The sequence below is a fragment of the Monodon monoceros genome, unplaced genomic scaffold, assembly GCF_005190385.1.
Source record: "Monodon monoceros isolate NGI ecotype Baffin Bay Population unplaced genomic scaffold, NGI_Narwhal_1 Super_Scaffold_5, whole genome shotgun sequence".
Classification (NCBI taxonomy): domain Eukaryota; kingdom Metazoa; phylum Chordata; class Mammalia; order Artiodactyla; family Monodontidae; genus Monodon; species Monodon monoceros.
The window spans coordinates 31,877,523-32,004,228 of NW_021703782.1; the positions used below are offsets into that span (position 1 = coordinate 31,877,523).

A 126,706-nucleotide genomic window follows, 5' to 3' on the forward strand; every position below is an offset into this window, starting at 1 on the left:
ACCCTTTGCCAATCTCTCCCCATCCTACTTGCCCAGCCAAATCTCAGACCTGGGTAATCCAAAACTGCCTACTCAGTGCTTGCGCATCTCATGAGCAACTAAATCTGTCTGGAGAAAAATGCACAACCATACTGACTGGTCTCACTATAAATTCATGGCCACTCACTCAGGTGGGCGTTATTAGTGCCTGGAAACCTTACCATGTTTCCCTCATCAATTCCCTCTCCCACACTGACAGACTAGAATTTCATCTCTCTTCTTCTCTCCCTCCCCTGCTAACTCCCCCCTCATTACTTTCAGTTAATAACTACATGAGCCACAGTAGGCTAAACTGTTATAACAAACAAAAATGTTATGGCTCCCACTCAATAGAAATTTATACCTTGCTCACAAAATAATCCAGAGTGGGTGTTCCAGGTCAATGGGCAGCTCTCCTTCATCCCTGCACGTTCTTTCTTGTGGTTCTGCCAACTCCAGGGACTTGTAGTCATCTGCATAATCCAGCTGGCAGGAAGGAAAAATGCATGAAGGAGGCACACTAGCCTGGCAGTGGCCGACATCATCTCTGCTCACATTCCAGTAGCAATAACTTCACATTTGACCATACCCAACTGAAAGAAAGGCTGAGAAAAATAGTCTCTGTGGTCAGGAAGAAAGAGAGAATACATTGTGATGGACAATTAGCAGTCTCCCAAAATGATCTTGTTTCTTATTTCACTGAGAAGATAGAAGCAACTAGAAAAGAACTTCTACTTTGTCCCACTATGAAATCCACAAGCCTACTTTAATATGTCCCATATATGTGGGGACTGGAGGGATTATATTTCTAGGCTGTCCCCAATCACAAAGGGGCAGTTTCCAAGCTTTCAGTTAGAACAACATGGTCATAATGACCACACCACCCAATCACAAAGTTCAAACATACCTTCTTTCCTTGCACTTTTTGACCTCTGTGGTTTTGGATATTGTGATCAACTCTCCTTCCTGCCCCTGTCTTTGTGAAACTCCAATGTATCTTGCTTTGGTGATTCTGTGTTTCTCTGGTTCTCCTCCCACTTCCTCCTCTCTTTCTTTGCTGGCTTCTCTATCTAGGTTAGATCCCTTCTTTATTTGTTGGCTTTTCTCATCTAGGTCTGAGCTTCTTAAACTTTAATGTGATACAAATCACTTGGGGTTCTTGTTAAACTGAAGACCTGATTCAGCAGGTCTGGGGTGGGGAGGGCTGAGATTCCACCTTTCCAACAAACCCCCTGGTGATGCTGGGCCAGTGTGGCTGGGCCACTGACCATGCTTTGAGTAGCAAGGTTCTAAAGAAGATGTTCTCCAAGATTCTGCCCTTTTTCTTTTTTTCTCTCACAGTGATATCACTGCTAGGCTGATAACTTCCCAATCTATTTTCTAGTTCAACCCTCTTACCCTTACTTCAAAACCTTTACATCTGACTTCTCAGTGTCCACCTCTATCTGGCTGTCTCAACAATCTTTCAAACGCTTAAAATGTCCAAGTGTAAATTGGTCTCTCAAGAAGTTCCTATTCCTATCTCTAATTGTCTTTTTTCTATCTTCTATAATTATCTCCAAACTCAAAACCTCCATTACCTTTTATTTTTCTCTTCCTCCTCCATGTATGTTCTCAAGCAATCCCCTCTTACTGGAAAACCAATTAATCAAATGCCAAATTCTGTAGATTCTGCTTCCACATCATCTTTTAGCCAAGCTCTTTTAAATTCCTCCTGCCTTACCTTTAGTTCAGATTTATCATTACCTTTTACCTGGCCTATCGCAAGTCTATCTGACCATTTTCCCACCTCTCATTTCTGTATCCATTCATAGAGAGATCAAAGAAAAGCAAGGTTTTTAAACCCCCAAACTTTTAAACCACAAAAACTAAGTAATGATTTGAATACAAATTCTTCCACTTGGCATCCCAGGCCCCATTCTCCTCTGTGTCTGCCACTTCTCAACATGCCCTAGAGCCTTACCATTTGCTTTTCCTGAACACAACTTCCATTGATTCACCTTCATATATGTTCTCATGCTGTCTCTTCTTGCTGTAAAACCATCCCCATCTCCTTCAAGGTCAATCCCAAATGCCTTCTTCTCCTTACTCCCTTTCTTTCCTGATTCCCCAGACAGGTTTGAGCAGTTCCCTGATATTCTGCAGCACTCTGTATTTTTCACATGGCATCTGTCATGGTTTGTCTTTTAACTGTTTTATCCTAGCTTTATTTCTTATTTTGAAGGCAAGGATAACAGCTTTAACTCCCCTCTGTAACCCTGCAGCATCTTACCTATGGGGGCGTCTACTATTAGTTGAAACAAAGTGATTTAGGAAGATAATGTGACACAACGGTAAGCAGCAAAGAATTTGAAGTCAGGACAGCTGTGTTCCGGCTGTGCCGTTTATTAGATGTGAGGCTTTGGGTAAGTCACTTAACTTGGCTTGCAAAATGAGAATCCTACTACCTGATGGAGCACGAAGGGAGGTAACGTGAAAGTGCTGTAACTCTACAGAGAACTGAGCAATGTTCATTATTTTCCTTACAGAGAACTGATGCAGTCTTTCTATTCAAATCTTGTTTGCAGGATCAACTCTACTTCACTAACTGGAGGTCGAGCCCGGAGGGGCTGGGAATTCGGGCCCCCACGTTCCACTGGCCCTTTTCCACTGCAGGGCTCTCTAACTGCTCTCCGCGATTCAGGTGAAGCGGCCGAACTGCGGGGAAATAGCCTGGAGTCCTATTCTCTCGGGAGGCCTCCGTCCTTCCACCTACCCCGGGTAAGCCCTTCTCTTCCCGGTCACCCCGAAGACCGCGGCGCCGCCGCCTACGTGAGACGTTTGGACCCTGCCCGGCCCCCGTAGCTCCCCTTCTCCAGCAGGTGGGTCTGGTTCTTTCCCCCAACTCCGGGCGCTCACGTCACCCGCGAACCCCTACCCACGCGACAGCGCAGCAACCAACCCAGAAAATAAACAAACCCCCGCGCGCGGCGGCGGGCGCGTCAGGCCCCTCCCCCGCTCCGCCCCGCGGCTCTCACGCCGCCCCCTCCGCCGGGACTTCCCTCCCGCCCTCGGCTCGCGGCCGCGTTTTCCCCGCCCCTCACCGCAGCCCGCAGCCGCGCTCCCCGCCGCGGTCCGCCCGGCCCGGCGCCCCGGGGCCCGTTAGTGCTCCGCGCCCGCTCGCGGGGCCGCCGTGCGACCCCCGCCCGGAGCGAGCCCGCCCCTGCCCCCCGACACTTGACCCAGCGCAGTCCCAACGCCTAGTGCGGCCGCCCCAGGAGCCGCGGAGCGGCGGCGGCGGGGGGAGGAGGGAGAGGAGGGCCGTGCCGGCGGCCGGGGAGGCCCGGTGAGTACGCGGAGGGCGGGCCGCCTCGCGGGGGACCGCTCCGGGGCCCCTGAGGCGGTGGTGGCGGCTCGGCCGCGCTGCTCCGTGCGCCCCAGTCTCGGCAGTTGGGGACTCGGCCTGAGGCGATGGGCCCCGCTGTCCGGAGCCGCTGGGCAGAGTGCGCGGGAGGGCCGCTCCTTGGGAAGGGCCGCGGCCCCGACGCTCGGCTCTGGTCTCGGGGGCGGCGGAGAGAGACCCGCGCCGACCTCAGGCCCAGGCGCCCGGGCGGTGCCTGCGGCTCCCGAGACCCCGCGGGGGCCGGGGCCGGGGTCGACCGCGGTCGCTGGGCTGTCGAGTGACAGGTGCCGCCGCCCCCTCCCCGCCGCGGGCATCGCGCTCCCGCCCGGGGAGCCAGGCGCTCGGAAATTTCTGGAGCTTCGACCTGACTCGCTGTTTTCTCCCTTTCAGGTTTTGAAGCCGCTTCTCTGCCCGAGTTAGGTCTCGCCCATCTCTGTTTCCTTCTCTATGTACTTTGCACGAATAAGTTTTGGAGCATTGGTTAACAGCCTGTGGGTGAAATTTGGCTTTCATTCGTGAATGAGGTATAGTGAATTACTTTTTGAGTAAAGTGCTTCTTCTCCTCTCCGCTAACTGTTGAAGAGTAAAAGGGAGAAGGGTTTTGAATTTTGTTTGTTTTTTGTAGTTATTGTTTGGAACAAGCAGTCTTCCAGAATTTTTGTCATCTCTAGCACTTAGGGTGCTTGGTAGATATTGAACAGTGATAAAAAATGACTTATTAAATTGTCTTTTCTCTCCTCCTTGTTTTAGATTTTTCATTCTTACCTTAGCTAGATTCTACAATTGAGTAGGTGCTATGGCTTTCATTAGAAGCACTAATGAAAGATCGTCTTTCCTCTACTGAAAAGCCAGTGAAATTTTCTCTGCACTGTTCATTACTATTTCTTTACGTAGTAAACGTGCTTGTGATTGTAACCTGAATCATCAGTTTAATAAATTTGACTTGCAGCCATAAGAATATTGAGCTTTGTGGCAATTAAAAATTTCTTAAATCTTTAATCTGTGGAAACGTAGTTTTTTTTCTCAACAGGTTCATAACACTTAAGTTCTCGTCAGTCAAATCCTAATTAATGGAAGATATTGTCATAAATGGTTACAACAAACTTATCTATAAGATAATCAGGTGGCTTCACTCTTTAAGAGTGAAGAACCCAGAAGTTGACCAAGAGATCACTGGGGCAAATGAAAATACATGTGCTTTATTTATGGGCGAATCCCTTAGGTCCTCAGCCGGTACCTGCTTGTACTTTTTGCCTAGGTTTTTCAACCCACAGAAATTAGGTGATGCAGATTGGAGAGGGGAGGCAGTATTTAACTATGAAGAAAAAAAATGGAATTTAGGGCATACCCATTAAGTTTATATGGTTTGTTTGCATTAAGTTTGTTGCGAGCAAAGTTTTGGTATGCTCTTGGCACTTACTGGTTGTGAACCTTACTTTATAAGAAGCCAAAGTGAAAGATATTGTGTAGTTGTGTTATTTGAGGAACAGAACGTGAAATAATACGATAAAAAAATTTCACCAGGTATTAAGTCATTCATACTCAATGCCATTTCATTTTATGGTTTTTGTTTTTTTTTTAATCTAAGCTACATTTCAGTGAGACCACACTAGTTGGTATCTACATGGTATTCACTTCTTTTTTCATCAGGCTTACTGGTCGATAGTGTTAATAGAAGATGACTATCATTACATTTTATAAAAGGGATATATTTGGTCTTGATTGAGGAGCTTATACATATACCAGTTTTGAAGTGCCCTAATTGTGGTTCCCTGGACCTGAGGTATGGCTACTCCTACCATCTTTCTTGACCTTAGAGAGATCATAGTCTAAAGGGATTACATCATAGTGGCACTGGTCCTCAGAACCTTAGTAGAGGAGCCCAAGAGGATCAGCTGTTTATAAATCCTTCTGCTTGCAGTTTAGGCTATTCATTTTAAAAAGTAGTTTACTTAAGCTCCTCATGTATCCTAGTTCTTTTTAATCAATACTTTGAAACCAGTTGTGTTTCCTAAACAAATATGTTTCCTAAACAAAATTAGTTGTGGTGATAATCAGTTAGTAGAATGGCCCTTACAATGAAGCAACTTTGAACTGCTAATAATCGCTGTTAGCTCACATTTGCATTCTGGGAATTGAGGATTATCTCTAGCGCACTTTGCATTTTCTTTAGCTCCATTCTATTTTAGAGCATGTCTTTGAATGCATAGATAGCTGTGTACTTGGGGAATGTAAATATTTTTTAAAAAAACAAATTCAATAAATGTATCTTCTGTGTGCCAGGTCCTGTGGTTTTGTTAGGGGTGGAAAGAAGAAGCTCTTGCCTTTCAGGATGTTGAAATCAGGATTATAAGGGGCTAGGCACAACAGTAAACAGATAATTTTAATTAAATCTATTCAGTAATAAAAGTAAATATAAACTACGGAAATATTACAAAGGGGGGAATGATTAAACAGGCAGGTCAGAGAAAGCGTTATAGAGATCCTAGCATCTGAGCAGGATTTTAAGGAACAAATACAAGTTGTAAGTGGAAGAGATGGAGGGCATTTTAGGCAAAAGGCACAGCAAAAAGATTTGAGCAAGTAAAACTAAATGTGTGGTCAGGAAATTTTAAGTAGTTTGTTTTGCTGGAGTACAAAATCTGAGGAAGGACAGTTGCTATAGAAAGCCCTAACATATGCTCTAATATTTAATAAGTAATTGGCTTTTCTAGTATTGAGTATATATAAAGTGGCGACTTCACTATAATTTGATTTTGCTGCAATTTTAAGTATAGAGGAATTAATAGTTTTTACTAATGGATTCATTAAGAAATTATAGAATGTTGCACTTATATGTGATGAGCTGCCTGCATATTTGTAAACTTATTTGTTTCTTGTGCATTTGACCTGAAACATTTGTTTTCAAATTATCTTTCAAATTTTCTTTTGTCTTCCTTCAACTACTTAAATTAGCCTTTAAATTATTTTTTAAAAGGGGACTCAGGATTTCCCTGGTGGTCCAGTGGTTAAGACTCTGCAGGTTTGATCCCTGGTTGGGGAACTAAGATCCCATATGCTGCGGGGTGTGGCCAATAAATAAATAAATAAATAAATAAAATAAAAGGAGACTCAAAGGGAAGAGGGAGAAACATAGAAAATAATCATTAAATTTCTGGACTAAAAACCTAATTTGTGTAGTATTTTAGTAATTTGTAACTATTTAACATAGAGCACTAGCCACTGCATTCATAGACTGACGAATGTAGGTAGCTTAATGGATGTCCACTGTATTTTTGTTTTGTGTACCTTAATTATGTCCTTGTTATTTAAGTGTATGTTTATAAATGAGCATTTATATATACTGAAGTATCTGGATTTTAAAGACCATGTGATGGATAAAGAAAGGGAAAATAACAGGGGGAGGGAGAAGAACTCTGAATCTATTTATCCAAGTGTCTCTTAGATATGACCATAGGTGGAGATGCAGAAGTTTAGGACACAAGACCTCTAACCCTAGCCTCACAAGAATACTAACCCTAGCCTTTCCCTGAAATAGTATTTTTAAAAGTCTCATGTTTTTGTGGTCTGCTTATTTATCTCTTTTTCTCTTCAAGGTTTTAAAGCAGTTTCAAATGAATTCCTGGATTGTATAACATGATTATCTTTTTGCAAATTCTGAAAAATTTGTTAATGAAGGCAATGTTCTCTTAAAAACATGCACCGTAATCAGTCTTTGACAATTGCTTTGTGTCATTTATCTTCTCAATCACTAACATAAAAGGACCTGAGCATGTCATTGTTAATTCTGACCTGTAGTTGCCCTTTTTAAGTTTTGACACAGGGCAGAAAAATCAATATTGCTTTGATTACATTATGTTTTTATTTTTTGAATTTGGGTATAGATGACCATTTTTCCTTTTCACGATGAGAGTTTTTTGTTATAGAAGGAATGTGGTCGTTACAGAATATTTGGGGAAATAGTGAAAACTATAGAAAGGAAAAGGAGTAGTCCCATGCATTTCCTCCTTTTGGTATGTAAATAAATAATACACATATTTACAAATTGGGGATTATTTTTATATTTTTATTCCCTTCTTTCATTTAAAATTTACATTTCCCCCCCTTCCACCTCTGAAGTACTGGTTATTGTATATAGATTTTTGACATAGTATACAGATTTCTCTCATGGCTAATGAGGTAGTTGATGTGTTGGCTGTTCATCACTTTTTTTTTTTTTTTAAGTACAGCTTAAGTACAGATGAGCCCTTCCAGTTGTCCCATCTCCTTACTCCCTCAGCTGCTGAGTAGAGCTATTTTTGGCCTTTAATATTTACTATTATGTAGAGTATAGTGCAGGTGGCTACCACTCTCCTATTCTTCTACCTGTACCCCTTACCGAACAAGGGATCATTGGAGGTGAGCATTTCCCCTTTCTATTTACCCTTTCATTAGTTAGAGAAAGTATTTTAACACATGGGTTGCTAAGATGTAGCATAGGTAGCTGCCTCAGAAAAATAATTATTTTGAGTGTTTATCACTGATTCTTTTCTCAGTTAACAGTATTTGTTCTAATGCTTTCTTTTCACTTTGTCTTTCTTTTATTCTTTTCATTCATTCAGGAAATATTTATTGCTTGTTGTGTGTGTCCACTGTATAAGACATAGTCTCTACTGTGATTCTTGGGTTTCAGATAGATTGGTGTTTTCCTTATGCATTGTTAGGTATAATCTTTAGGTCTCTGACTCTTCAGTAGCCGACTGCTCAACCACAAATTCTCAATGCCTAAAAACTTTTTTCTTTTCATTTCAAAGAAAAAAAATTCCTGTGAGCTTTGGAGAGATGTTTAGAACACCTGTGAACATTTCACTCATGCAGAACAATCCAAATATGAAATTCACAGTTTTGATATCAGTCCTGAAATGGAGAGGAAATGTATTTGTGTAAGCTATCAGTGATGATAAGGTTAGATTATATTGCAATAGCAACTGGAAAACCTCAGCAGCTTAAAGCAGCAAAGTTGCTTTCTTGCTCAAGCTACATATCCATTACAGGTTAGTAAGGAGATTTTGTTCATTGTAGTTTTAGACTCCATCAGACTTGACTGTAGGAGGCTTCATCTCAGCATACACTTCCACAATAACAGAAGCAGAGAAAAGAGAACACGGTGAACCATGTTCTGGCTTTTAAAGCTTTTTAAAGCTTATATTTCACTGGTAGTCACATGGCCAGCCTGCATTCAACATGAGAGTGATACGCAATTCTCTTTCAGGGAGGGGCGGTGAATATTTGTGAACAGCTATCATATGCAATTTATAGTTGTGACAGTTAAAATTAAATACAGTAGTTGTAGAACAACTGTGTAGGATTAGTGTACCTAAAGTGGTCAAAGCTACTAAAACTTACAGGATTTTAACGTGGCATGTTGAAGTTGAAGCAGAATTAATGTTTTCCATAATATTTTTGAGTCTGGAATTTCCTTTTCATTTTGTAATATTTTCTTCCTTATAGTAACTTACAAAGCCTTAATTCTTATGTCTGTGGGAAAGATTTAAGCCTAAAATACGTCATGACTTTAATGGTGTGATGTCATCTCTGTATGTTGTGGTATTTTATCTTAATCTGTATGCTTCTGAACATAGGCGCAATAGGTATTAATGTGGTATTGTAATAAAAATACTTTGATTTCATAACTATTAGATGACATCTTCAAATCTCAGTTCTTCTTTTGATTTTTTTCATTGTTTAACAAAAAATTGAAAGATTTCCAAATAATTTTCTAGATTCTTAGGTTAAGATGGAAGATTGAACGTATGCTTCTCATTTTTGTTCCCTCCTGAAAACATGCAAACTGTAGTGTGTGGTTAGCTTTCAAAATGGACCTCAGTGATCCTCACCTCTTAGTATTCACACTTTTACACAGTCCCTTCCCACAATGAATAGGGTGGACCTGTGTAAACAGTAGGATATTGTGGAAATAACAGTAGCTAGTTCAGATATGAGCACTGTGGCTCAAGACAGACATGATAAAGCTATAAAGAAAAACAAAGTAATAAGTAACAAATCAGGATAATAATTATCTCTGGACAGAGTGGGAGTTGGGGGGTTGCTATTGGGGAGAGGCATGGGGTGGGTTAACATTTTGTTAATCTTAGTGCTAGGTACTTGGAGTGTTCCTTTTTTTAAAAAAAACTTAATAGTTTATTCAGTTATGTACTCAATACATTTCAAAATAAAAATAAACAAGTTTCTCAGTTTCACAACTTATTAAGAGAATCTTTTTCTTTTGAATTGAGAGAGTACTTAGTCTTCTAGTAGTTACAAGGCTTCTTACTTAGAAATTGCAGAGTAAGGTTCAGCAAATCTAGTTTCAGGTCCTGACTTTGCCAGTAACTTGCAGAATGACCTAACCAGTCTAAGTACCAGTTGCCTCATCTGTAAAAAAGGATTTGGGTTAGATATTACTAGAGGACCTTTTTTGTAAAAAGTTTTTTTTAATTGGTGTATAGTTGATTTACAATGTTGTGTTAGTTTCTGGTGTACAGCAAAGTGATTCAGTTTTATATATATATATATTTTACTAGAGGACCTTTGCGATCCTGTCTTAAGTTTAAAAGGCTCTTAAAAAGCTGAAAGGTACCAACAAGGGATTAATTTCCAAAATATACAAACAGCTCATATAGCTTAACATAAAAAAAAACCCAATCAAAAAATAGGCAGAAGGCCTAAATAGACATTTCTTCAAAGAAGACATACAGATGGCCAACAGGCTCATGAAAGATGCTCAGTATTGCTAACTATTAGGGAAATGCAAATCTAAACTACAGTGAGGTATCACCTCACACCACTCAGAATGGCCATCATTAAAAAGTACAAATGATAAATGCTGGGGAGGCTGTGGAGAAAAGGGAACCCTCCTGCACTGTTGGTGGGAATGTAAATTGGGGCAGCCGCTATGGAGAACAGTATGGAGGCTCCTGAAAAAACTAAAAATAGAGTTGCCATATGATTCAGCAATCCCACTCCTAGGCATATATCTGGAGAAAACTCTAATTCAAAAAGATACATGCAACCCAATGTTCATATCAGCGCTATTTACAATAACCAAAACATGGAAGCAACCTAAATATCGACAGATGAATGGTTAAAGAAGATGTATATACATACAATGGAATATTACTCAGCCATAAAAAGAATGAAATAATGCCACTTGCAGCAACATGGATGGACCTACATATGATCATATTAAGTGAGGTAAATCAGAGAAACTCAAATATCATATGATATCACATATGTGGAATCTAAAAAAATGATACAAATAAACTTATTTACAAAACAAATAGATTCACAGACATAGAAAACAAACTTACACTTACCAAGGGGGGATAGTGGGGGGAGATAAATTAGGAGTTTGGGATTAACATATACACACTACTATATATAAAATAGGTAAACAACAAGCACCTGCTGTATAGCAGAGGGAACTATAATCACTCTCTTGTAATAACCTACGATGGAAAAGAATCTGAAAAAGAATATATATGTGTGTATATATATAAAAACTGAATCACTTTGTTGTACACTTGAAACTAACACAACATTGTAAATTAACTATACTTTAATAAAAGAAAAAAAGCTAAGAGAGGTAGGGGGCACTGAGACTAGTGAACTAAAAGATAATGGTGGAAGGTGATTTTGAAAAGTTTCCTTTGGTTGAGAGAATTTAAGTTCTCTATTTTGCTGTCACTTCTCTAGAATCAAACTTAAGGCAGAATTTGTACACGGTAAGAATGTTCTTTGTTTCCTACTCCTTTTTTCCTGTCTTGGAAGTTGGGAATAAGCATGTAGTTGGACCAGTGGTCTCTGTGTGTGGTGAAAAAGGATATTCTTACTCTTCCATTGTAAACCATATTGATTTAGGATGTTCTCCATAAATACGTATATATTAATCAGATTTAGGATATTCTTCATATATATGTATATATTAGGATATTCCCCATAAATATGTAAATATACAGCAGTGTATTTAAAAGAAAGAGGAAAGGGCTTCCCTGGTGGCGCAGTGGTTGAGAGTCCACCTGCTGATGCAGGGGGCACGGGTTCGTGCACCGGTCCGGGAAGATCCCACATGCTGCGGAGCGGCTAGGCCCGTGAGCCATGGCCGCTGAGCCTGCGCGTCCGGAGCCTGTGCTCCGCAACAGGAGAGGCCACGACAGTGAGAGGCCCGCGTACCGCAAAAAAAAAAAAAGAGAAAGATGAAAATCATTAATTTTTGGAAACTGTATATGGAAAATCAATACATTGTATTGGTGGTATTCTTGTAATAATTGTGAAATCTCAGTATATCATTTTTCTTTTTTATATTATACAATCTTACGTTATTTACTTAAGTTTAAAAAGTATGTTTCTGCCAGTAGAACTGTGTGTACGAATCCAACTGTTACTAAATTCAGTGTCAGGAGAAGTGTATGTGTGTGTGTGTGTGTGTATATATATATATTTGTTCTAAAATCTGAAACAAATTTTACTGTGTTTATTCATCTTCCTCCTTTCTCCCTTCCCACAGGAATTATTCTTGACAGAAGTATTTTAAAAGAAAAATCCTTACAATGGCCTCAGCAGTACTTAGTTCTGTTCCCACTACTGCTTCTCGTTTTGCCTTGTTGCAAGTGGATAGTGGCAGTGGTTCTGATTCTGAGCCTGGAAAAGGCAAAGGTCGGAATACTGGAAAGTCTCAAACAAATAAATCAACTACAAATGAGAAAAAAAGAGAGAAAAGAAGAAAAAAGAAGGAACAGCAACAGAGTGAAGCAAATGAGGTAGCAATTATAATTATTTATGTCTGCTTTTCCAGTAGGTTGTATGCATCATGAGGGTAGATACTATCTTGTTGACCTATGTATCCACAGTTCCTGGTCCATAGGTACTTGGTAAATATGACTTGAATGAATGGATATAAATTTGTGTGTATTTGAAGTCAGATGTAATGAACATATTTTAAATTGCCTTTTTTTTTTTGTCTACGGAAGCTTATGTGCTCATTCCAAAAAGTTTCTGAAAAACAAAGTCTTAAAAGGAAACAAAGGTCACTTGTAAATATAACTAGAGATATAAGAAATTAATATTTTGGTATGTGTTTTCTGTATACATATATAAGTTTACTTGAATATATAGATACATTCATATATACATTCATATTTTACTTAAATGAAAATGAGACTATATAATAGACTTTCATAACTGGCTTTTTAAAAATTAGCATGAGCAGTTTTCCATGAGTAAATAAAGATCTACATTATTTTATCCACATTATTTAAAATTATGTGGCTTTGTCATAGTTTACTTAATCAGATTGTTGTGATAAACATTTAGGTTGTTTCCTTTTTTTTTTTTTTTACTGTTATAGACAATAATCCTATGACTAGACAATAAGCCTATGACTAGCCTTGAACATACATTTTTATGCATTTGATGGTCATCTGTTTCTTAAGGGTAGTAAACAGGCCCTTCTCCCCTAGACATGCCTAGCATGAGTTACGTGACCAACATTTAATGCGCCCATTTATTTTTAAAAGAAACGTTGAAAAACACCTTTAGTCTGTGTCTGTCTGTCTTTTAACAGAAGAAGCAGTTAGGTATTAGGACTTTTCTCAATATCACTTAATGAGAGAAGTAGTAAAAGTGTTTTTTTTCCCCCTATATTCATTTTATAATATACCAAGACTTAGAAAAAGCCTTTTCAATTTACTTCCATCACCATTGCTTTCTAAGTATGTCTTTAAAATGCTGCCACACAGAGAGTCACTTTAAAAGACATTTTTCTTACCATACAACCTTTCAGAAGTCCAGTCTTACAGAACTTTTGATTGCCCACCATTTTCTTTTTTTTTTTTTTTTTGCGGTACGCGGGCCTCCTACTGTTGTGGCCTCTCCCGTTGAGGAGCACAGGCTCCGGACGCACAGGCTCAGCGGCCATGGCTCACGGGCCCAGCCGCTCCGCGGCATGTGGGATCTTCCCAGACCGGGGCACGAACCCGAGTACCCTGCATCGGCAGGCGGACTCTCAACCACTGCACCACCAGGGAAGCCCCCATTTTCTTTTTGGTATTAGATGTGGGGAACAAAAAATAAGGTAATAGTGGGGTTTACATTACATTACTGAGAATGAGCCTGAGGATCCTCCCTTCCCACTTCCACAGCTATAGTTCTGTCAGTCTACTTTCTGTAATAAATCAGTAGTGTACCTGCCATGGCTTTGTCTCTAGCAGCATCCCCTCTACTCTGTCTTTTCCACAGCAGAAAACAGCTGCTTAAAGTGATGTTTGTATCTCATCACTCTTGCAGAACAGTCTATTGATTATCAGTTAAATTGTTGATCCTTGATTTAAAGCCTCTTCATTGGTTTCCTAGGGCTGCTGTAACAAAGTACCACAAACCAGGTAGCTTAAAACAACAGAAATTTATTCTCTTAACAGTTCTAGAGGCTGGAAGTTCTAACCATGGTGTCAGCAGGGCCAGGCGCTCTCTGAGACTTAGTAGACTCCCTCCTTGCCTCATCCTAGTTTCTTATGGTAGCTGTCAGTCCTTGACGCTCCTTGGCTAGTGGCTGCATCTTTCCAGTCTGCCTCTTCTGTTACATGGTGTTCTCTTTGTGTATCTTTGTCTATACCCTTCATTGGATTAGGGCCCACCCTAATTCAGTATAACCTTAATCTTAACTTGATTATATTTGCAAAGATCCTATTTCCAAATAAGGTCACATTCACAGACAGCAAGGGTTAGGTCTACAACATATGTTTTGAGAGAATACAGTTTAATCCATAGTAACCTCTCAGTATTTTTCTCCCTGTTTCAACCTCTGTGACTAAGATTTTTCTTATTTTTGGGAGTGGCTTGGCCAATACAGTTTTAGTTCATTATGTTACTTTGTGGACTAGGCCCTGTATTTTTCAGAACTAGCAAAGTAGTTGTTAGAGTTCCTTAAGCTATCTTCTCTCACTATTTAAACTTTTAAATTTATAAGCTATTAAACTTTAATCTTATTGAATGCTATTGTTTTGCATTTTAAAAGCATACTTGTTATCCTGTTCTCTACTCCTATAAACTTCCCTTTAGTAAAGCAGACTCATTAAAATGGTGGTATAGTAGAGTATAATCCATTCTCACTTATTAATCATTTCGTCGAGAAATCCACCAAAATTATCTCAAATGCTGGTGAAATTAGCATTCTACAAAGACTACAAAAAATTCAAAAAAATTCAAATAGTGACTTTGTGAGTTAGCATAATGAGTATTTAGAAGTATAAAAATATTGATTTCTTAACTTCCAAAATAATCATTTGTATCCCAGGATTGGTAAACTGAATTTAATTTTTTGTTTGTTTCGTAGCTCAGGAATCTTGCTTTTAAGAAAATTCCCCAGAAATCCTCCCATGGCATTTGTAATGCTCAGCATGAGCTATCATTACCAAACCCAGTACAGAAGGATTCACGGGAAGAAAATTGGCAAGAGTGGAGACAAAGAGATGAGCAGGTACAGCTAAGTAAATCAAATTGTTTTGCTTTGGTTTTCAGTGCATTTTTGCATTTTTAAGATAGCAGTGCATCTGACCATGACACCACTGTTCTGAGGAGCATTTTATATTGGATTAACTCCCATGTGTTTGCTACTTTTTATAAGAGGTTCTGGTTTTTATCTACTAGGAAAGCAGATTGACACATATTATATTTGTTAGTTTTGGCAATTTCAAGCAGTTGTTTTCTGAGTTTTAAATTCATCTGCCTTTTTACAAATGAGGGAGAGATAGGGAAGGGAGAAAAACAGGATTAAATTATTTCAAGTAAAAAAATCACATTTGTAAGACCAGAGGTCTCTTATTAAAAATACTCAGTGAAATCATTAGAGAAGTGCAAATCAAAACTACAATGAGGTATCACCTCACACCAGTCAAAATATCTACAAACAATAAATGCTGGAGAGGGTGTGGAGAAAAGGGAACCCTCTTGCACTGTTGGTGGGAATGTAAATTGATACAGCCACTATGGAGAACAGTATGGAGGTTCCTTAAAAACTAAAAATAGAACTACCATACGACCCAGCAATCCCACTACTGGGCATATACCCTGAGAAAACCGTAATTCAAAAGGAGTCATGTACCACAATGTTCATTGCAGCTCTATTTACAATAGCCAGGACATGGAAGCAACCTAAGTGTCCATCGACTGATGAATGGACAAAGATGTGGCACATATATACAATGGAATATTACTCAGCCATAAAATCTTGAGTTATTTGTAGTGAGGTGAATGGACCTAGAGGCTCACACAGAGTGAAGTAAGTCAGAAAGAGAAAAACAAATACCGTATGCTCACACATATATATGGAATCTAAAAAAAAAAAAATGGTTCTGAAGAACCTAGAGGCAGGACAGGAATAAAGACACAGACGTAGAGAATGTACTTGAGGATATGGGGAGGGGGAAGGGTAAGCTGGGACGAAGTGAGAGAGTGGCATGGACAGATATACACTACCAAATGTAAAATAGATAGCTAGTGGGAAGCAGTGCATAGCACAGAGAGATCAGCTCAGTGCTTTGTGTCCACCTAGAGGGGTGGGATAGGGAAGGTGGGAGGGAGACGCAAGAGGAAGGAGATATGGGGATATATGTATATGTATAGCTGATTCACTTTGTTATAAAGCAGAAACTAACACACCATTGTAAAGCAATTATACTCCAATAAAGATGTTAAAAAAAAATACTCAGTGACAGTTTTACTTAAAGAAAGAAAGACTTTGAGGGGAAACTTTTCCTTTTCAACCTTGTTGTAAAATAGTTTATGACATTTGTTTGTTTTTTTTAGCCTATTTACACGATGTTTTGTTCTTTTATGCCTCTATTAAATAAATGTCATTAATAATCAAATCAAAGAGATAATTTAATAAAACCAATCAATTTCTTTTTGTGTGTGTGGTATCCAGGGAAGTAACACACTAAGCCTGGAGTGTACTCTAGGAGGTGCTGTATGTATGGGAAATGAATAGTTATTTTCTTATCTGTTAAACTGCCATTTGATCTGTTGGGAATAGGTATTGTTTTAGCAGATGTTTGGCTTAATGGAGTGGCTATACCTATCATGCTTGTGTTACCAGTTTTAAAAGAATTAGACTAGGGACTTCTCTGGTGGTGCAGTGATTAAGACTGCCTGCCAATTCAGGGGACACGGGTTCGATCCCTGGTCCAGGAAGATCCCACATGCTGTGGAGCAACTAAGCCCATGTGCCACAACTACTGAGCCTGTGCTCTAGAGCCCACGAGCCACAACTACTGAGGCTGCGTGCCACAACTACTGAAGCCCACATGCCTAGAGCCTGTGCTCCACAGCAAGAGGAGCCACCACAATGAGAAGCCCGCGCACTGCAATGAAGAGTAGCCCCTGCTCGCCACAACTAGAGAAAGTCTGTGTGCAGCAACAGAGACCCAACGCAGCCAATAAATAAGTAAATAAGTAAATGTTCCTGTAAAAAAAAAAATAGAATTAGACTATACTAAACTATGCTCTTAACATAAACTATGTTAATTATAACATTTTCTATAGAATTTTGTAGTGCCTCGGGCTCATCTTTACGAGCATCAGTTATTACACTAGGGCTGTGCAAAAATGATATTTCCGAGCATTGGTAAACTGGATAAATCATCTTGTATTATTCTAGAGGGGTTATTTGATTCTTTTTTCCTTCTACAGCATTCATTATGACAATTTTTTTCTGGTTTACAAGTATTATTAACGTAATGATCTACTTGTTTAGACAGTAATAGAATTTGCTGGTGTCTTCACCAGAGAGAATTTCTCCCAGTGGCCCAAGAGGCACTGGAAAATTAATAAAGGAAAACTACTCAATTTTGCACCAAAATAAATGCCACGTAATAGGGGAACTTAAGTACAGATATTTGATTGCCCTTCTTCCTGCTGCCATTGATTGCTGCCAAAATGACCAGGTAATTATGAGAAGGAAATAGTCAACTTGGCCCCAACCCTATATAAAAATATCATCCAAGGCTGAGGAACTTAGAGGAATTTCTGCTGGATATATTATTGATGGGTCACTTAGGAAAACCTGGTACCTTATTTGGAAGTCTCACTTGTAGGAAAATAATCAAGGTCATGAGAAGTAAAGTAGTTCTTGGGATAATTACAGTGACAAGTGAAGAAGAGATAAGGGCAAGCTTTGGGACTGATGGACAGTATACCATCTGGAATCTATTTTACTGTGTGGAATAGTAGATTTTAAAAGTAGGGACCAGACAGTGACTGTACTAGGCAGAGGGTATACAGTTGTGGTGGGTGTTCTCCCTCACACAGGGAAACAACACTATGAGAAACTCCACGTGTTGAGGGCTGAGCCAGTCAAAAAGCTGGATATAGAAATCCTGTCTGTTACGTGGCTGCTTATTGTAAACACAAAAGAGAAGTGCTAAGACAAAGTTTACTACTCCTAAATTATCAAAGCGATAATGTAAATTTACATTGGCTAAGCCTCAGCATAAAATCTGAGAGCTGGCATTAAACAGCAACAAGATAGTAAAGAAACATCCACTCCACTTACTTAGAAGCAAACACTGGATCTTAGTTGATCTCATGCCAGCTGAAGAAAAGTTTCTGCCACATAAAAGGAGAACATTGTACTTAATGTCCAAAGTGAAAGTGTACTTTGAAAAAGATTTGCTACGGGGAACAGAGAAATTGATTTTAGACAGCACCTATTTTTTGATTTAATAAAAACCAAGGAGCTAGAACATTTTGTAAAAGTCAAGGTGTCAGTAATGTTATATAAAAAGGTGAAATAATAGACTGAGATGAAAAATTGGGTAAGAGAAATTGCAAGGGAGATGAGCAGAATACAGAATTTCTTTGCAGAGATGTATACATCAAAGGAGGTATACGTTTCACACTTGAAGTGGGTAGATTTTATGTGATATATAAAATATATGAATTATATCTCAGTAAAGGTGTTTAAAAAAAAGTAGAATAGGCCATGACTTTGATTTGATTGTATTCAGAATTTTTACCATTTTTTTAAAAATATTGAATCAAGATCAAGAGACATATTGTTCACCATTACTTGTTGCCTGGGAATAAATCTCAGTGTAGATGTTGTTCAGGTATAACCTCTTATATTTGTGGTAGTGCATTGATAATACTGATTCCAGTATTATCTTTTTAAAATTTTACATCATGGCTCAAAAATAATGAATGAATAGAAAAGTCTCTTCTCGTGGATATTCAGTGATAAATAGATCAAATTTTATTGTGTATTTCTTATTCCTGTTGTATTGATTCAGACTCCACATATCACTGGTTTTGTCCAACTCTGAAGTTGAATATCTGCTAGCATGTGCATAGTTAATTGTTTTTTCACATTGTAGCCTCTAGTACATCTATCTGATAAAGGCATTTTGCCAATAGTTTGTTCTGTTTTTTTGTTTGTGAGTGTGATATTTCTCATTAACCTTGTGGCTGGTATAATAAGTCTATTGTTGATAGTTTGACTTGCACCTGGTTTTACTATAAGCAGTGCTCTTTGTTTTTTTGGCTTTTTCTTTAGCAACAAAATTCATCACTTTTGTTCTGGAGAGCATTACTTGGTACTTGTTCTGTTCTGGAAAGACTCATACAGGTCATTGTGCTTTGGAAGTGAAACAAAAACTATAATGTCTTTAGGCCACTGGTCTGACCACGTTTCATAGCAGGAAGCTAGGAACAAATAGATTGATGACTCAAATTGAAATTTCAAATATTCACTATGTTAATTTTCTATTTATAATTTTCCTTTTCATTTGCTTATGTGACAGTCACTCTTGTGCTGACACATACAGATTTATATTCTGTATTCACTGTATTAGAGTCTTCATTTTAAAATTTATGTGTTTTTATAAGTTGCATTATTTACTATTTTCATGACTACTTTTAATCCTTCAGTGAATCATTGAACCATTTTTATTACTTTGAGATATAATTAAAGCGTACAACTTAATAAATGTAAACAGCACTGAGAAGATATGAAGATGCATTAATTGAGATGAACAAAACCTGATCATTAGTATGAACACGTAGATACAGTTTTTGTAGAATCTTTACAACCTTTAAAATCATAATGTTCAGGCTTCCCTGGTGGCGTAGTGGTTGAGAGTCTGCCTGCTGATGCAGGGGACACGGGTTCGTGCCCCGGTCCGGGAAGATCCCACATGCCGCAGAACGGCTGGGCCCGTGAGCCATGGCCGCTGAGCCTGCGTGTCCGGAGCCTGTGCTGTGCAATGGGAGAGGCCACAACAGTGAGAGGCCTGCGTACTGCAAAAAAAAAAAAAAAAATCATAATGTTCAATAAGACTACTGGAAGATTTTCGGGGAAATGATTCTGCTTTCCAAATTAGTGAAGGTATATGTTCCACACTTTGAAAATCACTGAGTTGGAGGACCAGAAGGCGCTACTGCTACTGTGGCTAAACACTTGGCTGCAAGTGTTAGATGTCCTCAGAATGTTGCTGTGTGTTGTTTTACAAAAACCCTGTTCCCCTGAGAAATGAAGATTAATTCTTCATTTGGGATTTGTTTTGCTTGGATTTAAAGTGGGTAAAATTTTTATGGTACTTTAATTTACAAATTTTTTAAAATCTAGTTACAAAATATTTACTGTCCTTCTCATTTTTCGTTGGTTCTTCATACTCTTTAACTGATCATAAACCCTTGAGCTATAGGTTTATTTATTTAAATAGAAAAAAAATGTTTTACTACTAGATGGGGATAGGAGGCAATGAAGGAAGCCAGGAGGAAGGGGATCTGAAGTACTCCATCTTGGGCACATGTAAGTATCTTCTCCAATCCTGTAGGCATTTTAGTGCCTACTATTTCCTCTTTTTCTTCCTTTTCTCCTCCTCCCAGAAGTACAAAGAAAATGATGAGGAATTCTCAATTTGCAAACTTAACATATAAGATACTTTTTAAAAATCATGGTTATATTTGCATTTTCATGTCCAGTGCCTGTCTTTCAGGCCCAGACTTTTTTTTTCCTTCCCAGTTCTACTTCTGCATGTACTGATTAATTACATTGACAGCAGTCTTATGATTAACTAATTCTCTAATTAAGGCATGTTTAGGGAATTTGGAATCATGTTTTCTTTCTCTTTCCTGGTATTGTAGTCTTGTGTTACCTTTCTCCCTGTTATCTGGAGTAAAAAACCTTATCTTTGATTCATTCTTCATATTTAATCAGTGTTCTGAAACTTGGTCATTCTTTGGTGAGAAATAGCCTTCTTTGTTTCCTGCATTGCTATGTTCAGGTCCAGGTTCCTGTATGCTGAGGCTACAGTGGTTTAGCCAGACCCATTGATTCTAAGTTCTCATTCTTCTAATATGACAGTTTATTTCTTTAAAATTACTCTTATCAGTGTTCCTCTTTCATCTATCCTGAATCCATAATTTTTAGGGAGTGTCTGGAACCTAATTTTACCCTACCTAAGCAATCTTATTTTCTACTATTCTCCAGCATAGAGAAGGGGAATTCTAATTTATTGTGTGTAACTCTTGTGCCAGGTAGGCACTGTGCTAGGTACTTGACATATATTATAGCTTAAAATTTTCAAAACTACACTGCAAGGTTGATATTTGTTTCCTTTTTATTTATGAAGAAACTGAGATTCACAGAAGTTACATAACTTGCCCCAGATCACAGCTAGAATGGGTGGAATAGAAATTTAAATTATCCACCTGTGTGATCTTCCAAAGCCTGGGTTTTTTCCACATCTCTCTTGTATTGCATAGAATTTATCTTTTATCATGTATCCCATAATATATATATTCTTAATATCACACTTTTTGGTCACGTGACTCTTTCCTCCTAAAATTCTTCCATTCATTTTGCTACCTATCCAAATTATATCTCTCCTTTAAGGACCAACTTAGTTTCTTTTCTGTATGCTTCTTTGAATTCTATTTCTTGTTTACCTATTTTCTGTCAACTTTTGTAGCACTTTTAATATCTTACTCTATTTTCTGTATGTCATGTGTGTTAGTTTTTTATTCCCAACTGGAGTAGAAATTCTTTGAGGGCAAAAGCCAGATTTTTGCTGCTACTTTAAAGGACTAGAGGCAAAGCACATAGAGGGTTCTCTGTGAATCCTTATAGGCTAAACGATCATATGTTGACATTTGGGAAGTTTTTCCTAGTTTTCAGAGTTAAACTGAAATTTAAATCATTTTTGCCTAATTGTATTTCCTTGTATATTAGTTTTTGTTAATAATTAAAAGGTAAATGTAAGCGTTAAACTGCTGTATTTAGAATCAAATGCTGGGGAGAGCCATATTTTTCACTTTTAAAAGGTCCGTTTCATTCAGTTTTTATCATTTTCTTAGAATCAGCTGTCTTAATACCTAAGTTACTTGAGATAGTTTGAAAAAAAAATAATCGCATCTTGCAAGACTCCCAACTTTGTCTCCTCTTCTGCCCACTAATTTATTTTTGGAATATCAGTCAGAATATGTGCCATATTGGAAATAATCTTAAATGTGTTTTCTGTAAATGTTAAATGTCATTAATATGGATTAAAAGCTTAGTGGTAAATTTAACCAACTTTTCTCAGAATAAACTTAAGTAGTTTTGTTACTTTTTCTATGTTGGAATGACTGCTATGCTCTAATTATATTGAAGTATTTTGTACTCAGATTGCTTTGAGTTTAGGTAGAGAAATTGATGTAAACTTCCTTTTTTGTGTAACACTAACATGAATCCACTTCCTTTTTACCTTTTAACTGTATATTGTTTTTAAATATACGTTTATATAATAAAGTATTTAAAAGGTTAACCTTTTAAAAAAGGCTACTTTTTCCTGATTGTTACTAATTTGGATTGAATTAATTCTTCAGTTCTTTTCAGTTACTCCATAGAAAAAGTATGTACAGTTTACTTGGGGCTTAACCAGAATTTCGAGTGCTATATGCCCTTATTTACCATTTTAATTCTAACTATTTTTCTCTGAGTTAGATTAATTTTTTCCTGTGATAAACCTATTTTTTCCTCCTCTTTTTGTTGTCTTAGTATAGGATTGGATGAAATGCTTTGATTAGAAGTAAAAGATTTATTAGTTCATGGTGTCCAGTGTTAACATTTTTCTACTTTTTAAGGTGTCCCTTTGAAACAGATGACTTCTTTTTGGAATTGGTTTCATTTTAGTTTAGTTTTTTTTTTTAATCGTTAAACAACAGAAACAATTCTGAATAACTTTGGCAAAAAATAATTTGACAAAAGGATACTGAGTGATTCACAGATTTGAATTAAAAACTAAACAATGAGACCTTGGGAAAGATGGAAATAAAGGGATTCTGGGGTGCTCAGAGGCATGAACTAGTACACTCACTTTTAGAGGCTATCATCGGCTGATTGAACCCCACTTACTTTGTGTTCTCAAATTTTAGTTCCTAGGAGAGCAAAAAAGAGTTAGGTCCTTTGCTCCCATCCTGTTGTTGGTGATACCATACACATATTTGTGTGGGTGTGGTAGTGGGTGGTATATAAAATTAGGTGATTGGCTGTCTTGCTAGAATCCTAGGACACTGGATTGAATTGTAGTTATTCAAAGGAATAAAGGAAGGGATTATGGACAGACAAAAACAAGCGATGCCTACTAAATTTATGCTTTTATTATACAGTATGCATAGGTCAACACATACATGTAAACAAATCCAGGATGTTTACATGTGGCAGCTATCCTATTCAGCTGCAGATATACCTTATCCCCAAAGGTAGACAACCCAAAGCCCCATCCAACCACTGTACCAATTCTGTTTGGCAATTAGGAAAAGTAATTCTTAGAGAGTAATTTGATTGGAGGGTGGCAGAAGCTAGATGATAAGAAGTTAAGGTGAGATTGAGTGGTGAGAAAGAGGAACCAAAAGATACAGATCACAAAGAATCATTTTATTATAGTGTTAGAGGAGTTTAAAGGTAGGGAAGTCATACAAAAGGAATAAAAAGATAGCAGTAAAAAGATGCACTACAATTTTTCTGTAACATCAGGCATATACCAGGACAATTGGTCCCTTATTTAAAGGTTCTATACCTGTGAATTAGTCTGTATTAAGTAAATGGTATGTTTTATAATGCTTACTGAGTTTTCAATATTCTTATATTTTTGAGTAATAATCACTGTTATATTTTCTATGTCCAAAACTAGATACCATCTTTAACATCTATTACGTGTCAATTCCTTTGTGAGATTTTGTTTTGTTACAGTAAAAAGATTATGTATTATACAACAGATAATTGACAATGAGAAAATAAAAATATCAAAATAGTAAGTTTTTGCTTTGGTATCTTCTATAAAACACAGAGTTCTCTACTTTGGCATGGGTAGATAACTTTGGAGAACCCAGACTGTTTATTAAAGTATTTGTTTTCTTATCCTGTATATATTGTCGTGTTGTATAATGCTATTATCTGTTTATCATTAAACTTTCTTTTTATTTTTAGCTGACATCTGAAATGTTTGAAGCAGATCTTGAGAAGGCATTGTTGCTAAGTAAATTAGAATATGAAGAACACAAAAAGGTATTTACACATTTATGGATTTAGATGTTTTAGGTTTAAGTGGTCAAAAGTTAGAACCACCCTTCCTGAATTTTGTATAAAAGTTCTTTAAAGTTTGTCCTAAAAATTTATCCTTGTAACAAAGTAATTAACATAAAGTTTTCATGAGATTTCTCCTCAAGTTCTTAGAGATAACAGAAACACAAGCACTAAGCTTTGTCCGGTGATTTGGAATGTTCAGTTAAGAAATTTCTCCAACCAAGATGAAGGGGAGAGAGGAAATGAGGCTAATAGCAGATGATTTATTTTAACTTACTTTAAATGAACATAGAAAATAGTTAAATTTTAAAAATTTACGTAACTGTGAGTACAGGGGCATCCATTAAGAGACCCGCTGCTAGAGATACACTGCTAATTAACTGAAGTAAATAGAAGGACATTTCTGATAATTTGGCCTTGTGAATTCAGCATTTATCACTAAGCTTTGATATTGGGCTGTGTGTTGAAATGCATTCTACAGCTTGTAACTATAGGGACATTTGCGCAAAAAGTAGTGTTTGTTTCCATTTTCTATGTTTAAATTGAGCATTTATATCATCTCCATATTATTTAACATTTTAGTCCTTTATATATATTGGGAATTTTTTTTGGTCTGTAAAGTTTATTCAACTTGTGATTACTCAGTGGTTGATCATAAATGGCCTCTGGTCATGCTTAAGGGCCTTTATACTATGTCATTGTACACTAGCTTCTTCGCTCAAGAGGAAGGGAGGAGAGGAATTAACATTTACATTAGATGAGTTTGCTATTTATTTATAGCTCAAGGGAAGAGGATGAAGATTGCTGTTAGACTGGACTTGGTACACTCTATGTGTTAGTTTCATTTTCCATGTCCCTATTCCTTTTATCCAGAATTATCAAGAATAACTGTAATCCTTGTTGTTACGTGTGTAAACGGACAAAGATAAAGACGTGGTCCAAGCTGTTGAGTTCAGTGGAAGGAGACACACCCATAATTGTAGTGTATTGAGAGATTTTATGTTTTCAGTGCAGTGGGAATTCAGGAAGATAGAAGAATTTTCTGTGCTTTTGATGGGGGTGGGTTTTAGGAAAGGATTCTTTCTTTTTATTTGATAAATTTGAATGCTACAATTTATAAATTTAAGGTGTACAGTGTGTTACTTTGATACATTTATATATTGTAATATGATTGCCAGTGAAGCAATATTCATCATATTACAGCATTGTAGTATAGTATTATTGACTATATTCATTATATTGTACATTGGATCTCTATGGTTTATTTATTACTCATTATAAGTTTGTATACTTAAAGCACCATACCCCCATCCCCATCCCCATCCCCTGGTAACCACCATTTTACACATTTTATTTTAACAGGTTTGACTTTTTTTTTTTTTTTTAAAAGATTCCACATATAAGTGATATCATACAGTACTTGTCTTCCTCTCTCTGACTTATCTCACTTAGCATAATGTGCTCAAGGTCTATCCATGTTGTCACAAATGGCAGGATATCTTAGGAAAGCGTTTTTAAAGTGGAGTCTTACTCAATGTATTAGAAGTTCAGCAGTAGGCAAGAGAAAGTAGGCATTCTCAGGGAAGGAGTAACAAGTACATAAGACATGTACACATGAAAGAGTAGCGTTTTGAAAAACTATAATTTACGGACCTAGAGTTGCTGGAGATACTGCTACCAGAATAGAATATAAAGAACCTCATGTACAGGCTAAGGAGGTTGAGTTTTGTACATTTGTTGGCAGAGAGCTATTGAATATTTTTAACTTTCAGATTGATTTCAGGTTTTCATTTTAGAAACTTATGCCATAACAGTGTAGAAGATGAATGGAGGGGCTAAAATTAGAGAGTGTTGCAGTGTCAAGCTAGAGAAGATAGGGGAAGTGACAGAAGGTATGAATAAACGAGAATAGATTTAAGAGATCTTTAGGAGATAAACTCAACAAGACCTAGGGGCTAATTTGCATATGAAGTGTATAGGAAGAATAAGCAAGGATGACTGAGGTTTCTAGCCTAGACAGTTGTGTAGATGATGGTGGCATTAAGCAAGGTACTTACTAGAAGATCAAGCAGGGAAGGCAGGGTGAACATATTTAGTTTGCAGATGTTTATTGAACATTGTTTGAGTTGTCTGTACATACACAAGTTATCAGGTAGAACTTTAAATTTTGAGTTTGAGGAACAACAGGTATAAAGCATAAGAAGAATGGGTTAAGAATGGAATAATGGTAAACAGCGGCTGCATTTTTAAGAATATAGTTGGGGAAAGAGAAACTAGTGAAGGAGACTTAAGAATAGTCAGAAGTGTATTGAGAAAACCAAGAGATGCTTGAAAACATAATGTCTTTGGGTTTGGCATTGAAGAGAAGGTTGACTTTAATTTTAGTGTCAGAGACTAGCAGAATCCAGATTTCAGTGTGGTTAAGAAAAGAAATTGACTGTAGATTATTGTGTTAAGTTTGGTCCTGAAATGAAGAAGAAGAGGGTGGCAACTAGGAGTTACAGACCAAGGAATAGCTTTTTATTTTTATTTTAGTGTTTAAGAGGGAAGATATTGAGTGTGTATAAATAAACAGGTGTCTTTTTATACGGTTTGGCTAGCCTATGTTTTTATTTTCTTATTTGCCTCTTATCTTTAAAAAATAAAACTTTAAGAAACATATTGCCCATTGGTTAGTTGATTTTACTAGTGTTAAACCAAGCTTAATTATTGTTGGTAATTTTTTTTAGGAATATGAAAATGCTGAAAATGCATCAGCTCAGTCAAGGGTTATGAATAAAAAAGACAAAAGAAAGACTCATCAGGGAAAAGACAAACCTCTCCCAATATCACTAAAAAAGTTTCAATCTGAAGGTAATATATGTATGAAATCTATTACACTAGAGAAGCTATTCTTAGTCCTTGTATAATTTTATTTTAAGTACCTCTCTAATTTTTAAAATAAGTAAAGCTTGTTTTATTAATATGTTACTTAGAATGTAAAAAACGTAAACCTGCTTGAAAATAAACTATTTCGGGGTTAAAGTAATTTAAAATCAGTCATTAAAACCTCATAAAATTTCAATAAGAATTTGTCTTTATGTAGTTCTGAATTTGTTCCTTTTCTAAAACTCACTGAAAATAAAAATTGATATTTGTAGTTTTTGAGTCATCTTCAAACATATTGTCCTTATACATAAATTGATTTGGCTTACACTAGACCAGGAATAGTATTTTCAGATTTCATCCATTATTGGTCAACCTCTTCAAGTTATCTGGAACTATATCTTAGAAAATTAAAATGTAAATTTTTAGAATGAGACTTATTACCAGAAATCTCTTTATAATATCATTTGTATTGGTTTTATTGAACAAAGAAGACAGAAGGAAATTACACCATCCACTGAACTTTTGAAGACAGAGCACAAAGCACATTATTTTTGAATTGGGAAATGGTGAAAACTCTAAGTCTGTGCTGTATAATATGGTAACTACTATTCATGTGTGGCAATTTAAAGATAAGTTAATTAAAATGAACTAAAATTTAAAATTCCTTAGTTGCATTAGCCACATTTGGTGCTCAGTAGCCACATGTAACTAGTAGCTTCAATGTTAGACAGCACAGGTATAGAACATTACTGTCATCACAGAAAATTTTAATGAAGAGTGCTGTGCTTATACCAATCAGAATAGTTGCTAACCGGATAAACATCAAGGTCCTACGGTATAGCGCAAGGAACTGTATTCAAAAAGAAAAAGGAATAGTTGCTGACCAAATGAACACCTGTTTCTTCATTGACCAAGAAGTCAGTTTGACTCATGAATTTAAGCTTAATACGTTGGACGTTTGTTCCATGAGGATTAATAAGACCATAGCAATAATGTTAAAAAAAAACAAAACCCCAAAATACTTTGTTTTCAGAAACAAGCCTACCTGTGAAGTTAGGAATAAATTTAGAGGATCGTATTGTTTTCATTTAAGGATGAGGAAACTTTTCCCTATAGTCTGCTTCTCTAAGTTGCTTTGTTTCGGGGTTAAAAAGAACAGATATATGTTAAATTTCCAACTCTAGTAAGAAAGCTTTTAATATAAGAATTATGTCATTAAAAACTAGGCAGAGACATGAAAAGAATGCTTTTTAAAACTTCTTTATTTTTCATATGTTTAAGTACTATGTAAATTTATTAGATGCATTGAGAAAGACATTAGTATGATACTGTTAAAGGGAAGCTGTACAACTATTTCAAAACATGATTAACACAGTCATAGTACTTCCCTGGGTTTCGGGCATCACATTGTATATTAAGTAGAAGGTGCTAGAAGAATGACTGGATAACCCACCAGGATTTGGTAGTTTGACCTGAAACATGTGATTTTGACATTTACTGGGTTTATGGACTCTATTCTGATCAACAGATACTTTAGAGAACTGGACCAGCTTTTAGATTCTCAAATAGATTTCTCATAAGAAGCTATACTATTAAATTATTTTTAGTCCTTGAGAATGGAAAATTTCTGCTGTGCACGAGAAGCATTGTTAAATATTAGATATCCCGATCATCTCCAATTTAAGAACACTTGCTACCTATTTGTACTTTAGTTCAACCTTATATCTGTGTGGATTCCCTATGTCTTCCTTGTAATCACTTCCCAGAAATACTGTTGTTACTAAGCCAATGATGTGTTTAATTTGGATATAGTTATGCCATCTTTTTTGTATTCATTTATAAACATACATTAATTCTTAGGATTTTTTTCACAGTATTATCAAATCACTATGATATGTATTTTTAAAATTTAAAAAAAACTAGGTAATACTTTTGAAGGACACAAATTACTATTCTACCTTTTATTCCACAAAGGCAGTGATCTGCACAGTTTTTACAGTGACACAAATTACTATTCTACCTTTTATTCCACAAAGGCAGTGATCTGTACAGTTTTTACAGTAACAGTACCTTGTGATTGATTTTAGACATACTTACCTCCCTGCAAGTTCTCCCCCCCCCAAAATTATGTGAAACCACAAATCTAAAATATATGGGATTCAAATGTTTAAAATTTAATAATACCCCTTGGTATGGGTGGCATTTACTGGGATAGAAGTCTTTTAAGCTGAGCAAATTAGTAATTATATGGTAAATTTTAACATCATATCCCTAGAAAAGTAAATTCTGATGTGAGTCCCAGACAACCCCCAAATGTCTTCTGTAACTCTTACTATAATTTTGAAATTCTTTTCAATAACTTTGTTTAAATATTTTTTACATACTGAAATATTTTATATGTTTATGTCCTTCAGTAAAGTCTCACCATTTTTTTTTTCATTTACAGATCACATTAGTAAAAAGACTGAGGTAAGTAGTATTATAACCATCTTTATTCTAGAAAACACTTGATGGTTTGTTTTTTAATTTATTTATTTTTGGCTGCGTTGGGTCTTCGCTGCTGCGCGCGGGCTTTCTCTAGTTGCGGTGAGCGGAGGCTACTCTTTGTTCCAGTGTGCGGGCTTCTCATTGTGGTGGCTTATCTTGTTGCAGAGCACGGGCTGTAGGCGCACGGGCTTCAGTAGTTGTGGCTTGCGGGCTCTAGAGCGCAGGCTCAGTAGTTGTGGCGCACGGGCTTAGTTGCTCCGCGGCATGTGGGATCTTCCCAGACCAGGGCTCGAACCCGTGTTCCTTGTGTTGGCAGGCGAATTCTTAACCACTGTGCCACCAGGGAAGCCCACTTGATGGTTTTAAGAATGATACTTTAGTGTTTAGCAGTAAGTCTGTTTTGAGACATAGCTATTTAACCCATTAGCTTGTCATCAATGAACTCAATCCTGTCTCTGGCAATTAAAAGGATATAAAGTACATTACAGTAGAATAAAAATACTATTTGCATGCAGTATAATATCGTTTGACTTTAGCATCCTAATTGTTGTGTGTCCGAAGGTTACCACATGTAAGCTTAAAATTTTAGGGAAAAGTGGTGTAACACTTCAATCTTTACTAAAAAACATCCTGAAACCATGACTCAAGATATTTTGGAATTATGGAAATTGTGAGGTAAGCTGTGATTTTATAGTTTATATCTGTGGATAAGATAACCTGATCGTATACTTCTCTTACCATTCACCATTAGAGGGTAGTGCAGCCTACACATAATTTCCTAGTGTTATTGGTTACTTTTTTTCTTTTAAGACTCTAATACAGCCTCTATAAACCTTTTAGAATTGGAAGATACTACTATAAAATATCTTCTAATATTGAGGAAGGTACTAATGTTAGAGTTCTTTTGACTTCTTTAGGTAATAATTGAAAGTTTTATTATTCTTCTGTTACATATTATTCTTGTTAGTAATTCCATTAATTGATTTTTTTTAATGGTCAGATGTTCCTTGATTTCACTTTAGAATGCATACATGGTTTTGAGCATTTTTTATTGTTGTTTTAGGTGTTTTCTTGACAGGTCAGGGAAATGAAATCCACCTCTAAGAAAACCACATCTAAATAACTCTTTGACTATATTAATAATATAGTCCTCAACTGTGCACACAAGCACAAAATTGATTTGTTGTTAGATGATACAAATTCTTTTAAAGTTATTTACAAACCACTGTCACTGTTTTTAGATTAAAATTTAAATGACTGCAAATATAGACTATTATATGTTTGAAAGTGGAAAACATGTACTTTTGGACTGATTTCAATTTTTTTTTACCCATTGATTTATTTGGAAGATAGTTTTATGCAAATGAGAAAGCAGATACAAATGGTACACACTGTTCTTGATACTACCAGCAACTGGTAGTGGAGGGAAAAATAATTTTTATAAACTATTCATGCTTGCTTTTTCTTCTTCACTGATTTGAAAGAAAAAAATGCAGACTGACAGGATCTCATCTATTTAATATATTTAACCCAAGTCGTATTTAAACAAGCATAGGTATGTGACATAGCATGTGTTTTGTCTCTCATTATAGTTTTAGAGCTGTTTTCTATTATCAAATAATTTGATGTGTAATAAAGTTCACTTTGAGTAATCCTGATGATTAAGACATTTTAAACATTTGTAAATGCATTCTAATTATAATTTATTTCCTACATAACTATTTTAAGAAATTGGTCAAAAAATATGTAATTCACATTATCCTATGACACTTGTTAAAAATATACCAAAGTTATGTTGTATTTCTGTTAGAATTATTACCTATTTTCTCGGGACTTGGATATTTAAATGTGCAATGGTTATGCCATTGTTCTAGGAATTTAGAAAAACTTTTTTCTGGAGAGTTAAAAAAATAAGTCTGAAAAAAATTCTCATTTCAACTCTAAAATGAGATATGTTTTCTACTCCTAAAAATGTACTAAGTTTTGTTACCTTGTATGCTCAATAATTGACTTAATTCTTTCCATATTTAATATGTCACTTATGCCAAGAGATTTTTTCCCATGGGTAAAATTCCTAACCTCTGTCGAGAGCAATATGCATGGTATCTTAGCCATCCCCTTTTAAGTCAGGAGTTTACTGGGTAAAATTCAAAAAAGAAGAGATGTTTACTTTATTGCTTGGTGAGGATGAGTACTTAAACTGCCTGTATATTTCTGTAGCTGCTAGCTAAACGTGTTCTCAGGTTAATTTTGTCATTCCCCCTTTTCTTTCTCCATCCATCTTGGTTATATGTTATTAATCTCAGTGTTTTCTTTTCAGTCCCAGTTCTTTTTAATCTCTCTCACCCTAAAACAATTGGAATAAAAATGACACTTGTAGGAGTAGAAGGTGGGAACAATTAAATTTTCTTTGTTAGATGTCCAGGAGATGTTACACTGTTAAATCAGTACCCTCCCCATTATTTGCTGCAATAGTCAAGAAGATCCCAAGAGAGTTCTAGACAAGCAGAGTGAATAATAGACTAGGTGCTCTTGAAAACCTCAACTAATCATGCCTTTAAGGAACATTACTTGATCCTTAATGTTTTTTTGTTTTTAATTTTAACTTGTTGCCTTTTTAAATGTCAGTGCTTCTGGATAGAGTATCACGTAGCTACTCCTTTCTCTTTAGCCCCACTTTTATCAGGCCTTCCCAACTCCAGTCCTTCTAATGCCACTGAATAACTTTAAAAATTTTAGTGATCATCATATGTCTTGCAGTCTAAAAGGTCAAATCTTCAATAAGCCTAAATACACTACCTCTAGAAGAGAATGCAAGAAGTTGTAACAGTGGTTGCCAAAGGGTGGGGAAGAAGGGGTTCCTGGGACAGGGATAGGAGAAAGGCTTACTTTTCACAATATAAGCTGTTGAATTTTCTATCTAGTCTATGTACTACCTATTAAAATTTTATATTAAGAAAAAGCACTGGGTGAGAGAAAGAACCGGGGAAAAAACCCCAGTCCTATGTGGCTCCACAGCCTATTTCTTTTTTATTGCACTGTGCTTTCAGCATGTCTGCCTTGGATATATGAGCTTGTATAAATAATTTATTCATTTTAGATCCTAATTATATTAGCTAAAAAGTAAGATGTGGGATCTGTTGATTTCTAAAATTATGATAAATGGTCAGTGTGTGACTGAAATTATTATATGCTAAAAAATGAACCCAGTAGTTAATACTACCAAAACACAGAATAGCAATAATAGATCATTAAATTCTAAAAACAAATAAATTCTCCTGAGTTTTAAAAAAAATCTCACCTAAAATCTGACTTTACCTAAGCAATTCAACCTATATCCTACCCCTCTCAATGTCCTGAATCCATTTTTCTTCCCATGCCTTCCCTTATTCATGTTTATTATATTTGTTAGCTCTCTTGGTTATAAGTAACAGAAGCTGAACTCAGTTGCGCATAAGCAAGAAAGGAGACACTTATTTGGTTCATATAGCCAAACCATGGAAGAATAGGGAAAGAACTGGCCTTATAGTTACTGGAGCCATGGATTTTATATAGCCTTAGGATAGTTCATTTTTCTCCCGAGTCTCAGTTGCCATTTATGGCCTCACCTCATGGCAGTTCACATGGTTACTGGGGGACCTCAGGGTTACATCTTTATAGGATTTCCTATAAACTATTAATTAGCTCTTGAGGCTTGATAGAGTGAAGTTCAGGTGTTTTTTGTTGTTGTTTGTTTGTTTTTTGGAGAAGAAGGGAGCAAAAGTATTTCCTGGGTGGTGTGTCACACATCCTGTCATCTCAGCATCAGGGGGCATAGAATGTCTGGTTATTATGTTAAAATTGATCAGTGGTTCTATCATTCTCCAATAAAAGGAAGCACAATTTCTTGGAGAAATGGCTCTGCTTCTAGGGCTGCAACAGGGTATATATAAGATGAGCCTGGAGCATCTTGTAGTGCCAGAAAATAAGGAAGTGCTCAAAAAACAAAAGGATAGGCTTGGGGCATATCAGAGGGACATAGGAACCAACCTGAAATACTTTGCAATGGCCAGAGCTGGGACAATATGAGAAACAAAATATAATATAGATATATTTATACAAAATATTATACAAAATATAATATAAATAAGTTATTTGAATAAATGAGAGACAAGAGACAAATCTCCCATACAGAAAATTTGCAGTAACTTATATGATTTATTCCCCCTCCAGGAGAGGGAGCTTAACTCCTTCCACTCCCCTTAAGTGTGGCCTGTATTTAGTAACTTGTTTCCAAAGATAGAGTACAGAAAGGGAGGGAAAATAACTACACTGGAGAAACCTGGCAAACACAGCCTTCAGCAGGTGATCAGTGTTATATTATTAGTGATAAATCATGTTGATAGCATGTACCCTTGATACGATGTGAAGAGAATGGCCTGTTCCTCTGAAAACACATGTCTAATTATGAGAAAAACATCAAACAAACCCATATCAAGGGATGTTCTACAAAATACCTGACCAGTATACCAGTATGACTTGAAAATATCAAGGTCATCTAAAACAAAGTCTGAGAAAATGTCATGGATCAGAGAAGGCTAAGGAGACAGGGTAACTAAATGTACTATATCCTGGATGGGATCTTGGAACAGAAAAAAGACATTAGAGAAGAACTGCTTCTAGGGAAATCCAGATAAAGTGTGGAGTCTAATTATAGTAATATACCAACGTTGGTTCCTTAGTTGTAACAAATGTACCATAATAATGTAAGAAGTTATCAACAGGGGAAACTGGGTGAGAGAGATATATGGAAACTTTGTACTATGTGAAACTTTTCTGTAAATCTAAGACTATTCTGCAATTACAAGTTTATTTTAAAAATTGATTAGTGGGTTCAGGTTTGTGAGCCAATATAAAGTTTCCCATCATACTTTCACGTGATGCTTTTAGTAGCTGTTAATGATTATTTGCTTGATCCGTTATTTCTTTAGAGCTTGTTCTTCATTAAATTTATTACTTCAGGAATACATGCATACAGTAATAATTGAATGGTAGAGTTTATGAAACCAGTAGTATCCCAGCTATTGTCATTCTCTTACTACATTTTAAAGTCCTTCTCATATTTCAAGATTGACTCTGTGTCAAGCCATGCAAGAGTATTTAGAGTTCTTCCGAACGTGCTGTATTTTTTCATACTACCTTGCCTCCCATGTATTCTTCCCTTCCATCTTTCTCAGTGGTGTCTTGTCTGTGGATAGTTGTTAGTTCTTGTGAGGGGGAGTGAAATCAGGAACAACCTATGTCAGCATGTTGGTGATGTCACACCCTTTCCATCTTTTTTTATTTGGCTAACTATGTGTCAGAGAGTCACTTTTTCCTGGAAGGGTTCACTAATCATGGTCTTATTTAGATGCCCAAACATCCTGTGTATTCTTAATATCACTCAACACCCTGTTTTATCATTGTTTTGTTTCTTCACTGGAATTTGAGTTCTTGGAAGTCTGCGACCATATCTTACTGCTTTAATTTCTTTGGTAGTCCTAACTCTTTTCACATAATAGGTAATGTAAATGAATGTTGGTTGATGAGTGAATGTTCTGCTTGCTTTCTAAAACTTTCTCTAGCCTTTTTTGGTCTGCTTCTTCTGTGTATTTTTATCACACTATAACAGAAGCATATAGGTTTTAATTCCTCTGCCAGTTCAAGCACATTGTTAGGGCCTTCATGGAGTTCTGCATTAAGAAGAATTTTAAGACTGCATCCTTGCTCAGCAAGAAAAAGTGCCACACTATCAGTTAATTATGTTTGCCATTTATAAAAGAGGAAGAAGTGGCTGCATGCTTTACAGGTATTTGCCATCCCTGACGTGTATAGAAGAGTGCTTAATTGTTGTGTTTATTATTATATCGTGTGTTGGTTTTTGTCTTTCGTGGTAAATTGTGAGTTCCGTGAGAGTAGCTGATATGTAGCATAGTACTAATTGCATAGTAAGGGTTTAACAAATAATTATTTCAAGTCAAATTCAAGACTTGAGTTCATCAGGGTCTGTTCTAGGGGAGAGAAGAAAGTAGACTTATCCTATATATACTGTCATCTTTAATACTATGCTTATATAAAGAACACCATTATTTTGATTTCCTCTTGGAATAAATTCAAAGCACTCAAGTGTGGCAAAAGAGGAACAACATACAGATGGAACATTTTGAAGTTTACATGTTACTGTATATTAAAGTATCTTAAAACTATTTGGGGTTTTTTTTTTCTTTGTTTTTTTTAACTGTAAAGCTGGGAAGCTATTCTTCTAAGAGTTGGCATGGAACCCTTAGAAATATGAAAATAATTGTTAATCAGTGCATTTATACTTGTCAGTTTACTCCATAAATGATGTGTTCTTCAGATAGGAAACAGGTACTCAGTGGGAAGCTAGGTTTGTTTATTAATTGAAGTATAATTTGCACACAATAATATGTACCAGTCTTAAGTGTGCAGTTTGATGAGGTTTGACACATACATAAAGTTATATGACATACATTTCTATCAAGATAAAGAACATTTTCATTACATTACAAAAAATTCCCTTCTGCCCCATCGCAGTCATTCTCTCATGCCCTCCCCTGTCCCCCACAGGCAACCACTTTTGTGATTTCTACCATCATAGATTAGTCTTGCCTCTTTATTTAAAATAAAGCATACAGTATGTTATTCTTTGGTCTGGCTCTTACCCTCAGTTTGAAGATTCATCCTTGTTGTTGTGTAGGAGTAGCTTTTTCCTTTTCATTGTTAAATTATATTCTGTGGTGTAAATGTATCACAATGTGTTTGTTTATTCATCCTGTTGATGAACATTTGGTTTGTTTCCATTTTTTGACAGTTATGAATAAGGCTGCTATGACATTTTAAAAAACAGCTTTATCAAGGTATAATTTACGGATACTATAAAAGCTATCCATTTTAAGTGTACTATCCAGTGGATTTTAGTATATTTACAGAGTTGTACAGCCATTACCATAATTTAATTTTGGATTATTTCCATCATCCCCAAAAGAAACCTCATGCCCATTACCTATACCCCTTTTGCCCTATCCTCCCCTCTCCCCTGGCCTAGGCAACCACTAATCTATGTTCTGTTTTTATATATTTGCCTATTCTGGACATTTTATATGAATGGAATCATAAAATATGTAGTCTTTTTTGACTTCTTACACTTAGCATGATGGTTTTTAAGTTCATCCATGTTGTAGCATGTATCAGGACATGCTACAGTTCCTTTTTATTGTTAATAGCATTCCATTGTATTTAATTTTATTTCTGTATTCATCAGTTGGACATTTGGGTTGTTTCCACTTTTTGGTTATTGTGAATAATGCTGCTATGAACATTTGTGTACAAGTTCTTTTATGAACATGTGTTCAATTTCTCTTAGGTAAAAACCTAAGAATGCAATTGCTGTGTCGTGGGGTAGATGTAACTGTAAGAAACTACTAAAGAGTTTTCCAAAATGGCTGTACCATTTTACACTTGTGGAAGTATAGGTGGGAGTTTGTGAAACAAAGAAAGTTATTTTCGCATTCCTTGCAGGGAGGCTGACAAAAGGCTTTTTATGATGCTAGTCTTAGTTCCTTGCACTAAACTTTAAATGAAAAAACATTTTCACTAATTATTTGTATTCCTCTATGCCAGTAACAGCAGAAAGTGTAATTTAAAAGCAAAATGTGGGACTTCCCTGGTGGTCCAGTGGTTAAGACTCTGCGCTCCCACTGCAGGGGGCCTGGGGTGAATCCCTGGTCAGGAAACTAGATACCGCATGCTGCAACTAAGATCCTTCATGGGGCAACGAAGATCCCATGTGCCGCAACTAAGACCCAGTGCAGCAAAATAAATACTTTTTTTAAAAAGCAAAATGCTTTTTACAATAATAGATTATAATAATACTTAGAAATAAATCTAATAAAAGATCTGTGAGACCTATATTGGGAAAATTATAAAACTTTATTGAAAGATAGTAAAGACTTAAATGGAGACACATACCATATTCATGGATTGACAGACTTATTATAGGGGTCACTTTTCCTCAAGTTAATCTATAAAATCAGTGTAATCCCAATCGAAATCACAATTTAGTTTTTAAAATAAAAATGAAATCACTTCTAAAAGTTAATGTGAAAGTGCAAAGGACCAAAAATAGCCAAAATGCTCTTGAGGAAGAAAAAGATAGGAGGACTTGAGCTATCACATATCCAAGATTTTTTTTTATGAAACTAATAATTAATACTGTAAGGATTTGGCACAGTGATAGACAAATAGACCATTAGAACAAAATGGCCCATAAACAGACCAACCATGTATGTACCCTTGATTTATAACAGAATGATGTGGAGTATTACTGGGAAAAGGATGTACTTTTTAGAATAAGTGGGTTTTGGGGGCCAGCTGAATATATTTATGGAAAAAAGGGATTGGATTATTACTTCACATCATACACAAAAATTCATCCACAGTGGATCAAAGACCTAAAAGTCAAAGGCAGTGTTCTTTTAGGTACAAATATAAGAAGAATATGTTTATGATTTTAGGGTAAGGAAGACACAAAACCCACTAGATTTAAATCAAGGACTTCTTTTCATCAAAGTAAATTAGAAAAGTGAAAGGATGATCTCCAGAGTAGGAAAAGATTTTTTTCCAAAGAAGAATTCAATTGAAGAATGGGTGGAAAAACAAGTACACACAAAAGAGGATATTTACATGTCCTTAAAAACATACAAAAAGATGTTCACCCTCTTTTGTGATCAGGGAAATGCAAATTAAAACCACAGTGAGAATATTATTTATCCTCCATGTTGGCAAAGATCAGAGTCTGATGATTTGAAGTGTTGCGGAGGATACAGCATAATGAATAGTACACTGCTTATGAAGAGGTAACCTGTTATAAACAGTTTGGTCCAACATAGTATTGGATGTCCTAGTCAGGGCAATTAGTCAAGAAGAAGAAATAAAAGGCATCCAGATTGGAAAGGAATTCATAAAACTGTCATTGTTTGCAGATGACATGATACTACAGTTGACCCTTGACCAATGCAGGGGTCAGGGGTGACAATCCTCCACTTAGTCAAAAATCCATGTATAATTTATAGTTGGCCCTCTGTATACACAGTTCCTCTATATTAGAGGTTCCTTTGTGTTTGGAGTTCCGCATTCACAGATTCAGCCAACAGTAAATCATGTAGTACTATAGTATCTACTATTGAAAAAAAATTCACGTATAAGTGGACCCATGTGATTCAAACTCGGATTGTTCAAGGGTCAACTGAAATATAGAAAACCATAAAGACTTCACCAAAAAACTGTTAGAACTAATAAATGAACTTTGCAGGGTACAAAACCAAGGTACAGAAATGTCTTTCATTTCTATGCGCTAATAATGAGCTATCAGAAAAATTAAGAAAACAATCCCATTTGCAATTGTATCAGAAAAATAAAATACCTAGGAATAAATTTAACCAAGGAGGTGAAAGACCTGTACACTGAAAACTACAGGAGCACCCTAGGAGATACTGCTGGTTCAGTTCCAGACCACCACAATAAAGCAAATCCTGCAGTAAAATGAGTCACACGAATTTTTGGTTTCCCAGTGCATATAAATTATGTTTACACTATATTGTGGTCTGTTAAGTGTGCAATAGCATTATGTCTTTTAAAATGTTCATACATTAATTAAAAAATAATTTACTGATAGAAAGTGCTAACCATCATCTGACAATACAGGATTGCTATAAACTTTCAGTTTGTCAAAAACGCAGTATCTGTGAAGCACAATAAAGCAAAGCACAATAGAACAAGGTATACCTGTATTCTATTACACGGGTCCATTTATTCCTGTGCTAATATTGCAATGTGCTCATCACATCATAATGTCTTATATATGAAAGAGCAAGGAACAGTTGTTAGTCATTAGAAAAATCAAATTGGATTTCTACCTTCCATCATACATTAAAATCTGTTCCACACAGATTAAATACTTGTATATGAAATACAAATTATACCACCCTTAGAACTATAAAATATAGGGGAATATGTTTCTGACCTGGGGGTAGGGGAAAACTTAACAAAGACACTATAAAATGAAAGATTGTTAAATTGGATGCTGTTCAAAATAAATAATTTATTTTCCACAAAAATACTAAAAAGAATTTAAAAGACAAGGCACAAATTGAGAGAAGCTATTTTCAAAACACGGAACTGATCTCTATTAGTGTCCAGATATATAACAACTGTCACATGGTTAAAAAAGAGATTGTTGTCTTGTTTTCTTACTGTCTCGTAGGATAAAAATTTTTTAAAATATGTAAGAGACATCAGGCATTTTACAGAACAGGGAAAAATTAATAGCAAAAAACATGAAAAAAATGTCCAACTTTGCTACTGTTGGAGAAATGCACATTAAGACCACACTGAGATACCATTTTTTTCCTCACTAACAGGTAGGCAAAAATTATGAAGATTGGAAATATCGAGATTCACAGGGAGTTATGGATCAGTTTACAATGGTGGAAGTGTAAATTAGTACAAATATTTTGTATAAGTTTGGTGTTCTTGGAAAGTTGGATATACATTATAACCCTGGAGTCAATAAACTTCTGTAAAGGGACAGGTAGCAAATTTTTAGGCTTTGGGGCATATCAAATCTTTTTCACAACTACTGAACTCTGCTACTGTAGAGTTCATAGGCAATACATAAATGAGCGTGGATGTGTTCCAATAAAATTTTATTTACAGAAAACTACAACAGGCCCCTTTTGGGCCATAGTTTGCTGACCACTGATAAGACTTACCAGTTCTCATATAGGTATACATGCCCTAGAGAAACTTTCCCATGTGTCCTGGGAACTGTACTTGAATGCTTATGAATGTGTAATAGCCCAGCCAAAAAAAAAAAAAAAAACACCATGGAAAGATCCAAATGTTAATCTACAGTAGAATGAATACATTTTAAATATAATCACACGATGGTTTATGCAGTAGTGAAAATGAATGTGTAGCTCTAGGTGACAAAATGGATGAATCCAAAAGAGAATGTTAAGTGAAAATGTCTTAGAACTATGTCAAAGTGATACCAATTATATAAAATGTAAAATCAAGCAAAACTAAAACTCTTGCCAAAAATGTTTAAGCTGTACATAAATCAAGCCTGAAGATCTGACTTCCATTTTACAAGAACTATAGGGATTAGATGTACAAGTTAACTGATACCTAATGGAAGCAATTAGGCAAATCTAGAAGATGGACATTTTGTAGGACAACTGGTCTGGTCTCTTCAGCAAGAAAGTATTATGGAGAAGAAAAGGTGGACTGTGCAGAGGAGAGGTTCTGGATTAAAGGAGATTTAAGAATGACCAATGTAATATCTAGACCCAAGTTAGATTAGCAATAGTAGACATTTTTATACAGCTGAATAAATTTAAATATGAAGTAGGTATTAAGGAGTATTTTTGTTAGGTGTGATGACATTATGGTTAAATTAGAAAATTTATTTTTTGTAGCTAGCTGCATGTGAATTTTAAGATGAAATGTCGTGATGTCAATACTTTAAAATACCTAAGCAAAAAAGGGGGTGGGATAAATTGTTAAGGAAGATCTTAACAATTGTTAAAACTAGGTGTAGAGTATATGGGTGAAAAATTTCATAATAAAAAGTAAAACAAGCAAAATGAAAATATATTCTTTCCTGTTACATCTATAAGACAACAATAAAAGATGGAAATGATAAACACTAAATTTGTTACTCTTTTGGAGGGCACATGGTATGGGTAATAGTCTAGTTTTTAAGTAAAATAGTGGAATCATGGGTGTCCTTTTTTTAAAAAAAAAGCTTTACTGAGTTATAATTTACATACTATAAGATTCACCCATCGTTAAGTATATAACTCAATAATTTATAATAAATTTAAAGAACTGTGCAACCATAACTGTAGTCTAAATTTGGAACATTTCTATCATCCCTCAGAATTCCCTTATATCCATATGTAGTCAATTTCTACTCCACCTTCAGCCCCTGGCAACTGCTGATCTACTTTGTGTCCCTATAGATTTGCCTATTCTGGTATCTAATGTGAATGGACTCATACAACATGTATTCTTTCATATCTGGCTTTTACTCAGCATAATGTTTTTGAGGTTTGTCTGTGTTATAGGATGTGTCAGTAATTCACCTCACTTTATTGTTGAATAGCGTTCCATTGTATACATGTTATTTATTCCCCAGTTGATGGACATTTGCTGTCAACGTTTGATACATGTCTTTGTGTGGAGGTGTTTTCATTTCTCTTAGGTGGATACTTAGGAGTGAAATTGCTGGGTTGTATGGTAATTTATGTTTAACTTTTATTTAAGTGTCTTTTCAAGCTGTTTTCCAAAGTGGCTGTACTATTTATCATTCCCAACAATATATATGAGGGTTCTTCCAGTTTCTCCACATCCCTGTCAACACTTGATACTGTCTCTTGTTTTTTTGTTGTTGTTTGTTTTGTTTTTGTTTTTGTTTTTGCAGTACGCGGGCCTCTCAACTGTTGTGGCCTCTCCCGCTGCGGAGCACAGGCTCCGCAGCCATGGCTCACGGGCCTAGCAGCTCCGCGGCATGTGGGATCTTCCCGGACCGGGGCATGAACCCGTGTCCCCTGCATCGGCAGGCGGACTCTCAACCACTGAGCCACCAGGGAAGCCCTGTCTCTTGTTTTGATTATAGCCACACTAGTGGCTATGTGAGTGGCTGTCTCACTTTAACTTGCAATTCCGTAATGACTAGAGATTTTGAACATCTTTTCATTTACTCATCAGCTATTCTTACATCTTATTTGGGGAAATGTCTATTCATACCTTCTGCCCATTTTTAAAAAATTTATTTTTTGTCTGTGTTGGGTCTTCGTTTCTGTGCAAGGACTTTCTCTAGTTGTGGCAAGCGGGGGCCACTCTTCATCGCGGTGCATGGGACTCTCACTGTTGCAGCCTCTCCTGTTGCAGAGCACAGGCTCCAGACGCGCAGGCTCAGTAGTTGTGGCTCACAGGCCTAGTTGCTCCGTGGCATGTGGGATCTTCCCAGACCAGGGCTCAAACCCGTGTCCCCTGCATTGGCAGGCAGATTCTCAACCACTGCGCCACCAGGGAAGCCCCCTTCTGCCCATTTTTATGTGTGTTATTATTATTTTGTAAAATTCTGGATACAGGACCTCTATCAACTATATGACTTGCAAATAAATATTCTCTCCCAGACTGTGACTTGCCTTCTTACTTTCTTAATGGTGTCTTTTGAAACAGAAAAATTTTTAATGTTGATGAAGTCTAGTTTATCAATTTTTTCTTTTATGGGTCATGATTTTGGTTAATAAGTCTTTGCCTAACCCAAGGCCACAGCGATTTATTCCAGAAGTTTTATGGTTTTAATTCTTCTTTTAAAGTCTATGATCCATTTTTTTCTTTTTTTCATTGTGGTAAAATGCACATAAAATTTACCATTTTAACCATTTTTAAGTGTACACTTCAGCAGTATTAAGTACATTCACATTGTGCTGCCATCACCACCGTTCATCCCAATAACTCTTTTCACCTTGTGAAAGTGAAAATCTGTACCTATTAAACAATAACTCATTCTCCCCTCTGCCCCAACCCCAGAAAATCATCATTCTTCTACTTTCTATGCCTTTGAGTACTTTTAAGTACCTAATATAAGTGGAATCATACATAAATATTTGTCTTATTGCAACTGACTTATTTCACTTACCATAATGTCCTTAAGTTTCATCTGTGTTACAGCATATTGCAGAATTTCCTTTGTTTTTAAGGCTAATAGTCCATTTTTTGTATATACCACATTTTGCTTATTCATTCATCCGTTGTTGGTCACTTCGGTTGCTTCCATGTTTTAGCTGTTGGGAATAATGCTGTGAACGTGGGTGTACAGATACCTCTTTGATACCCTGCTTTCAGTTCCTTTGGGAATATACCCAGAAGTAGAATTGCTGGATCATATGGTAATTCTATTTAAAATTTTTGAGGTACCCCATACTATTTTATACAGCAGCTATACCATTTTACATTCCCACCAACAGTGTGCAAGGGTTCCAGTTTTCCCACATCCTTGCAAACACTTGTTCTATTTTTTTTTTTTTTTTACAGTACCAATCCTAAAGGGTCTGAGGTAGCATCTCATTGTGATTTGATTTGCATTTCCCTAATGATTAGTGATGTTGATCATCTTTTCATGTGCTTATTGGCCATTCGTATATCTTCTTTGGAGAACTGTCTCTTCAAGTCCTTTGTCCATTTTTTAATTTGGTTGGTTGTTGTTACTGAGCTTTAGAAATCTCTATATATTCTGGATATTAATCCCTTATCAGATATATGATTCAAAGATATTTTTTTCCCATTCTGTGGGTTGACTTGGTCACAGTGTATAATTTTTTCAGTATGCTGCTGAATCCTGTTTCCTAGTATTTTGTTGAGGATTTTTGCATTGATATTCATAAGGGATATTAGTCCATAGTTTTCTTGTAGTGTCTTTGTCTAGCTTGGATATCAAGGTTATGCTGGCCTCATAAAGTGAGTTAGGAAGTGTTTCTCCTCTCCAGTTTTTTAGAAGAGTTTGAGAAGGATTTATTTTAGTTCTTTAAATGTTTGGTAGGATTCACCAGTGACACCATCAGGTCCAGGGCTTTTTTTTGCTGTGAGATTTTTCATTACTGATTCAATCTCCATACTAGTTTTAGGTCTATTTAGATTTTCTGTTATTTGTGATTTAGTCTTGGTAGGTTTTGTGTTTCTAGGAACTTGTCTATTTCATCTAGGTTATCCAATTTATTTGGTGTATACCTGTTTATAATACTCTTATAATGCTCACTTCTGTAGAATCAGTAGTAATGTCCCCATTTTCATTTATTTTTTAAAAAAATTATTTATTTATTTATTTTTGGCTGTGTTGGGTCTTCGTTTCTGTGCGAGGGCTTTCTCTAGTTGCAGCGAGTGGAGGCCACTCTTCATCACAGTGCGCAGGCCTCTCACTATCGCGGCCTCTCTTGTTGTGGAGCACTGGCTCCAGACACGCAGGCTCAGTAGTTGTGGCTCACGGGCCCAACTGCTCTGCGGCATGTGGGATCTTCCCAGACCAGGGCTCGAAACCTTGTCCCCTGCATTGGCAGGCAGATTCTCAACCACTGCGCCACCAGGGAAGCCCCCCATTTTCATTTCTGATTTTAGTAATTCGAGTCTTCTTTCTTTTTTTCATAGCTCTTCTGGATGAAGATTTGTCAATTTTTAAAAATCTTTTTGAAGAACCAGCTTTTGGTTTCATTGATTTTTCTCTATTATTATTATTATTATTTTTGCAGTACACGGGCCTCTCACTGTTGTGGCCTCTCCCGTTGCGGAGCACAGGCTCCGCGGCCATGGCTCATGGGCCTAGCTGCTCTGCGGCATGTGGGATCTTCCTGGACCGGGTCACGAACCTGTGTCCCCTGTATCTGCAGGCGGACTCTCAACTACTGCACCACCAGGGAAGCCTGATTTTTCTCTATTATTTTTCTATTCTCTGCTTTATCTCTATCATTTCCTTCTTTCTGCTAGGTTTTTTTTTTTTTTTTTTTAATCCTACAGCTTGGCTTGGGTTGTTATTCTTTTTAAATTTATTTATTTATTTATGGCTGTGTTGGGTCTTCGTTTCTGTGCGAGGGCTTTCTCTAGTTGCGGCAAGCGGGGGCCACTCTTCATCGCGGTGCGCAGGCCTCTCACTATCGCGGCCTCTCTTGTTGCGGAGCACAGGCTCCAGACGCGCAGGCTCAGCAGTTGTGGCTCACGGGCCTAGTTCCTCTGTGGCATGTGGGATCCTCCCAGACCAGGGCTCGAACCCGTGTCCCCTGCATTAGCAGGCAGATTCTCAACCACTGCGCCACCAGGGAAGCCCCCTTCTGCTAGGTTTGAATTTAGTTTGTTCTTTTTCTAGTTCCTTAAGTTGTAAAGTTAAGTTCTTGATTTGAGATCTTTCTTGTTTTTTAAGGTAAGCGTTTATAGCTATAAATTTCTCCTCTAGCACCATTTTCACTGTGTCCCGTAAGTTTTGGTATGTTGTGTTTTGGTTTTCACTTGTCTCTATGTGATTGTCCTTGTGGTTTCTTCCTTGATCCTTTGGTTGGATAAAATTGTGTTGTTTAATTTCCACATTTTGTGAACTTTCCACTTTTCTCTGTGTTGTTGATTTCTAACTTCATCCGACTGTGGTCAGAAAAAATACTTTGTATGATATCTGTCTTTTAAAATCTGTGGAGACTTAATTTGCGGCCTAATGTGGGCTATCCTGGAAAATACGTGTGCACTTAGGATGAGTATACTGTTGTTGGTCAGAGTGTTCTGCATGTATCTGTCAGATCGAATTGGTTTATTGTGTTAAGTCCTCTATTTCCTTACCTATGTCTGGTTGTTCTGTTCATTATTGTGAGTGGTGTATTGAAATCCCAAACTGTTATTGGAGAACTGTCTATTTCTCCCTTCAAACCTGTCAGGTTTTGCTTAATATATTTTTAGGGTCTGTAGTTAGGTGTGTAAATGTTTATAATTATATTTTCTTGCTGTACTAAACCTTTTATTAATATATCCTGTCCTTCTTTATCTCTTGAAACTTTTTTTGATGTAAAGTCTGTTTTGTCTGATATTAGTATAGCCACTCTTGCTCTCTTTTGGTTATTATTTTCACATAGTGTAATTTTTCATCCCTCACTTTCAACCTGTTTGTGTCTTTGGATCTCAAGTGAGTCCCTTGGAGAGAGCATATATTTGGATCATGAATCTTTATACATTCTACCAATCTCTGTCTTTTGATTGGAGAGCTTATTCATTTTCATTTGATGTAATTACTGATAAGGAGGTACTTATTTTTTTTTTAGTTAATTAACCTAAAATATTATATTAGTTTCTCAGATTTAACGTAGTGATTTGATATTTTTATGCATTGTGAAATGATCACTGCAATAAAACCAGTTACATCCATTATCACACAAAGTTGTTTTTACAGTATTTTAAAAATTTTTATTTATTTATTTATTTTTGGCTGCATTGGGTCTTCGTTGTTGTGCGTGGGCTTTCTCTAGTTGCAGCGAGTGGGGGCTACTCTTCATTGCGGTGTGTGGGCTTCTTGTTGCAGTGGCTTCTCTTGTTGCAGAGCACAGGCTCTAGGCATGTGGGCTTCAGTAGTTGTGGCACGTGGGCTCAGTAGTTGTGGCTCGTGGGCTCTAGAGCGCAGGCTCAGAAATTGTGGGGCATGGGCTTAGTTGCTCTGTGGCATGTGGGATCTTCCTGGACCAGGGTTCGAACCCATGTCCCCTGCCTTGGGAGGCGGATTCTTAACCGCTGTGCCACCAGGGAAGTCCCCTGTTTTTACAGCATTATTATTATTTTTGGCGGTACGTGGGCCTCTTACTTTTGTGGTCTCTCCCGTTGCGGAGCACAGGCTCCGGATGCGCAGGCTCAGTGGCCATGGGTCACGGACCTAGCTGCTTCGCGGCATATGGGATCTTCCTGGACTGGGGCACGAACTCGTGTCCCCTGCACAGGCAGGTGGACTCTCTATCACTGCGCCACCAGGGAAGCCCTTTACAGCATTATTGACTACATTCCCCATGTGTACATTACATCCCTGTGACTTATTTATCTTACAGTTAGAAGTTTGTACATCTTAATTCATTTAGCCTATTTCATCCGTCCCCCTCCCCTAATCTGGCAACTGCCACTTTGTTCTCTGTATCTGTAAGTATGTTTGTTTTGTTTTTTAGATTCCACTTATAAGTGAAATCATATGGTACTTGTTTTTCTCTGTCAGACTCATTTCACTTAGCATGATACAAGGAGGGACTTCTGTCATTGTGCTATTTATATGCCTTATAGTTTTTTTGTCTCTCATTTCCTGCATTACTGTTTTCTTTTGTGTTTAGTTGATTTTTTGTAGTGAAATATTTTAAATTCCTTTCCTGTTTCCTTTTGTGTATATTCTCTAGCTATGTTCTTTGTGATTACCTTGGGGATTACATTTAACATTCTGAAGTTATAACACTAATTTGAATTTATAGCAGCTTAGCTTCAGTAACATCCAAAAATTATTCCTTTACACTGCTGTCCCCACCCCTTTCAGTTTCTTTTAATTGAAGTATAGTTGATTTACAATGTTTCAGGTGTATAGCAAACTGATTCAGTTATATGTGTATATACATACACACACATATATTTCAGATTCTTTTCCATTATAGGTTATTACAAGATACTGAATATAGTTTCCTGTGCTATACAGTAGGTCCTTACTGTTTTTTCTGTTTTATGTATAGTAGTGTGTATCTGTTAATCCCAAATCCCTAATTTATCCCTTTCCCCCTTTCCTCTTTGGTAGCCTTACGTTTGTTTTCTATGTGAGTCTATGTCTGTTTTGTAACTTCCTATCATTTTTTTAAGATTCCATATATAAGTGAAATCATTTGTCTTTCTCTGTCTGACTTACTTCACTTAGTATGATAATCTCTGGGTCCATCCATGTTGCTGCAAATGGCATTATCTCATTGTTCTTTTATGGCTGAGTAATTTTCCTGTGTATGTGTGTATGTGTGTATCTTCTTTATCCATTCATCCGAAGATGGACATTTAGGTTGCTTCCATGTCTTGGCTATTGTAAATAGTACTGCTCTGAACATTGGGGTGCATGTATGTACTCAAACTAGAGTTTTCGTCTTTTCTGGATATATGCCTAGGAATGGGCTTGCTGGATCATATGATAACTCTATTTTTAGTTTTTTAAGGAACCTCCATACTGTTCTCCATAGTGGCTGCACCAGTTTACATCCCCACCATCAGTGTAGGAGGATTCCCTTTTCTCCATACCCTCTCCAGCATTTATTTGTAGACTTTTTGATGATGGCCATTCTGAACAGCATGAGGTGATAACTTATTGTAGTTTTGACTTGCATTTCTCTAATAATTAGTGGTGTTCAGCATCTTTTCGTGTGCCTGTTGGCCATCTCTGTGTCTTCTTTGGAGAAATGTTTATTTAGGTCTTCTGCCCATTTTTGGATTTTTTTTTTAAATTGAGCTGTTTGTATATTTTGGAAATTAATACCTTTTCTGGTTACATTGTTTGCAAATATTTTTACCCAGTCCATAGATTGTCTTTTTGTTTTGTTTATGGTTTCCTTTGCTGTGCAAAGCTTATAAGTTTAATTAGGTCCCACTTGTTTATTTTTGTTTTTATTTCCATTACTGTAAGAGAAAGATCCAAAAAGATATTGCTGTGATTTATGTCAAAGAGTGTTCTGCCTATGTTTTCCTCTAGGAGTTTTATAGTATCTGGTCTCACATTTAGGTCTTTAATCATTTTGAGTTTATTTTTGTGTATTGTGTTAGAGAATGTTCTAATTTCATTCTTTTATATGTAGGTGTCCAGCTTTTCCAGCATGACTTATTGAAGAGACTGTTTTTTCTCCATTGTGTATTCTTGCCTTCTTTGTCATAGATTATTATTATTATTATTATTTTTTTTTTGCGGTACGCAGGCCTCTCGCTGTTGGGGCCTCTCCCGTTGTGGAGCACAGGCTCTGGACGCGCAGGCTCAGCAGTCATGGCTCACGGGCCCAGCCGCTCTGCGGCATGTGGGATCTTCCCGGACCGGGACACGAACCTGTATCCCCTGCATCAGCAGGTGGACTGTCAACCACTGCACCACCAGGGAAGCCCTGTCATAGATTAATTGACCATAGCTGTGTGGGTTTATTTCTGGACTTTCTATCCTGTTCCATTGATCTATATTTCTGTTTCTGTGCTAGTACTATACTGTTTTGGTTACAGTAGCTTTGTGATATAGTTTGAAGTCAGGGAGCCTGATTCCTCCCCATCTCCATTTTTCTTTCTCAAGATTCCTTTAATTATCCTGGGTCTTTCGTGTTTCCATAAAAAGTAAAAAAAAATTTTGTTCCAGTTCTGTGAAAAATGCCATTAGTAATTTGATAGGAATTGAATTGAGTCTGTAGGTTGCCTTGGGTAGTATAGTTATTTTGACAGTATTGATTCTCCCAATCCAAAAACACAGTATATCTTTCCATTTGTTTGTGTCATCTCTGATTTCTTTTATCAGCATCTTATAGTTTCTGGAGTACAGGTCTTTTGCCTCCATAAGTAGGTTTATTTCTAGGTATTTTATTCTTTTTGATAGTGGTAAATGAGATTGTTTCCTTAATTTCTGTTTCTCACCTCTTGTTGTTAGTGTATAGAAATACAACAGATTTCTGCGTATTAATTTTGCATCCTGAAACTTTACTGAAGTCATTGATGAGTTCTGGTAATATTTTGGTGGCATCTTCAGGATTTTCTATGTATAGTATCATATCATCTGCAAACAATGACAGTTTAACTTCTTCTTTTCCCATTTGGATAACTTTTATTTATTTTCTTCCTCCGATTGTTGTGGCTAGCACTTCCAAAACTATGTTGAATAAAAGTGGCGAGAGTGGACATCTTTGTCTTGTTTCTGATCTTAGAGGAAAAGCTTTCAGCTTTTCACTGTTGAGTATGATATTAGCTGTGTGTTCATCATATATGACCTTTATTATGTTGAAGTGTGTTCCCATTGTGCCTACTTTCTGGAGAGCTTTTAATCATAAATGGATGTTGAATTTTATCAGAAGCTTTTTCTGCATCTGTTGAGATGATCGTATGGTTTTATTTTTCAAGTCGTTAATGTGGTTCATCAAACTGATTGATTTGTGGATATTGAAAAATCATTGCATCCCTGTGATAAATCCCACTTGATCATGGTGTACGACCCCTTAATGTGTTGTTGGATTCAGTTTACTAGTATTTTGTTGAGGATTTTTGTGTCTACGTTCATCAGTGATATTGGTCTGTAATTTTCTTTTTTTGTGATATCTTTGTCTAATTTTGGTATTCAAGGTGATGGTGGCCTCATAGAATGAGTTTGGAAGTGTTCCTTCCTCTGCAGTTTTTTGGAATAGTTTCAGAAGGATAGGTTTTAACTCTTCTCTAAATGTTTGATAGAATTCGTCTGTGAAGCCATCTGGTCCTGGACTTTTTCTGTTGAGGGTTTTAAAATCTGTTTCCATTTCAGTACTTGTGATTGGTCTGTTCATATTTTCTGTTTCTTCCTGTTTCAGTCTTGAAGATTGTATAACACCTTTCTAAGAATTTGTCCATTTCTTCTAGGGTATCCATTTTTATTGGCATATAGCTGCTCATAGTAGTCTGTCATGGTCCTTTCTATTTCTGTGGTGTCAGTTGTAACTTCTCCTTTTTCATTTCTTGTTTTATTGATTTGGGCCCTCTCCCTTTTTTGCTCAATGAGTCTAGCTAAAGGTTTATCAATTTCATTTATCTTTTCAAAGAAGCAGTTTTAGTTTTGTTGATCTTTCCTACTGTTTTTTCAGTCTCTGTTTCATTTATTTCTGCTCTGATTTTTATGATTTCTTTCCTTCTACTTACTACTTACTTTGGGCTTTGTTTGTTCTTCTTTCTGTAGTTGCTTTAGATGTAATGTTAGGTTGTTTATTTGAGATTTTTCTTGTTTCCTGAGATAAGCTTGTATAGCTATAAATTTCCCTCTTAGAACTGCTTTTGCTGCATCCCATAGGTTTTGGATCGTGTGTTTGTGTGTGTGTGTGTGTGTGTGTGTGTGTGTGTGTTTTAATTTAATTAATTGATTTATTTAGGCTGTGTTGGGTATTCGTTGCTGTGCTCCGGCTTTCTCTAGCTGTGGAGAGCAGGGGCTGCTCTTTGTTGTGGTGCGTGGGCTTCTCATTGCGGTGGCTTCTCTTGTTGCGGAGCACAGGATCTAGGCACGCGGGCTTCAGTAGTTATGGCTCACGGACTCTAGAGCACAGGGTCAGTAGTTCTGGCACACAGACTTAGTTGCTCCACAGCATGTAGGATCTTCCTGAACCAGGGCTCGAACCTGTCTCCCCTGCATTGGCAGGCGGGTTCTTAACCACTGCACCACCAGGGAAGTCCCTGGATCGTTGTGTTTTCATTGTCATTTGTCTCTAGGTATTTTTGGATTTCCTCTGACTTCTGTGATCCATTGGTTGTTTAGTATCATATTGTTTAGCCTCCAAGTGTTGGTGTTTTTTGCAGTTTTTTCTTATAGTTGATTTCTAATCTCATAGCGTTGTGGTCAGAAAACATGCTTGATGCTATTTCAGTTTTCTTAAAGGCTTGCTTTGTGGCCCAGCATGTGATCTATCCTGGTGAATGTTCCATGTGCACTTGAAAAGAATGTGTTTTCTGCTGCCTTTGGATAGCATGCTCTATAAATATCAATTAAGTCCATTTGGCCTAAGGTATCATTTAAGGCCTATGTATCGTCATTGATTTTCTCTCTGGATGATCTGTTTATTGATGTAAGTGGGGTGTTAAAGTCCCCCACTATTATTGTGTTACTGTTGATTTCCCCTTTTATTCCTGTTAACATTTGCCTTGTATATTGAGGTGCTCCTATGTTGGATGCATATATTTACAATTGTTGTATCTTCTTCTTGGATTGATCCCTTGATCATTATGAAGTGTTCTTCTTTGTCTCTTGTAACAGTCTTTATTTTATTTTATTTATTTTTTAACATGTTGATTGGAGTATAATTGCTTTACAATGTTGTGTTAGTTTCTACTGTGTAACAAAGTGAATCAGCTATCCATATACACATATCTCCATATCTCTTACCTTTTGTGTCTCCCTCCCACTCTCCCTATCCCACCCCTCTAGGTGGTCACAAAGCACCGAGCTGATCTCCCTGTGCTATGCAGCTGCCTCCCACTAGCTATCTGTTTTACATTTGGTAGTGTATATATGTCAGTGCTACTCTCTCATTTCATCCCAGCTTACCCCTCCCCATCCCTGTGTCCTCAAGTCCATTCTCTACATTTGTGTCTTTATTCCTGTCCTGCCCCTAGGTTCATTAGAACCACTTTTCTTTTTAGATTCCATATATATGTGTTAGCTTATGGCATTCGCTTTTCTTTTTCTGACTTACTTCACTCTGTATGACAGACTCCAGGTCCATCCACCTCAGTACAAATACCTCAATTTCATTTCTTTTTATGGCTGAGTAATATTCCACTATATATGTGCCACATCTTCTTTAACCATTCTTCTGTCGATGGACACTTAGGTTGCTTCCATGTCCTGGCTATTGTAAATAGTGCTGCAGTGAACATTGTGGTACATGACTCTTTTTGAATTATGGTTTTCTCAGGGTGTATGCCCACTAGTGGGATTGTTGGGTCATATGGTAGTTCTATTTTTAGTTTTTTAAGGAACCTCCATACTGTTATGCATAGTGGCTGTATTAATTTACATTCCCACCAACAGTGCAAGAGGGTTCCCTTTTCTCCACACCCTCTCTAGCATTTATTGTTTGTAGATATTTTGATGATGGCCATTTTGACTGGTGTGAGGTGATACCACATTGTAGTTTTGATTTGCATTTCTCTAATGATTAGTGATGTTGAGCATCCTTTCGTGTGTTTGTTGGAAATCTATATATCTTCTTTGGAGAAATGTCTATTTAGGTCTTCCACGCATTTTTGGATTGGGTTGTTTTTTTGATGTTGAACTGAATGAGCTGGAGTTGTATATTTTGGAGATATACAAGCAGCTTCGTCAGTTGCTTTGTTTGCAAATATTTTCTGCCATCCTGAGGGTTGTCTTTTCATCTGTTTATGGTATTCTTTCCTGTGCAAAAGCTTTGAAGTTTCATTAGGTCCCATTTGTTTATTGTTGTTTTTATTTCCATTTCTCTAGGAGGTGGGTCAAAAAGGATCTTGCTGTGATTTATGTAATAGAGTGTTCTGCCTATGTTTTCCTCTAAGAGTTTGATAGTGTCTGGACTTACAGTTAGGTCTTTAATCCATTTGGAGTTTATTTTTGTCTATGGTGTTAGGAAGTCTTCTAATTTCATTCTTTTACATGTAGCTGTCCAGTTTTCTCAGCACCACTTATTGAAGAGGCTGTCTTTTCTCCATTGTACATTCTTGCCATCTTTATCAAAGATAAAGTGACCAGATGTGCGTGAGTTTATCTCTGGGCTTTCTATCCTGTTCCATTGATCTATATTTCTGTTTTTGTGCCAGTACCATATTTTCTTGAGTACTGTAGCTTTGTAGTATAGTCTGAAGTCCGGGAGCCTGATTCTTCCAGCTCTGTTTTTCTTTCTCAAGATTGCTTTGGCTATTTGGGGTCTTTTGTGTTTCCATACAAATTGTGAAATTTTTTGTTCTATTTCTGTGAAAAATGCCAGTGGTAGTTTGATAGGGATTGCATTGAATCTGTAGATTGCTTTCGGTAGTGTAGTCATTTTCACAATGTTGATTCTTCCAATCCAAGAACACGGTCTATCTCTCCATCTGTTTCTGTCATCTTTAATTTCTGTCATCAGTGTCTTATAGTTTTCTGCGTACAAGTCTTTTGTCTCCTTAGGTAGGTTTATTCCTAGGTGTTTTATTCTTTTTGTTGCAATAGTAAATGGGAATGTTTCCTTAATTTCTCTCTCAGATTTTTCATCATTAGTGTATAGGAATGCAAGAGATTTATGTGCATTGTTATATCCTGCTACTTCATTAAATTAATTGATTAGCTCTAGTAGTTTTCTGGTAGCATCTTTAGGATTCTCTATGTATAGTATCATGTCATCGGCAAACAGTGACAGTTTTACTTCTTCTTTTCTGATTTAGATTCCATTTATTTCTTTTTCTTCTCTGATTGCTGTGGCTAAAACTTCCAAAACTGTGTTGAATAATAGTGGTGAGAGTGGGCAACCTTGTCGTCTTCTTGATCTTAGCGGAAAGGGTTTCAGTTTTTCACCATTGAGAATGAAGTTGGCTGTGGGTTTGTCATATATGGCCTCTATTATGTTGAGGTAGGTTTCTTCCATGCCTACCTTCTGGAGAGTCTTTCTCATAAATGGGTGTTGAATTTTGTCGAAAGCTTTTTTCTGTATCTGTTGAGATTTTCATATGGTTTTTATACTTCAGTTTGTTAATATGGTGTATCACATTGATTGATTTGAGTATATTGAAGAATCCTTGCAGTCCTGGGATCCAGTCCCAGTTGATCGTGGTGTATGATCCTTTTAATGTGCTGTTGGATTCTGTTTGCTAGTATCTTGTTGAGGATTTTTGCATCTGTGTTCATCAGTGATATTGGCCTGTAGTTTTCTTTTTTAGTGACATCTTTGTCTGGTTTTAGTGTCAGGGTGATGGTGGCCTCGTAGAATGAGTTTGGGAGTGTTTCTCCCTCTGCTATATTCTGGAAGAGTTTGAGAAGGATAGGTGTTAGCTGTTCTCTAAATGTTTGGTAGAATTCACCTGTGAAGCCATCTGGTCCTGGGCTTTTGTTTGTTGGAAGAGTTTTAATCACAGTTTCAATTTCAGTGCTTGTGATTGGTCTGTTCATATTTTCTATTTTTTCTGGTTCAGTCTTGGAAGGTTGTGCTTTTCTAAGATTTTGTCCATTTCTTCCAGGTTGTCCATTTTATTGGCATAGAGTTGCTTGTAGTAATCTCATGATCCTTTGTATTTCTGCAGTGTCAGTTGTTACTTCTCCTTTTTCATTTCTAATTCTGTTGATTTGAGTCTCCTCCCTTTTTTTTCTTGATGATTCTGGGTAATGGTTTATCAATTTTGTTTATCTTCTCAAAGAACCAGCTTTTAGTTTTATTGATCTTTGCTATTGTTTCCTTCATTTCTTTTTCATTTATTTCTGATCTGATCTTTATGATTTCATTCCTTCTGCTAACTTTGGGTTTTTTTTTTTCTTCTTTCTCTAATGCTTTAGGTGTAAGGTTAGGTTGTTTATTTGAGATTTTTCTTGTTTCTTGCAGTAGGATTGTAGTGCTATAAACTTCCCTCTTAGAACTGGTTAGCTGCATCCCATAGGTTTTGGGTCATTATGTTTTCATTGTCATTTGTTTCTAGGTATTTTTGGATTTCATCTTTGATTTGTTCAGTGATTTATTGGTTATTTAGTAGTCTATTGTTTAGCCTCCACGTGTTGGTATTTTTTACAGTGTTTTTCCTGTAATTGATATCTAGTCCCATAGCGTTGTGGTTGGAAAAGATTCTTGATAAGATTTCAATTTTCTTAAATTTACAAAGGCTTGATTTGTGACTGAAGATATAATCTATCCTGGAGAATGTTCCTTGTGTGCTGGAGAAGTAAGTGTATTCTATTGTTTTTGGATGGAATGTCCTATAAATATCAGTTGTCTTTCTTGTTTAATGTATCATTTAAAGCTTGTGTTTTCTTATTTATTTTCATTTTGGATGATTTGTCCATTGGTGAAAGTGGGGTGTTAAAGTCCCTTACTATGATTGTGTTACTGTTGATTTCCCCTGTTATGGCTGTTAGCATTTGCCTTATGTATTGAGGTCTTCCTGTGTTAGGTGAATAAATGTTTACAATTGTTATATCCCTTGGTCATTATGTGGTGTCCTTCTTTGTCTCTTGTAACAGTCTTTAAAGTCTGTTTTGTCTGATATATTGTTATTCCACCTTTCTTTTGATTTGCATTAGTATGGAGTACCTTTTTCCATTCCCTCACTTTCAGTCTGTATGTGTCTCGAGATCTGAAGTAGGTCTCTTATAGACAGCATATATATGGGTCTTGTTTTTGTATATATTCAGGAAGTCTATGTCTTTTGGTTGGAACATTTTATCCATTTATATTTAAGGTACTTATTGCCATTTTGTTAATTGTTTTGGATTTTTTTTTGTAGGTATTTTCCCCCTTTCTTCTTTTGTTCTCTTCTCTTGTGATTTGATGACTTTATATTTAGTATTGTATTTGTATTCCTTTTTCTTATTTGTGTGTATATCTGTTATAGATTTGGTGTTTTAGATTTGGTATAGATTTGGTGTTTACCGCAAGCTTTTTGTATAGCAGTGTATGTATATACGTGATTGTTTTAAGTAGCTTAACCCTTAATTTCAAATGCCTTTTAAATACCTTGCATTTGTATTCTCCTCCCCTCATGATTACTGTTTTTTTATATCATATTTTATGTCTGATTGTTTTGTGCATTCCTTAACTGCTTATTGTGGGTACAGATCATTTTACTACTTTTTTTAAAAAATAAATTTGTTTATTTATTTTTGGCTGCGTTGGTTCTTTGTTGTTGCGTGTGGCTTTGTCTAGTTGCGTGAGTGGGGGCTACTCTTCTTTGCGGTGTGCAGGCTTCTCATTGCAGTGGCTTCTCTTGTTGCGGAGCTCGGGCTCTAGGCGTGTGTGCTTCAGTAGTTGTGGCTCGCAGGCCCTAGAGCGCAGGCTCAGTAGTTGTGGCGCATAGGCTTAGTTGCTCTGTGGCATGTGGGATCTTCCCGGACCAGGGCTCAAACCTATGTCCCCTGCATTGGCAGGCGGATTCTTAACCACTGCACCACCAGGGAAGCCCCATTTTACTACTTTTGTCTTTAAATCTCCCTACAAGCTTGGTGTGTGGATGATTTCTTACCTTTATCGTATGTTTGCCTTTACCAGTGAGCCTTTTCATTCTGTAATTTTCTTGTTTCTAGTTGTGGCCTTTTCATTTTTGCCTAGATAAGTTCCTTTAACGTTTTTTGTAAAGCTGGTTTGGTGGTACAGAATTCCTTCATTTTGTGTTTGTCTGTAAAGCCTTTGATTTCTCTGTCAAATCTGAATGAGAGCCTTGCTGGATAGAGTATTTTGGTTGTAGGTTTTTCCTTTTCATCACCTTAAATATATCATGCTACTCCCTTCTGTACTGCAGAGTTTCTGCTGAAAAATCAGCTGATAACCTTATGGGAGTTCACTTGTATGTTATTTTTTGCTTTTCCCTTGCTGCTGTTAGTATAGTCTCTTTATCTTTATTTTTTGTCATTTTAATTCCAGTTTATCTTGGTGTATTCCTCTTTGGGTTAATCTTGTATGAGACTCTGTGCTTCCTGGACTTGGGTGACTGTTTACTTTTCAAGGGAGTTTTTTAGCTATTATCTCTTCAGGTATTTTCTCGGGCCCTTTCTCTCTTCTTCTTCTGGGGCCCCTGTAATGTGAATATTAGTGCTTTTGATGTTGTCCGGGAGGTCTCTTAAACTGTCTTCATTTCTTTTCATTCTTTTTTCTTTTTTACTGTTCAGTGGCAGTGATTTCACTGATCCATTCTTCTGAAGTATTTAGTTTACTATTGAGTCATTCTAGTGTATTTTTCATTTCAGTTATTGTATTCTTCATCTTTGTTTGGTTGTTCTTTATGGTTTTGTAGCTGTTTGTTAAAAACTTCCGACTTCTTGCTCTGTGCATCCATTCTCCTGCCGAGTTCTTGGATCTTCTTTATGATCCTTCCTTTGAACTCTTTCTCGGGTAGATTACCTATCTCCAGTTCACTTAGTTCTTCTTCTGGGGTTTTATTTTGTTCCTTTGTCTGGAACATATTCCTCTGCTGCCTCATTTTGTCTACGTTGCTATTCATATCTCTGTATGTGATAGGTCAGCTCTGATTCTTGACCTAGGAGAAGTGGCCTTCTGTAGGAAGCATCCTGTGTGTCCCCACTGTGCACTCTCCTCTTGGCACCCAAGCTGTGTGCTCTAGGGCTTCCCACTAAGAGAGCTGTGTGGTCCTTCTTTTGCAGCAGGCTCACTATGTGAGCAGTCTGGTAGCCTTGATTGGCCCCTAGTCTGCTTAGTTGCTAGGCCCTGCCTTGTGCAGATGCTGTTGGCTGCTGTTTAATAGGGCCTGGTCATAAAGTGGCTGGATTGGATGCAGAGTCCTAGGGAGCCCTGGGGCTAATACTGGCTTACTGGTGGGCAGAGTCAGGGTCCTGAAGAGTCTGTGGCTGTTGCCAGTCCACCGTTGCCAGATCCTGTGGTTAGTGCTGGAATACTGGCAGGCAGAGCTTGTCCTAGAGTCTGGCTATAGGTCCCAGGGATCTCAGAGCTCGTTTCAGATTTTTTGGGGGAGGCAATTCCTGATACAGTTTTTGGGTCCACGGTGTCCCAGAGGTTGCTTTGGCCAGCTAGTGGGCAGGGTCAGGGCCTGGCTGGTCCCAGGGTTGGGTCTGGCCTGCATTGCAGGATCATAGTTTTCTTACTTCTGGTGTCTGCCTGCAGTGGGTGAGGCTAATCTAGAGCTTGTGCAGGCTTGCTGGTGGGAGGGGCCGATGCCTGGCCACTGGTGAGTGGATCTGGGTCTCGGCCCTCTGGTGGGCAGGGCCATATCTAGGGGCATGTTTGGAGGCAGCTGTGGGCTCAGGAAGTCTATAGGCAGCCTGTTTGTTGATGCCTGGGGCTGTGTCCCTGCCCAGTTAGTTGTTTGGCCTGAGGTGTCCTAGCACTGTAGCCTGCAGGCTCTTGGGTGGTGCCAGGTCTTGGAGCTGATGAGCCCAGATGTCAGCCCCCATGGCAGCAGAGTTCACACAGCTGAATGTTCCCCAGTATGTCTGTCACCAGTGTCTGTGTCCCCCCGGGTGAACCGCATCCACCCCCCACCTTTCCAGGAGACTCTCCAAGACCAGCAGGTAGATGTACTCCTGTCAAATTACTGCTTTTGCCCTGGGCCCCGGTGTGCATGAGATTTTGTGTGCAACCTTTAAGAGTAAAGTCTCTATCACCCCCAGTCCTGTGGGGCTCCTGTAGTTAATTCCCACTGACCTTCAAAGCTGAATGCTCTGGGGGCTTGTCTTCACTGTGCTGGACCCCTGGGCTGGGGGGCCTGACATGGGGCTCAGAATTCTCATTCCTGTGGGAGAACCTCTGCAGTATAGTTATTCTCCAGTTTTTGCGTTGCCCACCTTGGGGTATGGGATTAGACTGTGTCACGAGTCCACCCCTCCCACCCATCTCATTATGTCTTTAGTTGTAGAAGATCTTTCCTGGTAGGTTCTAGTCTTCTTCATCAGTGGTTGTTCTGCAGATAGGTGTGAAGTTGGTGTGCTTGTGAGAGGAGGTGAGCTCTTGGTCTCTGTACTCTGCTGTCTTGACCACTCTTCCCTTTCAGTTGCTGATGTCATAAAATTACATCTTTATGCATTGCATGCCCCAAAACATAAACTGATAATTATTTTAAGTGCATTAGTCTTTCAAGTTCTGTAGAAAACAAGATTTGGAGTTACAAATCAAAGTTATGTTAATGTTAGCATTTACACTAATAATTGTTTTTGTTCCTTTAAACATATTAGTCTCTCAAAAAGTACAGTCACATGCCATTGTTACAATAATACTTGCTTTTTTTTTTTGCGGTACGCAGGCCTCTCACTGTTGTGGCCTCTCCCATTGCAGAGCACAGGCTCCGGACGCGCAGGCTCAGCGGCCATGGCTCACGGGCCCAGCCGCTCCGTGGCATGTGGGATCTTCCCAGACCGGGGCACGAACCTGTGTCCCCTGCATCAGCAGGTGGACTCCCAACCACTGCGCCACCAGGGAAGCCCAATACTTGGTTTTATAATTAGCCTTTATTGAGATGTTTATTTCCCCATGTGGCTTTCAGTTACTGTCTAATGTTCGTTCTTTTTACCTTCCCAGCACTACTGTGAGTATTTCTTGCAGGGCAGGTCTAGTGGTCACAAACTCCCTCAGATTTTGTTTTTCTGGGAACATCTTGATTTCTCACTCACTTTTGAAGGAGAGTTTTGCCACATATAACATTCTTGGTTGAAAGGTTTTTTTCTTTTAGTATTTTTAATATTTCAGCCCATTGTCTCCTGGCCTTCAAAGTTTCTGATGAGAAAACTGCTTATGACCTTATAGAGGATCCCTTGTATATGATGCTTTTCTTCCTTTTGCTGCTTTTATGATTTTATTTTGTCATTGTCTTTTTTTTTTTTTTAATTGGCTGCGTCAGGTCTTCGTTGCAGTGCGCAGGCTTCTCTCTAGTTGTGTGGCATGCAGGTTTTTTCTCTCTAGTTGTGGCGCATGGGCTCCAGAGCACGTTGGCTCTGTAATTGTGGTGTGCGGGCTCCAGAGCATGTGGACTCTGTATTTTGTGGCATGTGGACTCTCTCTAGTTGAGGTGCGTGGGCTTAGTAGCTGTGGCATGTGGGCTTAGTTGCCCCACGGCATGTGGTATCTTAGTTCCCCCAACCAGGGATTGAACCTGTGTCCCCTGCAGTGGAAGGGGGATTCTTTACCACTGGACCACTGGGGAAGCCCCTTGTCATTGTCTTTTGAAAATTTATTATAATGTGACTTGCTGTGGGTCTTTTTGAGTCCATCTTACTTGGAGTTCTTTAAGCTTCTTGGATGTTTATAGTCATGTCTTTCATCAGATTTGGGAAGTTTGTGGTTTTTGTTTTTTGTTTTTTTTTGAGGTACGTGGGCCTCTCACTGCTGTGGCCTCTTCTGTTGCGGAGCACAGGCTCTGGACGTGCAGGCTCAGCGGCCATGGCTCACAGGCCCAGCCGCTCCACGGAATGGGGGATCTTCCCGGACCGGGGCATGAACCCGTGTCGCCTGCGTTGGCAGGCGGACTCTCAACCACTGAGCCACCAGGGAAGCCCTGATTTGGGAAGTTTTTAGCCATTATTTCTTCAGATATTCTCTCTGCCCCTTTCTATCTCTTTTCTTCTTCTAAGACTCCCACAATTTGTATGTTGGCCTGCTTGATGGTGTCCCACAGGTCCCTTAGGCTCTGTTTGCTTTTCTTCAATCTTTTTTCTTTCTGTTCTTCAGCTTAGATAATTTCTGTTGTCCTGTCTTTAAGTTTACTGATTCTTTCTTCTGCCTGCTCAACTCTGCCTTTCAGTCACTCTAGTGAATGTGTTGTTTCAGTTATTGTACTTTTTAGCTCCAGAATTTCCTTTTGGCATCCCTTTAGGTTTCTTTTTTTAAACCCTAATTACATTTCCATTTTGTCCACACATTGTTTTCTTGATTTTCTCCACATCTTCCTTTAAATCTTTGAGCGTCTTTGAGACAGTTGAGTTGTTTTAAAGTCTTTGTCTAATACAACTGCCATAAATAAGTATTTTTCAGGAACAGTTTCTATTGATTTCTTTTTACTTTCAATGGGTTATACTTTACTGTTTCTTTGTATGCCTTGTGATTTTTTGTTGAATATGAGACATTTGAGTCTAGTAATATGGTAACTCTGGAAATCAGATTCTCCTCCTTCCTCAGGGATTGATTGGTGTTTTTTATTACTGTTCTGGGGTGTTTTTTTTTTTGATTGTTGTAAACTTAATGTCTTAGGTCTTTTCATAGCCTTTCCTTGGGCATTCATAGTCACTTTCTAATTTTCCCCTTACAGGCAGTTGTTTTTGAATGGCCTATTTTTTTTAAATAAGCTGGTCTTTATTGTATTTTTTCAAACATTAATATATATTTTTAATTTGTTATTTATTTTATTTTTGGCTGCGTTGGGTCTTTGTTGCCACGTGCAGGCTTTTTCTAGTTGTGGCAAGCAGGGGGCTACTCTTTGTTGAGATGTACAGGTTTCTCACCGCAGTGGCTTCTCTTGTTGCGGAGCATGGGCTCTAGATGTGCGGGCTTCAGTAGTTGTGGCCTGCAGGCTTGGTAGTTGTGGCTCGCAGGCTCTAGAGTGCAGGCTCAGTAGTTGTGGCTTACAGGCTTAGTTGCTCTGTGGCATGTGGGATCTTCCCGGACCAGGGCTCAAACCTGTGTCTCCTGCATTGGCAGGCGGATTCTTAACCACTGTGCTACCAGGGAAGCCCATGAATGGCCTCTTGTTTAAAGTCTGGCTCTCAAAAGTGGAAAAGCAAAATATGAGGGGGGAGGGGGAGGGCACTAGCTCTTTAAATCCACTGGAAGTCACTTCAGCTAGAGGGGGAGGGGCTTGCAACAATGAGGGGAGGTGCAGCAACAACCGCTGCCTGCCTCTTTGTCTCTTGGTCTGCACCTCTGTAATCAGAAGCGGCAATTAGTGACCAGAACACAGATCCCCACAGATTATTTGGAGGAGAGGCTCCTTGCTGCCCACCCTGGCTCCCATAAGCTGTGTACAAGCTGCTCCAGGAACATGTACACAGTTGCCTGCCACATCACTGAGGGTGGTGGATGGGTAGTTGCTACTGTGCTAAGAGCTGAAATTGACCAAAATTTACTGCAGTTTACCATCCAAGAGTTTCCCTGGAAGTTGCAAGCCTTCAACAGACTTCAGAGTTCCAAAATAGTTGTTCCCAAATCAGACAGATTCTGCCAATGCAGTTATTATTGTCTGTGTGAGGACACAGGTTCCTGGTGCTTGCTACTCTGCCATCTTCACAGAATCTTCTCCATGATCTAATTTTGAGTTAATTTTTGTGCGTAGTGTGAAGAAAGAGTTCAGATACACTTTTGGCATGTTTATATCCAGTTCTCCCAGCACCATTTGTTGAAAACAATATTGTTTCTTTAATGAAGTAACTTGACACCTTCATAAAAAATAAATTGACCATAAATATGTGAAGGCTTATGTCCAGTCTCCTAATTATGTTCCAGTGATCTATAAGGCTATACTTACACAAACACTGTACTGTCTTTTTCATTACATTCTTGGCACATAATAGGTGCTCAGAATTTGTTAAATTGAATTGGCTAGACTTATTAAAGAATCTGTGTTCTTAACACTTGGTGCATTTTTGTCTTTTTTCTGTTGAGGTGTGTGTTGGGGGAGGGGGGCGTTGTTGGTTCATTTTTGTTTCATTTCTCTGTAGTTTCCTGTCAAGGTATCTTTTGAAAACTTCTATCCTTAGGCTGAAAAGAAATTTTATGCCTCACTAAAGAAAAAATATCAAGGACAGAGTACCCTTTGGGATAGGCATGCTGGTAATGGTGGCAGCTATCAAAAAACAGAGGACATTAGTTGGAACGGCACTATTTAAAGTAGTGAAATCCAGAGGCTGATTAGTTGCCATCATCATGCTATACCTTCCATAGAAGCTCAGCAGTGTTTTAAGCACTGTTGTATTCATTGCTTTAAAATGAAGTCTTACCAGAATATACTGGAGGTATTTTATGAAGCAGTAGACTTTGAGTTATAGCTGTACCACTTGGCAGTAGAATCACTCATGAGCAAGTTATTTAACTTTCCTATGACTATGATTACTTTGTGGGGAAAATATTCTTGCTCTATCAATTTCTTACAGTGTTAATGAGATTCAACTAAAGGGATGTTTCTGTAAGTGCTTTGCAAAATATAAAGTGCTCTACAAACATTTAAAATATTATTTGTATATTAAGCACTGATAGACACTTTTTTTTTCTTTCAAACACTTTCTAAGATAAGGTGAAAGGAAAAGGATGAACAGTCATTGAACTGTTGGGTCATTTGCTGACAAATACAGTTGAAATGGGTAAAATCGGGAATATTAAAACTCAAGAATGTGGGACATAGGGAAAAGCTATGAGAGTGAGAGGAACATTTTCTTCAGTCTCTGTCTTGCGACAGGAAGTTGGAAAGGAAATGATAACTTTTCTTGGAGAACATATAAAATCTCTAACTTTACATAATTGAGTAGATTGTGATAGTCTTATCTCCTTATCATTTGTGTGTAGAATTTATGTAAAAACTGCTTTTAAATATACTGTAAAAGTTTGAGCAATACAAGGCTAGAGTAGTTAAGGCAGTGTGGTATGGCATAAGGGTAGACATATGGGTTGAAAGAATAAAATTAAGAGTCCAGAAAGAAGCCTTTTTATTTATGTTCAATTGATTTTGGACAAGGGTGCCAAGACAATTCAATGGGAAAATAATAATCTTTTAACAAATGATGCTGGATAGCCACATGCAAAAGAATGAATTTGGACCCCTTCTCACACCATATGCAAAAAATAACTCAAAATGGATTATAAACTTAAATGTAAGAACTAAAACTATAAAGCTCTTAGAAGAAAATATAGGAGTAAATCTTGATGACCCTGAGTTAGGCAGTGATTTCTTGGATAAATTGGACTTTGTCAAGATTAAAACTTTTGTGATACTAAGGATACTGTCAAGAATGTGAAAAGACAACCCACAGAATGGGAGAAAATATTTGCAAATCATGTATTTGATAAGAGACTTGTTTCTAGAATTTATAAAGAACTCCTACAACTCAAAAATAAAAAGTAACCTAATTAAAAATTGGGCAAAGTGGACTTCTCTGGCGGTCCAGTGGTTAAGACTCCATGCTTCCAATGCAGGGGGTACAGTTTCGATCCGTGGTTGGGGAACTAAGATTGCATGTGCTGTGTGGTGCAGCCAAAAAAAAATTTTTTAATAATAAATTCACATGTAGTTTAAAAAACAAAAAAATAACAAAAAAATTGGGCAAGCTATCTGAATAAACGTTTTTTCACAAAGATATACAAATGTCCAATAAGCACATGAAAAGATGCTTAGCACCATTAGCCATCAGGTAAATGCAATTCAAAACCACAATGAATCTCTTTCACACCCACTTCACACCCACTAGGGTGTTTATAATTTGAAAAGATGTATAATAACAAGTGTTGGTGAGAATGTGGAGAAATTAGAAGCCTCATACACTGAATACATTAACAAGTTGTAAAATAGTATGGTCACTTTGGAAAACTATTTGGCAATTTTTCAAAAGGTTACACATAGAGTTACCATATGTCCCAGCAATTCTACTTCCAGGTATATACCCAAGAGAACTGAAAACATGTCCACACAAAAACTTGTTGCATGAATGTTTACCGGAGCATTATTCATAATAACCAAAAGGTAGAAACAGCTCAAATGTCCATCAACTGATGAATTGAGAAATAAAATATGGTGTCTCCATCAGTGGGATATTATTTGGCAATAAGGAATGAAGTGCTGATAGATGCTATAATATGGATGAATCTTGAAAACATTTTGCAAAGTGAAAGAAGCCAGTCACAAAAGACCTTATACGGTATGATTCCATTTATATCAGATGTCCAGAATAGCCAAATCTATACAGACAGAAAGTAGATTAGTGTTGCCTAGGGAACAGCTGAGGGGAGGGATTAGGAGGGAATAGGAAATGATGCTAATAAGTTCTGGGTTTCTTTTTGGGCTTGATGTAACTTTATAAATGGGTTATGGTTGTACAACTCTGTGAATATATTAAAAACCATTTAAATGTGCAAATTAAATGGGTAAATTGTATGGTACATGGATAAAAAATAATTTAAAAATCAAGCAATACCCAACTCAAAAAATATGAAGTAAAGAAAAGGACATTTGCAAATGTATCTCTACTGGTTATCTTCTGGAGATAGAGAAGAATCAGATGGTTGACTGTCTCTATGTTATTTTTTTTTCATTCTCTATCCTTCTAGTGGCTGACCAGGTTTATTAAATGCATGCATGCACTTTTGTGTTGATTGATAGTAAATCTTAATTCATTTTTGACAGGAATTGAGTTCTTCTCAGACTTTATCACATGATGGAGGATTCTTCAATAGACTGGAAGATGATGTTCATAAAATTCTTATTAGAGAAAAAAGAAGAGAACAGCTTACAGAATATAATGGAACAGATAATTGCACAGCTCATGAACACAACCAGGCATGTAAAATAGAAAATTCTCTTAAAATCACAGTGAAATTATTTTTCTTTTTTAAAAAACCTAAGCAGTGGAACCCAATTATGATTGTATAAAGTTACAGTTTTAGGATATTATCTTAGTCATTATTACACATAGATACTTATATTAAAAAGTATGAAGACTTCTCTAGTTGATGAATATTTATTGAGCATGTGCTATAATGCTAGGTATTGTTAGGCACCAATGTAGGGGAGTGGGAATATCAAGATGGATAAGACCATCCATGCCTTAGACAGAGTAGTGGGGATAGGAGGAGGGAGACTGGAAAAATATCATTCAGCATGATGAAGGCTTTAAGAGAGATATGAACAATAAAAAAGAGGTTTTTGAATAGAAAAGGTAATAGATCACTCCTTGGGTGAATTGGGAAAGGTGTATAAATAAGTGACATTTGGGATGGATTTTGAATGGTGAATAACTGTATAAACTGAGAAATGGAGAAAACCTAAGGGAGCTGCAAGAGCAATGGCCCAGAGCTATGAAAAGCCTTAGACTTAATATTCAGGAAACTGAAAAATTCTGCATCTAAGAAGTATAGACTTAAGTGAGTGTGGGATAACATGACTAGAGAAATAGATTGGATTTAGATTATAAAGGTCTTTTTATGTGAAACTAAGAAGTTAGAATTTTATCCTGCAGACCAGGGGTTGCAAACTATGGCTGGTCAGCAGTCTGTTTTGTTTTGTTTTGTTTTTTTTTAGCAGTCTGTTTTTGTAAGGCTCACAAGCTAAGAATGGTATTCACATTTTAAAATATTGTTTGGAGAAATACAGAAAGAAAGAAAAGATATTATCCTATAGAGACCTCTAAGTCTGCATTTATTGTTCTCACCACAACCACCAGTCTTCTCTTTTACTTCCTCTTAAACTGTGAATCTGTTCTTTACCTTATATTGACCTCCAATACTTACTGGTCAGTCATTCAACAAATTAAACACTGCTGTGTTGTGTTATATAGGACACAAAAGAAGCCAGACTCTTAAGAACTTGTCACTCCAATGCAGCAATAATATTGCTTTCTAAAAACACTATACCACATGAAAATCTATTTCCAACTTAGTACGGGAAATCCTTGCCTGCCCTGAGGTACTTGTGAGCTTCTTCCTTTCTGGCATTGAATTAAATTTTGTGTTTTCCTGTCTTGTCTTGACTGTCAAATTTTATGTACAGTGCAAGCAACTGTGTTAACATTTATAGTTAGCATATTTGTTTCCTCTTTTTACATTGATTATGATTTTCCCCGTTGTGGTTTGTATCTTCTTATTTTTCTGAGTCATCTCAGATCATTGTTGGATAGTAAGAATGATATTAATATACTTGAGCAAATAATTAGATGTTTCAGATCTTTTGTAGGGCAAAGTTGGGTACACATAAGTTTAATTAAATTATTAAGTAATGTTAATGATATTTTAAAACCAAAGTGACAGTGCAGTATAGTAGAAAGAGAACAGTCTTTGAAATCAAACCTAATAACACAAAATATAGCACTGCAGCTTATCAGCTGTGTTACATTGGAATGAAATTACCTGCCTTTCAGGCACTGTTATTATGAAAATTAGCGATTATGATGTAAAATGTTTAGCAGAGCATGTTGTACACAGCATGCACTTGATAATTGTTTTTGTACAAGGTGGAAAGTGGTAGATCCAAAAAAGGTAATTCATAGGAATGGAGATGAGAGATGGCTTTCTTAGGAGAAAATAGCTTTTGGTTTTTGTGGGCTTTTTAAAATTATTTATTTATTTATTTGGCTGTGCCAGGTCTTAGTTGTGGTGTGTGGGATCTTAGTTGCAGCATGTGAGATCTTTAGTTGCAGCATGCGGGCTCTTCTAGTTGTGGCATGTAGACTCTTAGTTGCAGCATGCAGGATCTATTTCCCTGACCAGGGGTCGAACCTGGGACCCCTGCATTGGAAGAGTGGAATCTTAACCACTGGACCACCAGGGAAGTCGGAAAATAGCTTTTGAATTGGAATTTAAGGGACAGTAGAATTTGAACATGAAGAAGTGAGGGAGAAGAAACTGGAATGTCAGAGTAAAAGAATGGAGGCAGTGAAGAATAAACCAGTTTAATTAAGACAAAATTCAAAGAGGAGCATAGTATAAATTTGGCATAGTGGGTTTGGAGGGATTGTGGAGGACTTAAAAGCCTGATTTATGATTTAGTCAGGAGATAATAAAGAGTTTTTGAGCAGAGGACAAAGTTCTATATGGTAATACTAATTTCACTGCAGTGCCTAGGAAAAACAGAAGGAAGGTGAAGACTAGTGATAGGAATTGGACAATATGCCATATGGTAAGGATGTAGAACAACAGTAACAAATTACTAGTGGTAATGTAATTTGGTATGACCATTTTGGAGAACAGTTTGGCATTAACTTTTAAAGTTGAAGATGATGGGGAGACCGTGTTTTAGAAATTCTACGTTAGATTAAACCCTGAAGACATCTTCAACAAGGATGATTCAAACTCAGTTGTTTGTGACAACAAAATCAGTAGGAGAAATGAATGAGCTACAGCAATACATAGCAACATGGATGAATATCAAAAACATAATCTTTAATGAAAAAAGCAAGTCACCAGGGCTTCCCTGGTGGCACAGTGGTTGAGAGTCCGCCTGCTGATGCAGGGGACACGGGTTCATGCCCTGGTCCGGGAAGATCCCACATGCCGTGGAGCGGCTAGGCCAGTGAGCCATGGCCGCTGAGCCTGCGCGTCCGCAGCTTATGCTCCGCAACGGGAGAGGCCACAACAGTGAGAGGCCTACATACCGCAAAAAAAAAACAAAAAAACAGTAATTGCATCAAAGCATGTAAACATCTGTGTTGCTCTTGATGTGTTACCAACATTGTCTTCTAGCAGCAGGATATGAGTTTACTAACTTTTCCACAGCTTCACTGGCATTCCCTCCAATGGCCTTCGGGGCGCTGTTTTATCAATTGTCTTTGTGGCATATTTCACTCTTGTTCTGTGGATACCTTATACTCACTATGTCCAAACTCGAGGTCATCATTTACTCTCCAAACCAAGCGTTTGGCTTGACTTCCTCATTTCTGTTTTTGGTTTTATCATTTTATCCAGATATTCAGACTCTGAACCTCCTGTTTCACTTTTCTGTTTTTCAAAGTTTGGGAGTTTTTAATCTTTGAAATAGTTCTCAGATCTATCTTCTCTTCCATTCTTATTAACATTTCTCTAGTTTAGGCTCTCATTATCTTTTTTTTTTTTTGGCTATCATTATCTTTTACTGGTATTATTTCAGTAACCTAATAAGTCTTTCTGCATCCTGCCTTCTAATTCTAGGTAATTTATCTTATACATTGCTAACAGATGACTTTTAAAAAAAATTTTTTGGCCGCACCACACGGCATGTGGGATCTTAGTTCCCTGACCAGGGATCGAATCTGTGCCCCCTGCACTGGAAGCACGGAGTCTTAACCACTGGACCGCCAGAGAAGTCTGAACAGATGACTTTTTGAAAAGCAAGACTTCCATCCTGCCACACCATGTCCCTAAGCTTCAGTGTCTGTTGAATCAAGTGCAGATGTCCTCGACCTGACATTTAAAGCCCTCAAGCTTTTCAAACTGAGAGTCCCAACCCACTTAACCAGTCCTGAAATCAATTTAGTAGATTGCTACCAGCACTAACCAAAAAAAAAAGTTGTCAGCATATATGACATCTGTTTGTATTTTATGAAATTTGTTTCTGTGTATATGTGTATATATATATATAACATACAAATACATACATACACTGACATGTATGTGCATTCTGGGTCACGATATAAAACATTCCTTAACATGGGTCACTGTCCAGTAAGTTTGAAAGCATTGTTCTACAGTGTAGCTTTGGCCTAAGTAACTTCAGCTGTACTCTTTCCAGTTTTTTCTCCTAGCTAGAGCAGAGCACTCCTATCACAGCGCTGGATCCTTCCCAGCTTTGCTCAAGGTTCATTTCACATGCCGTCTCCTCCCTGAAGCTCTCTCATTGCCCTATCCCAATCCCAAACACAGAAAACCTGGATATGATCTTTCCTTCTTTTTCTATACCTCATAGCATTTTGTTTTTCTTACGGCACATTTCACACAGCACATTTTCATTATTTTTAATAGATTACAAATCCCTTGTGGACATAGACTTATAGACCCTTTTATCTTCATTTTAGTATAATGTCTTCTACTTAGAAGATAAGTTTAAAATTTATTTAATGAAATATAGGACTTCATAAAAATGGGTATACATTAAAACAATATGATTTTGTTTTAAAAAGTGATGTTTGTTGTAGAAATTCTGGAAATAACTGATAAGTGAAGAAATTTTAATAGTGGCAAAAATACTTGAGGGCTTAGTATATATTTACCAGATATTCTATTAAGTACTTAAAATGATTATTTCATTCAGTTCTCACAGTTAACTGTGAAGTTGATAGGCACCTTTATGATCCCCAATTTGCAGATGCAGTGGAAAAAAATTGACCCTAATCTCATTCACTTGGAGAAAACTACCATTGATACTTCGTTGTGGTCCTACTTTTCTATGGATTTACACTTTTTCCCCAATAATGTAGAAACTTACATGGACCACTTTTCAGTTAAATACAGAGATGGTGAGCAATTCAGATCGTTAAGTAATACATTGACCCTTGAACAACACAGGTTTGAACTGCTTGGGTTTACTTATACATGGATTTTTTTCAGTCGAGGTTGGTTGAATCTGCGGATGCAGAGGAGCCGCATATACAGAAGGCTGATTATATACGACTATGTGTATTTTTTTTTTTTTGGCTGCATCACATCTTAGCTGCGGCATGCGGGCTCTTGCCCCACAGCATGTGCGATCTTAGTTCCCCAACCAGGGATCAAACCCGCGTCCCCTGCATTGGAAGGCGGACTCTTAACCACTGGACCACCAGGGAAGTCCCTGACTATGTGTATTTTTGATTTCTCAGAGGGTTGGCGTCCCTAACCCCAACATTGTCCAAGGGTCAACTGTAATGTTTTTACATTAAATAATAATGTTTATAGCTAAATTGATTTCAGTTACCCACACTGAGGAAAATTTTTTTTTTTTTTTTTTGCGGTACGTGGGCCTCTCGTTGTGGCCTCTCCCGTTGCGGAGCACAGGCTCCGGACGCGCAGGCTCAGCGGCCATGGCTCACGGGCCCAGCCGCTCCGTGGCATGTGGGATCTTCCCGGACCGGGGCACGAACCCGTGTCCCCTGCATCGGCAGGCAGACTCTCAACCACTGCGCCACCAGGGAAGCCCATGAGGAAAAAATTTAAATATACCAGTTTGATATAACATTGCTTACTACTGAGGTTGCACACTTTTTGAATTTTTATTGGTCATATGCCTGCATATAGGTGCAACTGCTTTTTCTAGTTTTTTTCATTTACCTTTTGATTTTGTTTCAGTGTTTCTGGAGATTTTTCATCAAGTTAAATCTATCAGTCTTTTCCTTTTTGTTTTCTCCCTTTCATACTATGTTCAGAAGAGCTTTCCTATTCAAAGATGTTAGCTAGTAATATTATAAAGAGTTTATTTTAATACTTAAGTGGTTTTTTTAGTTAAAATACTATTTTATATTATTCAATGATTATATACTCAGTATAAAACAATTTTGATGAAAGGAAATTTTTAAACAATAAAGTGAAATCTTCCATAATAATTCTAAGAGAGTTATTAAAATGTTGATGTATGTCCTTCCAGGATTTTTTCTTTGTATATAGTATTACAATTTTGAGATCATACAGATGTGTTTTATGGTTCTGTATCATCATTTTTAGTGATTTCAGAGTTTTCAGTTTGTAAATTTGTCATATATTTAGCCTATATCCTTATTGTTGGGCATTTAAATTGATGTCCAATTTTTTGTTGTAACAGCAGTGAACACTTCCATAGATACTCCCCCCTCGCGTATCTATTTAAGATAAATTCCCGGAAATGAGATTTTTGGGCCATTATGATAGTATGTATATTTTTAATTTTGATCCAAATTTTTTCTTCCATAATCATCTTATACTATCATCTTCACTCATCTCCAACCGGGCTTGCCTCTTTAATATCCTTCAAATTCTGTAGGCTCTTTCCTGCCTCAGGGCCTTTATACCTACTGTTCTTTCTACCTGGAAAGCTCTTATCTCCCTCCACTTTTTACTTAGCCAATTCCTACCCAGTCACTCAAGGTTCATCTTAAGGGTCATGGCCTCAGAGCTTCCCTGATCCACCAGGGAATAATCCACATTATTCCCTTTATAGCACTGTGTTTCTTTTCGTCATTGCTTAAACCTTGGTTTCTAATTGCAGCATTTCTTTATGTAATATCTGCCTCCTCCACCAGACAAATCCCATGAGGGCAAGAATCTTTTCAGTTCTGTTCACCATTGTACACCCAGCACCCAGCATAGGTGCTCAGTGAGTATTTTTGGAATAAAATTGTCACCACATTACTCATTAGATATAGAGAACCAGTATATATTCTTATGAAAAGTATGACTTTGGGTTGATTTTTTTGCATTTAAATTTATTTATTTTCGTGTATGTTACAAGATGGCAGGCATTTAACTTGATTTTTCCAGTTAGCCATTTGTCCCATATACTACCATTATTGTGTAATTCAGCCTTTTCTCACTTCTTTAAAATACCATAGTTAGTTATAATAAATTCTTGTGTCTTAAATCTCTTTCTGGACTTTCTTTTCTGTTACATTGCTGTGTCAACATAGGTGCCATGACATGTTGTTTTAATTATTTTTGCTGTATAATATATAATTATCTGGTAGGCAAATTATACTGCATTAACTTTTTGTTTCTATCCTGTATTCTCCCAGGTGAAGTTTTGACTATCTCGCTAAGTTCCAAAGAACAAAACTCTATTGAAATTTCTGTTGAATGTACAAATTAATATTTAGTAATACTTAGTTTTCCTATCTAAAAACATGCTTTGTTCTGTCCTTTTCAATATTTTATCATTTATTGATCCTGAAAATTACTGAATTTTATTCTTGGGGATATTTTTTATTGCTGTCTGGAGAAAATGTTTTTTCTAGTTATATCTTCTATGTGTTAATTGCTAATATAGAGAAAAACTATTTTTGTTTTATTTTTTTTTGCGATACGCGGGCCTCTCACTGTTTTGGCCTCTCCCGTTGCGGAGCACAGGCTCCGGACGCACAGGCTCAGTGGCCATGGCTCACGGGCCCAGCCGCTCTGCGGCATGTGGGATCCTCCCGGACCCAGGCACGAACCTGTGTCCCCTGCATCAGCAGGCGGACTCTCAACCACTGTGCCACCAGGGAAGCCCTATTTTTGGTTTTTTGTATTATTTATTTTGCATTTTTCTCATAAGTTTTCAATTCTTTTAGGTTGTTAAGATAGACTAATAACAACTTGTCAGAGACCACTTTAGTGTGTTTATTCCAGGATGGAAATATCATTTCAAAGCCCTGATATTGTTCTAGGTTACGTTTGTAGTTTGAGATTAGGCATAAATATCTTATTTGCTTGTATTGTACATAATTACATTTATAAAATTGAGTACAAGTGGAAATGTATTCAACAGTTTAGGTTGCTTTAGAAAATGAATTAAAATTGGGACTTTTTTTTCCTCTTAAACCTTTCAAAAAGGATATTGTAAATCAGAATTGGCAGAACTGTCTTTGTTCTAAAATGTTTTCCCCCTTTAGGAAGTAGCTCTAAAAGATGGAAGAATTGAAAGACTAAAGTTGGAACTTGAAAGAAAAGATGCTGAAATCCAGAAGCTGAAAAATGTGATCACTCAGTGGGAGGTTTGTATATATTTACTGTTGTAAACTAATTCTATAAATTTGTACATTTTCTGTTTTTATTATATTGAAATATGTTTAATATTTGATTGATAGAAATAATATTTCTGCTATTTAGGTTTTTTTAACGCATTAATTATATATAATCTGAATGATAGTATATTTTTATCATAGTAAAATACATATAACATTAAATTTGCCATTTTAACCATTTTTAAGTGTACAATTCAGTGGCATTAAGTACTTTCTCAGTGTTGTGTAACCATCACCACTATTTCCAGAACTTTTTCATCATCCCAAACAGAAACTCTGTACCCATTAAACTCCCTATTTCCCCTTCTACTGCAATCCTTGATAACCTCTAATCTCTGTAAATTTGCCTATTCTAGGTACTTCCTGTAAGTGGAATCATGATATTTGTCCTTTTGTGTCTGCCTTATTCCACTTGGCATGTTTTCAGCATGCATATCCATGTTGTAGCACGTATCAGAACTTAATTCCTTTTTATGGCTGAATAATACTCCACTGTATGTATATACCATATTTTTTGTTTATTAGTCTGTTGATGGACACTTGCACTGTTTCCACCTTTTGGCTATTGTGAATAATACAGCTATGAACATTGGTGTACAAGTATCTGAGTCCCTGCTTTCAATTCTGTTCGTATATACCTAAGAGTGGAATTTCTGGATCATATGGTAATTCTATGTTTAACTTTTTAAGGAACCATCAAACTGTTTTCCATAGCAGCTGCACCATGTTACATTTCCACCAGCAATGAACAAGGGTACCAATTTCTTCACATCCTTGCCAACACTTGTCATTTATACAATTTTTTTTTAACCACAAACCTATTACTCTCCTCCTTTCTTAGGCTTTTAAAAAAATCTCTTGTTCATCTCAAGTATCATTCTCTTTTTGAACTAATTATTTTTGAACTAATTACTTTTGAACAATTATTTGTTGAATGCCTGTAATAGGCCAGGTGCTTTTCTAGACCCTGTGTATGTAATAGTGAAAAAGAGTCAAGTTCCAGCCCTGCTGGTTCTTATATTTCCCTTCCTCGTCTACTCATGCCTTTAAGAATTATCCCTGTTAAAACCTTTTTGAACTGCACCCACTTCTGCCTTAGTTTTTTCTTTGTCATTTATATTTTCTTTTGCTTTTTTTGAGCATTTACCATGTGTTAGGCACAGTGAATACAAAGATGAGTTAGTAAGAAGCTCATAGTCTAATGGAGAAGGTAATCATGTAAATAATTGCAGTACAATGTAGAATTTGTGACTGAGATCTGACAGAGTGCCCCAGAAGCCCAGAAACAGGAATAAATCCGTTGCTGCTATTGAAACTTGGTAAAGGTTTCACCAAAAAAAAGATAGTTTTTCCAGATAGAACAGTGCATACAAGGCATGAGAATGGTAGGAAATGCATTGTTACTGACGTCTAGAGAAATGCGAAGTTGTAGAAGGTGAGATTGGGGGTGTTAGTTGAGGTCAGTATTTGAAGGCATTTGCATTTTAGACACGGAGAGGGCAGTGAAGGCTTTAGAAGGGAAGTGACATGAGAATTTTTTTGTGGAAGATAATGCATATAGCTGAGGCCTGGAGTGAAGACTGTCTGGTAACAAAATTAACAGGTACTGAGTGTAAGAGGAAGAACACATTTTGAACTGGTTTGGGGAAACGGAACTAATAGATCTCGTTTTGGACATGTTGAGTTTGAAATGGCTGTGGATGCAGGCATAGATGTTCAGGATGTTGAACATCTGTGTTGGACACATTTGGAGTCACACCATACGTGTGTTTAACTTTGTGTTCTCTTTTTCATGAAGTTAAAAATACTAATGAGGACACTGTATATTTCATATGTTCTTTATTATAAATTGCACAGTACTAGGATTTTATACTCTTATGTTTTCATAGATACATTTACTCTTCAGGATTGTAAATGCAAAACTATATATGTTATTTTTATCGCAGTATAAAGAATATTCAGGGGTAATTTTGTTCATTTGCAATTTTTGCTTTATGAGCTGGCTTTAGGCCTTGAAGACTAACTAAAGACATGCTTCCATATACACTGATCTGAACCTTGGAGAAAAGGCTTGAGCTAGAGTTTGATGAGGTATTAACATTGATTGAAACCCTGAGAGTGAGAATTTTATAGTGGATACAGTTTTATATTCCCAGTAGATATATTTCTGTATTCATAGTGAGTATAGTTGTAGTTGACTGTATTTGTTTTTCCCCTTCATATTTTTATGTTTCCATCTGACTTATCTCCCTCTTTCATTACTTAGCTTCTCAAAAGTCCTACTCCCTTTTATGTTTACTTCTTCCATTCAATGTATTGTCTGCAGTATTACTCAGTAACATTATTGATTTATCCAAAGCAATTTACTGGACAGAGTATTTAGTAAAAGTCATCTATTGGACTTAATTTAAAATACATCAACTTTGTTTTACAAGAAAGATTTTTGAATCTGGTAACTGCTGTACATATCTGTGTACATGTTGAGAGAAGAAATGACAAATTTCTTATATTGATCTGTTTTCTTTCCCTGACCTCTTGTATTTCTATAGTTACTAAATATATTGTTTTCTCTAATGTATTAAATATTTATAAATACTTCAGTGTGTGCTATAAGACACGTTGAATAAGAGTAGTGTAGGGGAAAAATTCCCTGGAATATGGATGTTAATGTGGGAACACAATTCCAAAATTGTTTATAATGTATAATTGTGTCATTCATGTAGTTTGAAAAGAAGCTAAGCCATTTTTTTAAGTTGAAAAATAATTGAAAGATACTTCAGTAAATTACTAATTCATTTCAGCCAAAATGTAAGTAATTCAAAAATTACTTTAAAAATATTTAGTTAACGAAATAACAAAAGATTAGTAAAGCCTTAACTGAGCAAATATAAAACTGTGCTGTACAGTAACCACTACACATGGTGTAAAATTAATACACTACATGGGTTTTAAATACATAAAAGTAAAATTTTAAATTTTTATATATAAAAATAAAATAAAATAAAAATTGTAATTAAATAAAACTAAATACAGTTAAAAGTCATTTTCTCAGTAACACTGGCCACGTTTCCAGTAGTTAGCAGCCACATATTGGACAGTGGCCGATAAAGAACAGATACAGAGAGTTCTAGTATAGTACTGGTATAGAACTATGAATCATTTTTCTTTTTGTTTTCATATAATTATTTTGAATTGTATAAGGATTTTATTTGAGGAAGAAAAGAGACTCTTCAGGAAAATTTAGTTTTATTCTGAGTTTTCTCCACTTTTACTCTACTCTTCTTAAATACAGTCACCTATAATATTGATTTGTATTATTATACGAGGGATTTAATTAAGTAGTAGATAGTTGTGAATACATTTTCCTCCATCTTTTTTCTTTCAGAAGTAATTTATGTCTTTGAGCAAGCCTAGATTCATAGCTCCATAAATTGGTAGTAAATCGTTAATTATATCATTTACTTTTAAAAAATTAAATCTTTTTTCCTTGATTATTAGGCAAAGTATAAAGAAGTAAAGGCAAGAAATGCACAGTTATTGAAAATGCTTCAGGAAGGTGAAAGTAAGTGATTTCTGTGTTTTTAGAATTAAAAGTTAATCTTAAAAATATTTGAAGATAACTTTTCAAGATATATGATTTATTAATTCAACAAAATAAAAAGGTTTCCCAAAAGGATACAAACTGGATTATTGTTGATAATTTTATTATTACAAGTCTCCTTTGCAGCACCTTAGTATTACACAAGTTTACAACTATTCAGCTAAGAAACTCTTGAAATTTCAATTCTTATGAATTATTGGAGTACATTTAGAGGCAAAACAAGAAAACATTTGCTGAAGATTCTGTTTATTAATTATTAGAGGAGAAGGCCTGTCATGATTTTAGGTTTTCCTTGTACCCCTCCCACCACCCCCCCCGCCCCCGCCCCCACCAGCCCCAACTCTTCATACTTTTGCTGCCACTCTAAACTTTTGGCAGTAGATTACCAGCAGGAAGCCAAGGAAATCAATCAAAAAAGATTAGAGATAATAACATTAGTAAAGTTGATGTTATATGAAACCCCCCAAATCAGTTGCATTCCTGAATATGAATACCTAGTGATGCTAACCTTGAAAGCTCTCTGAAAATTTTCCATTAATAACAGAAAGGGAAGCATGTATTAAATTTGCAAAAGAAAATGAACCATAAAAGAGACATAGAGAAAGACATGAATAAATGAGAAAGTCTTCTGAATAGACAAAATTAAGTGTAATAAACAATTTCCCTTGTTAACAAATTTTAATGAAATCCCACATACAGCTCCTGTGAGTACTGTATAGCACTTGAGAAATTATGAAGCTCACCTTAAAGGATAAGTAAACAAGATACCCTAAATTGTTTCAAATATGAAGATACTGGGAGTGGAATTGTCCAACCAAATATTTAAACTATTAAATAACAGTTATCAAAAACCAGAAATCATGTCCAGCTGAACAGAATATATAGTCTTGAAGTAGAGTCAAATACTTTTTATAACTTTACGACTTTTATAATATAACTTAACTGTTACAAGCTTAACTATGATAAAATAGAAGTTAAATAATAATGGGAAAAGGCATTATTTGAACAATTAGATATCAGTGTCCTGAGATTAATTTAGATATGCATGTCACTGAGCTCCATGTGGATCATTTAATGAATAAAATTATGAAAATAATTGTTTACAAGATGTATTTCTAATTGAAGAAAGTAAGGGTATCATTGAACATTGGATGTATGGTTTTTAAATACCTAAAAATAAAGTAATATTCCTTAAGGAAACGTTTGTGAAAAGTGAGAAAATTAACTGATAAAAACTTACTCTCAAAAATAGACTAAAGGGGCTTACCTGGTGGCATAGTGGTTAAGAATCCTCCTGCCAATGCAGGGGACACAGTTTCGATCCCTGGTCCAGGAAAATCCCACATGCCGCAGAGCAACTAAGCCCATGCGCCACAATTACTGAGCCTGTGGTCTAGAGCCCACGAGCCACAACTGCTGAGCCCGGGTGCCACAACTACTGAAGCCCGTGTGCCTAGAGCCCATGCTCTGCAGTGGAGAAGCCACTGCAGTGAGAAGCCTGCGCACGGCAACGAAGAGTAGCCCCTGCTTGCAGCAACTAGAGAAAGCCTGCGCGCAGCAACGAAGACCCAACACAGCCAAAAATAAATAAATAAAATAAATAAAATTTTAAAAATAGATTAAAAATGGCTACCAGTAAATAATATCAGTGTCCATACTCTGTACTATAAGTAGTCCAAGTAGAACAATTTTATACAGGACCATGACATGAAAAATACAGTACGTTAGAGTTTACAAACTCTAGCATTTGTAATATAAATGCAAATACAGTGAGTTATGTTACAGTACAACATGTGTTCCTAAAAATCACTAATCTCTATAAAATCATACAGTTAAAACCACAAAGTTTATGGGGAAAATGGAGTTAGGAGCATACAATACTCAAAAATTTCATCAGTGACACATTTTAAAAAAAAAAGGGAACCTATAACAGTAACAGTTTTATACATGTTAAAATGGTTGAATACATAAATACTATAATAAATATGGCACTTAACTTTGAAGACAACCTAAAGTTTGCTGTAGAAGTAGGTTTCAGAAGGGTTGCAGCTTGTGTGTGTTAACTGTTAAGTGATGGAAGGATGGAAACTTGGTGTGGTTCTTGACACAGTGCGCTGAAATAGCTGGTAGATATTTGAGGTGTGTGAGTGGGTACAGTTTTCTTTGTTCATGAAATTGTGCTTAAGCATTAAGTACACAATTCATGTTATGTTCATGTTGTTCCCTGATGTATCAATCTCTTTGAAACACAAAACAGCATTATAGGAAAACTGACTGTAGTTAAAATATTACATAATTGTTAAAAATCACTAGTTCTCAGTGAGTGTGTTTAATTCTGAGGATGGAGGAGTAGAAAGTATAATTTGTAAAAGTTCCCAAGTTGATTCTTAAGGGACTGTGATTTGTTTCTTGACACAGCATCTCACCTTAGTGCATATCATATTAAACTATGAAAAATAAATTTGAATGACAGAGTTATATTGGTGGAGCTCTGGTGATATCAGTACTCTTATATATTTGGACGTTTCCTCCTTTACTCATTTTATTAGTTTTACCTCTTCAGTCTCTCCTAGCTTTTCAAAGTTGAAGAATTAGTTTTTCATGTATTATCCTTTACCATAGGTTAAGTAAATTGTCAGCCATGTGGAAATTTTTAAACCTTAGGGAACACAGAGGCCAAAGAACAGATCTCTTGCTTCCCCAAAGAGGGAAAAACCTCTAGACGAATGAACAGTTCTGAGACCACAGATGTTATATGATTACTGTGCTCATATGAGCTAACACTTATTGGATAGTGCTTTAATGGTATGAAAAGTCGTATAAAAATAATTCTTGTGGACCTTATGATATGCACACCTTGACAATTTAACAAAACAGAACAAACAAAAACACTCTACATTGTTTTTAAAATCTTGCTTTAAGATTAGTCGAGGCATTTTAAAGTTTTTTTCCCTATGTGAAATATTTTATTTTCTCTGTCCTTGTCCTTTTTAGTATAAATGGAAAAAATTAATCTTTGGTCATATCTGTACAATTAATATTTTAACACCACAGAAATGTAGAATTTCCAATAAAAGCTGCTGTGGTGATAATAATGATCAGAATTTACCAGTGAAAATTAAGAGGTATATATAGGGTCAAGGAATACATTAAGTATGAGGACAATTAATCTTTGCCTGACTGTATTGCTGTCTTGGTTCAGTAAAAGTATTGTTAAAGTATCTGAGTGATTGAAAAGATTATACTGCTGTTTTTCCTTTTTTGTCAGTGAAAGATAAAGCAGAAATACTTCTGCAAGTTGATGAATCACAAAGTATCAAGAATGAGCTAACGATACAGGTAAGAAAAACTATATATAGGACTGGTTATATTAAGCTGTTCTTTAGTCCTGAATTATGAAACTTGACTAAACAAAAACACAGCCCATCAATACTGCAAACCATATTTCATTATTACTATGTAATAGCAAATGATTGAAAATTCTGTTTACTGAACTGAGGGAGGTATGTATGTCCTAAAGAATAGGGGAAGATAAGGTTGTATTTTAGTTGATGTGGGCTGAATATAGAGATAGAAAGGACAGACAGAACTTATCCTGTTCATGGACTTGATTTTCTCCCCTTCCCATCCTTATTCTTTGGTCTTGTCTTAGAACAGTGAGCTTGCCCTATGTATCTTTAATATACAGCTGAATAAAATGCCTAATTGAAATTGTTTGTGAGGAGAGAGGTTCTCTTCTAATGCTCATTAATCTCATAGTCAAAAATCATCATTGTGAATAACAAGTAAGAGTATTTACCAAAAAAGACCCAAAAAAGTCTTTTTTTATTGAATATTTGGTTATAGGTAACTTCACTTCATGCTGCGTTAGAACAAGAAAGATCTAAAGTGAAAGTATTACAAGCAGAATTAGCCAAATATCAGGTATGCTTTTATAATTATGAAAGTGTTTTCATCACAGATAATACATTTGGAATAGGTATATACATGTGAGAATAAAGGTACTATTTTATTCTTAGGCCAAAATTTATTCACCAAACATATTGATGATTTTGTTATTATTGGTTATATAATTTACATCATAGAAAATGTTAAGTTTATTCTAGACATTGGTATATACAGCAATAACTAAAGTAACTCAAAAAGACCTTTGGTACTACATAGATGATGTGAGATATGTGCCAGTGAACCTTATCGAGGGAAGGTACATAATGACATTTATCCCATTATATAATAAGTTTGATCACTTGGGTACAGCAATCTCTCCTAGATATCTTCATTGTAAAGATATCTTTTCCCTTTTGTAATTAATAAATAATATGTGAAGTTATAGTTTGAGATTGTATCCTTTTCTTTTTACCCAATGATTTTAGCATCCAGATTAATGATATTTTTATCAGTTATTATTTTGGTAGTTGCAAAATAGTGATTTTTCTAATTCTGTCATTTCGTCTGCATTTACAAGATGGCATTCAGCATTTTTTTCTGGGTGAAGCAGTAAACAATATCAGGGCTTTGTTTCAATATATGTGTATATGTATATTTGTGAATATACACAAACACATATATTTGTATATACATATGTATGTGTGTCTATGTCATGATATAAAATGAGTTAATTGATGTGGGGGTCATAGTCAAAAAAGTTCGAAAGCCACCACTGGTGGCCTAGAGAACATAAAAGTTGTTTAGCTCCAGCTTTGACATGTCATCAATCCAGGAAGGAAGATTCCCTTTGCCTGGGAAGCTTTGAAAAGGATCTTTGAATTATTATTATTTTTAAAAAACTCTTGTTTAGAAGAAAGGTAAGAGTTTTTTTTTTTTTTTGGTAAGAGTTTTAAGCTATATAACATTGGTACTTCTGTATAGTGGGTATCTACTTTGTAGAAAGTTTTTTAGTAAATTTATTTTTTATTTCCCTGCTATCAGGAAATCTTATTTTTAACACCTGTCATTATACATCTCAAGTTTCATATAACCTCTTCGTACTTTTTCTTCTCTGAATGAATCTTTGCAAAACTTTTATTTGGTCAGGACTGAATAACAGCATTCTCATACTTGATTTTTTTTTTTTTTTTAAAGAAGGTTTGTTGTAGACATGTTTTTGAACACCAAGAGGGAGGTTATGGGCAGAAAAAGGGTGAAACAGAGAAGCTGCCAACATTATTAAATGGGTCTGGGTTCCATGTGCCCTTGATATAACCACCACTCTAAAAAATGTGCTTTCACAGACAAGTAGTTCCCAAACTTGGCTGATCATCAGAATTTCTTGGGAACTTTTTGATTGTTCAGACCACTACTAATTATCATAAGTAAATAGGCTGGGACAAAGTCTAGAGATCAGAATTTTTAAAATATTACTACTTAGGTGATTCTAGTAATTAACCAAGTTTGAGTATCATTGCCATAGTTTATAAAAATGTAGAAAAATTATAAAATTATTATAAATGCATCAAACCATTATTTATGGTTAAAATGGAGGGTAGAATAGTTATGGATGATTAAATTTTTTTGTACCTTTGTGCTTTCCATCTTTTTAAAATGATTCTTTGCTTTTTGAATCAGAGTAAGGCAGAAAATGTTGTTAAAAGTAATTAATGAAAAATACTTCCTGTCTTTTAAGCCACCTTTCTCTTTCTTTGGCTCAAGTCAAATACCATTGATGGCATTTCATTTGGAGGAAATTAAATACAGATTTATATATGTCACTGAGCAAATATGAAAAGTATAATCTTTTCAACCCACTGATGAACAAAATCAGATTTCTAATGCTGTCTTATATGAACAAAACTATACAGAACTTGAATTAGAAATTGCATTACCCAAAAGGGTAATGAAGTGAACCACCAAATTTGCTGATCATATGGAGCAAATTGTCTATTTTGATCAATTTTTTTTTTTTTTTTTTTTTTTTGGCTGCATTGGGTCTTCGTTGCTGCGCATGGGCTTTCTCTAGTTGCAGCGAGCAGGGGCTACTCTTTGTTGTGGTGCACAGACTTCTCATTGCAGTGGCTTCTCTTGTTGTGGAGCATGGGTTCTAGTTGCGCAGGCTTCAGTAGTTGCAGCACGAAGGCTCAGTAGTTGTGGCATACAGGCCCTTGAGCACGCGGGCTTCAGTAGTTGTGGCGTGTGGGCTCAGTTGCGGTGTGTGGGCTCAGTAGTTGCGGCGCGCAGGCTCTAGGGCACGTAGGCTTCAGTAGTTGTGGCGTGTGGGCTCAGTGGTGTGGCTCACAGGCTCTAGAGCACGGGCTCAGAAGTTGTGGCTCACGGGCTTAGTTGCTCTGCGGCACGTGGGATCTTCCCAGACCAGGGATCGAACCTTGCATTGGCAGGCGGATTCTTAACCACTGTGCCACCAGGGAAGTCCTGACCAAAATTTTTATTAAAAAAAAAAAAATCTGGGACAGTGCAAATGAGCTCTAAAAAATAAGATACTGGTGATCAGACTAAGTCCGGACCAGTTCAAATAGATAACTGTTTTCTACAACCTACTTTAACCGTTTGTAAAAATAACAACAGTTATTGCTATTTAAAATACGTAAAAATAATTTAGTGGTATGTTCATTCAAATTTGCAACAAACTCAGAAAAGAAGTTCCTTCCTTTTCATAGTCAAATATGCCTTTGATCTCATTTATTCTTGAAAAGAAAATGCCCCCAAAATGTTATTTCCTCAATAATTTACCCTATTTTTCTTTACAGGGTGGCAGAAAAGGGAAAAGAAACTCTGAATCCGACCAGTGTAGGTGATTCCATTAGCCTTTGAGGTCAACACAAAAATTAAAACTTTCAGGGTTTTGCAAAAATGTATATATTTAATGCTGTGCAACTGCTGAACTATGCAGTTTTTGTTGAAGAAACTTAAAGTGATTAGCTCGCTAATGGTTTATAACTTTATGTCCTTTTGGCTTAAAGTGAAAAGAAGAAAAATACAATTCCAGCACAACTCAATGATTATTGTTTACTATTCGTACTTCTTATCACTTTAGTTTTTCATCAGTCAATAAAATTAATTTACTCTTCCATTAATGTTTGATTTTTTTAAAATTTCAGAAACAGTGTGAAAGTATTGTTTTTGCTTATAGCACAATCAATTTAATTGGATTTAAGCTCAGTGAATATTTACGCAGCACTTTGTGCATGCTAAACCCTATAGAACATACAAGATATCCTCAAATGGCTTATGCTCAGCAGAAATAGAAGGTGGGGGTGGGTAATGACAGCAGCAACAAAAAATTACCATACATATTAGAGTGTGATATCACATTGTTTAGAAATTGAGAAAACTTGCATGAGATATTGGGTTGGCCAAAAAGTGCCTTCGGTTTTTAAGTAAAAATAAAAGAACTTCATTGAACCAAGAACTTCATTGAACAATGTATTCACCCTTTTGTTCCACTACCTTCTGCCATTTTTCAGGCAACTTCATAATTCCATCTTCCCAAAACTTTTTTATCTTTTTGAGCAAAGAACTGTTCCAGGTGCCTTTTACAGTCTTCCAGGGAATTGAAATTTTTTCCATTAAGAATTTTGTAAAGACCTAAATAAATGGAAATCCAAAGGTGCAACAATGTCTGGTGAATACAGCGGATGAATCAGAACTTCCCAGCTAAGCTGTAACAGTTTTTGCCTGGTCATCAAAGAAACATGCATTCTTGCGTTATCCTAATGGAAGATTATGCATTTTCTGTTGACTAATTCTGGATGCTTTTTGTCGAGTGCTGCTTTCAGTTGGTCTAACTGGGAGCAGTACTTGTTGGAATTAATCGTTGGGTTTTCTGGAAGGAGCTTATAATAGAGTACTCCCTTCCAATCCCACCGTATACACATCACCTTCTTTGGATTGAAGACAGGCCTTTGGTGTGGTTGGTAGTGGTTCATTTCACTTGCCCCATGATGTCTTCTGTGCCACATTATTGTACAGTATCCACTTTTCATCACTCATCACAATTTGTTTTAAAAACGGAACGTTTTCATTACGTTTATAGAGAATCGCATGCGGAAATAAGGTCAGGAAGGTTTTCTTCGCTAAACTTAGGTAGAACCCAAACATCTAAGCGATTAACGTAACCAAGCTGGTGCAAATGATTTTCAGTGCTTGATTTGGATATTTTTGAGTATGTCGGCTATCTCCTGCGTGGCATAAAGTTGCTTGTTCTCAGTTAATGTCTCGATTTGAGCACTATCAACTTCAACTGGTCTACCCAACCATGGAGCATTGTCGAGCGAGAAATCTCAGGCACGAAACTTTGCAAACCACTTTTGACACATTCAGTGAGTCACAGCACCTTCTCCATACACTACACAAATCTTTTTTTGCATTTCGGTTGCGTTTTTACCTTTCTTGAAATAATACAGCATAATATGCTGAAAAAGTTGCTTTTTTCTTCCGTCTTCAATTTTAAAATGGCTACACAAAAATTCACCAATTTTGATGTCTTTTTTAAAATGCACACTGATATGACAGCTGTCACATACAATCTAACAAAATTGTTTTGAATGAAGTTAAAGACAACTAAGTGCTACTAGAGCCATCTTACAGAAAAAACCGAACGAACCTTTTGGCCAACCCAGTAGTTTTTTGGAAGGTGGATACCTTTTCTGTAAATTTTTTGAGAAGCATCCTAGGCAGAAGGAGCAAACTCTGGGCTGAAATATTTATTTAAAGGACAGTCTGGCTTGAGGACAGAAGTGTGACACACTGAGAATAGGAAGAGTGTTGATGTGGGGGAGGAATGAAGATAGATTTTTTTTTATTCATATAATCAGCAGTTTATGGGATTGATTTTTTTTTTAGTGTAGTCAGTGAAATACAAATATGATTCATTAAAATACAGAGAGATTTTTGCTTTATAACAAAGGCAAACACATAAATACTGGTATTGGCCTCCAAAACCAGCATTATATGAAAGACTCCACTTCATGACAGTCTTTAATAAGAAAAAATACTTAATGTCATCATTGTTTATATGTCTGGCTTCTTCCATGTGGTTACATGAACCTTGCAAAGAATTGTGGCTTATTATTATTCTCAACACTTAGTTCTCTATGTATCACAGAGTAGATGTTAAATAATTATTTGTTTAATTAATTCATAAAGTGGTAAAGCTTTTAAAGATAGTTTTCCCCTAATTTTACCTTTAAGAATAGGTACCATCAAAACCTACTTAATTACTTAAATATATTTGGTAATCCATGGTACCATATTTTTCAATCCAGTGATGAACAAAATCAAATTTCTAATGTTGTCTTATAGGAACAAGCCAGACAGAACTTGAATAGTTTCAATTATAATTGAATTACCCAGGTAGTTAATGAACTGAATTACCAACGCCTATCACATTATCATCTGCTTTTGATTATTTACCTATACACTATCCATTTGGTACATTATCTAACGTCTAACACAGTGCCTGGCACATGGTAGACACTCCACAGGTACGCCATTTTCTACTAGTGTATATATGGTTTAAAATCACCTGAGCACATAGAAAACTTCATTGATTATCCTGTTTTGTGTTGGGTATTCTCTGGAGTACTGCACTCATAACTTTGTTTTTCCTGCTGATTTTTTTTCATTGATTGATGTATCCAGTTCTGTGGGCTTAATCTGTCACTTCTAGGCCAATGTCTCAATTTCAACAGAGAAAGCTTTATCTAGTAAGAGACAGAAAAGACAATCAGTTGATTTCTTCTGTTAGATTGATTTCTCAGGCATCCCCTTTTAATAAATATCTTTACTCAGATTCTTTCTTTTCTGCTTCCTGAATATGCAATGAAATTATTGATAGCTTACTATGTGTTAGGCATTGTGCTAAGTACTAGAGATGCAAATATCCACAATCAATTGGAAGAACATAGAAATGTAAAGAAATATTCATAAAATATTCCAATAAATAATAATACTGATGTATTCAAATTGCTGTTGGGGTACAGAAGAAAATACATCTTACTCTTTTAAACATTTTAGACATCTTTGGGATTTTTGACATTTTCTATAGTGTGTTAGTAAAGCCAACACTCTTGAACTAGAGCTTTGTTCAAGTTCTATTACTTATTAGTTGTATGGCCTTGGCTCATAATAAATATTCAATAAATGATTGAACAGCATGAAATTTGGTATCTAATGAGAATAGTCAGTGAAAGTACTGGGTAAAAATTACGTAAGATGCCATTTTTACCTGCAAATTATTTTCAGTCTAATATGAATAACAAGCATAGCACATAAGTAAATGAAATTCAAGACAGAATACAGTGGATTCTGTAACAATTTTGTGGAAGGAAGAGAGTATATTTGTTCAGGGAAGTCCAGTGTTACTTATTAAAAAGCTAATGTTTTAATTGATAAGTAGCTTTCCCCAAAAGTTTTAAAGGGCAGAGGCTTGTTTGACAAGAAAGGAAAATTTAAAAAGAGGGGTGAAGGAAAAGCAACGTTTACGTGTTCAGGGAATAGAAAGATAACAAGGCATGTGTTGAGCATATCAAGCTAATATAATAATACTTAATTTTTGAGTTTTTGAAAACAAAAGTTTATGAACAAAGAAGTGATGCAGTCAAAGTTGTCCTTTAAGAAGATTGAAATGGTAATGATGTAATAGAAAATTATAGAAGAATCAATTTGGAAATATCAAGGAAGCTTTTATAATAGTAGAAACAGGACATAAAAAGGATCTGAACTAGGGAGGTGGCAGTGGGATTCAGAATACAGAATAAAAAAATTCCCAGGGTGGAATTTAACAAACTTTTGTGGAGTGAGGAAAAGAACAAGGGCATTAGACATGAAAAGCAAGATCTCTAGCCTAAATGAGAGTGAGGATGACAGTGCCATTAGTAAGGTACAGTGATGGAGGAATTGATGTGGGGGAGATGGACAGAATTAACTTCTGACTTTTTAAACTGGATTTGCTTACAGAACATCTGAAAATAGTCCAAGAATTTGGAAATATAGATCTGGTCCTTTGAGGGAAGGATGGATTTGGGATCTGGGATCCATCTACAGTTAAGTTGTATAAATAGTTGACATGCCCAAAGGAAAAAGTTTTTGAAGAGAAATACTGCTGAGGACAGACTTTGGAAATGGTAGGAAACAAGAGAGATTGGTGAGAAAGGTGGGAGGCATGGTTATGAATGTTGCATAGAGGTCTCAAGTTATGAGCCTGCGGAAAAACTACTGGTTTTAACAGAGAAAGAACACATTGATGACTTTCAAAATAGCTTTTTCAGTGGCACAGAGCAAGGCACTGAGGAAAAAGTTAAACTCTGTAACACTTTTGGCAGTTATAAAAAAGGGCCCCCAAGGTGCTTTGAAGGGACTACATGGTTGAGTGAGGGTTGGTTTGTTTAAATTTAGGACTCAGTAGACCTTTACTATGTTCATGAACAAAAAGGAGCCATTTAAGAAAACAATGAGACATTTTTAGCAGAGGGGACGGAGTCACGATGGCGGAGTAAGAGGATGCAGAGTCCGTGTCTCCTCACAACTAGGGCACCTACCAGACACTGGTGGGGGACGTTGACACCCAAGGGGACAGGAGGAACCCCTGAGTGACTGGGTAGGACATGGGGGAGATCAAGGGGGTAGGATAAGTGGAGGTGGGATGGGAGCAGTGCCCCTGAGGGCGGCTGGGGCAGGGGAGAGGTGCCGACGCCTGGAGAGGCCCACTCACTGCAAGGGGATCAACAGGGATGGGGAGAGACCTTTGGGGGGATTGGAAGGGAATGTGGCTGGCATTTCCCCTGCCCAGTTGGGCCCCAGGGAGCCTGCTGTGGTCCCCAGGCCTGGTCCTCTGCCCTCTGAGGCCCCCTCTGGCCACGTGGGTCCTGGGGACATAGGAGGGAGGGTAAAGGAAGAGTAGAGGCCAACAGGGAGGGACCCTTGAGAATCGGAGGATCAAAGCGGGGGAACGAGGCTAGTGTTTCCCCTGCCCACTTGGTCCCTGGCAAGCCTGCTGAGGTCTCAGGCCTCATCCACCACACTCCGAGGCCAAAGGCACTCCAGGGACCCATCCCACCACGCTGAGCCTAGCCCTGCTCCCATCCCCCCCAGGGCCTTTACTGGCCACGTGATTCTGGAGCCTAGACCCTGCTCCCCACCTAAACCCTGGCCCCCTAAGCCCCACCCCCATCTAAGCTCCTCACCCCCCACAACCAAGGCCTTTTCTGGCCCTTTATTTTTTTGTGGGGGGGCTATTGTGATTCTGTTTTACTTTCTGATTGATATTTTTATTTTTTCTAATGTATCTGTTTTCTAATTTTTTGTTAATGTTCTGCTTTTTTTTTTTTTCTTTTTGCCACACTGTGCGGCTTGCGGGATCTTGGTTCATGGGTCAGGGGGCTGGCCTGAACTCCTGCGATGGGAGCACTGCGTCTGAACCACTGGACTAACAGAGAACCTCAGACCCCAGGGAATATTAATCAGAGTAAGGTCTCCTACAGGTCCTCATCTAGGTACCAAGATCTGGATCTACCCAACTGCCTGCAAACTCCAGTGCTGGAAGCTTCAGGCCAAACAACCAGTAAGACAGGAAACAGTCCCACCCATCAAAAAAAGTGAGATGACGAAAAAATATGTTAAACACGAAGAAGCAAGGTAAAAACCTACAAGACCAAATACATGAAAAGGAAATAGGCAACCTACCAGAAAAAGAATTCAGAGTAATGATAGTAAAGATGATCCAAAATCTTGGAAATAGAATAGAGGCACGGATCAAGAAAATACAAGAAATGTTTAACAAAGTCCTAGAAGAACTAAAGAACAAAGAGATGAACAACACAATAACTGAAATGAAAAATACACCAGAAGGAATCAGTAGCAGAATAACTGAGGCAGAAGAACGAATAAGTGAGATGGAACTTAGAATGGTGGAAATAACTGCTGAGGAGCAGAATGAAGAAAAGAGAATGAAAAGAATTGAGGACAGTCACAGAGACTTCTGGGACAACACTAAGTGCACCAACATTCGAATTATAGGGGTCCCAGAAGAAGAAGAGAAAAAGAAAGGTTCTGAGGAAATATTCAAACAGATTATAGTTGAAAGCTTCCCTAACATGGGAAAGGAAATAGCCACCCAAGTCCAGGAAGCACAGAGAGTCCCATACAGGATAATCGCTAGGAGAAACACACCAAGACACATATTAATCAAACTAACAAAAATTAAATTCAAAGAAAAAAATACTAAAAGCAAGGGAAAACCAAAAAATGACATACAAGGGAATCCCCATAAGGTTATCAGCTGATTTTTCAGCAGAAAATCTGCAGAACAGGAGGGAGTGGCAGGATATATTTAAAGTGATGAAAGGGAAAAACCTACAACCAAGATTACTCAGCAAGGATCTCATTCAGGTTTGATGGAGCAATCGAAAGCTTTACAGACAAACAAAACCTAAGAGAATTCAGCACCACCACACCAGCTTTACAACAAATGCTAAAGGAACATCTCTAGGTGGGAAATGTAAGAGAAGAAAAAGACCCACAAAAACAAACCCAAAACAATTAAGAAAATACATATCAATAATTACCTTAAATGTAAATGGATCAAATGCTCCAACCAAAAGACACAGACTGGCTGAATGGATACAAAAACAAGACCCATATATATGCTGTCTACAAGAGACCCACTTCAGACTTAGGGATACATACAGACAGAAAGTGAGGGGATGGAAAAAGATATTCTATGCAAATAGAAACCAAAAGAAAGCTGGAGTAGCAATACTCATATCAGATAAAATAGACTTTAAAATAAAGACTGTTAACAAGAGATAAGGAGGGACACTACATAATGATCAAAGGGATCAATCCAAGAAGAAGACATACCAATTATAAATATTTATGCACCCAACATAAGAGCACCTCAATACATAGGGAAAATGCTAATAGCCATAAAAGGGGAAACTGACAGTAACACAATAATAGTGGGGGACTTTAACACCCCACTTACACCAATGGACAGATCATCCAAACAGGAAATAAATAAGGAAACACAATCTTTAAATGACACAATAGACCAGGTAGATTTAATTGATATTTAGAGGACATTCTACCCAGAAGTGGCAGAATATACTTTCTTCTCAAGTGCACATGGAACATTCTCCAGGATAGATCACATCTTGAGTGACAAATCAAGCCTTGGAAAATTTCAGAACATTGAAATCATATCAAGCATCTTTACTGACCACAATGCTACAAGATTGGAAATCAATTACAGGAAAAAAAAACTGTAAAAAACACAAATGCATGGAGGCTAAACAGTGTATTACTAAATAACCAAGAGATCACTGAAGAAATCAAAGAGGAAATTAAAAATTACATAGAAACAAATGACAATAAAAACACGACGACCCAGGGCTTCCCTGGTGGCACAGTGGTTGAGAGTCCACCTGCCGATGCAGGGGACGCGGGTTCGTGCCCCAGTCCGGGAGGATCCCACATGCCGTGGAGCGGCTGGGCCCGTGGGCCATGGCCGCTGGGCCTGTGCGTCCGGAGCCTGTGCTCCGCAATGGGAGAGGCCACAACAGTGAGAGGCCCGCGTACCTCAAAAAAAAAAAAAACACGACGACCCAAAACCTATGGGACACAGCAAAAACAGTTCTAAAAGGGAAGTTTATAGCAATTCAATCTTACCTCAAGAAACAAGAAAAATCTCAAACAATCTAACATTACACCTAAAGCAACTAGAGAAAGAAGAACAAAGAAAACCCAGGCAGTAGAAGGAGAGAAATCATAAAGATCAGAGCAGAAATAAATGAAATAGAAATGAAGGAAACAATAGCAAAGATCAATAAAACTAAAAGTTGGTTCTTTGAAAAGATAAACAAAATTGATAAACCTTTAGCCAGATTCATCAAGAAAAAAAGAAAGAGGATGCAAATCAATAAAATTAGAAATGAAAAAGGAGAAATCACAACTGACACTGCACAAATACAAAGGATTATAAGAGACTATGACAACTATATGCCAATAAAATGGACAACCTAGAAGAAATGGACAAATTCTGGCAAAGGTACAATTTTCCAAGACTGAACCAGGAAGAATTAGAAAATATAAACAGACCTATCACAAGTAATGAAACTGAAACTGTAATTAAAAATCTTCCAACAAACAAAAGTCCAGGACCAGATGGTTTCACAGGTGAATTCTATCAAACACATACAGAAGAGCTAACACCTATCCTTCTCAACTCTTTCAAAAAATTGCAGAGGGGGGAACACTCCCAAATTTGTTCTACAAGGCCACCATCACCCTGATACCAAAACCAGACAAAGATACCACAAAAAAGAAAACTGATTTTGAAAGATTGGTTCAAGATGGCAGAGCAGAAGGATGTGCTCTCACTCCCTCTTGTGACAGCACTGGAATCACAACTAAACTGCTGAACAATCATCAACAGGAATACACTGGAACTCACCAAAAAAGATATCCCACATCCAAAGACAAAGGAGAAGCCACAATGAGATGGTAGGAGGGGTGCAATCAGAATAAAATCAAATCCTGTAACTGCTGGGTGGGTGACTCACAAACTGGAGAACGCTCATACCACAGAAATCCGCCCACTGGAGTGAAGGTTCTGAGCCCCATGTCAGGCTTCCCAACCTGGGGGTCTGGAAGCGGGAGGAGGAATTCCTAGAGAATCAGACTTTGAAAGCTAGGGGGATTTGATTGCAAGACTTTGACAGAACTGGGGGAAACAGAGACTCCACTCTTGGAGGGCACCCACAAAGTAGTGTGCACATCAGGACCGAGGGGTAAGGAGCAGTGACCCCATAGAAGACTGAACCAGACTTACCTGCTAGTGTTGGAGGGTCTCCTGCAGAGGCGGGGGGTGGCTGTGCCTCACCGTGAGGATAAGGACACTGGCAGCAGAAGTTCTGGGAAGTACTCGTTGGTGTGAGCCCTCCCAGAGTCCTCCATTAGCCCCATCAAACAGCTGGGTAGGCTCCAATGTTGGGTCACCTCAGGCCAAACAACCAACAGAGAGGGAACCCAGCCCAACCCATCAGCAGACAAGCAGATTAAAGTTTTACTGAGCTCTGCCCACCAGAGCAACATCCAGCTCTACCCACCACCAGTCCCTCCCATCAAGAAACTTGCACAAGCCTCTTAGATAGCCTCATCCACCACAGGGCAGACAGCAGAAGCAAGAAGAACTAAAATCCTGCAGCCTGTGGAACGAAAACCACATTCACAGAAAGACGAGATGAAAAGGCAGAGGGCTATGTACCAGATGAATGAACAAGATAAAACCCCAGAAAAACAACTAAATGAGGTCGAGATAGGCAACCTTCCAGAAAAAGAATTCAGGATAATGATAGTGAAGATGATCCAGGACCTCGGGAAAAGACTGGAGGCAAAGATCTAGAAGATTCAAGAAATGTTTAACAAAGACATAGAAGAATTAAAGAACAGAGATGGACAATACAATAACTGAAATGAAAAATATACTAGAAGGAATCAATAGCAGAATAACTGAGGCAGAAGAATGGATAAGTCACCTGGAAGACAGAATGGTGGAATTCACTGCTGCGGAACAGAATAAAGAAAAAAGAATGGAAAGAAATGAAGACAACCTAAGAGACCTCTGGGACAACATTAAACACACCAACATTTGCATTATAGGGGTCCCAGAAGGAGAAGAGAGAGAGAAAGGACCCAAGAAAATATTTGAAGAGATTATAGTCAAAAACTTCCCTAATATGGGAAAGGAAATAGCTACCCAAGTCTAGGAAGTGCAGTGAGTCCCATACAGGATAAACCCAAGGAGAAACATGCCGAGACACATAGTAATCAAATTGATAAAAATTAAAGACAAAAAAAATTACTGAAAGCAACAAGGGAAAAATGACAAATAACATACAAAGGAACTCCCATGAAGTTAACAGCTGATTTCTCAGCAGAAACTCTACAAGCCAGAAGGGAGTGGCATGATATATTTAAAGTGATGAAAGGGAAGAACCTACAACCAAGATTACTCTACCCGGCAAGGATCTCATTCAGATTTGACAGAGAAATCAAAAGCTGTACAGACAAGCAAAAGCTAAGAGAATTCAGCACCACCAAACCAGCTTTAAAACAAATGCTAAAGGAACTTCTCTAAGTGGGAAACACAAGAGAAGAAAAGGACCTACAAAAACCAACCCGTAACAATTAAGACAATGGTCATAGGAACATACATATCGATAATTACCTTAAACATGAATGGATTAAATGCTCCAACCAGAAGACACAGGCTCGCTGAATGGATACAAAAACAAGATCCATATATATGCTGTCTACAAGAGACCCACTTCAGACCTCGGGACACATTCAGACTGAAAGTGAGGGGATGGAAAAAGATATTCCATGCAAATGGAAATAAAAAGAAAGCTGGAGTAGCAATACTCATATCAGATAAAATAGGCTTTAAAATAAAGAATGTTACAAGAGACAAGGAAGGACGCTACATAATGATCAAGGGATCAATCCAAGAAGAAGATATAACAGTTATAACTATATATGCACCCAACATAGGAGCACCTCAATACCTAAGGCGACTGTGAACAGCTATAAAAGAGGAAATTGACAGTAACACAAAAATAGTGGGGGACTTTAACTCCTCACTTACGTCAATGGACAGATCATCCAAACAGAAAATTACTAAGGAAACACAAGCTTTAAATGACACAATAGACCAGTTAGATTTAATTGACATTTATAGGACATTCCATCCAAAACCAGCAGATTACACTTTCTTCTCAAGTGCACACAGAACGTTTTCCAGGATAGATCACATCTTGGGTCACAAATCAAGCCTCAGTAAATGTAAGAAAATTGAAATCGTATCAAGGATCTTTTCTGACCACAACGCTATGAGATTAGAAATCAATTACAGAGAAAAAAAGGTAAAAAACACAAACACATGGAGGCTAAACAATACATTACTAAATAACCGAGAGATCACTGAAGAAATCAAATAGGAAATTAAAAAATACCTAGAGATAGAATGAAAACACGACAATCCAAAACCTATGTGATGCAGCAAAAGCAGTTCTAAGAGGGATTTATAGCAATACAATCCTACCTCAAGAAACAAGAAAAATCTCAAATAAAAAATGTAACTTCACCCCTAAAGGAAATAGAGCAAGAAGAAAAAACCAAACCCAAAGTTAGTAGAAGGAAAGAAATCATAAATATCAGAGCAGAAATAAATGAAATAGAAACAAAGAAAACAATAGCAAAGATCAATGAAACTAAAAGCTGCTTCTTTGAGAAGATAAACAAAATTGATAAACCTTCAGCCACTCTCACCAAGAAAAAAGAGTGAGAGGACTCAAATCAATAAAGTTAGAATTGGAAAAGCAGAAGTTCCAACAGACACTGCAAAACACAAAGCATCATAAGAGACTACTACAAGCAACTCTATTCCAATAAAATGGACAACCTGGAAGAAATGGACAAACTCTTAGAAAGGTATAACCTTCTGAGACTGAATCAGGAAGAAACAGAAAATGTGAACAGACCAATCACAAGCACTTAAATTGAAACCGTGATTAAAAATCTTCCAACAAACGAAAGTCCAGGACCAGATGGCTTCACAGGTGAATTGTGTCAAACATTTAGAGAAGAGCTAACACCCATCCTTCTCAAACTTCCAAAAAATTGCAGAGGAAGGAACACTCCCAAACTCATTCTATGAGGCCACCATCATCCTGATACCAAAACCAGACAAAGATACTACAAAAAAAGAAAATTACAAACCAATATCACTGATGAATATAGATGCAAAAATCCTCAACAAAATACTAGGAAACAGAATCCAACAACACATTATAAGGATCATAAACCATGATCAAGTGGGATTTATCCCAGAGATGCAAGGATTCTTCAATATACGCAAATCAATCAATGTGATACACCATATTAACAAATTGAAGAATAAAAACCATATGATCATCTCAGTAGATGCAGAAAAAGCTTTTGACAAAATTCAACACCCGTTTATGATAAAAAACTCTCCAGAAAGTGGGCATAGAGGGAAACTACCTCAACAAAATAAAGGCCATACACGACAAACCCACAGCAAACATCATTCTCAATGGTGAAAAACTGAAAGCATTCCCTCTAAGATCAGGAACAAGACAAGGATGTCCACTCTCTCCACTGTTATTCAACATAGTTTTGGAAGTCCTAGCCACAGCAATCAGAGAAGGAAAAGAAATAAAAGGAATACAAATTGGAAAAGAAGTAAAACTGTCGACAAACCCACAGCAAACATCATTCTCAATGGTGAAAAACTGAAAGCATTCCCTCTAAGATCAGGAACAAGACAAGGATGTCCACTCTCTCCACTGTTATTCAACATAGTTTTGGAAGTCCTAGCCACAGCAATCAGAGAAGGAAAAGAAATAAAAGGAATACAAATTGGAAAAGAAGTAAAACTGTCACTGTTTGCAGATGACATGATACTATAAGAGAATCCTAAAGATGCCACCAGAAAATCACTAATGAGCTAATCAATGAATTTTGTAAAGTTGCAGGATACAAAATTAATGCACAGAAATCTCTTGCATTCCTATACACCAATGATGAAAAACCTGAAAGAGAAATTAAGGAAACACTCCCATTTACCACTGCAACAAAACGAATAAAATACCTAGGAATAAACCTACCTAGGGAGACAAAAGACCTGTATGCAGAAAACTATAAGACACTGATGACAGAAATTAAAGATGATACCAACAGATGGAGAGATATACCATGTTCTTGGATTAGAAAAATCAATATTGTGAAAATGACTATACTACACAAAACAATCTAAAAATTCAATACAATCCCTATCAAATTACCAATGGCATTGTTTTACAGAACTAGAACAAAAAATCTTAAAATTTGTATGGAGACACAAAAGACCCCAAATAGCCAAAGCAGTCTTTAGGGAAAAAAACGGAGCTGGAAGAATCAGACTACCTGACTTCAAACTATACTACACAGCTACAGTAATCAAGACAGTATTGTACTGGCACAGAAACAGAAATATATATCAATGGAACAGGATAGAAAGCCCAGAGATAAACCCACGCACCTATGGTCAACTAATCTCTGACAAAGGAGGTAAGGATATACAATGGAGAAAAGACAGTCTCTTCAATAAGTGGTGCTGGGAAAACTGGATAGCTACATGTAAAAGAATGAAATTAGAACACTCCCTAACACCATACACAAAAATAAATTCAAAATGGATTAGAGACCTAAATGTAAGACTGGACACTATAAAACTCTTAGAGAAAAACATAGGAAGAACGCTCTTTGACATAAATCACAGCAAGATATATTTTGATCCGCCTCCTAGAGTAATGGAAATAAAAACAAAAATAAACAAATGGGACCTAATGAAATTTAAAAGCTTTAGCAAAGCAAAGGAAACGACAAACCAGAGAAAAAGACAACCGTCAGAATTGGAGAAAATATTTGCAAACGAATCAACGGACAAAGGATTAATCTCCAAAATATATAAACAGCTCACACAGCTCAATATTAAAAAAACAAACAACCCAATCCAAAAATGGGCAGAAGACCTAAATAGACATTTCTCCAAAGAAGACATACAGATGGCCAAGAAGCACATGAAAAGCTGCTCAACATTACGAATTATTAGAGAAATGCAAATCAAAACTACAATGAGGTATCACCTCACACTAGTTAGAATGGGCATCATCAGAAAATCTACAAACAACAAATGCTGGAGAGGGTGTGCAGAAAAGGGAACCCTCTTGCACTGTTGGCAGTAGTGTAAATTGATACAGCCACTATGGAGAACAGTATGGAGGTTCCTTAAAGACTAAAAATAGAACTACCATATGACCCAGCAATCCCACAACTGGGCATATACCCAGAGAAAACCGTAATTCAAAAAGACACATGCACCCCAACGTTCACTGCAGCACTATTTACAATAGCCAGGTCATGAAAGCAACCTAAATGCCTGTCGACAAATGGATCAAGAAGATGTGGTACATATATACAATGAAATATTACTCAGCCAAAAAAATGAACGAAATTGGGTCATTTGTAGAGACATGGATGGATCTAGAGACTGTCCTACACAGTAAACTAAGAAGGAGAAGAACAAATATCGTATATTAACGTGTATATGTGGAACCTAGAAAAATGGTACTGATGAAGTGGTTTGCAGGGCAGAAATAGAGACACAGATGTAGAGAATGGACATGTGGATATGGAGGGGAAGGGGAGGGTGGGACGAATTGGGAGATTAGGATTGACATATATATACTACCATGTGTAAAATAGATAGCTAATGGGAACCTGCTATAAAGCACAGGAAGCTCAGCTCAGCTCAGTGCTCTGTGATGACGTAGATGGGTGGGATGCCGGGGCATGGGAGGTCCAAGAGGGAGGGGATGTATGTACCCATATTATCTGATTTTCTTCATTGTACAGTAGAAACTAACACAACATTGTAAAGCAATTATACCCCAATTAAAGAAAAAACAATGAGATTGGGGGAATGGGGTTGAGGAATTGACTTCAGAGCCCACCAATTAGGTATTTACTTGCCATTATGTAATTTGGTTTCCATGTCAACCCTCTCTGATTCATCGTTCAATTCTAAGTTAAGCTGCTCTCTGATAATGGAATGATGTACTTTCCTTATAATGGTTTAAGAATGTTTAAACAGAACTTAAGGATTTAAAAAAGAAATATAAAATGATTTCATGATCAGACATTAGTAAACTTCCATGAAAGAATAATTCCTGAAGCAACAGACAAGATGGTAAGTGAAAGATCCTCCAAAGTATGTAAATCATTGATGAATTTGTCCTGGGGTAAATTTTAAATTGAATTTAAAATGTTATTAAAGTTAACACCCACTGCTAGTATGGTTGTTTTGAAGTGGACACCCATATGTACTATTAGCAATCTTGCACTTTGATTTCTTCCTTTTAGAAAAGTACTATCGTAATATATTTCAAGAGCCCGAAGAATGTTTATACCCACTCATTCCCAATATTGGATAATTTATCCTAAGGAAACAGTTTGAGAGAAGAATAAACTTTAAAAGATCTATACAGGTATAACAGTAAGTGTAACAGGGAACCATGGAGTAACCCAAACATTTAGCTTTAGCATCTAACCCAAATACCCAACTCGAATGGCTAATTAACATATCAGTGGGAATTAGTATTTATGCAGCCTTTAAGAAAAGTATAATTAGAACAACTCTGTAAAAACTTGGAATATACTGAACAAAGTTTAAATATAAAAACGTGTACACTCATTACGGGTAAAGTGAAAATCTATATGCACATGGACAAACTGGAAAGTAGTAATTCCAAAATAACACTGCTTGTGTGGGGATGGGGGATAATGGAGAATTATGGGTTGTTTTTCCCCTCAATTTTTATCTAATACACCATTTTTTGTAATTGAAAAAAAAAAGGAAAAGTATTACTGCTTGGATTTGTGTTATTTCCTGTTACGGAAGTAGGTTGTAGTAACTTATTTATTGACATGTTCAACTGAATTGTGTTAATTAATATAGAACATCTCCTGGACATGGAAGTTTTGCTTTTTAATCCAGAACCCTTCACTATAATAGAACTGAACCAGGGAAGGTAGCTTTGTGAATCAAAATGACTGTGTGGCTGCAAGAAAACTTGTAAAATTGTATAGTCAACCAGCTTGATGTTTCCCTTGTTTTATTTCTCATTCAAAAATATTTCAGAAATTTAGAAGTTTTACTATCATTAACCATATTACACTGTTCTGGTGACATCTATTCAAAAATTAGTTTTTTGATATTCATATTACAAACTAAAATGTGAATTATTTTATTGTATAACTTATATAATATGCTCCCCATTCTGAATTTGTTAAGGAAGAGAGAATTTTCTTCTTGATACCTCAATATACATAATGGGTACTAACTGTACCATTTTATATAAAATTAATTATTATTTTTTTTGGTACGCGGGCCTCTCACTGCCGTGGCCTCTCCCGCCGTGGGGCACAGGCTCTGGACGCGCAGGCCCAGCGGCCATGGCTCACGGGCCCAGCCGCTCGGCGGCACGTGGGGTCCTCCCGGACCGGGGCACGAACCCGCGTCCCCTGCATCGGCAGGCGGACTCCCAACCACTGTGCCACCAGGGAAGCCCCTAAAATTAATTTTTTATAACACAACTTTATTGAGATATAATTGGCATAGAGCTGCACATGTTATATGGGATAAGTAAACATTCTGTGATTTTAGTACTTTGAAATTTGTTAAGATTTGCTTCATGCACCAATATGTGATCTAACTAGTATATGTTATGTGTGGGCTTAAAAAGAATATGTCTCATGCAGTTGTTGGATGCAGTATTTAGTATTCCATACATGTCCGATTAGATTGAGTTTCTTCAAATCTAATATATCCTTAATTATTCTTTGTCCTCTTTTCTATCAGTTACTGAGAGAGAGAGAGAGAGAGAGATGTTCAAATCTGACAGTGATTGTGGATTTGTCTACTTTTTAAAAATGTGTGTGTGTGTATATATATATTTTATGTATATAAAATGGAAAATTAGCCATAAAGAATGAAATCTTGCCATTTGGACAACATGGATGGACCTAGAGGGTGTTATGATAAGTGAAATAAGTCAAACAAAGACAAATATTGTATAATTTCACTTATATGTGGAATCCAAAAGATGAGTCATACTAGATTAGAGCGGGCCCTTAATCCAATGACTGATACTTTTATGAGAGAAAAGAGAGGAAAACTTGTACATATAAACATAGGGAAGAAAGCCATGTGGCAACAGAGGCAGAGATTGGAACGATGGCAGGTATATAAGCCAAGGAACACTAAGGATTGCCAGGAGCAAACCAGAAGCTGAGAGAGGCAAAGAAGGATTCTTCCCAAGAGCCTTCAGTGGAAGCATGACTCTGCCAACACTTTGATTTCAGACTTCTAGCCTCCAGAACTGTGAGAGAATATATTTATGTTCTTTTAAGCCACCAATTTATAGCGATTTGTTATGACATTATTTCTGACCTCTAAATATTGTGGTGCTCCATGACTTAGTTCTGGGATGTCTGCTTTTCTCACTCTATCACCCTAGGTGAGTTCATCCATTACCATGCTTTAAATACTAGCAATATGTTGATATCTCTCAAATTTATATTTCCATACCTGATTTCCCCCTTAAAGACAGGCTGGATATAAATAGATAACATATCCAACTACTTTATCCTCACTTGCATATTTAAGAGACATATCAAATTTATTTTATTCCCTCTCCTCCCAACTCTTCCTCTCTCAATAAATGATACTAATATCCATGCAGATACTTAAGTCAAAAATCTATCATCATTGATCTCTCCCTCTTCATCATCCCATCTCTTAGCAAGTCCTATCAAGTTTTCCTCCATACATATCTCAAATTTGCCCATATCTCTCCAGCTCCATTGCCAACACCCTATTCCAAGTCATCGTTATCTCTACGTTGGACTAGTGCTAGCCTTCTAATTGGTCTTCCTGCCTTCACTCATGCACCCACACCATTCACATACAACCATGTCAATTTTTTAAAAAATGTAAATCAGGCCATGCCACTCTTTGCAGAAAGTCACTAACTGGCTTTGCATTGCATGGAAAATAAAATTCAAACCTACCTCTGTGGCATACAAGACCCTGTAAGCATGGGCTGCCCTCTACTTCTCCCATCTTCTTGGACTATAATGCTCCAGACACACTGGACTCCTTTTTGATCCTTGAACACACTAAGTTCTTCCTTACTTCAGGCAGGCCTTTGCACTTTACCATGGACTGAATATTTGTGTCCCCCACTCCCTAAATTCATATACTGACACCTAATCCCCAATGTGATGGTATTTGGAGGTGGGACTTTTGGACAGTGATTAGGTCATGAGGTTGGAGACCTCATGAATAGAATTAGTGCCCTTATAAGAGTCACAGGAGAGTTTGCTTCCCCTCTGTGCTGCTGTGTAGGACACAGCGTGAAAGCCATCTATGAACCAGAAAGTGGGTCTTCACCAGACGGTGAATCTACCAGCACCTTAATCTTGGACTTCTTAGTCTCCAGTACTATAAGAAATAAATTTCTGTTGTTTAAGCCATGCAGGCTATGGTGTTTTTCTTATAGCAGCCAGAACGGACTAAGACACACTTGATGCTCTCTCTCCTTATGGTGCTCTTTTCTCAATTCTCAATATCTAGCTCCTTCTCATACTTCAGGTTTCAGTTCAAATGTCATCTCAGAGAGGCCTTTCCTGACTATTCTGTTTGAAGTAACTCTTACTAGTTACTCCCTATTACATCTTAACACTAAAAAAATTTTGGCACTTAATATCCAAAATTATCTTATTTTTATAGTTTTGTTTTTCTTGTTTGTTTTTACTATAATGTAAGTTCTATGAGAGCTAGGGTCATGTCTTTTGGTAATACTGTATCCACAGTACTTTGTGCGTGGTGTGTCATGGATTCTTAATACAAATATCTTAATGAATGATGAATGAATCCAGCAAGTCTTCAGGTCATGAAACATTCTAGATATTTATTTACAATGAGATATGAGTAATTATTTGAGGCTAATTTAAAATCTTTGTCATATAAAAAAGAAACCACCATAGCCAAGTCTTCATAATCTAGCAACCACTAGAACCAGAGACTACTAAAATGTTGAATAAATCTTAAGAACATATGCAACCTACTCAATTTACAGATGAGGAAACTGAGACCCAGAGTTACAGCATGTGTATTGGTAGAAATATACAGAATATTCCCCCTTTGGAGAACCTCTTTCTGCACAAACAAATGCCACTTTTAACAAAGACTGTCTCTCCCTTTGCTCACTATGTTAGCCCATAAAAGGCTATAAGCTTTAGTAATTTAATAAGCAAGATGATACAAATTGCTTACATCACAGTGGTTTGAATTCAGAAAAACATGCTATTGGATACTCAAAAGTTTGAGGGGCTTAACTGCACAGGGAGAGTCAAGCCCATAAATATAGTGGCTCTCACTATGAGCTGCTAGTACATCCAGTTAGCCTGAAATAGAGGGTTCTATGGCCCTCTTCTGGGCAGTTTGAATGAACAAAGCCACATACCTTGGTATGTATTAAACATGCTCTAACTCAGTGAATAAATGTCCCTCCCTGACTTCCTAAGATGCTCCTCCCTCACCTCTAGGTTGATGGTATGATACCTTTCCTCCAGCTCTTCCCACCATCCAAGTATACCGTATCTTCCTGGAGTGGTGAGAGCTTTCCTTCCCTTTACCCTGAGCTAGAGATCTTCATCTTGACTCCCCACTGAGAAGACAGAAGACAAGATTATGGATAAGTTTATATTCTATATGAAATGGCTCACTAGAAGAATGAAAAGGATCTGCTCTCACCTGTGGAACCAGGATATTACTAGTTTTTAATTAGAATAAACAGTGACTTACATAAGATCTCTCAGTGACTAAATAATGGAGCCAGGTACTAGAATTCTGAATGCAGTTCCATTCTACTATATCTGTTTCTCAAACTGGTTTGCAGATCAAATGCATTAGACTTAACTGGTGGCACTTGTTAAAAAACATGTAATTTTGGAGGTGGGTCTGGGTATCTAAAGTTTTAATGAACTTCCCAAGAAATGCTTATGCATGTTAAAATCTGATAATCACTATACTACCACTGCTTTTTCTGATATGTATATTAAAGTAGTCATTTCCATTTGAGCTTTCAAAGTACTTCTTAAGTATCATTAAGTTCACAAAACTTCAATTTCACCTATAAAATTCATCTTGATTTCTTTATCTGTAAATTAAATGTTTTATTAGATAATCTCTAAAATCCTTTTAAGGTATAAAAGTAAATGTTCTTCACAGAACTCTTGAAACTACAGAATGCACATTTAGTATTTAAACAGTGACTATCAAGATATACTGATACCAAATGATTGAAAATTACCATTATCAAGTGATGGAAAAGCACTTCAAAGTTTAAAGAATAAGTTATTTACAAAAGTTACCAGCTGTCTACAGATATATCAGATGTATAACACTCTTTTGGATGAAGCAAATAGTATTGTTTGTTATAACATCTCTTAAGTAATGAACTTTATGTACAATAGAAGCCTATTTTAAAGGAGTCTCATTTGAGCTAGAATTGCTTTCAGTGGGGCATTGTGAATAAGGTGAACTCCAACTGAAGAACCTCATTCCTGATATACAAAGGGGAAGAAAGATTTAAAACTATAGAAAGAAAATATTTAAAAAATAAGTTACCACAAATACTTTATTGTAAAAACTGACTTTTTTTTTTAATTTTAAATTTTATTCATTTATTTTTCTTTTTGGCCACACTGTGTGGCATGCAGGATCTTAGTACCCCAACCAGGGATCGAACCCACACCCCTACCATGGAAGCCTGTAGTCTTAACCACTGGACCACCAGGGTAGTCCCTAATCTGAATTTTTTTTTTGGTTGCGCCGGGTCTTAGTTGCCGCACATGGGCTCCTTAGTTGTGGCATGTGAACTCTTAGTTGTGGCAGGCATGTGGGATCTAGTTCCCTGATCAGGAATCGAACCCAGGCCCCCTGCATTGGGAGCGCAGAGTCTTAACTACTGCGCCACCAGGGAAGTCCCTAGTCTGACTTCCTAAATGTGATATTTATCACCTAAAAATGAAGCACTTTACTAATGTCACCAAGTTTTATCTGAGAGAACATCAGGTACCAAATTTGCAGCAGTCAAGGCAACTCAAAACAGAAAAGTGTGGTTGATCCAGATCAAAAGAGCAAAATGAAATCCAAGTGCAGGAGTAATCGTACTAATTTTCAAGCAATTTTAACCTCCTACAGCAAGGAGAACAAGGCTGGATATAACCTGTCAGTTCTTCTAAATGTCCTACAAATCTGTCAGTTTATAGACTAGGAAAATTTTTTCTTCTCACTTCTAAGTAACAGTTGGAATTCAAAACTTATCTGAACTAATCAGCATTAACAATATCAATATCCAACATCCAATAAAAAAATCATTAGTCATGTTTAGGAAGCAGCAAAATGTTACACATAATTAAAAGGAAAATCAGTCAATAGAAACAGATTCAGAATGGCAGAGATAATGGAACTGGCAACAAGGATGTTAAAACAGCTACGATACATATGTTTATTCAAAGAAAAACATGAACATAAGGAGAGAAATTGAAAACATTAAAAAAAGAACCAAATAGAATTTCTAGAGATGAAAAGTATAATATCTGAAAAAAAATTTTAATTGACTGTATGGGATTAATGTAGATTAGACACTGCTAAAGAAAGTATTAGAACTTCCCTGATGGCGCAGTGGTTAAGTATCCACCTGCCAATGCAGGGGACACAGGTTTGGTCCCTAGTCCGGGAAGATCCCACATGCTGAGGAGTAAATAAGCCCGTGTACCACAACTACTGAGCCTGCACTCTAGAACCCCTGAGCCACAAATACTGAGCCCTCGTGCCACAACTACTGAAGCCCACGTGCCTAGAGCCCGTGCTCCGCAACAAGAGAAGCCACCAAAATGAGAAGCCTGTGCAACGCGACGACGAGTAGCTCCCACTCACCACAACTAGAGAAAGCCCGCGTGCAGCAACGAAAACCCAAAGCAGCCATAAATAAATAAATAAACAGGGACTTCCCTGGTGGCACAATGATTAAGAATCTGCCTGTTAATTCAGGGGACACGGGTTTAAGCCCTGGTCTGGAAGATCCCACATGTCGCGGAGCAACTAAGCCTGTGCACCACAACTACTGAGCCTGCACTCTAGAGCCCATGAGCCACAACTACTGAGCCCACGTGCAACAACCACTGAAGCCCACGCGCTCTAGGGCCTGTGCTTTGCAACGAGAAGCCACTGAAATGAGAAGCACGTGCACTGCAACGAAGAGTTGCCCCAGCTCGCCGCAACTAGAGAAAGCCCGCATGCAGCAATGAATACCCAATGCAGCCAAAAATAAATGAATAAAATAAATGTATAAAAAATAAAAAAATCTATAAAATAAAAAAAAGAATTTATACAGACTTCTTGTCAGAAACATACAGGCCAAAAGACAACAGAATGACATCTTTGAAATGTGAAAGGAAAAAGGTAACTGTCAATCCAGAATTCTATAACAAGTGAAAATATTATTCAAAAATAGGTGGGGCTTCCCGGGTGGTGCAGTGGTTGAGAGTCCGCCTGCCGATGCAGGGAACACGGGTTCGTGCCCCGGTCCGGGAGGATCCCACATGCCACGGAGCGGCTGGGCCCGTGAGCCATGGCCGCTGAGCCTGCGCGTCCGGAGCCTGCGCTCTGCAACGGGAGAGTCCACAACAGTGAGAGGCCTGCGTACCACAAAAAAAACACAAAAAACAAAAAGCAAAAAACAAAAATACGTGAAACACATGAACAAAAGCTCAGGTAATTCATTGCCAGCAGGTGTGCACTACAAAGAAATGTGAAATAAATCCTCTCTGCAGAAAGATAATACTACCAGATAGAAACCTAGAGCTCCACAAAGGAATGAAGAGCAGCAGCAAAATGGAAATGTTGGGTAAATATAAAAAATATTTTTCCTCATGTTCTGATTTCTTAAAAAGATAACTAAGTATAAATCTAAGAAAGCATTGTAGGGCTTATTACATATATAATATAGAACAACATTATCTTGCACAAGGACAGGAGAGGGGAATGAAGTATACACTCCCAAGATTCCTACGTTATATGTGAAGTGGCATATTATTATTTGAAGTTAAACTGCGATGAATTCAAATTCAGGGTTTCTTAATCTCAGCACTACTGACTTTTGGGACTGGATAATTCTTTGTTGTTGGGGGAGGGGGCACTATCCTGTGCATGATAGGTGGTTTAGCAGCATCCCTGGTCTCTACCTATTAGATGCTAACAGCAGCCCTACCCCCACCCCAGTTGTAACAACCAAAAATATCTTTGGACATTGCCCAAATGTCCCCTGAGGGGCAAAATCACCCCTGGTTGAGAAACAATGCCTTAGAGCAATCACAAAAAGGGGGAAAAATTATACACATATGAAGCTAGTGGTGGAGATCAAATAGATACTCAAAAATTCTCTAAAAGAGGGCAGGAAGAGAGGATAAAAGCAACAAAGAACAGATGAAACAAACAGAAAACAATAATAAGATGTCAGATTTAAAACCTAACTATATTGACAAGTGCATTAAATGCAAGTGATTAAACAAACACTCCAACTGACAGGCAGAGACTGTCAGACTAGATTTTAAAAAAGTAATAGCCAATGAATGACATGCTAGCTACAAGAAATTTCACATATAAATTAAAAGGATAGAGTAAGATATACTATGTTAAAAACTCATCATAATAAAGCTTCATCACCTAATAGCAAAATATACTTACTATATGATCCAGTCACATCCATTCATTCCATCTACTCCTAGGTAGAAAAACACATGCTCACACAAGGATGTGTACACGAGTTCATAGCAGCTTTATTCAGAATAGCCCCAAACTGGAAACTACATAAATGTCCATCAAGATGTGAATGGAAACACTAACTGAGGTATATCCATACAATGGAATACTAAAAGAACCACTGATTTACACCATATGGATGACTCATAAAGTAATTTTCCTGAATAAAACAAACCAGACACAAAAGATTACATACTGATTCAATTTATATGAAACTCTAGAGAAGACTAATCTTATAATGACAGTCAAGATTTCAGTATTTTCCTGGAGCCATGGTTGAGGGTAAGGATTGACTGGGAAAGGACAAAAGGGAGTTCTTCCAAAAAAAAAAAAGGTCATAAAGAACCTAGGGGCAAGACGGGAATAAAGACGCAGACCTACTAGAAAATGGACTTGAGGACACGGGGAGGGGGAAGGGTAAGCTGGGACAAAGAGAGAGAGTGTAGTGTATATATGGACATATATACACTACCAAATGTAAAATAGCTAGTAGAAAGCAGTCGCATAGCACAGGGAGATTAGCTCAGTGCTTTGTGACCAGCTAGAAGGGTGGGATAGGGAGGGTGGGAGGGAGGGAGACGGAAGAGGGAAGAGATATGGGGATATATGTATATGTATAACTGATTCACTTCGTTATAAAGCAGAAACTAACACACCACTGTAAAGCAATTATACTCCAATAAAAACGTTAAAAAAAAAGAATTTTTCAGACTGATAGAAATGTTTTATATCTTGATTGTGGTAGTGGTTACATAGATGAATACTTTATTAAGGTTCATGGAACCGTGCACTTAAAATTAAGTGTGCTTTATAGTGTGTAAATTATATCTCCAAAAAGTAGATTTTAAAAATTCTTGCCATACATGTTCCATGTTAAAAAAAGATCGAGACAAGCAAAGAAAACAACAAAAAGTCATCTTTAGTCAAACACACAAAACAATTTGTATATTATTCCTATATATCCCATTAAATAATTAAAAACTAAAAAATTTTAAAGATATCATTTAAGATAACATAAAAATGTATAGCACTAATCCCAAAACAGGTGTGCAATACTGTTAACAGAAAAGTATAAAAGTTTATTGAGAGATAATAACAATCTAAATAAATAGATATACAATGTTCCTGGATTAGAAGGTCTAATGTTTTAAAGATTTTAATTCTCTCCAAACGGATTTATAGATTTAAAGCAACCTCAATCATTCTCAACAGAATATTTGCTTTGTTTTGTGGTACTTGACTAGCCGAAGGAAAGGGCCAAGAAAAGCCAAGACACTCTTGAAGATGAAAAATCATTTTGGAGGATTTGATCTACCAGCTACCAAGAATTCTTACGATATTACATTAACTACACCTATGACATTGCCTCAGAAGTAGAAAAATACACTGGTGGAATAGAGAGCTTATTTAGAGGACATTTGTATCAATACTTGGTTGAGGAGAAGAGTGTCACTGCAGACCAGTTGGGAAAGGACTATCTTTTCAATATGTTGTACTGGTACAACTGGACAAAAAATGTTTGCCTCATACCATACCAAAAAATTAATTATGGATAGACTGAAGAGCTATTTGTGAATGGCAAAACCCTAAAGCTTTTAGGAGATAACTGTCATGGGTTGCATAGTGGCCCCTCCTTAAAAGATATGTTCATCTGGAACCCCACAATGTAAACTTATTTTGAAAAAGAGTCTTTGCAGATGCTTTTAAAATAAGGATCTCAAGACGAGATTATCTTGGATTAGGGTGGGCCCTAAATCCAAAAATGAGTGTCTTTATAACAGAAAGAAAATAAGACACACAGGAGAAACACAAGGGAAAAGGCCAAGTGAATAGAGGCAGAGACTGGAATTATGCAGCTACAAGGCAAAGAAGGTGAGGAGTTGCTGGCAGCCAGCAGAACTCTCACCAGGAGAGAGGCATAGAACAGGTTCTCTCTTCGGAGCCTCCAGAAGGAACCAACACTACTGATACCTCTATTTCAGACTTCTGGCCTCCAGAGCTGTACCAGAATAAACTTGTTGTTTTAAGCCACCAGGTTTGTGGTAATTTGTTATGGCAGCTCTAGGAACTAATAAAATAACATAGGCGAATATCTTCATGACCTCAGGGTATCGAAAGTACAAAAAAAGCGCTAACTATAAAGGAAAAGATTAACTATCTTAAATTAAAACTAAAAAACCTCTTTTCATGAACAGATACGATGAAAGAATAAAAAGGCTATCAACAGAGTGGGGAAAGCTATTTGCAATATATATAACTGGCAAAATAACAGAGTCGCAAAATGGGCAAAAACCTTGAACAGACACTTCGCAAAAGAGGAAATCCAAATGGCTAGTAAACATATAAAAAGGTGATCAGCTTTATTAATAAAGGAAATAAAAATTAAAACCAAAATGAAATACCATTACATACCCAGCAGACTGTTAAAGCCAAACAGAAAAAAATATTCCCCCTGTATCAGGCTCTTCACATAAAGAGAAATCCAAATGGCCAATAAAAATAGGAAAATGTGTTCAGCTTCATTTAAATTCAAACCACAGTGAGAAACTATTTATACCTCTAACCAAAATGACAAAATTTTAAAGGTCTGATAATACCAAAAGTTTGTAAAATTTGGGGTTAATCAAAATTCTCATACAGAGCTGATGGGGTGTAAATTGTTACAACTGTTTTGGAAAATATTTTGGCATTATCTTGAAAAGCTGAAGACCCACAGACCCCATAGCCCAGCAATTCCACTCATAAGTATATATACTCTTATGCTTTATGTGTATAAGAATATTCATAAAAGCGTTGTTTGTAAAAGGGAAAAACTGGGGGAAAAAATCCATCTGAAATGGATTAAGCCCCACTCATACAAAACACCATGATGGATGGATATCCCAAATGTAATCCTAAGTGAAAGAAGGAAGACAGAAAAGGATACAAATAGTGTGATTTTATACATATGAAATTTGAAGACAGACAAAATTAACTTAATTGCATTGATTATCCTGGAAGTCATTTTATTGTTTATCTCTAGCAGATCATAGAGGATTATGATAGGAAGAGACAAAGTTAGGGGGTCTACTGGGATGCTGGGAATGTTCTATTTCTTGACCCTGGATATAGTTATATCTATATATAAAAATGTTTTTTAAAATGTATATATAATGCACCTTCTATATGTAACTGTGTATTACATATCACAAAATTAGCTAGTATAAAAGGGGAACTGTTTGCAAGTATCTCTTGTTTTAATATTTCCCACAGGGCAATTCCATGCTACGTTAGAAAATGAAAAGGATCCTAGGATACCAGCCACTTAAGTAAAAATAACTATTTAAATTCTTCTAGGGGGACTTCCCTGGTGTTCCAGTGGTTAAGACTCTGCACTCCCAAAGCAGGGGGCCCGGGTTCCATCCCTGGTCAGTGAAATAGATCCCCCCATGCCACAACTAAAGATCCTGCACGTGGCAACGAAGATCCTGTGGGCTGCAACTAAAAGATCCCACGTGCCGCAATAAAAAAAAAAAATCCTGCACACAGCAACGAAGGTCCTGCGTGCTGCAACTAAGACCTGGCACAGCCAAATAAATAAATAAATATTTCAAAAATAAATAAATAAATTCTTCTAGGAAGAAACTAGGCACTTTCCTCTTAATGACGTATGTATATGTCAAGGATTCTAGAAGGTTCTAAATGTCCATTTTGCATTTTTGTGATTTTAAAAATATTATCAGGGAATTTTTTAACACCATGTAAGTTTTAAAGGTGCACTTTAAAAAATATAGATACCAAAAACAAGAATACTATATGTTGGGTAGTAATCTATGACTTAAGATCTCAGTGATGTGTTGGTCATGACTTTTACTGGCTCCTGAGAGTTGACTGTGTGCATCTCTTCCAACTCCGCAATTAATGTCACTTCACATTGATAGCCTAAAATTGGTTATATTAGTGGGAATATTTATACCTTGGAAACTGGCAACGGATAAATGCTACAAATCAGCACCCCTACCTTCACCCCACTACTGCTTAAAGACTAAGAGTTCTGAATATAAATTTAAACTTTTCTTCATTAGCTTTCTTATCTTTAGAGAGGCTTAACATGTTTAACAAACAATTCTATCAAGACAGTGAGGTACTTCCTAAGCCTTAAATAAGAAAGCTGCACAAACAAGAGAACTGACGTAAAACTTAGAAAATAAAAAATTGAAGAGTAGAAAAAAACGGAAGAATAGACAAAACTTGGCATGCATTAGACCGAGAACTTGACATTTTCTAATAGTGCTGTTAACAGGAAAAAGAAAAATCATTGACACAGTCCCCTGCTGTTTAGGTGCTTTGCTCAACAGTTGATGTCTACTTCCAACTGCTCCATTCAGGAGAGAATAAAACTGTTCTGTTTCTTGGAAAACATGGATGCAATTTTCCTGCTTGGTATATCATTATATTTGGGGCTAATGTCTTCAGTATTTAATGTAAATCATTTCTCTTTGTCCTGGTTCCCTCGAGCTGTTTAATAAAGCCCCCTACAGTTTATTGCTCTTGTATTAATCAGAGATTGAGAAGTATCAATTATTCAGTCTTTCCACTAGATGGAAAACATAGTAACTTTTCTGAGGTGAGATGTAGATACTGGTGAAAGGCAGTACCCTTTATGAGCAAGGCACACTTGAGAACTCAAAACCCAAACTGTGCATTTCATGTGTTGACCATTTACCTGATAATAGTTACTTAGATGTTCATTGCCTCAGTCTCTCCTTTCTAAGTCTTAGGTTTTAAATACTGATCATATAATTCATAAGGGTTTGCATTTATCCTTTAGAGCATTTTGGAATAAAGGCAATGTTGAAGAATAAAGTGGTACAATAGATTTAATCCTCCAACTGTAAACAAAAAAAAATACCTTTTGTATTTCAGTGAAGCCTATATTCTCTTCCCATTTACTGCAATGTGACCTGTTTCTTATGTGTGGTTAGTACACTAAATCCAATAGATTCAGTTACTACTTTGGAGAGAAGCTACTCCTTTTGAAATACTTGGTTTTTCCCCAAGTGACCAGCAGCCTACAAAGCATGATTCCCCTCCTCCTCCCCCATCTCTCTTTCTCCTTCCATCTCCATCTCTTCCTCTCCCTTTACCTCTCCTTCTTCCTCTTCCTCTCACTCTCTGTAATCCTTCCTCCTTCCCTGTACTTGCTTGTTTAGGTGATTTTACTTTACTTTTTCATTCTTTCACATTTTGATTTTTTTAACATCTTCACTGGAGTATAACTGCTTTACAATGTTGTGTTAGTTTCTGCTGTATAACAAAGTGAATCAGCTATATGTATACATATATCCCCATATCTCCTCCCTCTTGCATCTCCCTCCCTCCCACCCTCCCTATACCACCCCTCTAGGTGGTCACAAAGCACCGAGCTGATCTCCCTGTGCTATTCAGCTGCTGCCCACTAGCTATCTATTTTACATTTGGTAGTGTATATATGTCAATGTTACTCTCTCACTTTGTCCTATCTGACCCTTCTCCCTCCCCGTGTCCTCAAGTCCATTCTTTATGTCTGCGTCCTTATTCCTGCCCCACCCCTAGGTTCACTAGAACCATTTTTTTTAGATTCCATATACATGTGTTAGCATACAGTACTTATTATTCTCTTTCCGACTTACTGCACTCTGTTTGACAGATTCTAGGTCCATCCACCTCACTGCAAATAACTCAATTTCATTTCTTTTTATGGCTAATATTCCACCGTATATATATGCCACATCTTCTTTATCCATTCATCTGTCGATGGACACTTAGGTTGTCTCCATCTCCGGGCTATCGTAAATAGAGCTGCAATGAACATTGTGGTGCATGACTCTTTTTGAATTATGGTTTTCTCTGGGTATATGCCCAGTAGTGGGATTGCTGGGTCATATGGTAGTTCTACTTTTAGTTTTTAAAGGAACCTCCATATTGTTCTCCATAGTGGCTGTATCAGTTTACATTCCCACCAACAGTGCAAGAGGGTTCCATTTTCTCCACACCCTCTCCAGCATTTATTGTTTGTAGATTTTTTGATGATGCCCATTCTAACAGGTGTGAGGTGATACCTCATTGTAGTTTTGATTTGCATTTCTCTAATGATTAGTGACGTTGAGCATCCTTTCGTGTGTTTGTTGGAAATCTGTATATCTTCTTTGGAGAAATGTCTATTTAGGTCTTCCACCCATTTTTGGATTGGGTTGTTTGTTTTTTTGATGTTGAACTGCATGAGCTGCTTGTATCATTTCCCTGTTTATAACCAATCTCCCATGGGTGCTGCCATCCCCTCCATGTGGGAATGCCCTTGTCACCTTGCTCAGGCTATAATGCCTACCTACCACCTAGCCTCTTCTCCCCTATTCTCGCACTCACCTAATGATTTTAGGACTCTTTCAGGAAGAGAAAGAGGAAGGAGACTACTTCATTTTGAAGGGTTTGAAAAGAATCTCTCCAAATTAATGAGATATGTCAGAGGTACAAAAGATTAGATAAAGATGCAACAAACATTTGTGTATGTGCTTAAAGAATAAAACAATAGAGATAAAACAGAGCACCTCCTCCCCACACACATATCCTTCCCCAATTATCATTCCTTTCCCTCCATCCCAGAGGTAATTACTATCCTGATGTTTTTGTTGTCGTGCCTAGGCACGTTTTTACACTTTAATATAACATTGTTTTGCATGTTTTAAAACTTGATATAAATGATAAACTATAGATCATGATATGCAACTTGGAGCTTTTGCTCAATGTTTTTGAGATTTTACTCAATTGATACTTTATACATTCTGGATACTAATTCTTTGTTGGTTATAAGTTTCCCACATTTATTTTTCAGCATATAGCTTGTCTTTTCATTTTGTTTTGAAGTTTTTGATGCACAGAAATTTTTCATTTTAATGCAATTAACTACGTCAGTGTTTTCTTTATGATTTGTGCTTTTTGTGTTTTATTTAAGAAATCCTTTTCTAGCTGCTAAAAGCTATTAAGTTTTGCTTTTCACATTTAGATTACCAATTCCACACTACTCCCTCCCTACCCAACTCAGGCTATGATACCATCTGCTGACATGTATATTAATACAGTCATACTCTTTAGGGATTATACCTTGGTTATCCACAATTGAAACTGAGTGTTTAATCTTCCAAGAAAGCAAAAACTTTATCTTGTAAACAACTAAGCATTTCTCCTTAAACTTAGTTGAAGAATATTAGGAAGGCCTTATGTATTAACTAAGATAGTCATATTAATACATGGTCGAGTCTGTTTTCCAGAACAATGAATATAAATATAAACAAATATATATATATTATATATATAATATATATATGTATTATATGTAATATATATATATATATAAAATCAGCTCATGCAATTACAGAGGCTGAGAAGTTCCACAATCCGCCATCTGCAAGCTGGGAACCCAGGAAAGCCATTGGTGTAGTTCTGAGAACTAGAGTGCCAATGGTGTAAGTCCTAGTCGAGAACAGTCTACCTGACTGTTTGAGCTGGTGCCTCAATTTGAAGTCAGGCAGGGGAGAGAATTCAACCTACTTCTGCCCTTCCATTCTATTCAGACCCTCAAAGGATTGGATGATGCCCATCCACATTGGGGAAGGCCATCTGCTTTATTTATTTATTTAAAAAAATGTATTTATTTAATTTTTAAAATTTTTGGCTGCGTTGGTCTTCATTGCTGTGCACGCGGGCTTTCTCTAGTTGCGGTGAGCGGGGGCTACTCTTCGTTGCGGTGCATGGGCCTCTCATTGCGGTGGCTTCTCTTGTTGCGGAGCACGGGCTCTACATGCACGGGCTTCAGTAGTTGCAGCACGCGGGCTCAGTAGTTGTGGCTCGCTCTAGAGTGCAGGCTCAGCAGCTGTGGCACATGGGCTCAGTTGCTCCACGGCATGTGGGATCTTCCCAGACTAGGGATCGAACCCGTGTCCCCTGCATTGGCAGGCGGATTCTTAACCACTGAGCCATCAGGGAAGTCCCCATCTGAGGACTTGAGTCTACTGATTCAAATGCTAATCTCATCCAGAAACGTCCTCATAGATACACCCAGAAATAATGTTTAATCTGGGCACCATATGTCCCAGTCAAGTTGACACAGAAATTTAACCATCACATCCTACAATTAGCATTTTTGTAAGCCTCGGTACTTAAGTGGTTTTATTTTTCTGCAACTGTAAATTCCCCCAACTTGGGGAATAGGTACTTAGAAAGAAACAGATGAAAAATGTTGCCATCTCCTAATTGAATTCATGTCAATTTATGAGAATCTTATTCTTTTAAGCAGCATGGACCAAATCTGGCCTGCTGCTCATTTTTCTACCTATTTTTCTACAGCCTGAGAGTTAATAACTTTTTACATTTTTAATGGTTAAAAATCAAAAGGGGAATAATATTTAATGACCCATAAAATTACATAAAGTTAGAATTTCAATGTCTGTAAATGAAGTTGTAACGATTGATTATTGTCTATGGCTGCTTAGTGCTACAACAGCAGTGTAGCTGCAACAGAGATTCCATGGCATGCAAAGTTTATAATCTTTACTACCTGGCCCTTTATAGAAAAAGTTTTTTGACATCTGTCTGATAGTCTTTTCTCAGATATGTCTCTAAGGATGGAGAGGGCTAGGATAAATATAGTCTCAAGAACTTTCCAACGCTAGAGAGTTTCAGGCAAATATAAATTGTTATGAGACTATGTTGGAAGACAATTCTCCATTGGTCTGTTGCATTTCTGCATGTCTGGTGAGAAGAGGCACTGACCCCTTTTATCTTTTCAATGATGCTTGTACAGTGAACAGCAGCAGCCTTGGAAGATATTGTGTCTGGCTCCTTCTGGATCAAAGGGCAGGTGTGCTTACAGCCTTGGACCATAGTGTTCCCCTCCAGGGCAAAGACCAGCCCAGTTTACTGCCTATTACAAAAGATTTGGGTTCTCTAAGCTCAGAGAACCCTGTCATGTAACACAACCCAGAGCAAGTACAGATGACACTGGTCCTCTTTGCCTTGCTGTGTGGGAACTGGGCCCTGGGGAAATGGTGCATGACAATGCTGCTCCTCTGCCTACTGCTGTTGCTGCAAGTAATAAAGTCCTTTGTCTATGACATAGGAGCCTTGTGTCTTCTGTCCACATCCACAAAACTGTGGCAGAGTAATCCACTAGCTTGCAAGTAGGGCAAGTAGAGGCTGATACTAGATCAGCCTCAGGTTTACCCCACTGTAACAAATAGTACTAAGTTTTGCCCTCTTTTATACAACAGTGACAGAGACATGCATTACATTGAACATAAGAGGGAAATTTGCAACTGCTATGGCAGAAACCAGGCAAATTTTTAGAACTCTGGCTGGTTGGCTAGGGAGTGGGCATACAATGCTTGTTAAGAATCGCAACAGTTAAATTGTTCTTTAGCTCATCCCTTCCTTGAAGTCTATCATGCTAATCTTAGTTCTATCCAGAGATGACAGTAAAGGTTTTTTTTGTTTTTGTTTTATTTTAACAGCACATCCAAACTGCTAAAAGAAGCTTTGGCCCTCTCAGAGAGATTTTCCTCAGGCAGACTAATTCCTGTGGGAAGCCATAAATGAGGCATTTAGATTAAGGCTCTTACTGCCCCAGATTGGTTTACAATGCTGATGAAGTAACCAAATGAAGATTGAGAAACAGACCCAAAGAAATATAGATAACTTCTTGCAATCAGCCCTGATATCATGGAAAACTCCCCCTAGCACTTACATTTAATTTACCTTATTTTGATAATGGGGCAACAGATGGCTCAGATTAAGGTGGACTCCTCCAAGAAGGTTGTCAGCTGAAGGACACAAACTCTTGCCATAGCTGGAAACCGTGGCTGCAGCTGCCACAGAGCCTAAGGCTGAAATAATGTGGGCAAATAATGACTTTGGGTGGACTGAAACATTGGAATTTTGTTTGGTTAAGCTGAGGTCAGCCACTGCACTGCTTAAAACAAAGTCAATGCACCTTGTTTTCCACACACGGTCACTCTCTCCTTCCATGCCTCTTACTCCCTCCCTTCTCCTCTACCCCAGTCTCAGCTACTTTAAGGGAAAGATGATTAGGGGAGGGGCCAAGGTTTCTATGTCAACATGGGGCACTGGAGGTCTATGCACCTGGCAAGTATGCTGGGAAATTTCGAGGAGGGGAAGAAGTCGAACTTGTATGGCTCTGCTGGATACAGGTGCCCAAGTCACCATTCTACCACACCCACAGGGGAACTGGCTCCTGGATTCAGCTTAATGGGGTTCAGGCAGGGTTCACCTGGGGAAGGAGAGCTGACATGACCTTGTGGGTGGGGCCCTCCAAGCCAATTCAACGTACTGTTGCTGTTACTTTTACATCTAAATGTGCAGTAGGAATCAACGCGTTACATACTTGTGTTTCCTCATACCATAGATGCCAGAGGAGATTCTCCCGATTGGGAAGAGCTGCACGTAGAGAAATGTTAGTACTTTTTTTTTTTTTTATGGTACGAGGGCCTCTCACTGTTGTGGCCTCTCCCATTGCGGAGCACAGGCCCCGGACACGCAGGCTCAGCGGCCATGGCTCACGGGCCCAGCCGCTCTGCGGCATGTGGGATCTTCCCAGACCGGGGCACGAACCTGTGTCCCCTGCATCGTCAGGCGGACTCTCAACCCCTGCGCCACCAGGGAAGCCCCAGTACTTTTTTTTTTAAAGTAAGAAAACAATTTTATTTACAATAGCATCAAAAAGCATAAAATACTTAGGAATAAATTTAATCAAGGAGGCGAAAGACACACACTGAAAACTACACAATGTTGTTGAAGGAAATTAAAGAAGACACAAATGGAAAGACATCTTGTGTTCACAAATTGAAGACTCAATATTGTCAAGATGTCAACACCACCGAAAGCAATCCACAGATTCAACACAACCCCCACCAAAAGTCCAGGGACACTTTTTGCAGAAATAGAAAAATTTATCCCACAATGTATTATGGAATTTCAAAGAATCCCGAATAGCCAAAACAATCCTGAAAAAGAAAAGCAAAGTTGGAGGTCTCGCACTTCCTGAGAAATGTTAGTACTTTTGAGGCTCCACAATTTCAGCTACAAGTCTACAGGACTGGTGATTTTGCCCACTGGAGCCTCTGACAATGGCAACCTCCATTTGTAGGTGCTCCTTGGGTCAACTTGGACTGAAAGACACCAAGGTGAGAAGGGATCAGTAAGTCTCGCTTGTCAATGGAAATATGTTTAAGAATACCACTGTTCTGGCCCCAGTGGCATCTTGGTTTTATATGAAAAAGTGGTAGCTATCCCCCAGGAGAAAAGTTATCCTTCACCTTCTCCTCCCTCTGGCTTTTCTGCTTGAAGCAAAGCCACCGGCTCAATGGTATCCTCAATTCACAGTTTCCCCTAAATGCCTGGGTCTGATTCACTGATGGTTTGGCTACACCGAGACCTGATAGGAGTTCTTGGACCTGTTGCAGCCATTCAATCTCAGTGTTAACATGTAGAACCTAAAGTGGACAAGGTCACTATACTCAGTGGGCAGAATTCAAGGCCACTCTCTTATCTCTTACCAACAGTCCTCTTGATGAACCTTGTTATATTTGTATTGACTCTTAGGCTGTTGCCAATGGCCTAGCTCTTTGGTCTGTACTTTGAAAACTACAGACTGGCAGATTAAAAACACTCATCTTCTGTGGAGATGTGAACTGTGGAAACAAACCACAGCTGCTGACCCAACCACTTGGGTCTCTCATATAGATATCTATGGTGGAGCCGTTCTGATGAGACTAACGAGTCAAGCTGCTGACAGAGCTTTGCACTGCCTTTATTGCCACTACTGCTGCCTGTGTCCATCATTGTACTGGACATGATCCTCACTGATCAGAGTAGAAGAGTCTATGTTTCTGATGCAAAGGATACCACTGCATGTCAGACCTGGACTGCTGACAAAAGGTGACGCATTTGTCTCACAGAGAATAAGGCCACGTTGCATGAGTGTGGCCCTCACCCACTCCTGGCATTTTGAATACATTGGACGTTAGACCCTTGTCTCAGGGCTACTGGTGGTACCTCACTGCTCTTGACCTTTTTCAGCTTGGGTGTTATTGGTCTAGTCCAATCAACTGACTATAACCACACCATTGTGGCCCTTGAAACTAATGTGTCATGTTTTTGGCTTTCTGGACCATTTACAGTCTGACAGTGGTATACTTTTTATTGCAAAAGCCACTCAACAATGGGCTACTGGCCAAGGTACTTAGAGGACTTTCCATGCTCTCTATTATCCACAGACATCTGGTATAGTCGAGTGTTGGAACAGTCACCTCAAAAATCGACTCAAAAAGATCTCTTACTCTATATCCCTCATCCCCTCCTAGTTCACATGCTTCAGTACTAGGTATTTTGGTCACTGAATGGGGCTGTCTCCAGATAGGGATCATCTCCTCTTGCCCACTTCCTAGGTAATGATAAGGACAAAAGGGGTGGGGTAGGGGTGTATAAACCTACTTTGAAAATCCAGAATTCTGCCCTGGGCATGACACTTCTTTCTTTCCCCTACTGACAACTGCAGGCTGGCCTGGTTGGTACACCCTCTTGGTAGCAGCCCAGCCAAATGGAGCCTACGGGATTTAAACATAAATCTGTTTCAGCTACTTGAATTCTATTGTGGGATGGATATAGTTCTAGCTTATAAGGATAATGACTACATAGTTGAATAACTTGCTCCTGGAGTCCCCCTAACGTGTTCCATAAGGGCCAAAATGGGAGACATAATGGGTCCCTATATGTTTTATAAAAATGTTTTTATGCCTTTTGCACCTACCCTTCTGGATAAAAGGTCTGGGTGTGAGTAGGGGGTGACTGGGAGAAGGTGAAGTTATAGTTACTGGAATGGGACACACTGATTTTTGATGGGGGAGGTAAACAATCCCAGCACTAGGAGAAGGAACATCTTGGACCTTGGGAGGCACAGGAAAAGGAGAGACATCAATGATCTTCCGTCTTTCAGAGCTATCCCTGGGTCTTTCCTCATCAAGAAAAACACTTAGGTGAGGCTCTCCTAAACTAGAAAGCACTAAATTTAACTCACTGCTGGGTCTGCCATAGCTCACAGGATAGCTCTGACCACAATTGCCATTCTCCTTAACCTTAGTAAGAAGCCAATTGAAAATGACAGGGGATGGCCTGGCCCTTGCACCTCCCATGCAAAACATGTGTCAGTACCTCTGGATATCTTTCCCACTCCCATTCCTGTAGCCTTCACTGGTCACTCTGTGGGGTGGATGAATGCCACCTGGCGGGCAGCAAGAATAAACAGCACAGTTTGGACTGCCTGCCTATAGGCAGTCCCTCCATAAACAAGGACTAGACTCAATTATTCAAACTGAACTAGGAACCCTAAGGCCTACCAACTAGTTGCTGACCACATTTAGGGGGTTCCAATAATTATAAGCATTTTCTTTCCAGGGACACCATGTGCACCCCCAGGACTGTACGTCTTATGTGGAAGTTAGGCATTAACTTTCCTCCTCTTAAAAACACAGTGGCTTGTGCTTTAGGGGAGGTCATATGAGACCTTCAAGAAACACTGTCAGTAGATCACAGAGCCCTCAGATTACTGGGAGGACTATCTGAAATGAAGCTGCTCTTGATAACTTGGGGGAGTTTCTCAGAGGGATTACTTACTTACTTGCTATCTATATGCAACCAGTGGGCAGTTTTTCCTACAATGAGAACCACTGAATTAGAAGAGGTAGGACAAAATTTGTCCTGACTTCAGCTGAAAACGGATGACATCACATTGGCCCTAAAAGGCATTCAAGCCAGCCTCAGTTCACTGCTCAGAGCTGTTAGGATTGATATAATTGCCCTAGATTTCTTCCTTGCAGGCCATGGCAAAATACGTGCAATTGCTAAGACATCCTGCTGTAACTAGATTAATGCTTTGGGCCAAGGGGAAAAGTCAATACAGAAACAATACCTAGGAAGCAGCCTAGTAGGAAGTAGATTCTGATGGTTTATGGGATTTGTTCAGCTGATTGGGTCTGAAGCCCTGGGGAGCACAGTAACTAATACTGCAGGTTGGCCTCATCCTGCTATTTGGAGTTTATTGATGGTACCCTTATTAAATGTTACATGAAACAAATTTAATGGATTTGGTCCCAGCCTCTGATGGTCAGATTAATCAGAATGACAAACAGAGTGGCATACTGACGGGAAAGTTTGCCAGAAGCCAAGAAACTGTAGAAACAAGGAGTGGATATTATTGAGAGAAAATTTTTTATGGGTCTCTCATAATTCTGCACATCTTATAAATACAGGCACTGACTGCCTCTGGTGGGCAGAATAATGGCTCCCCAAAGATGTCCATATCCTAATCCCCAGAAACTATGAATCTGTCACCTTACATGCCAAAGGGACTCTGCAGATGTTATTAAGGATCCTAAAATGGAGAGATTATCCTGGATTATCTGGGAGGGCCCAACATCATCTCTATGAGGTCTTTATAAGGGAAAGAGGGACGCAGGAAAGTCAGGGGAAATCGACAATGAAGCAGATGTTCAAGTGATCTGGCCACATGCCAAGGAATGAGGACAGTCTTTAGAAGCTGGAAAAAGGAAGGAATGGATTCTCCCCTAGAGTCTCCAGAAAGAACACAGCCTTTCAATTTTAGCCCTTTAAGATCCATTTTGGATTTCTGACCTCCAGAGTTGTAAGAAAAATATGTGCTGATTTAAGCGACTAAATTTATGGTTGTTATAGCAGCAATAGGAAATTAACACACTGTCTTTGTTCTGGACCATTTTTTCAAGGATATTTGTGCAGCGGTTTTTGAAAACCTAATATCTCCCTCCAGAGCAAAGGGCTGGAGGCTTACTGCACATTTAAAAGACATGGGCTCAGGACTTCCCTGGTGGCGCAGTGGTTAAGAATCCACCTGCCAATGCAGGGGACAAGGGTTTGAGCCCTGGTCCGGGAAGATCCCACACACTGCGGAGCAACTAAGCCCATGCACCACAACTACTAAGCCTGCGCACCACAACTACTGAAGCCGGTGCGCCTAAAGCCCGCGCTCTGCAACAAGAGAAGCCACCACAATGAGAAGCCCGCGCACCGCAACGAAGAGTAGGCCCCACTCGCCGCAACTGGAGAAAGCCTGTGCGCAGCAAATAAGACCTAACGCAGCCAAAAATAAATAAATGAAATGAATTTATTAAAAATAAATAAATAAAAGACATGGGCTCCCCACGTTCTTGTAATTCAACCCATTGCATGTACAGGTGTCACCTGGCCCCCTCTGCATCATTCTGCAGAAGTCAGGGATTGGGGAACCAGTGCAAGAAGATGCTGATTCACTGCCCACTGCTACCGCTGTAACGAAGTCCTTTGTTTCTAACATAAGAGTCATGTGCCTTCTGCCAGTATTCCATGAAACTGTTAGCTTATAAGTAGGAAAAAATCTCAAACCCTTCACAATCCTTGTTAGATTATAGAACAACTCAGATAAGCTATGATGTTGTCTTCACCTTTCAACTCATTTGAGAACCAAGATTTTAAGAATTATTTGGATGAAATGAAAGGATTGGATGACTAAATTTTTTTAACACTTTTCATCTTCAAGTTGCCTTTTTTTTTTTGACTGCACTGTGCAGCTTGTGGGATCTTAGTTCCCCAACCAGGGATTGAACCCAGGCCCTCAGCATTGAGAGAGTGGAGTCCTAACCACCGGACTGCCAGGGAATTCCCTTTAAGTTGCCTTCTTGAGTGCTACAAAACTCCCCAGCATCCGGAAGCATTCTTTTTTTTTCCAGAAGCATTATTATTCTCTGAAATTCCTAGATGATTTGCTTCATAGAGTTTGTACCCTTTAACTTACTTCTCTCTGCCTTCAGAGAGCACCTAAAATTTCTCCATGGCTCATTTGGTTAGTTTATACAACAAGGTGGCAGACTCTTCATATAAGGTAACCTCCTAAGGTCAGGAAACACATTCCAAACACATGTGTTTGAATAAATTTGTCCTCTGAAATCATAAGGCTTGGAGTTTTACGCAGAATAAAACCAAGCTTGAGTCTAATTACAAAAATATTTATCCCTGTATTTGTATGTTTCCAGGAGAACCAGTCTTACCACTTCTGTAAGATATTCAAGGCTTGCCCTAGGAACTGTGTCTCAGGTTATCAGTAGTATCCTATTTATAAGAGAGGTCAAAAGAGAATAGTCTACGAATATTTTGAGGCATTTTCAGAAGGCCTGAATAAATTCAGACTCCTAATAAGAGATCAGTAGGTGAAATGTAATAACACTAAAAGCAAGTTTATAACAGAATCCTGGCAATACTTACCAATATTGGAGAAAATCCAAAGTAAGGTTTATCACGAGTAATATAATCAATAAAGAGGCTGTAGTGAAATATGATTTTTTGATATTTGATAACATTTGCTATTCTACTTTGTGACAGAGGACTAGGAAAAATGTAGATAGTAGGGATGATCCCACCAGCTCTCTGTACAGCTTGGTTCCCAAGGGACATTTGGCAATGTCTAGAAACAGTTTTGATTGTCATAATAGTGGTGGGGTGGTAGTACTACTGGCATCTACTGAGTAAAGGTCAGGGATGCTGCTAAACATCTTACAATGCACAGGACCACAACCCACCACCTGCAAACAAAGAATGATCTGGTCTCAAATTTCAGTAGTGTCAAGGTTGAGAAACCCTGCTGTGTAGGAACAATAAAAAACAGTGAGACCAGTGATGGAATAGTTCTGTATCCTGGCACCTAGTTATGGTTACATGCATCTATACATAGGATAAAATTGCATAGAACCACATACACACATGCACAAATCAATGAAGATTTAAAAATATGGTGAAAACTGAATATGGTCTGTAGTCTAGTTAACATATCAATTCCCTAGTTTGATATTATGCAGCAAAAATTTAAGATGTCACCATTGGGGGAAGCTGGGTGAAGGGTACAAGAGACTCTTTGTAGTACTATTTTTGCTACTTCCATCTGAGTCTATAATTATTTCAAAATAAAAGTTAAAAAGAAATGGTGGGGGGCTTCCCTGGTGGTGCAGTGGTTGAGAATCTGCCTGCCAATGCAGGGGACACGGGTTCGAGTCCTGGTCTGGGAAGATCCCACATGCCACGGAGCAACTGGGCCCGTGAGCCACAACTACTGAGCCTGCGCGTCTGGAGCCTGTACTCTGCAACAAGAGAGGCCACGATAGTGAGAGGCCCGTGCACCGCAATAAAGAGTGGCCCCTGCTTGCCGCAACTAGAGAAAGCCCTCGCACAGAAACGAAGACCCAACACAGCCAAAAATAAATAAATAAATAAATAAACAAATAAAAAGAAATGGTGAGTGACTTCCCTGGTGGTCCAGTGGGTAAGACTCCATGCTCCCAATGCAGGGGGCCCAGGTTTGATCCCTGGTCAGGGAACTAGATCCTGTATGCTGCAACTAAGAGTCCTCATGCTGCAACTAAGAGTCCGCATGCCACAACTAAGAAGCCCGCATGCCGCGACTATGAGCCTGCATGCCACAACTAAAAAAAAAAGATCCGCATGCTGTAATGAAGATTCCGCGTGCTGCAACCAAGACCCAGCACAGCCAAAATAAATAAATAAATTAAAAAAAAAAAAGAAATGGTGAGACTGGAGCAAAATAAGAACACAGGTGTGTTCTTCAGAGAGGTTTCTCTTCCCTTGTGCCTCTGCTGGCCCCCTCATTGCTTCTGTGTGTTATGCAGTGGCTGGCACAGCTGTGAGATCCTACTTAGCAGCTTGTATTCAAAGCTTGTGGTGGCTGTAGACGTATTTGTACATTCTACCCAGTGGTCTAAAGTTTTAGTTGACAAATTAATAAACAACCATCCTCACCACCTATTCCGCAGTCCTAAGGCTCAGAAACTTACTGAACATTTTACCCTATTCCCTTTGATTTGGAAGTAGCCCTAGAAATATTTGTGGACTGTTCCTAGGCTGTAGACCACAGTTTAAGATCAGTGTCCTAGCAGAGTTTCTATTTCTCACCACTGCATCTTTCTCATGAAGTTGCCCCTTTCAACATACTTAACCAAATCATATCCATTCCTCAAGGTCTGGCTCAAATCATTTCCTTTAAAATCCTTCTCTGACTCTCTTTCCTTCCCTGGCACCAAGCAGGGAGTGAATAATGTTTCTTTCCTCTGAAACTATTGCAAAGCAAATAAGGCTCAGGTTATGTATGGTATGTATTATCTATCTATCATCTACCTATCACTGCACTATAAACCTTGGAGGAGACAAAGGAGTATAAAATATGATTTACTGATCTAAATGAATTTCTTCTCTAGTGGTAAAAATGACAGTTCAACAATTCATGTTAGCAGTAAATGCTCTCTTGCCAAGAAATTAGCTTAGGCATTGTGTGGTACTAATGATGATTAAGACTTGATCCCTGTATTCAAGGACCTTGTCTAATAAAAGAAATATGCACATAATTTAAGTGTAACACAAGGCGGAATGTGATAAGTGACAGCAGAAAGGTAATAAAGTCATATGGGAATATATTTAGAGAATATGTCTGATCAAAAAATGTAATCAGGGAAAAATTGTTAGGGAATATCACATTTCAGGTAGTCTTGAAGGATGGGTAAAACAAGTCAAAATGAGAGGGAAGAATTTCTACTTGCAGTGAAAATGTTGTGTAGAAACCTACAGGCAGGAAAGCACAAGGCAAGCTTGGAATGCTTAGTGGACTCACTTGGTTGAGGGTAAGATATGAATGAGGAGCAAGGTTTTTTGGTCACAGAGGGCCCTGGACGCCATGCCACAAGTTTAGATATTATTCTGAAAGTTTGGTGAGAGTTAATGACAATTTTCTGGGTGTCACAATGGAAGCTTAGTTCTGGAAGGGTAACATATGGCACCAATAGAAAATAGTTTTG

At 37.6% G+C, this 126,706-nt stretch overlaps 1 protein-coding gene across 4 annotated transcripts; it reads left to right on the forward strand.

The window, feature by feature from the left end:
- Window positions 1-3,026: 3,026 nt before the first annotated feature.
- Window positions 3,027-84,316, forward strand: GKAP1 (G kinase anchoring protein 1). Of its 4 annotated transcripts, XM_029201638.1 has the most exons (13): window positions 3,033-3,343; window positions 3,791-3,924; window positions 11,946-12,198; window positions 14,769-14,912; window positions 23,901-23,978; window positions 26,726-26,849; window positions 29,311-29,333; window positions 65,679-65,831; window positions 73,555-73,656; window positions 77,185-77,248; window positions 80,556-80,626; window positions 81,134-81,211; window positions 83,989-84,316. In XM_029201638.1, exons 3-13 carry the CDS (start codon window positions 11,989-11,991, stop codon window positions 84,034-84,036), a joined length of 1,095 nt encoding a protein of 364 aa, XP_029057471.1. In that variant the 5' UTR covers window positions 3,033-3,343; window positions 3,791-3,924; window positions 11,946-11,988; the 3' UTR covers window positions 84,037-84,316. The 4 variants fall into 4 exon arrangements, with proteins under 4 accessions (XP_029057474.1, XP_029057471.1, XP_029057470.1 ...); XM_029201641.1 differs by lacking the exon at window positions 65,679-65,831 and having other exon boundaries at window positions 3,027-3,343; window positions 83,989-84,311; XM_029201637.1 differs by lacking the exon at window positions 83,989-84,316 and having other exon boundaries at window positions 3,169-3,343; window positions 81,134-83,195.
- Window positions 84,317-126,706: the final 42,390 nt, after the last annotated feature.

What these genes read in the sequence shown, in the direction of transcription:
- GKAP1 (XM_029201637.1), top strand. Translation starts at nt 11,989, where the DNA reads ATGGCCTCAGCAGTACTTAGTTCTGTTCCCACTACTGCTTCTCGTTTT. An exon ending in GGAGACAAAGAGATGAGCAG is followed by an intron (nt 14,913 to 23,900) that starts GTACAGCTAAGT and finishes TTTTATTTTTAG; the next exon opens with CTGACATCTGAAATGTTTGA. An exon ending in ATGTGATCACTCAGTGGGAG is followed by an intron (nt 73,657 to 77,184) that starts GTTTGTATATAT and finishes CTTGATTATTAG; the next exon opens with GCAAAGTATAAAGAAGTAAA.